The sequence below is a fragment of the Xenopus tropicalis genome, chromosome 7, assembly GCF_000004195.4.
Source record: "Xenopus tropicalis strain Nigerian chromosome 7, UCB_Xtro_10.0, whole genome shotgun sequence".
In the NCBI taxonomy this organism is placed as follows: domain Eukaryota; kingdom Metazoa; phylum Chordata; class Amphibia; order Anura; family Pipidae; genus Xenopus; species Xenopus tropicalis.
In genome coordinates, this window is record NC_030683.2 from 113,672,739 (window position 1) to 113,791,486 (window position 118,748).

Here is a 118,748-nt window from a genome sequence, read left to right on the forward strand (position 1 = left end):
ATGCAAGACAGCACTTTATTTGCTTTAGTAGCCACAGAATGACACTACCTGGAATTAAACAACTTGTTATCTATAAAGAACACTACCATTTAGTGTATAACTTGCATTTATAGTATTTCTACCAAAGTGCATAACTTTGCACTTTTAAACAGGGAACCTCATTTTCCAGTTTGCTGCCCAGTTTCCCAATTTTGTCAAATCGCTCTACAAAGCGGCAGCATCCTGCATGGAACTTATAGTTTTGCACAATTTAGTATCATCAGCAAAAACAAAAACAGTACTTTCTATGCCCACCTCCAGGTCATTAATAAACTAGTTAAAAAGCAAAGGACCATAAACAGATCCCTGCGGTACTCCACTAACAACATTGGTCCAATTTAAAAATGTTCCATTTGTCACCACTCACAGCTTTATCATTAACTTGCCCATACAATCAAGCAGTATAGTGAAAAATTGGCCAAACTGCCCAACCAGCTCTGGGTATGCATGGCCACCTTAATGTCAGACAGACTGCATTCTTCTTGTATTTAATCACTGCTAGAGCATTGCCCAAACTGAGTTTGTCTCTCAGTGTTCAGTATTATAGTTACGTCACCAGGCCATTAGAAAGAGGCAAAGAAATCTGGCCATCTGTTATTGTGCATGTTATTGCTGCATCTGTTAAATCGATCAGGGCTAATCTGAGTAATTCTGTCTGGCAGAGCAAACAATACACACACAGGGCCACGATGCATAATATATATGGGAGGGTACATGTACATCGACAAATACTGTGAGTAAAGTGCAATTTAGAGCACAATAGCCATGTTTTTTCCCACAACGCAGCATTTTTTCCCAGAATTCTAGTGTCCTTTTGGTGCAAATGAGTGATGCTCTTGATGCAAGTGTGCTGTGCCTACTGCAATTGTGTCTGATTCAGATGCAATTTCATGGAAGTCTGCTTGGCATCATTTCCAGTGACATTTGTACCCTATTCTTCAGATGCACATGTGCTGTGTGTATTGATGCAGGTCACTACCACCTGGTCTAAAGGTGACGGTAGTTACTTTGTTGGTAAATAGACATGTAGACTAGAAGCAGGTATTCTTGCACTTGTTTAGTAAATATATGCAAAATACATAAACTTACTTGCCAAAACCTTTAGCATTTACCATAATTGTAAGTTTATTTGATTTTTTTGTTGTCGATCCTATTATTGTACAATCAGTGTTTTTGTATGTTTCATTTGTATACCTGTTATGCCATTTATTATTTATGGTTAAAGTGCCTTATCGGAGATGCCAACCCAGATGTTTTATATTTTCATGCATCTTGCATCTGGTTATGGCCTGTTATATCCCATGTCTATAACTGAGGATTTTTGGGTGTTGCTTTAATACAATCTATTCAGTGATGAGGGTTAATATTAATTCAGATGCAAACTGCAGAACTGCTAGACTGAGCAAATTTTTTTTTGAGTGACTGGGTGAGGGTGTCAAAATAGGGCGTCTGCCTTATGTTCTGGCCTGTATGTATACTACTGGTGATCTACTAAGAATCATACCGAGGCAGCCATGAAACCACAGGAGGAATAATGAGTTTAAAGTCACTAGGCCCTGACTGGGATGTTTGATAAAGGCTACTGCCTTGATTTCCATACATGGCAGTTCATGTATTTTTTTCTTTTATCCCCTATTAACAACATTGGCATCAGTTTTACCGGCCAGGCTGGTAAAATACCAGCTAGGTGGCAAGCCTATACACTGTACATTGGTGTATAAAGGAAGTGAGAGAAGTCACTGCTCCGCCCACTTCCTGTCAGAGCCCATTGTTTGGGAATTATGGTATTAAGCCATAATGTGGTCACATCTCAGATTATTTATTCTATTTAGCAAGCAATAAAGATGATTGTTCAGTTAAATTTCAGTAAAAGCTATCAGTTCCCCTGTTAGACTTAATGTCTAAATAGCAGAGGCCTAAGGGGGCTGCAGATAGATGTGGGAGGCCATCACTATGCCTGCTAATTACCAATATTTACTGCCTTCACAGTTGCTAACTGGGACTTCTATTTCTCATGTTGTACTATGTCAGTGGATTGTTGGTAACAATATACATGGGAATGCCTATTAACTGATACCCATTACCACATTAGTGGCTGCTAATTAAAGGAACAGTAACACCAAAAAATGAAAGTGTATAAAAGTAACTAAAATGTAATGTGCTGCTGCCTTGCACTGGTAAAAGTTGTGTGTTTACTTCAGAAAGTCTACTATAATTATATAAATAAGCTGCTATGTAGCCATGGAGGCAGCCATTCAAGGGAGAAAAGGCACAGGCACATAGCAGATAACAGATAAAACACTATTGTATTCTACAGAACTTATCTGTTATCTGCTGTGTAACCTGTGCCTTTTCTCCTGTTTTCCAGCTTGAATTGTTGCCCCCGGGGCTACACAGCAGGTTATTATATAAATTATAGTAGTGTTACTGTAGCAAATACACCAGTTTTACCAGTGCAGGGCAACAGTGCATTATATTTTTATTACTTTAAAGCTCTTTCAATTTTTGGTGTTACTGTTCCTTTAAATCCTTTCTTTTTTTTCTACTATGGAACTTTAAACTTTACATGATAGCAGGTAATGTAAATAAAAGGCAATAGGATGGCTCCTGGTCTAATAACCCATAGCAACTAATTGGGGGACTCATTTACTATTCAGAGGCCCTTTGCTTCCTGCATTTGCACTCATTAAGGGAGAAGGAAAGTCTAAATCACTGGTTGAGGGGGGCAAATGTTTGGCACCCCCAGTATTACTTACTTGATACCCTGGTCCTTACTGTGCTGTACCCCAGGTATCAGGTAAGTGATAACCATTAATGGGGGTGCCTAACTTTTGCCACCTCCCTGTGATTAAGACATTTCTTCTCCTTTAAAGCCCATACAGCACTTTCTCCTTGAGAGATCATGCAAAGCTCTATTCATATACATAAATACTGGCAAACTATGTGATGGTTTGGTAACTGGATCGGCGGGTGTTATATAAATAGTGGTGTAAATTAGGGGTCAATGTATTTGTAACCAAAGACTTAATAAACAGTGTGGCTGCTCTCGCCACATAATATTGGTAGAGGAAAAAAATATGTTGATGCTTAATGGGTGATAATTTACAAAGGGTATTTGATTTGATAACATTTATCTCAGTCAGTCTGATCAATCATCTATTTAGAGGCTATACAAATCCTCCATTTACATAAGGTATATATTGTATTTAACAACACTATTTCATAATAGTGCCCATTTTATACAAATAATAATACCCTGTAAAATCAACACATTGATAGGTAGGTCAGGCTCATTGTAGATCTTTTGGAGCTGACAGTTTAGCAGGCAAATGCATCTTTTCTCCAACAAAGCAATGGCTTTAATTTTCTTTTCAACATTCCTGCTATAATTTCTTAGTACAGGTATAGGACCCATTATCCAGAATGCTCGGGACCAATGGTATTCCGGATAAGGGGTCTTTCAGTAATTTGGATCTCCATACCTTAAGTCTACTAAAAAAATCAATAAAACATTAATTAAACCCAATAGGATTGTTTTGCATCCAAAAAGGATTATTTCTATCTTAGTTGGGATCAAGTACAGGTACTGCTTTATTACTACAGAGAAAAAGGAAATCAGTTTTAAAATTCTGAATTATTTGATTAAAATGGAGTCTATGGGAGATGGGCTTTCCGTAATTCGGAGCTTTCTGAATAATGGGTTTCCGGATAAGGGATCCTATACCTGTACTGGCAAACAGCAAAGTGTCGGCTAAGATACCCAGATAGTTAATGATTTCTATAATTCCAGTATTTTAAAATACTCTTGGGTTGGGGCACTGATCTATCGGCTATGGGTAGACAAAGAAACACAAATGTTAATTTCTTTTTGTAATAAACCAGGTCAAATCTGATCATCCTGGTTTTTGAAAATGCTGAAGCCCGCAATAGTGCAAAAATCCAGATATTTCCTCCATGTTTTTGTACCCACGATGCATCATTTCCCAAAACTCCAGTACAAGTTCAGAAGCATGCAAAGTGATGCTGTTGAGAGCTGTAGATGATGTTGCAGGAGGTGCAAGTCTGTCGCATATATAGGTGCAACAAGCAAACCCAGTCCTGGAAGTAACAACATTTACTGTTCACCTGTTTTAAAGCAAACATCTTATTGGTTGATATTGGTTACTGCTCCTGGGCAAACTTAGGGCTTTTTATCACATATGGGGACTAGTCAATAAGACTCTATCCCTGCATGGTCAATCTGCACAATACGTAGAAAAATAAGAACAATTGGTTACCCCCAGCTTTCAGGAATCTCCTTCAAAGTGGAAACCATGCAATTCTCTATCTAGCCCTGAGTCTGAATACTACCTCTAAGCAATGGTAAACCCGGGATCTCTAATCGGACTGACAATCCTTGTTGGAGCCAGAGTTGCTCTCTATCTGTCACACCTAGTGTGACCTATTTCAGAGTATATTCTGATTTGTCTAGGCCCCTATTTCACCTAGGTTCTCCTGTGTCCCGACCTGCCTGCTCAGGTGGGCATTTACACAAAAATAAACCCAGAGCACATGGCTGCTCTGCCTTACATATTATTACCATCTAGTGGTCAAACTAGAGAACTACATTGGTCATAATTGTTTTTTCAATTATTTATTTTGTTATTTTGAGGAAAAAAAGAGGGGGGGTACATTGGTCATAATTTGACCCAGGAAAAAGGGACTTACTTGCCTTCTAGACAGAGAACCCCTCTTGGGTATCTAACGTACTAGGGGACAGCCAGGCAAAAGGGGCAACCACTTTACCAGTCCCATGAACAAGAAAGATTTTAAAACCAAGTTCGATCGAAGACATTATGCTCAAACGTTTGCAGTCAATTTCTTAAATCCCAGCATTGTAGCCATATGAGAAGTCATGTGACATATCACAAAAACTCAAATATTTGAGTTTTCCAGCAACAAAATTTTGAATACCTAATGCCCAAAATTTGGATTTCCAATTCCCATTGATTTCTAAGGTATCTTGGTAGATCAATGATGGAGAGATCAAGACTTGGATTTGATTTTGTTATATCGTAATTCTCAAAAATTGGGATTCAGGATCACAAAACCCCCGGATTATTTGCCCTGTGTGCACTCACCCTTTCAATGAAAGATACAGTACGTAACTCACTATATGCACAATGATTTAATTACCAGTTAAGCAACAGAGAATTGAGGTCCCCCTTGTATCTAGTTTTTATGTATCTGCAGGTCTTTTCTGCTTTACCATTTTGCTTTTATTTCCCAATTCAGGAGGTGGGAAGTTGAAAAGGGCAGATTCCCTCAATGCTATGTGCGTTTGGCCACAGCCAGTACTCTTTATATATTATATAATGAAAGGCTTAACTGCTCCCATTCTCCAGAACTATCACTTTGCCTGCCAAGCCTGGAAGCCTTTCTGATTCTTAAAAGAAGGATTTATCAGTGGTTAAACAGATTTCTAGGATTAAACAGTTTTTCTTTCTTTCTCAGTTTCTTCTTTTCATGAGAAGAAAAAAAGGGTTGAAAATGCAGCTAATTGCTAGTTAATATAATAATAAAGGCATGTAAAACGGGTGGATCACCTTCAGGTTAATTTTTCTTATGTTATAGAATGGCCTATTCTTAGCAACTTTGTAACTGGTATTCATTTTTTATTTGTTATAGTTTTTAAATTATTTGCCTTCCTCTTTTGATTCTTTATATTTTTCAAATGGGGGTCACTGACTCCAGCAGCCAAAAAACTATTTCAAACTCTGTCAGAATATCACTCACAACTAAATGTTCATTTAAAGGTGAACATATGAAACATATGAAGGAGGACTTTTGGGGGGTTGGAGTAGTTTGGCAATAACCAAGGCTGATGCAGAACCAAGGAGGCCAAAAGAACTCACTGACTAGACAGCCTCCTAACCTTCTGCACAGGGGATGGGGAAAAAAGGCCCCAGTTACAATGAATATAGGGTAGTCAATACATATACGCAGTACTGATTTTGTGAACTGTAGCCAGTGGTGCAACTACAATATGGCAGCTGCCAGAGGGGTATGGACTCATAAGCATGCTAGTTACCCATACCTTATGTCTCATCCCTGCCTTTTAGATTGTAAGCTCTTGCGAGCAGGGCCCTCCCCCTAGTGTCTCCGATCCTCATCCAATGTAACTGCAAACCATTTTTGTGAAATGTTTATATGTACATGTTAACTGTTTTGTCTTCTGTACCCCTCTATTCTGTAAAGCGCTGCGTAAATTGATGGTGCTATATAAATAATAATAATAATAATAAGCAGTTTTAGTAGATAAGAAATGAGAATGAGAAATGTCTTATCCTCAAAGTAATGGGGCCCTAAAACAATTTTTCTGTGGGGCTTGGAAAATTCTGGTTACACCACTGACGGCAGAGAATTAAAAAGGGAAAGTAAATGTTATCCATACTTAGAGCAGACTTCTTCGCCCTTTTATAACAAGCTCACCTGATTGTGGTTATATATAGAGGTATATGTATAAAGTTGTCACTTAATTTATGGTGCTTGTAAAAAAGTATGTCACAGACATGAAACAGAGCCAAAGCCTAGTGGAAAATCTGAGTTACCCTCATCATTGTAATCCAAAGTGAGCATTCTGACTGCCAGAATAGGCCCATTGTACAGCAGTGTAACATACAGACCTGTAAGCCACAGAAAAAGGCAAAAAAAAGATGCAAAGAGATTTTATAGGCAATACCATCAAAGGATCATTTTAACTCTACTGCCAAAATCTCCACATATTTCTCTTCTAGAAATTTTACATATATTTTTAATTTTTTTTTTTTTTAAATTGCTTTTTTTTCTTTGGATAATGATGGATAATACTCTGTCGCCATCTAGAGTCTGTTTAGATGAAATGGGTATCAGAAGCATTGTTATACTCTAATTGCTTAGAGAGGGAGAGAGGTGATTATATAAGGGGGACAATTTAAAAAAAAAAGTCGGAAATAATGCAGAGAGGCAGCAATCCTGGTCCCTGCAGACCCCGAATGATAATAGCGCACAATTGTACTGACAGCACACTTCCACTAACTGTCACAGGCACAAGAAACCATAATGGGCAATTTGATAGCTTGGTATCATAAATCATTAGCTGCCCTTTAAAATTGCAAAAAGAGGATTGGTGGGGAAATGTGAATGCAGCCACTGAAAAAGTCAAAATAGCACCCGAGCGCGTCTCTGACAGACACGCTTCCATGTACTGGGACTGGGGGTCAAGGGAGAGTCCAAAAACTAAGGAAGGGGCAAGAATCCCCCCCACTGGGAAAACGAATGAATGTAAATCTTACAACTCCAAATGCAATTTTCTTTACTGTAGTAGGAGATAAAATTGTGTGGGAGCATAAAATGGATGTAACCACTTGAGTACTGTAACCTGGTACTAAATTGTAAATGAGTAGAATAAACATGATTAGGGGCGAAAATACCAATATCAACTTGCCTTTAAAGCCCAAAGGTGTTTTAGCTCAGCCTTGCAATACACTCTGCCAGCTGGTGTTTAGGAGAGCTTGTAGGCCCCTAACTGTATGTAAGGCTGTGCCTCCATGTTCCCAGGGCAGATTTGTGCACAGACCAGCCTTGAACTATAGTATGAACCGTGTGAGGGAAGGACACCTCGACTCCACTGGGCCACGGGAGGCTTTGTGAGTTTTGTTGGTAATATAATTTATAATATCTTTTATATCTTTTATAACCTTCCACTATAACCCCTGTTCCCACCCGTAACCATGTGCCAAACCATGTGATCTAACTAAGCTGGCCTTGCTTGATTGTAAAGGATTGGGGCCTTGTGTCTGAATCCTGAACCTCTGGTTGTATTTCTGGATTTGATTTTGGTCTGTTACATGCTTTCCTTAATTTTCCACTGCTTAACTATTGACCATTGCCCATTTCATCTCTTTGCCATTGACACTTGCCTGTTTAGGCCTGAGGGCAAGTCTGAATGCCACAGCATTCTGTCTGATTCATATACCTAATATATGATTAAATAAAAATTCAATACTATTTTGGCCCAAAAATGCCCCTAGCAAGTAATATGCTGCCCGCACCAGGAGGGGGCTCCCGTTGTGGGGTGGGCATTTTAGGAATAGAGTCTAAGCTCTATTACTGTGCGCATGCGTGTTATGTCACACAATGAGCCGGAGACCGGAGTATCACTCATTATGCGCATTCGTGTGAACAAACATGACTGCCCACTCCGGAGCTCCTTTCCGCACCAGATGGTATAGCGCACCCCCAATGAATGAAATTACTAACTTTTTTTCAGGCCAGTACTCCTCTTCAGAAAATGAGCACCAGGCTGCCATCTTACCTGCATTGATCCCATGTGCCAACCTACACAGGGTCAGACTGGGGTATGCAAGTCCCACTGGGGCACCTAACTCAGGGCCCCCCACTACCCGCCCACTCAAATCCCGCCTGCCCCTTCCCCCCCACTACCCGCCCACTCAAATCCCGCCAGCCCCTTCCCCCCCACCGTGTGCAACTTTGACTTACTTTTACCAGGGTTGGGGAAAGTATGGCAGCAGTGAGTAGCAACGGGGAGCAGGTGGGGATCAGGTCTGGGTCGTTGGGGCCAACCAGGTTTTTTCCCTGTATCCCACTGGCCCAGCCCACCCACTCCATGCTTATCTTTTTGACATAGGAACAATAATGTGCTCTCTACACAAGTAGAGCCAATTTCCATTTAAAAGGGGGAAATTTGGCTCTTAAAGAAGAGGCTTTTTGCCGCCCCTAGAAACTGCCCACTTACTGCCAGCTGAGGCAAGGTTCTCAGACAAGTGCGGTTCTAAACGGATCTCTGGGTAATGCAGGTAAGATGGCAGCACCCATGTTGGTGTGTTTTTTCTGAAGAGACACTCTAGCCTGGGTAAAAAAACAGCAATTTAAATGACAAAGTAAACATAATAACAGAGGGTGGCAATATGTTAATTGCCCCCAGTTTTTTTTGAATGTTACACCAACTCACAGTACAAAATGGGGGGGGGGGGGGGGTCCTTTGCAATGCTACAGTTTCAATAAAATACAGACATAAATAATACAATTTGTCCTTAAAAGAGATTTCCACCCATCCCTATTAATAACATTGGGGTGGCAAACCTATCCAGATCTGATATAAAGCTGGTTTCTGCTACATTGTTTCATGGGTCAGAACCAGCAGTGCAGATGATATAAACTACCTGATACTTCTTTCAAGCGTAATTACAGTGAAAATCATATTTTTATTAATAAAGGCTACTTATGTATGTAGCACAGTACAGCACAACAACAGAGTAATACATGTTTTACTATAATAACAAATACAAAGCATAATTACATAAAAAAAAAGTCTATAAAAGACAAGGGGAATGAGACCCCTCCCCCGTTGAGCTTACAGTCTAAGGAGGTGAGTAATTTAAAGACTCGAAGTAGCTTAAAGTTACATTTTCTTAGGTAAACACTTCAATATTCTACCCGCACTAATTCTAAAATACCAACTGCCAGACTACCCTCACGGACGGTCTGCGGGCTAATAAATGCTACAGGCTGAGAATCACTAAAAATAGAGCCCGCCACAAAAACCAGCGGAGCTCTTTCTTCTCGGCCTCTGTCGCGGAGTAATACATCTACAATTGTGTTATAACCCTTGTTCCGAAAGGGGCGTGGTTTAATGGCATCTTGCTCTTGCCGTGTGCGCGGAGGGATTCGGATCTGATATGCAGTGCGGCCGTGGCCTATTCACACGACGTGCGGCCTAGGTGCAGTGAAGGAGACGGGAATTTCCCGGGTGTGAGGCGCCCGGTTTGCTCAGGACAGCGGCGTTGATAGAGGCTGAGTTCCGGGAACTGTCTCGGTACGGCTGTGGGTAAGCGTTGGGTGTGTGATTGAGGAAAGTAGCGTTAGGGTTTAGGGCGCTCCCATGTGTATGTAGTAGAACTAGGCCGGGGCCTTGAGATTGGGCGCCAGAGCCATGCATGAGAATGGCGGGTTTGCCTCATGTGCGCGCTAAGGCTCTCCGTTCTACTGAATAGGGTGGGGGCCCCGCACTGAGGCGGAGCGGTATGGGCTGCGGTGGCGGAGAGTTACAGCCGGAGTTGTGCAGCGGTTCCATTCTTTGGTACGGGGAATCACGTGGGGCCCCAGTTGCAGACATGGCGCCCGGATATAGGAACCTGCGGCTGTAAGGGCGACTGTAGGTACGGCTCTGACGTGTTTCTCTGCCGGAGTCTGTGGGGCCACTTATTCTAGCGTTGTTTACATGTGGAGAGTCCATATGCTGAGATGTGTAGCCGCCAGTTCTTCTTCCACTATTCTCTTTGTCTTTTCCCACTGGGCTGATATCCTGGTGGCCCCTATTCTCCCAGTTTTTCCCTAATATAGGTTCCTATGGGTATTTCCCCTTTATATTGGTACCTGTGTGTGTTTGTAGTGCTGGCCTGGGGTATCTGTAGCCTCCTGTCTCCTTCCTGTATTTCCCCTTTATATTGGTACCTGTGGGTGTATGTAGTGCTGGCCTGGGGTATCTGTAGCCTCCTGTCTCCTTCCTGTATTTCCCCTTTATATTGGTACCTGTGGGTGTATGTAGTGCTGGCCTGGGGTATCTGTAGCCTCCTGTCTCCTTCCTGTATTTCCCCTTTATATTGGTACCTGTGGGTGTATGTAGTGCTGGCCTGGGGTATCTGTAGCCCCCTGTCTCCTTCCTGTATTTCCCCTTTATATTGGTACCTGTGGGTGTATGTAGTGCTGGCCTGGGATATCTGTAGCCTCCTGTCTCCTTCCTGTATTTCCCCTTTATATTGGTACCTGTGGGTGTATGTAGTGCTGGCCTGGGGTATCTGTAGCCTCCTGTCTCCTTCCTGTATTTCCCCTTTATATTGGTACCTGTGGGTGTATGTAGTGCTGGCCTGGGGTATCTGTAGCCTCCTGTCTCCTTCCTGTATTTCCCCTTTATATTGGTACCTGTGGGTGTATGTAGTGCTGGCCTGGGGTATCTGTAGCCCCCTGTCTCCTTCCTGTATTTCCCCTTTATATTGGTACCTGTGGGTGTATGTAGTGCTGGCCTGGGATATCTGTAGCCTCCTGTCTCCTTCCTGTATTTCCCCTTTATATTGGTACCTGTGGGTGTATGTAGTGCTGGCCTGGGGTATCTGTAGCCTCCTGTCTCCTTCCTGTATTTCCCCTTTATATTGGTACCTGTGGGTGTATGTAGTGCTGGCCTGGGGTATCTGTAGCCTCCTGTCTCCTTCCTGTATTCCCCCTTTATATTGGTACCTGTGGGTGTATGTAGTGCTGGCCTGGGGTATCTGTAGCCTCCTGTCGCCTTCCTGTATTTCCCCTTTATATTGGTACCTGTGGGTGTATGTAGTGCTGGCCTGGGGTATCTGTAGCCTCCTGTCTCCTTCCTGTATTTCCCCTTTATATTGGTACCTGTGGGTGTATGTAGTGCTGGCCTGGGGTATCTGTAGCCTCCTGTCTCCTTCCTGTATTTCCCCTTTATATTGGTACCTGTGGGTGTATGTAGTGCTGGCCTGGGGTATCTGTAGCCTCCTGTCTCCTTCCTGTATTTCCCCTTTATATTGGTACCTGTGGGTGTATGTAGTGCTGGCCTGGGATATCTGTAGCCCCCTGTCTCCTTCCTGTATTTCCCCTTTATATTGGTACCTGTGGGTGTATGTAGTGCTGGCCTGGGGTATTTGTAGCCCCCTGTCTCCTTCCTGTATTTCCCCTTTATATTGGTACCTATAGTAATGTATAGTGCTGAGAATGTTGTGTGTACGTCTCAGCATTCCTCTTTGTGTGCATAATTAGGAGGAAAAGGGAGGTAAATGAATTGGTTCTAGAGAGCAATTTTCCCCCCTTTAGTCCAGTCGCTTGTTTACCATTCCCCCTGCACCTGGCCACACTGCCATCTTTCAGGCTGCATTCACGCACTTCAGGGCCTTTATTGCAAGGTGATGGTAATACGCTAGCAATGCCCCAGATTTGCATGTGTGGTGCAAAGTTTAAAACCTTTGTCCTACCTGGCCTGTAAAGGTGTCTGTCAGGTACTGTAGTGTCAGAAACCCAGTGGCAGTAACAAATCAAGTATGTGATTGGGGTTAAGAAGAGCCTCCCTGTATAACAAATAGTTTTGAGAGAAAGCGGCTGAACAATCCGCTAAATAATTCAGAGTTTGCAAATAAAAAATAAAGGCAAAAAATTGCAAATTCTTAGAATAACTCTACATCATACTGAACGTTAAAGGGGGTTGTTCACCCTTAAGTTAACTTTTAGTTTGAGACAATTTGCAGTTGGTCTTAATTTTTTCTTTGTAGTTTTTCTATTTTCAATAGTTTTGTCAACTCTCTGGTTTGGTTGCTAGGCTCCAAATTACCTTAGCACCCAGGGAATGATTGGAATGAGAGACTGATAATTGAATAGGAGAGAGACAAAGTAACAACAATAAAAGTGTAGCCTCACAGAGCAGTAGGTTTTCTTGGTTTAGGGGCTCGATGACCCCCCATTTGAAAGCTACAACGAGTTTGTAGAAGGTGGCAAATAATTCAAACTATAAGCGAAATAATAAGGACCAGTTGAAGAGTTTCTTAGAATTGTCCATTTTATAACATGCTAAAAGTTAAATTAAAGGTGAGCCACCCCTTTTAATGATCCAGTATGCTTTGCCAATTAATACATAAAGGTGCAAGAAATGTACTCTGGTTGCCCTGGGGTGTTTGTTTTTTGATACTTGGCGTCTAATTCCATCATAAAATGGGGAGTATATAGGAATTAAATCTCTGCACTTAGGGATGGTCATGACATTTTTATAGCCCTGAAAAAAGGGGCTGGGGGGTCAGATCTCAATGATCAAAAAATACAGAATAAAGACATTTACGCTGTAAATTAAGGAATAATCCTGCTTTCAGATTGGACTGTGTGCCGTTTCACTTGCAAAAAGTGTAAACATAGACTAATGAGGAGTTCCGGGTACAGAGCAATAGCTGTGATCATGCGCACACTGACTTTTCCTTCAACAGTAGAAAATTTATTTAAAATAAGGTGCAAAACTGAAGTCATAGAGCAGATTAAATGTGAGGAGATTTAATACATGTTATTAAAATTAAGTGTAAAGATAGCCATTCAGCTCCCTTCAGATCTATTAATCAGTTTATCTGCACGTGTATGAGGCTCTCCGATGGGCCTCTCTGGCCAATATCTGGCTGAAAATCGGGCATGGTTGATTTTCCTGTTAGAACGAGGACTGCATCGGATCATTGATCTGGACCTCGCCCCAGTGGCATGTATCCCAGTCATTATCAGATCATTTGGCCCTAGGAGCTATTTATATTTTCATAAAGATGATTTCAATGTTCTTAAAATATCTTTTGTGTAAACATTATTCAGTTGATTTTTTCTTATTCTATACAGGTCTTCAGGATGACACAGTTCTTGCCTCCAAACTTGTTGGCGCTCTTTGCACCTAGAGATCCAGTACCATACCTCCCTCCTTTAGATAAACTACCCCATGAAAAACACCACAATCAGCCATACTGTGGGATTGCTCCTTACATAAGAGAATTTGAGGTGAGTACACAGCTATATGAACCCGCTAAATGATTTATACCTGCAAAGGAAATTACATAAATCTTATAATAAATGTTATTGTACACAGGACCCTCGAGATGCTCCACCTCCAACTAGAGCAGAAACCCGCGAGGAGCGGATGGAAAGGAAGGTGAGATGTTCACTGATAATACTGTATTTTTGAGAGCATAGATGTTTTACATTTCTTTCTGTGGTTATCTTTGTGTGCCCACAACTCTAGAAGTTTGTAAACATTCACTGTCATTTTTTCAAGTGGCATATAACGTTCAAAATGGGGCTTAGAGAATCAACTAGACATGAGGTTCTTATATACAGAGCAGTTTTTGCACTGAAAAAGAAAGAGCTTCCATTTTTAGCAAACTACAAAGTGGATATGGATGTTAGTAGATATAGTAAATTGATCAGGGGGCAGCAGGACCATATATAGGTTCTTCAGTTGGAATTTACTAAACCGGATAAAAACATTTTAAAAGAACAGTTATTACTTGACTGGGAAGCTCAAATTATTTTTTTTGTCAGCAACCAAAATATATAAAAGTTAAATGACTCAAGCTAGGATTTATGATACAGGAGGTTTTTGCGATTATCCACTCTTCTACTATAGTAGGTGGGAAAGTGGTCAGGAACAGTGATTCTGCTTTTATCATCCAACAGAAGCTTCTGTATTAGACTGCATCTTTTCTGGTTAAGTGAAAAAATACCATTCCATTTGTGGAGTGGCCCCAAACTCTTGGCCAGACCTTTTTTTTTTTTTTTTTTTTTTTTTTTGCAGCGATTATTTCTACTTTTTCAAATGATAGTAGGCTTGTCTGTTGTGCTAAAATGACCCTGCAGCTGCTTTGTAGTGTGAATTACCTTAAAACCTTTTAAATCACTTTAACAGCGAAGAGAGAAGATTGAAAGAAGACAGCAGGATGTCGAGAATGAACTTAAAATATGTAAGTGCTACTTCAAGTAACATTTTCTGCCCTTTTTATTTACCATGCTGTCTTTCAGTTGGAAAAGTATAGTTTGTATCATTGAGTTTATCTTAGTTTGTCAATGTTTTCAGTCAACATTACATATTTGGAAGACCGTTCATAAAATATTTTGTTTTTAATTTCTGTTCTTTTCACCTGATAGGGGATCCACACAATGATCAGAATGCTCAAGGAGATGCCTTCAAAACCCTTTTTGTTGCCAGAGTGGTAAGTTTTATTTGTGCTCTTGTGTTTCTTGTCAGAATAATCCTTAAGTCACTGTAGTAGCAGTCAGGAAATTTAGGTAGCAGGTAACTGTGTGTGGGTTTTTATGTATATGGTTAAGTGGTGAGGCTGTGATGTAGGATCTTATGCTTGAGACCTTGATTCCGTTCCTTTTGGCAAATCCTTGTGACCTTGGACTTAATCTCTTGCTGTCCCAGGGTGTATGTAATAGCTGCCTAGCTGGCTGTAAAAGCACTTTGAGTGCTGTGGGGGAAAAGTGCTATATAAATGATTTAGACAGACCTTTGCTCCAAAATTCTTAAGGTAGCATACCTTTATTATAGTTAAGTGTCTTAAGGTGGCCATAGATCGGCATATTTAAACGATTTGGCTCGATATGGGGACCCCTGGCTGAAAATTGGGCAGGTTTTTTTTTTTTTTCCTTCAGTTCGGGGACTGCATCGGCTCATTGATGTGGTCCTTGTTCCGATGGCTCCTATTCCCATCTTGTAATCCAGTTGTTTGGCCGAATGATTGGATTACTCCGATATCTCCCGCCTTAGGTGGGAGTACTGGGAGAAAGATTCTCTCATTTGGCGAACTCTCCAAACGAGCGGATCTTAACGTGTATGGCCACCTTTAGAGCATGTTCTAGCATATCACTGACGATACTTGAATCTGTTCTCCATTGGGGTATGATGTCTTTGGTTCGCTATATGTTGAACAAGTCCTGACATCTTTACACCAATTCAGCTACAGGAGGGGTGCTAAACCCTGTAGAGTTTTGGTCAGAAAATATGACTTTTCCTGGTGCCTTTTGGGGGAAAAAAGCCTATAGCATTTTTCATGAACCGAATGATTTGTTTTTCAGAATTATGATACAACAGAGTCTAAGCTACGACGTGAGTTTGAGGTGTATGGACCTATAAAACGGGTATGTATATTGTTCGTGTTAAAAAAAAATTTTTGACTTCACTTAAAACAATAAGACAAGCTTTTCTAGTTGTACTACATGACCTGTTTGGCCTGGTTCACGCATTTATTTATACTGTTATGGCATAAGTCATAAGCTCCATAGCCGTCTGTAAATAGTTTAGAAAGTTTTGTCTCATTTTCTAATTCTAAAAGCAGAGAGTCCAATAGTGTGTGGTTGGTGATTTTGTGCTGATGTATGCAAAATGACAACTAGAAAGCATTCTGGCCTTATACAGTATCTGTTAGCTGACAGCTTTACTCATGGGATGATTGGTGTGTCGAGGGCGCCAATCGGTTTTCATTTACAAATGTAATTTCTTTCTATTTTAGATTCATATGGTATACAATAAGCGGTCTGGGAAACCCCGTGGATATGCCTTCATTGAGTATGAACATGAAAGAGATATGCACTGTAAGTTTTTAATTCTCTAACAAAAAATTAGTTTTGTTTTAGCAATTTTAAAGAAAATGTTTTTACTTTTGTAAGCCCTTTGCAATGAAGGGCTGTGTTCCAGAAGGTAAGTAACTGTGAACCATTCGGGTGGGCACTCGAATTCCAGTAATCCCCCTTGTAACACTCACCATTCCCTTAAAGAGACGTTCACCTTCAGAAACGTAATCTTCAAATAGAAAGCACTTGAAATTAGTAGCAATTTGAGGTGTACTGATCTGTTGCAACATTTTAGTGAGTTTGGGGGGGGGGGTGGAAGAATGAAATGTAAAGCGATAATCCAAGTGTAAAGAAAATTGGGGGAAAAAAACATTAGCAAATGTTTGTGCCCACCTGTTACAATAAAGGTAACAGGTAAACCATTTTGGAATGTTCCTGCTCAGATTTACATTTGCTTATTACTGTCTTATCTTATTAAACATTGCCCCAAGGATGTTGGTTCAGGGAATGATGTTGGGTTTGTCTTAAGCAGCTTTAATGCACTGTGCAATAAAGCCAGTACAGTCACAGTCAGGAGATTGTAATGGGGGACAAACCTCTACAAGGGCTGTGTGTGCTGTTGCTCTAAACTGGTGTTGTAGAAAAGGTATGCTTAAAGCAGCGGCATCTGTAGAGCTTTATTTACTTCAAAGTTCTCTTTACCCACTTGGGATTGCTGTAGTCCGGGTTCTACCAAGGATGGCTTACAGGACGGGCAACATTATTATGTTCAAGTGCCAGGTGGCGCATTTCTTGAGCAGCTTGCTAATGCCTGTTCCAAGAAATCACTGGCTTTATTTTACCTGTTTTTGGAAAGGGGGCAACTTGCATCTCCTGTTTGTATGAGCATAACTGTTGCCCATCCTTAAAATTCTATTTTTTTTCTAGTTTTATAATGTAGAGCTAAATCTTATCTGTGACAGTGCAATGTGAGGGGGGTGTATTAATTTTGTGTTCTTATTGCCACTGCAGCCACCATTGTGATGGCAATTGCCACTGCTGGCTTGCAGCTGAATCTAATGCTCCCCTTTACAACATCTCATTGTATGGTTGGTATAAGGGTTTGTATGATGGGTAAGACTTTGCAGCATTTACACACACAAGACACAGCAAAGCAACCACTTCACCTTGCACAGTTCTCACATTGTAAGTACATCTCTTACTACCTGGACACATGGACATGTTTATTTGTAGGGAGATGGTTTGTTTTTATGAGCAATACTTTTTATATTTGGCTATATTTACATTTTCATATACTTAAGCAAACATTGGGCAGCATGTCACATAAGCAGTTTTCTATCTAACAAGAATGCTGCTATAACTACTTGTCTATAGCCGTACAGTACAGCAATGGGGCACGGGCAGTATAGACGTGAGATACTAAATCTACAGTAGTGGATTTTTATTTTTGCCTCTTAATGCATAGTATTATGGGAAACACAATGGATTCTTCTGGGTTCTCTCCATTGCTCTTTCAAACACATTTTAATACTGACAGTAAGGGTTTTGGGGCATTTACTAATCCTAACTTAGAAGTTCCTAATGTATACATTCCCATTTTAGCTACTTTTACATTCAGTAATATGAAAATCATTATTAGATATTCCAGAAGGCAACAATGTCTGTATCCAGTTTCCTTTTTTGGGATATCTATTTGAATTTGTTTGCTGTGCAAGCAATGTCCATTTAAATGCACATATTGTACAACACCAAAAAAAAAAACATTTTTAAATACTGTGAAAAGTCAATTTTGCATTTGGAAGGAAACCATACTTACAGAACAGTTGCAGGTGAGGTATACTATAGATCAGAGTACTTGTTAGCTGGTAAACCAATGATGCTAGTATTTAAGTACAGACCAGGATATCGTAATCTAAAAAAAAAAAAAAAAAAAATAGTAATACATTAATGGGTTTATGTAATAAAAGGCACTAAGTTTGCCCAGGAGCAGTAACCCATGGCAGCCAATCAGGTGTTTGTTTTTAAACATCAGATTGTTTGCTAAGGGTTACTGTTCCTGGGCAAACTTAGCACCTTTATTACATATGGGGTTAAAATTCTTAAGGTAGACCTAAAATTGCAATATATTTGTAGGTAGCAGCTTCTGTGTAATTGACTTCAAATCTAGCTTCTTGTATTTGAAACGTCAATCATGAATGAGAAGGGAATCTGTACTTCTAGGAATAATTTAATATAGTAGCAAGAGAGCTCAGTTCAAGGGCTAGGCTATCATTGCATGGATTCCATTGCCTAGTTTTGAGTGCTACGGGACCTGGCACATAAGTGGTGAGTGAGAAACTGATGGACTGTGTTGGCAATGTTTGCCTTAAACGGACAGTCCTGCACGTTGAACCCCCATTTGGCTTTTTGTGAAAGGTTGCTTGTGGACTAATCACAAACGGCTTATTGCTTTGTGTGATCATGGGAGTTACGAGTCAGGCTACTTCACCTTACAGGAGCAAGCAGCTGCTGGGTAACTAGTAACCTGCATTTGGGAGTTAGCAATTCCTATTAGTACAGATTCCCTCTAATACAGATCATGGTTGTTCCAAATTTCAAGAATGGCTTGTTTTCAACAATATAATATTAGGTAGTATAGGCTTGGTGTCATGAAAGGTAGGTCACAGTTTTAGTTCTTAAAGGTAGAAAAAGAATAGTCTTATCGCACTTGTAGTTGCTCTTTTGCAACTGCAGATGGAAAGTTTGGTATAGAGTGAGGTGGTAGGGCCCAGGTAAGCCACCGCACATGGATATCCCTTTTGCCTTCTCATTGGCGTATGATGCTACAATCAAATAGAGGCAGTTAACGAACCACCAGCCAGCCGGCAATGGTAAATCTTCGCTTTCTAAAGGATGAAGCTGAAGACTGTGCTTGGATGGAGTGGGGTAGGTGTGGGCAATTAGATTTGATTTGGTGTATGTTTGTCCACCAGATGGCCCTGTTGCAGTCATTGTAAATTTATTTTGGTATGTAACCAACACCCGAAGAAGCGCTGGTAACTTTAAAGCTGTTTTGGGGTTTGTTAATGTTGGGACAATCTCTGTGATCTCTGCCCAATTTAAAAAAAAAAAAAAAGGCATCTGCTTTTGTTAGTTCTCCCATTCATTCATTCCTCTTGGGATAGCTTTATCTATACCTGTTCTTTTTTTGTCATTTCTTTAATGCAATTCCCTCCCCCACCCCTCCCCTAGAAATGCCGATTTCTTGCCACGGGTAGGAAGTAAGTATATGTAGCACAATCCAATTTATTTAACCCTGGGTAGTTGAGAGGCGGAACAGATGATGGATAATGTGTGGGCATGATCCTAATGTTCTGCAGTATGGACATAGATCGTGCCATTGCTGGCTTAAAAAAATCAATTGAGACAAAAGCAGGAGTCTCTGTGATACTGGCAACCACCATTCAACTATTCATCAAATCAGTCAATATACTGTTACAATGGAAAGAATCGAGGCAGCCAAGGCAGGTAAGACAGTTTCTCAGCTGCGAGAAATTCGTCAGTTCAAATCCAGTTTAAATAATAAAAAAAAAGAGGAACTTCTCGAGGTTCAAACATCTTTCCAAGATATCGTCATGAAATTCCGTTGAATTTGAGGCGGTAATTTGAAAGGTTTTGTAAGTAGTTTAACCAGGTAAATTTTATTTTTTCACTTATTTTAGTGGTACTGTCTTTAGTTCATCTTGCTTTATGGTAGTTCTTGGCTATAGCAATATGCGAATGGTTATAGGGACTATAAACACCGCAGTAGTTTAAAACATCAAACTACAAGTGTGCAGCGCTGTGGCCAAAACTAGTCTTCACATTCAGCTTAAACCATGACACATACTGCCTTCTGGCATACCGACTTGAAATGCTGCCAGGTAAGGCAGTCGTTTGTGATGGATGAGTATGTCCTCATCTGCTTGATAGCTGAACACCCTGAGCGACAGGCTACAAGATTAATGTGAATTAAGTCAATATGTGTAAGTTGCGATAGGAACAACATCATTTTTAACGTGTTTTTCTTTCAGCATGATTGGGAAATTTAAGAGGTGGCATTGGAGTGTTGGTGAGGAGTTTTTGCAAGGAAATGCTACTGCTGGATAGCTTATTTGGCTTTTTTGGTCTTACTCTGAAAGCTGTAGAAATCTAGGGGTTGGGACAATAGGCCTTAAGCCATAAGACACGATAAGTATTTTTAACCTCAGCTCTTTTGTCCATTAGGTGTGGAAGGCACAAGATACTTCTCTATATCGTGATTGTTTCCGTATTGTGTTTTTTTTATTGTGCTTCTGTTCTATTCAGGGGGAACACAATGAATTGTTGATAAAAGTCTAAAACTGTTCAGGAAACCCTGACTTGTGCTGTCCAGTAGAGCATTTACTGCATCTTCTCCAACACTTTTTTTTTTTTTTCCTTTTGTGTCCAGGGTTAAAGTGCTAACACAGGATTTGTTTGATAAGTTTATAGTAGAAACTCTGCTTGATGCCCTGCATAATTTAGTCAGCAGTCTTGTTCTATGTGAGAGGTTAAGACTGTGTGCCTGTATGGGAGGGGGGGATTGTTATGTGCATGTAAGCTAATTGGCTCTGTTCTGCCCTTCTGGAAACATTGTGTTACAGCGGCATACAAGCACGCAGATGGGAAGAAAATAGACGGAAGGCGTGTGTTGGTCGATGTCGAGAGAGGACGTACTGTGAAGGGATGGCGCCCACGCAGACTTGGTAAGGACATCCTATAATTCTTAAACACTTGAGAAACCCAGCAGGACTGAAGTTGTCTGTACAACAGGGATCCCTAAACGTTTTTTCCCCATGAGCCACACTCCGATGTAAAAAGTGTCTGAGCCACAAATCCATGAAAAAAGTTCATTGGGGAGTACAAATAAGGGCTGTGGTTGGCTATTTGGTAGCCCCATGTGCACTGCTGGCCTGCAGGAGGCTCTGCTTGGAGTAAAACTGTGTCTGTGCTTCCAAAACTTGCCTCCAAGCCAGAAATGTAAAAATGGGCACCTACTTTAAGGCCACTGGGAGCAATATCAAAGGAGGTGGTGTTGCCCCTGAGTCGCTGGTTGGGAATCACTGCTGTACGTCATGTAAACGGGGCGATTTTGAATATCTATTCAACCCTCTGTGTTGTGGATCATTGCCCTCCATTAGTTGGCTTTTAATTTAAATACTTGCTACCCATTCTCAGTGCAGTTCAGTAACCGAATGTAATGAGTCTGATAGCAAACATACACGAAAACTTTCTAAATGGCAACGTTCTCTTTCATTCTTCAGGTGGTGGTCTTGGAGGCACAAGAAGGGGCGGAGCTGATGTCAATATCAGGCACTCTGGCAGAGACGATACATCTAGATATGATGAGAGGTAATCAGCCACTGATCTTTTTTCTTTTGTGTTCAGTTTCTTCCGGACTGTTCAGTTATTTGGTCGGTACCTATTTCTTGGTCCATTTAAAGCACTGGGGAAGCCATTTTTTAGGCACCGTCCAGTGACTTAAATAGCTAACCCGATACCCAGGCCTCCACTTCTTTAAAACTTGCACACTTCTGAAGGTAGATTATGGCAGGGCAGCCACATCCCCTCAGGAATGCACTGCGCAGGTCAGACAGTGCAGCTGTAGCCTCAAAGCATTTTGTAAATCTATTGGCTAATTGAAAATTTGCGAAGAATAGGCCATTCTATAACATATTCTATTCTGTGTTTTTTTAGCTTTCAAATGGGGGTCACTGCAGTTAAAACAAAAACAAACAAAAAAAAAAAAAAAACTATTGCTCTTGGGCTAAACCTAATTTTATTGTTTCTATCCATATTCCTGTATCTTTGCACCACTGCTTTGTTGCTAGGTTAAATTGGACCCTAGCAATTGCATAGCTGCTAAAATTCTAAGCCGGAGAGCTGCTGAACAAAAGGCTTAATTTAAAAATGACAAACTCTTTCAGAAAATGTCTTGGAGCACTACATCATACTAGAAGAGAATACATTTCTGTGAGGCATGTGGTCCATTATGTCCCCACAGGAAAATGAAAAGGCAGCTGGTGGTTTCAGTATTGTAAAAACCCTTATTTAAATCAGTCCTATATCAACTGCCATTTTAAGAACATGAATGTGCACAAACCTTGTTCCTAAATGAAAAAGTGCTCTTAGTTTGACCCTGGTTACCCTAAGGAAAGTACAACATGGCTGCTTCCAACTATAACAACCAGTGATGCTAATTTATTTTCCTCACCTTCTGCCTATAGATATGCTTCATGTACAGTATAGGTATGTTTGATCAGTGATTATGAAATGCTTTGTGTGTGGCATGTAATAAAACTTGTTGCCTCTTATTTACTAGGGATCGTGATAGGGAGAGGGAACGGGACCGCAGAGAAAGGAGCCGCGAGAGGGACAAGGAAAGGGAGAGGCGCAGAAGTCGTTCTAGGGAGCGTAGAAGAAGATCACGCAGTCGGGAAAAGGAAGAAAGAAAGCGTAGCCGAGAGAGGAGCAGGGACAAGGACAAGGACAAAGATAAGGACAAAGACAAAGAAAAAGATAAGGACAAAGACAGAGATCGCAAGCGTCGGAGTCGTAGTAGAGAGCGCAAGCGTGAACGTGACCGCGACAGGGAAAAGAAAGAGGACCGCGTTGAAGGGGAAGTACCTGAGTCTGTAGATGTCCCTCAAGATGATGCACAGACTGGTGATCTGGGCATAGATGGCATAGAACTTAAGCAAGAGCCTGAAGAAAAAAATAGAGATCGTGACAGAGAGAGAGACAGAGAAAAGGACAGGGATAAAGACAGAGATAGGGATAGAGACAGAAGGCGCAGCCATAGGGACAGGGAAAGAGACAAGGATCGAGAAAGAGACAGGGACAGGAGGCGAGATAGGGACCGCGATAGAGATAGGGACAGGGATCACAAACGAGAGAGAGACAGAGGTGACCGCGGTGAAAAGAGAGAGGAGAGAGTTCCCGATAATGGTATGGTAATGGAACAGGCCGAGGAGACCAGCCAAGACATGTACTTAGATCAAGAATCAATGCAGTCTGGAGATGGTTACTTGTCTACAGAGAACGGCTATATGATGGAGCCTCCTATGGAGTGATCTTGTTTATAATGAGGGATTCCTCTTCCCCACATGAACTTCTCTTCCACAGCCAGATCTGTGTGCAATCAGATGCTCCCTTACAACTACATGCGGATTTGATCTTTCATACAGTTATACATTTTTGTTTTAAATCACATGGAGTAACCATACTGTAACGCAGATCAAACTACATTCGTCTTGTTTTTTTTATTCTATTTTTTTTTTTTTTAGGTGGGTATGTTTTACAATACAAGTATGTAGCCATCATCTTTGAACTTGTGTAAAGTCGCAAACATTGCCTTTCTTTTTTTAAATGGCCTCACGAGAATAAAAACATTTTTAATGTTGAAAGAAAACGATTCTTTTGCCCCCATAGATTTTGTTCTTGTGAGTGTAATGTTGCAGTTTTTGTGTATTATTATACATACTTATGCCTATACATATGTACATGCACATACAGAATAGTCCGGCTAGAGTTGAGGACCCACCTTGACTTTGAAGTTTCAGACATACACATAACACACTGCCCGAGCCAATCGTTCAGTGCCAAGAATATCTGAGCATGAATCCAAACTCTCCCCTTAAGTGACCGAAGTGCTGGTCACTGTTCCAGTTCAGTAAGGTAAGCAGTTACAATCACTGGGGAGATTCTGCTCAACCACCCCTCCTGTTGTCAGGAGAAAACCTTTCCCAGTTTTTGAAATCTTGTAGTAGAGCCTTTCTTGGCCACTAATAGAGTAGAGACAGCCCTAAAGCTATTTGGCCCTACAAACCCCATGCCGCTAGGGCCAGGCTCTCGATGCGGATGTTCAAGGGAGTTCTAAGTGAGAAGATTTATTTGGCCAGAATAAAAAAAAAAAAAAAAAACTTTTTTGGCTGCTAAGGTGTCCTCTCTGATCTTCTTGATCACCTTCAATTAAAATGAGAACAATCTTTGGATATATGTACAGAGGCCCCCAATTCCAATTTGAAGAAAGCATCTACTACCAAAGCTGATGGATGTTCCATCTAGGAGCTGAATCTCTTAATTTGCATGGTAAAGAAATCCAGCAGCATGCAGGGCAATGGACTAAGTGCACTCACTGAAGGGCGGTGCTGAGGGAACCCTGAAACTGCCACCTGGTCAGGAGGTGAAGATGGCGCCAGGTTCTTCTGCATCAATAGGTACAACTGCACTTGATTCGGAACAGAAGGCAGGAAGGACCCCGAGTGTTTATATGGAACTGCAAAGAGAGCATTTTGATAAAAGTACCTTTTACGTTCTGAAATTTAGCATGCAACTAACTGTAAAATGTGTGGCAATGTATGGACTTGCAGGCAGCAGCACAACAGAGACTGGCAGTGTTATCTGGAGTCACAGAATCAGCACTGAGATCTTGGGCACCATTATGGGGATATAGCTTTTACCCTGTTTGAAGGGGAATGGTTGTGGGGAGCCCCACTTGCCTATTCCAGTAGATACCTATGGGGCTGGCACTTATGAGAAATAAACAGATTCTGGTTCAGAATTTATATACTGATAGAATCTTACAGGGATCCATCTATGGAGGAACCCTCAACATGTTCTCAATACAGTACCAGGGATACACATAAACACTGGTGAAACATGAATCCCAATGGTCTACTTGCGTAGGGCCAAGCAATGAACATATGGGTAGTGCCTTCCTCTCCATGTAAACCCAAGTGTTACAGTGCCCTTGAGATAGCCAGCAGATGGTGGGCAGGTAGAGCTGCAGCCCACTGTACACCCAGAAGGGTCACAATGAAGAAAGGAGAGCAACACAAGCATGAATAAAGTTCCTGGAGGTGCCAATGAGAGTTGTAATTGGCTATTTCATAGCCCCTGTGTTGGCTGGCAGCCTACAGAAGGCTCTGTGAAACAATTGCACTGGGTGCAATCAAAACTTGCCTCCTAACCAGAAATTCTAAAATAAGCAGCTGCTTTGAGGCCACTGGGAGCAACATCCAAAGGGTTGGAGAGTAACATGTTGCCCCCAAACCACTGGTTGGGGATTAATAATCTAAACAATGTAACTATATCTATTGCATATATGTAAACAAGAAATCCAAGACAATATAGGAAAAATCACACACACACATATATATTACATGAACCATGATTGTTTTTTTTTTTTTCCTAAGTCGTTAATTGTTAAACTCCCTGTCCCAGTGACAGTTAACCCAGGAACAGCTGGTTAAACAGAAAGGCATTGGGGCAGTTCAGCTTTGGGCGACAGAATGTTTTCAGTGTTGGACTGGGCCGCCAGGATACCGGGAACAAACCTAGTAGGCCCCAGTGGCCCAAATGCATTCGCTGTTCCCGCTCCCCCGGCCGCCTGTGTCCTCCCCTGATGTGTTTTACTTACACGTGGATGTTGGGTGGATGCCAGTGGGTCCTGCATCCCCCAGTCTGACCCTCGTCACCCAATAATTACCAACAAGTGTATGAGGGTGCATGGAGATGTAGTAGTGCTGTGGTTCTTTAGTCAGCACTAAACCAACCAAACAAGTGAATGTAAAATTGATGAGAGTGTTTCTAAGCACTTTAGCATTTTACATTCATAGTTTTTTTGTTGTCAGGAGAAAGAAGATGTGAGAAAAGTTATCTGAGGTTTCTAATGTTTTCCCAACCAGAAGAACATCAGTCCAGCCCTCTTTCTTTCTCCTGACAACTCCCTTGTTTGGATCATGGTTGAAACTGACCAGCAGGTGGCGCTGGTGTAACAAAATGTGTTCATATTGCACATATATAGCATCAAGTCCTGTGGCTAAGCACTAGCTCAGGGGTAGGGAACCTATGGCTTGGGAGCCAGATGTGGCTCTTTTGATGGCTGCATCTGGCTTGTTGCCAAATCTTTAATAAAAAAAAAAAAAAAAACAGGGGGCGTGGCCTGTGCTCAACAGATAGAAGACATGTTCTAAGCCTTAGAACACGTCTTCTATCCGCCGAGCACAGGCCACGCCCTCCTCCACATCGCAGCCGGCATCCTTGGGACCCACCCTACCTTGCCCCTGTGCTCGGCGGATAGGAAACGTGTTCTAAAACTTAGAACACGTCTTCTTTCCGCCGAGCGCAGGCCACGCCCTCCTCTGCATTGCATCCGGCATCCTTCTGACCCACCCTACCTTGCCCCGCAGCATCCGCAGCCAAACATATTGTATGGCTCTCACGGAATTACATTTTGAAATATGTGGTGTTTATGGCTCTCTCAGCCAAAAAGGTTCCTGACCCCTGCACTAGCTGTAGGGACAGGGCTGGGCTGTGCCCCTTGATGCCGTGGCCTTTACCCCACACCAGATTTTTTTTTTATCCACCATGAGGCGCAGACTGCGGCCAGACTAAGCAAAATGCGTTTGCACTCCTTGGTCTCTGCACTTTTCCCCCCACTTTATCCCTGCCCTACACTGATCAGGTGGAGCAAAAAAAAAAAAAAAACCAGGCAAGGCAACTGTATTTTAGCAGAGGATTTAATAAATTAAATATATTTTTCTCTTTGACATTTATTGACATTTACAACATGAATTCTCCAGGAGTATCAGTGTGTGCAAGTGTACAAGGCAGATCCTATACATTTAAAAACACTTAGAAAAAGATTACATTATGTACAGTTATCATTCCAATAAATTAAAGAGATATACTCATTAGCAGTGCTGGTTATCGGCCACTTAGTTCCCTACAGACATTTAGCACTTGAACAGAAGCTGCCACATCTTGGGCTGCCACTAGTAGGCACTGTTTTACTGAGACCATTCAGCTGAGGAGGGAGGGGGTGGTATTTGGATGTAATAAGCTTTGTCTGCAGGAGCTGTTAAGGAAACTAGGTGAAGGCTAAACCATACTTGCAAATGGGCTTTACTTACCCTTTAAAATATATATTTATTTAATTCAGTAGAAAGCAGAGACCTATAATATCAGTCTTCATTGAGTTCATTCACAGGTACCATTGTTTTGATGCAGCATATAAATATACAAAAAACATACACTGGATTATTGCTTTAAAAACAAATATCGTGACAGAAGGCGAGGAATCTGTTAAAGGCAAAGTTCACCTTTATATTAAGTTTTAACCTGATGCAAACAATACAGTCTGCAGTTGTCCTTCATTTGTGCCTTTTTGGTGCTCTCCAGTTTGGAAGCTCTAATCTGGTTGCTAGGGTCAGTGACCCCCCCCGCAATCAGCCTGACCAGAATGAAGGCTGTGTTATACAGTGCCTGAATGGAAAGAGAAGAATCAAAATAGGAAAAATGGAAGGGGGCTCATTTGCAGTAAGCGAATTGCAATTTCTGGCTCAATGGGCATGTTTATTCCACAGTGCGTTTTTCCCCCAGAATTCCCTCGCTATTACAGACAGAAAGGGGCAATTTTCTTGAAGCCTTTGCACTGCACCTACTGCAATTGCATCCAATTCACCAAAATGGACCCATAAATATACATAGCATTTTTAAAGGAGAAGGAAAGGCTAATAAAGAGTTAATCTCAAGCTGCAGGCATACCTTCAGTTCTCTCAATAGTGCCCTTAAGTCTCCCCATATTTCTCCTGTTCAGATACTTCACAGGAAAAAAAACCACAGAGCTCTGTAAAAAAAATTCCCATAATGCCTCGCTACTGCACCGAGACCAAGACTGGTGTATATTCTCAGTTAGTAAGACTATGAGTTAGCTTCCTGCTGATTGGCTCAGATCCACATTCCCGGGGGGGGGCGTGTCTTTGGCACAGGAAAACAAAGAGATAACAAATCCTCTTTCTTTTGACAGAGGACTCAGTGCAGCGTTACTGTGAGTGCTTATGGCTGTATTTACATAGACCTTTCTGATAAAGCTTACTTAGTTTTTACCTTTCCTTCTCCTTTTAAGGCTTTAACCCTAGCAACTGGAAAGCATTTATATAGTAAGGCAAAATTACCATTTAACAACTCAAAAAAAATGAATTCCAATTGCACAGTTTTTTTTTGTTTCTTTGGTTAAAGAAACTATAATTCTGAGCAACTTCCTAATATTCATTAATATTGATTAAAAGTTATTTATATATCTAATTGCTATTGGCAACAGTATCTGTCCCTTTCTATTCCATGCACTGCAAGACCTGACTACACAGACCAGTAAAACTACAGCCAAGTGAGCCAGCTCTCCTCCAGCCAAATTTTGTCACAACAGCGCCACCTGCTGGTCAGTTCTCAACCATGATCCAGTCGAGGAAGTTGTCAGAAGAAAGAAAGAGGGCTGGGCTGATGTTCAGGTTAGGGAAAACATTAGAAACCTCAGATAACATTTCCCACGTCTTTCCTAACCAGAAGAACCAGAACAGACCAACCCTCTTTCTTTCTCCTGACAAATTCCTTGCCTGGATCATGGTTGGAAACTGACCAGCATGTGGCGCTGTTGTGACAGTTCATTCATAATAACAATACATATTTCCATAATTGCAACAGTGCTCAGAATAGCACTCTCATTCATTTTACATTCACCTATTTTAAAGGTTTACTTATCCTTTAAAGGCACTTATATCCAGTGGAGGTTTAAGGCTAGAGGGGTTGAATTCTTACAATTCATCTCGGGGATGTCCAGGTTGTTGCCCTCTGGGTGTGATAAAACTGCACCTTGTAGAATCCTACCAACAGCCTAAGGCTGTATTCAGAAAGCTATTTGTTGTGTTTGTCTATATATATATATATTATATAATAGCACTTGGGTGCAATAGGTAATACCTTCTTTATTTGAATAAGACACCGGGGCTCTAACAAGGGCCCTGCTCTGATAATACTATTAGACATTTAGTAAAGAAGACCAGAGACAAATTTGGCACAATCCTGGCACTATGAACCAATATGCCATTTTAAATTGCGTGCAGGTTTTGCCCCCATGGTGACAGATAGGGAGGCTAATAAATCTGCACCCTGCCTAGAGCCCCATTCAGCCTTAATCCATCTTACAGCACCATTATATGGTGGAACATGAACTGACTCAGTAGCTAAAAGCCAAAAAGCCCAAGTACTTAACTGCAACACCCACATGTTGGTGCCCCCTACTGGAAACATGAGTGCATATCTTGTGCTCAACCTCTCATAGCCAATCAGGTGTTTAGCTGTGTCCATCCAGCCCCAAAACAGCCTGTCTCTATCAAGTCTTTCCTATTTCTCTAAGTGCAACATGCCCCCTGTACGGCCACCTTAAGGGTGAAGACACACAGAGCTACTTAGTAGCAGCTACTTTTTCACAGCTACTTAACTCCAGAAAATTCCCTTCCATAAACAATACTGAGAATTGCCTCTACTAAAACACGCGTAGAGACAATTATCAGTAAATGATCAACATTGTCTATTTTAGTAGCCATGACAAGTAGCTGCTACTAGTAGCTCCGTGTATCTTCACCCTTATTCACGCATTGCAATAAAGATTATATAAATGTATGTACTAAGTGCTCACAGAACAGACTGATACCGGGGATAGTACGGAATAAGTGCTCTAAACATGATTTGTAGTTTGGATTATTATGGATGAACGGTAAGGACTGGGGGAAACATGGAGCATGCTTCTGATTATGAAACTCTGCCCCAGACCCAGGCAATCACCAGGAACATGGCTATACAATAACAAGCAGTCCATTGTAACCATAACAGTCGCGTCTTTGAAATAATACAAGCAACAGCAATCTGCTTAAAGGGTAAGTTAAATCCGTGAGTGTAAAATTGATGAGAGTGCTAGTCTTGGCACTCCTTGCAATTCACATTCATTATCTTGAAAATGATTTGGTGAAAAGAAAACTTCATTGATGAACATATAAAAAAATAAAGTAATTTTCCTCTTTAACATTGTTTCTAGATATCATAATGAAACCTATGTAAAAATGACTTAGCCAGCAATACTGGGGGGGGGGGCTGTTATTACGGGAACTATAACCAATATATGGCAGTGCCACAGAACCTACAATCAACTACTTTGGCACTTGGGGTGAGTTTGTATCAATAACATTCCTTCATCTTTCCCTAAAGCTTTCATTTATTTTCCAGTAGGTGAAACTTCTACTTAAGGGGGTTCCCATGGGTGACACCCCGGTTGTTACTAAACTACAGTTCCCAACACCCCCTGAATACTGCTGATCCTAATCGCAACATGTTCTCTGATTTTTAATCATTCAGGCAGCATAGAAAGTGTATATAGAAAAGAATTTGCAGAGGTTTCTGTATAAAAAACTTTAAAAAAAGAATAAAGCACAGTAAAAATTGTTTGTTCTACACAGCCACTCACAGCAATGTGTCGGTACCCTGTCCGGCCTGGTAATTCCCAGTACCAACCAATCCCCATTCTGCAAAACTGGGTACAGAGCCCAAGACTCTGTCACATGGTATAACGGAATGGGATCAAAAACATCATTAGTAAAGGAATGAAATGAAGTAGAATGCTTGTCGATAAATGCTTAAAATGCGCTGTGCTTATAACGTTAAAAAAACCCATTTAACTCTGTATCCTTTATCTTCTTTTCCTTGATTTGTTATAATTCGTTATTTTGTGCTTTTTCCTTTGTACAATAAATGCCCTGGGTGAGCATTACTGCTCTGTGTGCTTCCTCCATTGCACTTCCCTGATTGGTCAGAACCTCTGGATGGAGAATTAGTGGTTTGGAAGCAGCAAGTGATTTGGTTCAGAAGTCAGTTTGAGCGAATGCCAAGATGATAGAATGGGAAAGGGAAGCCAAATATTAGATGCCGGCATCTCCTTTTTGAGGAAGGTTATTCATAATAAGGCATGAAAACCAATTAAGGCACAAAAATAACGGTCCGACCAAAGGCACTTCATTAGAATTTAGTAAAGTCTCTTTTTTTATCTCCAATGGTTCCTTGGTTCTTGTGGTCAGTTAGAGATTATCTTTTTGGTAATCCCGCACCACGCTGGCATTTTCATAGATGAGATCGCCACCGATCTGATTTTCGTAGATATTTTCGTCGGGAGGATTCTGGATTAGATCCAGCATACACTTATTCAGAAATACGTACTGACTCTGGAATACAAAAATGCCATTATAAAATAATATTATAAATTATAGCTTCCATTTCCATGGAAACCCCTGCAGGCCAACATTTAGAAGTAAAGTGTGTACTGAATACTATTATCCACCTACCTCTGTCTGCACCATTAAGGGACGGTTCTGCCTCATCTTCTGAACAAAGCTATATATTCCAATACGCTGCTCCTTCTCCATCTTCTGGATCAGGTAATCCAGGGCAATCAGTGTCCCTGTCCTCCCAACACCAGCACTGCAATGGGAGTCAGACAATGATTAGGCTGAAGGAGAAACAAGGGAAGTAGCCCTACAGCAGGTAAAATATCCTTAAATAGAGTCAATTATTAGTGATTTATACACAAACCTACAAATTATGATATAGTTAGGATACTAAGGATAATGCTAACACTTGTACATATCTAGGAGGGTTGTGCCTAAATACTGATATGTCTTCAAAACAAGGCCAGAGAAGGACTTTCTTCCTGAAGGACCAAAGAGCTGATGCCAGGTCTCAGGATCTCCTTATCCCTAACTGGAGTAGGTGGCAAAGACAGAAGCAGGAGAGCTTCTCCTGCAGAAGAGTATCCATGTCTCTGGAGTTGGGGGATGTCCTAAAGCAGTGATCCCCAAAAACCTGGTGTAATGCCAAACAGAGCCTTCTATAGGCTGCCAGTCTACATAGGGGCTATTAAGTTGCAAATTATAGCTCTTATTGCAACTCCCAGAAACCTTTTTCATGCTTGTGTTGCTCCTCAACACAAATTGTTGCTCATGGGTATAAAAAGGTTTTGGATCCCTGTCCTAAAGGATAAAGGCTCCTCAATGAAGACTATTAAGTGGGTTGGGCATCCTACAGACAGCAAATTCACCCAAGGGCACTATCATGGTGGCTTTAATGTAACTTCTACTGGAACTGCCAACCAATACATCTAGAAGATTCTACATTAAACAGTTTATGTCTGACAGTGAAACAGGATATATGGAATCATTTTGCCAAAAGCAACAAATATATCGATTAGATTGCAAGAAATAAACTAAACAGATCTCACCAGATTCTACAAGTATTTCTTTATCCTTACATAAACTCTACCTAAGTATCCCTGATACCTGTTGGAAATTGGTGGAGGTCACTATTGTCCCCATTCGGTTTCAGTTACAATATACCCTATACTACAACCTTACATACAACCCTACCCAAATTTTTTGGCAATAAGAAGATTTCTTGGTAACTGACACTTGGCCACAATTTTATTCTCTGTTCAAAAATCAGCAGCAAACCTTTAATTAACTACATACAAGTAGGGACACAAACATAACCACAAAGATTTCCATTATCCATTCCACTGCACACAATCACTCATCCTTTAGTATCACTTACCTGCAGTGAACAACCGTGGGTCCGCTGCTCCTCTTCAGGTCCATGTATTCTCGAACAAGGTTCCGGAACTCGACAATGGTTGTTGTGTTTTCTGGAACACCGTGGTCGGGCCAGACCGTAAAGTGAAAATGACGAGCATGCTTATTGCCTTGCTGCTTGGCCTAGGCAGTCAAAATATCTTTGTTAGGCTTTACTGATATTTTTAGGTTATACAAATGCAAAAGACAGCATTAGGCCAGTAGATTAGAAATCAACCAACTGTCTGTAATATAAGACAATATTGATCAAAGATCTTTAGGGAGATGCCGCTAAGAGCCCTGGAGATACAGAAATATAAATCTGCTTTAAGGTAAGCATATAACAACATGATTATGTTTCAATGGGAGCTTAGATAATGCCCATAAGCAAGTTATTATATTCCAAAGAACTAAAACATTAGCAATTAATTCTATAAACGCTGATCAGGAATGTTGTACAGGAGACATTAGCTGTAATGCAGATCTGTGATAATGTTGTGATGACCTACATGTTTAAGGGTAAAATCCCGTACTGTCCAATCAGGAAGGATCATTTCGGAGGTTACAGTCACGGTGATGTCTCCGTATGTGCATGGGGTGTAATCCAAGGGCCAATAATGTTCACATTTCACCTGTAAGAGAAGAAAAGGAAAGAATGTTCCCACGGCATCTCTACAACCCAACCGACCCATAGACATGTGGCTTATTGGAAATCTAAACTGTACGTGTGATTGATAATAAGGGATGAGGAGCAACCTACCCTGCCATTCTCCATGCAGTTGGTCAGCATTACAATGGTACTGACTTGATTCTCCCAAATCATCCTCCAGAAGTCTGCACTTGTGTTGGGCAGTGGGCCTTGGGAAGCTATGAATTCCTTAGAAGAGTTGTAGCCCTAAATGAAATAAGATGATTTCAAGGAAGTTGGTTACACATGCTTAGAATCTGCAAGGGCGCATACTGTTCTGGCGTTACTGTAGGGAATGGAGATGGACGTTAGGAAATGGTTCCCTTGCCCACATTGTATTCATTAATAACGCTCTGGCTTTTTCCTGTTCACTCTAGTTAGAGGAGAAATGAAAAGTCGCGTTTTGACTTTAAAAAAGTATATTGGCAATGATGGGTACTGTGTTTAGGGGGCGTTGTATTTGAACAACTAAATCCCCACTGAAGGTGACATCGGACACCATTAAAGACAGCAACAGTGAGTTTGTGCAGTAAAAAAAGTACTGTGACCCATTGAGCATAAGCGATAAACTGGTGGCACTTACAGGCATGTAGTTGGCATTGATATAATCAGAGGTCTCATCCGCATCAATACGGTTGAGTCTGACTCTGGAATGGTCATCTGAAACAGAAAAAGAAAAGGAATGAATATTTAAAATGACAGGTTTGCCAGGACATTTACTTTTTAATGACTATTAAATGTTTTTCCTGCAAAAAGAATACGTCTAGCTTGCACAGTCTGGCTGTAAGACACTTTATTCCCATGAGCGGTGCCCAAGCATTTTGTCATTGGAAAGAGCAGAGATGAAACTTCCTGCGCTAATTGACTGGAGTTGCTGGTTTGTATAACAGATATCACTGGCTGCACTGTGTTTGGAGAGTATAAAGTGGAAAACTTTGGGACACTGTGCTGTGTATTTGCCCACCATGTAGGAAAGGGAGAGAGATAATCAGCTACTAATGGCACAGAGCGTTTAGGCAGGGGATGGGTACCTATGGCTTTCACTGTATGATGTGTATCTGTTAATTCTATTGTATAATGCTCTGTAGATGCCATTAGCCATTGACCTCACTGTATAATGCACTATACATGCCTGTACTCAACAATTTCGCTGTATATTTCCCTATAGATGCATGCAACCATTGGTCTCATTATAAACCCACTCTTTTATTTTCCATAAAATGTGCAAAAACACTAAGCATTTACCTATTCACCTGTTCACTTATTTACCTTTCAGTTCTCAAGGCTTCTTCATTAATTGGCATTACTGTTAGTCAACACCTACAGTACATCCCTAAACTAGAAGGTAAAACCATCATAATGTATGATTCAACTTATTACATGTATGGGGTTATTGGCCAGCCCTGACTACACTGACCCACATTCAAAGCACAGCCAGGCCAAAAACCGGTTCAATCTGCCTATCTATGTGTGACATAATTGTACAAAGTCCAAAAAACTCCAGCCATGTTGGTATATCCGAACTATAAGTGGCCATCTTAAAAGAAGTGGAAAGAGTAATACACTGGGGGATGCCAATATGCTAGGCACCCCCAAGTGTATTAAATTGCTATCTTTTGTCGTAGGTCCAGTGATCCTGTTTAGAAAAAACTGTACTGTTTCTGGGGAAAAAATGTAGTGATTTAATATCTAGATGCCAATACGTAAGGTGGCCCCCAATCATTCTTGTCCCTGGATGGCAGCCTATAGGTAATTCTTATCTGCTGACTTTTTGGTATATACATGTGACACAATAAGAAATGTGGGTTCTAAAGTAGTAAATACTCTTGGATCCAATATTCTTATGAATTTCTGAAATTTATAGTCATTTCTTGAGTCAGTGAAGCAGTATAATGGAGTTGGGTGAGAGGCCTGAGCAGATGGCAATGGAGTAGCTGCCAGGAAACCCATGATAGACTTAATGCACCATTGGTGGGAAAGTAAAGAACATCTAAAGGGTAACTGGTAACTTATCTATTTCTAGTGGCAGATGTGTGAATTCTACTTACAAGGCAAGACATTGGTGAATCTGTTCTTGGATCTGTTTTCTGAGAGTTCTGCTGCCAGTTTAGACTGGTTAATGCCTACATTGCTGAGTTGCTGTTGGTTGAAGATGAAAATGATTTGCCATTAAAACATATGACACAAAAATACTTCTCTATTACCCCTTTGGCTGCTTACAGATCATCACGAGTTGCACCCCAGAAATCTGGACCCCTTGCATTACTTGGCATAAAGGGCTGTAACTTATCTCTGCTCAGCTTATCTCTGCCAGCAATTCCCAAAAAGGAACCCTCATTTAACAGACTCACGGGCTACTTTATAAATAAATGCTATTTACCATATACATATACTACAGCAGGGGTCTCAAACTCGCGGCCCACGGGCCATTTGCGGCCCTCGGTACAACATTTTGTGGCCCGCACCAACGCCTTCGCAAAAGCAATGAATGGATCGCGATTTTTATTGCGATTCAAGGGATAATGCAAGGCACGGCGGGCGGGAGCTGCTGATTGCGGAAATGACGTTATGCCATCATAACAGTTATTATGGGAAGACGTTCTGTGTGCACAATTAGCTCCTTAGTTAGCAGCTAATTGTGCACACAGAACGTCTTCCCATAATAACTGTTATGATGGCATAACGTCATTTCCGCAATCAGCAGCTCCCGCCCGCCGTGCCTTGCATTATCCGATAATGCAAGCCTTCATGGACTTTTTTTTGTGAAATCCCTTATGCGGCCCAGCCTCATCGTGACTTTGCCTCCTGCGGCCCCCAGGTAAATTGAGTTTGAGCCCCCTGTACTACAGTATTCCTTCAGCACAGAGTACCAACTGCAGCCCCCCTCAAAAGCTCTGGGGCTTCCCAATAAGAGAGTCCAAGACTCAAAGAATGCTTTCATTGGACCAATAGTAGGTATTCCCCAGTGGACATTTTTTTGTGGGTTGTTACTGCATCATAACATGGAACATGGAAATCCCTCCCTGGGAAAAAAGACCTTAAGTGAGGGCTTTGAAGTTTATGGGTGAAGGTAAATAAAGTAATGAAGGGGGTAGATCCGAGGTGGCACCCAATCTACTACTAAGGATTAGGTTCCATGTTGATGTGGACCTTGTGCACTTTACCCATTGCTTGGCTTTATCGTAATGGAGAAACCTTTGTATAAATTTGTTGTGTCCAATACCTTCAAACCAAGTACCCATTATATATATACTGGCTTGGAGACAATTCTTTTACTGCCAAACATGGGCTGCTGTAGAGCCAAAAATCAGTCAATCGCTGCCTATATTTGGCAGCCACCAAGAGCCTTTTTTTCACAATTTTGTGACTCCTCAACACTTAAATGTGGCTCTCAATTGCAAAAGGTTGGGGACTGCTGGTTTAGATATTAAACACATACAGCACCCTACACAAAGCACCATGTTACAGTCACAACCTTCATTTCAATGTCTATAGATATGATTATGATGTAAATGGAGTGAAATGGTGAGAGGGTTGCCATCTGGCTGGTAAAAATGATGCTTGATGCCAATGATATTAATAGGGAAGAAAGATAAAAATATATATATATCTTTAAATGCTTCATCTGTATATGTCTAATTTTGTGGGCTGATAAAGTTACATGGTGACCTGGCCAGATTGTTATAAACCGACCGTACATACCTGATACTCCTCTGCAAATCCAAAGTCACTATCCGCGTGCTGTCTCTGGTAATAATCTGGAAACGCGGATTTCATCACTGATGGCATTCTAGGAACAAAGTGAGCACCAGCTTCATCCAATAAGTTCAAGAAGGGCATTTGTAAAGAAACTTTTGTTGTAAACAAAGAATCACTTCATATCAGGGGTCCTCAAACTACGGCCCGGATATGGCCCCCCCAAGGTCATTTACCCGGCCCCCGCTGTGTCATCAACCCTGGCTACTACCTGTCCAACGTCATTTGCTTTGCGTCGCCCGGAGTGACGCGGTGATGTGACACGCTGTGGCCAAGGACAACACTAAGATACACAGGTAGTAGCCAGGGGTGAGGATGCAGTGGAGGCGGGGCGTAGTTTGAGGACTAACGCTAGTCCGGCCCCCCAACAGTCTAAGGGACCGTGAACTGGCCCCCTGTTTAAAAAGTTTGAGGACCCCTGCTCCATATGATGGAAAAAGGAGCTAACAAGGACTCCCCCAAGATTGTCCCATGGATCTTGGTGCATATGGAGCAGCAGTCACCTGTGCGGCCCTCTTACCTTACTATATTTATTTTCTGCATATTTCCACGTTCCTTCTTGAAAGGGTTTTTTGAGCCTCTGAGGAGAAAAAAACATTTTTTTAATTATTTTTAATACGTTTTCAGAAGCAGCAAGAAATTCATGCCAAAGTGCCGTATGCCCCTCATGTCCTGATTTCTTCTACAAGCTTGTGTGTTACTAGTAGGGATGCAATGAATCCACTTTTTCTGAACCGAATCTGCTGCGTGTGCGACTAAAAATATTCAACTTCCGTGTTTACATGACAAAAAGTCACGTGATTTTCAGGATTCTGATTCAGTTCGGCCAGGAGCGTGGATTCGGCTGAATTTGAATCCTGCTGAAAAGGGCCGAATCTTGGCCAAATCCCCAAAAAAATCCAAACTCCTAAAAAAATCCCATTTACATGGGTTTATCCAACTAAGCTGATCAGAAAACCCTGCACTACACTGATGAGCCCCAAGAAGGGCGAAACCGGTCTGTAGTTGGGAATCTGCTCAGCTATTATCCTGGCTTCTGCTTTAAACCCAGTGGGTGAGCTTTAGCCTATAGGATAAACCCATGTAAATGGGATTTTTTTTTTTAGGAGTTTGGAATTCATTCCCAGAATTCCTTTTGTTTACTTGTATCTGTATAAGACAGTCTCCTCAACCCTAATGATTTGTTAGTGTAATGTATCAGTGTCAGTGTGGTTGTCACTGTATCTCTATATTTGTGCCAGAAACATGATATACTCATACACAGGTATAGGACCCAATATCCAGAATGCTTGGGACCAAGGGTATTCCGGATAAGGGATCTTTCTGTAATTTAGATCTCCATACCTTAAGTCTACTAAAAAATTAATATAACATGAATTAAACCAAATAGGATAGTTTTGCATCCAATAAGGATTATTTATATCTTAGTTGGGATCAAGTACAGGTACTGTTTTATTATTACAGAGAAAAGGGAATCATTTAACCATGAAATAAACCCAATAGGACTGTTCTGCCCCCAATAAGGATTAATTATATCTTAGTTGGGATCAAGTACAGGTACTGTTTTATTATTACAGAGAAAAGGGAATCATTTAACCATTAAATAAACCCAATAGGACTGTTCTGCCCCCAATAAGGGGTAATTTTATCTTAGTTGGGATCAAGTACAGGTACTGTTTTATTATTACAGAGAAAAGGGAATCATTTAACCATTAAATAAACCCAATAGGGCTGTTCTGCCCCCAATAAGGGGTAATTATATCTTAGTTGGGATCAAGTACAGGTACTGTTTTATTATTACAGAGAAAAGGGAATCATTTAACCATTAAATAAACCCAATTTCAAAGCCCTTCACTCCTCTGCTCCTCACTACATTTCTTCACTGGTCTCCTTGCACGTTCCTGGTCGTCTCCTCCGCTCCTTTCAGAGCCTCCGTCTTTTTACACCATCCACACCCACTGCGCTCTCTCGTCTTAAACCTTTCTATCTCACTGCCCCTTCCCTCTGGAACTCTATCCCTGAATCCCTACGTAGGGAACACTCACCCACTCTCTTTAAGAAAAAGCTCAGCTATTCCCTTCTGGAGCACTAAAACATTATTTTGCCCAGTCCTGCGCTTAAGGGCAAATGCCCATACCTGATGCACTCTTACCTTCCAATTTGTGCCTGTATGTTACCCAACCACTCAGATTGTAAGCTCTACGGGGCAGGGACCTCCTTCCTACTGTGTCTCATACCACATGGCACTTATATATATATATATATATATATTTACTGTATTTATTTATTATATCACTTGTCCTCCCTGTATGTAATTTTGTATTCTGTAAGATTGTACAGCGCTGCGTACCCTTGTGGCACTTTATAAATAACGTTATACATACATACAATAGGACTGTTCTGCCCCCAATAAGGGGTAATTATATCTTAGTTGGGATCAAGTACAGGTACTGTTTTATTATTACAGAGAAAAGGGAATCATTTAAACATGAAATAAACCCAATAGGGCTGTTCTGCCCCCAATAAGGGGTAATTATATCTTAGTTGGGATCAAGTACAGATACTGTTTTATTATTACAGAGAAAAGGGAATCATTTAACCATTAAATAAACCCAATAGGGCTGTTCTGCCCCCAATAAGGGGTAATTATATCTTAGTTGGGATCAAGTACAGGTACTGTTTTATTATTACAGAGAAAAAGGAAATCAGTTTTAAAATTCTGAATTATTTAGAGTCTATGGGAGACAGGCTTTCTGTAATTCGGAGCTTTCTGGATAACGGGTTTCCAGATAAGGGATCCCATACCTGTATATTTGTTAACAGTTTATTATTCTACATGGTAAATTAATACCACACCCTGGTAAGTTTCTCTTGGTTTTGGTTATGGGCCCCCACGTAATGCTGTGCATTGAGCAGAGCTGGGAGACCCATCTTATTCTTACCCCCTGGTCCCCAGTATTTACACTCCAGTTTGTGCTGAATTTTGTTTGCACGTGATCATTCTTGTTGGACTTACCAATACAATATCTCGTTCTAGTACATATTCCCTTTTTAAGGGATTTACTTTCCTATGCAATGGCCTGTGCAATAGTTACACACACTACTTCTGTCATTGTTAGATTCTAATTGAAATCCAAAGGTCTGTAAAGATCTAGCACATGTATTGTCCCTTATCACACCTGTAAATGGCCTCTGCCACTATGGAACAGAGGAACAAGAATCAGCTGATCATATATATATATATATACAGTATATAACCCTATGCTTTGTATTATACTTCAGGGTGCACAATAAGTTGAAAGTGCAGCAAACTCACATTGGGTGAATTGGACAAATATTTTAAAGGAGAATTAAAGTCATTTTGGCATTTTACAGCCAATAGATTTGCCACATTAGTGCCACCTAGAACGCTATATTTATTCAGCAGAAATCATTACCATACCTGAGTAAACAGCTTTAGAAGCTTTCTCCCTTTGCTTAAGATAGCAGCTGCCATTTTAAAGGAGAAGGAAAGGCTAGTAAAGAGTTAATCCCAAGCTGCAGGCATACCTTCAGTTCTCTCAATAGTGCCCTTAAGTCTCCCCATATTTCTCCTGTTCAGAACATCTGAAGCCAAACAGGAAGAAAAAACGCTGAGCTGTGTAAAGAAAGTTCCCATAATGCCTCACTCCTGCACAGACACCCAGACCAATTGAACATGCTTAGTTAGTAAGACTATGAGTCAGCTTCCTGCTGATTGGCTCAGATCCACAATCCTAGGGGGGGGGGGGAGTGAGCTCTTAGCATTCTTGAGGGAGGGAGGAGCAGGAGAGAGCAAGAAGCTGAAAGCTGCGTGTCTGTGGATGAGGAAAACAGACACAACTAATCTTTTTACAGAGAAGTCAGTGCAGCGTTTCTGTGAGTGCTTATGGCTGTATTTACATAGACCTTTCTGATAAAGCTTACTTAGTTTTTACCTTTCCTTCTCCTTTAAGTAGGGATGTAGCGCCTGTTCGCGCGAATTAGTTCGCCGGCGAACAGTTCGCTACATCTCTACCTTTAAGTAGCTTCCTGCCTGCAGGGGGGTGGGTGTTCTTAGCATTCTGGTGGGAGGGGGAGCAGGAGAGGGGAGAGGGGAGAGAGGAGAGAACTGCGCAGACTCTGGCCACAGGAATTAAGGCTGTTTCTGAGAGAGGAAGTCAGACACTGGAACATCATGTTTACAAAAATAGAGACAATAAATCCTGTGTTTCTTTTGATAGAGGACTCTGTGAGTGCTTATGGCTGTATTTACATAGACCTTTCTGATAAAGCTTACTTATTTTTTACCTTTCCTTCTCCTTTAAACAAGTCCTAGAATGTTAGAGCAATTTCACCTTTATATATATTCACAGAGCTTTCCAACCTCACCCCCTCAGACCAGACGTAAAATCTTTACTGACCTCCTTTTCCGAAGGACAAAGTAAGCAATTAGCCCCACAACAAGAAGGAACAAGAGCACTCCGAATATGCTTCCTACAATAACTCCTGTGGATAGAAATAAGATCATTATAACTAACTGGAAACAGCAATGGGACAAACCTGAGTACAGTGTCGGACTGGGAACCCAAGGGCCCATCAGTAATCCTTAGCCCACTTTCCAAACTATCTTTCCTCCTTTCCTCACCCAACCTCATGAAAACCATTAAACAGGCCAAATGGTCAGAAGCAGGAGGGCCCACTGACACCAGGGCCCACCGGGAGTTTTCCTGGTATCCTGGTGGGCCAGCATGACACTGCCTGAGCAGCAACTTAAGAAGTATAGCAGAGCAGGGGGCAGCAGTGCAGTAATAGCGAGTATAGCAGAGCAGGGGGCAGCAGTGCAGTAATAGCGAGTATAGCAGAGCAGGGGGCAGCAGTGCAGTAATAGCGAGTATAGCAGAGCAGGGGGCAGCAGTAATAGCGAGTATAGCAGAGCAGGGGGCAGCAGTGCAGTAATAGCGAGTATAGCAGAGCAGGGGCAGCAGTGCAGTAATAGCAAGTATAGCAGAGCAGGGGCAGCAGTGCAGTAATAGCGAGTATAGCAGAGCAGGGGCAGCAGTGCAGTAATAGCGAGTATAGCAGAGCAGGGGGCAGCAGTGCAGTAATAGCAAGTATAGCAGAGCAGGGGGCAGCAGTGCAGTAATAGCGAGTATAGCAGAGCAGGGGGCAGCAGTGCAGTAATAGCGAGTATAGCAGAGCAGGGGGCAGCAGTGCAGTAATAGCGAGTATAGCAGAGCAGGGGGCAGCAGTGCAGTAATAGCGAGTATAGCAGAGCAGGGGGCAGCAGTGCAGTAATAGTGAGTATAGCAGAGCAGGGGGCAGCAGTGCAGTAATAGCGAGTATAGCAGAGCAGGGGGCAGCAGTGCAGTAATAGCAAGTATAGCAGAGCAGGGGGCAGCAGTGCAGTAATAGCGAGTATAGCAGAGCAGGGGGCAGCAGTGCAGTAATAGCGAGTATAGCAGAGCAGGGGGCAGCAGTAATAGCGAGTATAGCAGAGCAGGGGGCAGCAGTGCAGTAATAGCGAGTATAGCAGAGCAGGGGCAGCAGTGCAGTAATAGCGAGTATAGCAGAGCAGGGGCAGCAGTGCAGTAATAGCGAGTATAGCAGAGCAGGGGGCAGCAGTGCAGTAATAGCAAGTATAGCAGAGCAGGGGGCAGCAGTGCAGTAATAGCGAGTATAGCAGAGCAGGGGGCAGCAGTGCAGTAATAGCGAGTATAGCAGAGCAGGGGGCAGCAGTGCAGTAATAGGGAGTATAGCAGAGCAGGGGGCAGCAGTGCAGTAATAGCGAGTATAGCAGAGCAGGGGGCAGCAGTGCAGTAATAGCGAGTATAGCAGAGCAGGGGGCAGCAGTGCAGTAATAGCGAGTATAGCAGAGCAGGGGGCAGCAGTGCAGTAATAGCAAGTATAGCAGAGCAGGGGGCAGCAGTGCAGTAATAGCGAGTATAGCAGAGCAGGGGGCAGCAGTGCAGTAATAGCGAGTATAGCAGAGCAGGGGGCAGCAGTGCAGTAATAGGGAGTATAGCAGAGCAGGTGCAGCAGTGCAGAAAGACAGTTACAGTAACACTGTACAGTAGGTACTTACCTACATTATCCGTATAACAGATGATGAAATCAGAGACCTGTCGGGAATCTGCTACAGTCTCTACTGTGATGATGTATTTTGTTGCCGGCTGCAAACTCTGTACTGTCGCTCCTTGGGAGCAGTTCTGCGCTGGTATCGTTTCCTTTTCATTGCCATCAGCGAGGATTTTGATTGATGAATATGAACCAGAGGGGCAGACAAAAGCCACCTTTAGCTGGTACCCTCCGCCGACTTTGGTACATGTGATGCCTGTAACAGTATTGGGATCTGGGAAGAGAAAACGGATATCATGTAAGCACAGTCAGTTCTGCAGAATAGCAAAGGCCTTTAGTTTCTCTTTAATGGGCAGGTTCACCTTAAAGCTAACTTTTAGTATGTTATAGAATTATCTATTCTAAGCAACTTTGCAGTTGGTCTTCATGATTTATTTGTTATAGTTTTTGAACTATATACCTTTTTCTTCAAACTCTTTGCAGTTTTTAAATGGGGGTCACTGACCCCGGCAGCCACAAAACTATTGCTCTGTGAGGCTCCAGTTTTATTGTTATTGTTACATTTTCTTTCCTATTCAGTCCCTTTCCTATTCATATACCAGTCTCTCATCCAAACCACTCCCTGGTTGCTAAGGTAACTTGGATCCTAGCAACCAAATAACTGCTGAAACTCCAGACTGGAGGGTTCTTAAACTCAAAGGTGAACAACCCCTTTAATGATACAAACAGGTTTCCTATTATCATTATTTGACTGCATTGTCTTTGGCTCCCAAGGCCCCTCAGGGTCTCATCTTGTATATTCATGTATATCATGTAACTAATGTTCCAGATCTTCTCTGCCTACCGTAAGAGGTCCGTAAGTCTGACTGACAGAGACTTTTGCTCAGCGAGGGTCATTGGTGACAACAAATGCTGTAATTAAAAGCGCTATTTCCAACAAATTGCGAGGTATTTTTACCCACAATTCAGCATTTCCCCCATAATTCCAGTGTAATTGCATTAAAATGAATGCCACTGAACTAGGGTTGCCACCATTTCCATGGTCCCTTATTGGCCAATAATGTGGAAGGGGGTGGGGGCGGGACAAAAAAATGGGTTCCGAATTACGGAAAGGTTATCTGCCATAGACTCCATTTTAATCAAATAATTCACATTTTTAAAAATGGTTTCCTTTTTCTCAGTATTAACAAAACGGTACATTGTACTTGATCCCAACTAGGTTGTAATTAATCCTTGTTGGAGCCCAAACAAGCCTATTGGGTTTAATTACTGTTGAAATAATTTTTTTTAGCAGACTTTAGGTAGGAGATCCGAATTACGGAAAGACCCCTTATCCAGGAATACCCCAGGTCCCGAGCATTCTGAATAACGGGTCCCATACCTGTATACCATACTTTTTTTATTTTGTAATATCCTGACTAGGGCTAATATCTGTCCAGTATTTTACCATTGGTCGCACAAAACATCGTCAGATCCACCACACACAGTCAGGGCTGAAACAGCAGATAAGGAAGTAGAAACAATAGGATTTCTACCTCCTTCTGCCGATTCAGCCCTGACGGCAGATTTTGGTCAGGCGCCTTCTATGGCGCCCGATCAAAATTTTCTAACCTGGCCGATCGGCGAGTCATCCGATATCAGCAGCTTCCTGCGATATCAGTCGACTCGCTGACATGCCAATACACGCACCGAATATCGTACGAAACGAGGTTTCATACGATAGTATCGGTGCATGTATGGCCAGCTTAAGTCTACTAACACAATAGGGCTGTTCTGCCCCCAATAAGGGGTAATTATATCTTAGTTGGGATCAAGTACAGGTACTGTTTTATTATTACAGAGAAAAGGGAATCATTTAACCATGAAATAAACCCAATAGGGCTGTTCTGCCCCAATAAGGGGTAATTATATCTTAGTTGGGATCAAGTACAGGTACTGTTTTATTATTACAGAGAAAAGCGAATCATTTAACCATTAAATAAACCCAATAGGGCTGTTCTGCCCCCAATAAGGGGTAATTATATCTTAGTTGGGATCAAGTACAGGTACTGTTTTATTATTACAGAGAAAAGCGAATCATTTAACCATTAAATAAACCCAATAGGGCTGTTCTGCCCCCAATAAGGGGTAATTATATCTTAGTTGGGATCAAGTACAGGTACTGTTTTATTATTACAGAGAAAAGGGAATCATTTAACCATTAAATAAACCCAATAGGGCTGTTCTGCCCCCAATAAGGGGTAATTATATCTTAGTTGGGATCAAGTACAGGTACTGTTTTATTATTACAGAGAAAAGCGAATCATTTAACCATTAAATAAACCCAATAGGGCTGTTCTGCCCCCAATAAGGGGTAATTATATCTTAGTTGGGATCAAGTACAGGTACTGTTTTATTATTACAGAGAAAAGGGAATCATTTAACCATTAAATAAACCCAATAGGGCTGTTTTGCCCCCAATAAGGATTAATTATATCTTAGTTGGGATCAAGTACAGGTACTGTTTTATTATTACAGAGAAAAGGGAATCATTTAACCATGAAATAAACCCAATAGGGCTGTTCTGCCCCCAATAAGGGGTAATTATATCTTAGTTGGGATCAAGTACAGGTACTGTTTTATTATTACAGAGAAAAAGGAAATCATTTTTAAAAATGTGAATTATTTGATTAAAATGGAGTCTATGGCAGATGGCCTTTCCGTAATTTGGAACTTTCTGGATAATGGGTTTCCGGATAAGGGGTCTGATACCTGTACTGGTATTTTTTGTTCAAAAAAGGTGGCAACCCTAATCCCAACACAACATGTAAATGTGATATCTGGTCTTGCACAGACTGGGGCAGAATCTTCAGCTTAATGCAGTCCCTTCTACAGTCATTGTGCCTGGTAGGATTACTTGGTAATGTTTATTTTAGCTACTGAAGTTTTTGGAAAATATTTCTTTCTGATGTTGCTCCCAGTGGCCTCAAAGTTGGTGCCAATTATTAAATCTGTGGCTTGGTGACAATTTTTGAAAGCATAAATAAGCAGTTTTACCCCAAGCAGAGCCTCCTGCGGGCTAGTAGTCCCCATGGGGCGACCAAATAGCCAATCACAGCCTTTATTTTGTAACCCCAAGGAAGTTTTTCTTGCTTGTGTGGCTCACCAACAATTTTTACATTTGAGTGCGGCTCATGTGTAAAAAGATGTTGGGGATCCCTGCACTAGAGCAATACATATAAAAAGAACAACAGTATGACTAAGAATACATACAAATAATACATACCCAACTGTACTTTCTCGATGATTGGGTTGCTGTATGTTATTATATTATTGGTGGTTGCTCTGCGACTAATCCTTCCCGAACTCCCTGATGGGTAAGAACTAAAGCTTCGCAGAATTAAGTTGTAGGCTGTCCCAGGAATTAGACCATCCAGAATCCCTTCAGAACTTGGGCCTGTAAATTGTTTTGTTAAATTGCTTGTTCCACTGACTGCATTTATTTCAATCCCACTGAAACTGCCCCCTGAGGGGATTGTCCAGGAGACGTTCACGCTACTGTTGGTAATGGTGACTATCTTGAAACCTCCGGGAACCTCTGGATCTGGTAAAAAATAGCAGATAGTAAAAATGAAAAACAACATTAGCTTGTTTGGATTAACCATTCATATTTTATACAGAATTATGTTTTTTAATTCCCAGATAGTTTGTTAAGCTCTGTTCAGGTACAAAAACTTTAGTGTCAACAATTGTTGAATGCTCATCAGAGCAGAGCTTGTGTTTAATGGGTCCGAGGAGTCATATATTAAAAAAATTGGGACATTTTTCTATGAAAAAAAAACAGTCCAAGTGGGTTTGAAACAGCACCCTGGCCTTGGTGCCTAAAGGGCATTGTTTTTGGGCTGTCACTAGGTGTATCAGGCAGGATTCCCAGGAGCTGGGACTGCCAATGAAGGAGACAGCACTCACTCACTTGCATGGGATAAGGGATAGAGGTGGAGAGAGGGCTTGAGATTACCATCTTGTGGTCACTGTCACTGGATGTAGGTGTCTGGGGTTGAGAAGGACAGATATGTTTTATATCTCTGCCTCATAGAGCTTACAATCTAAGCAGAAGGATAACTTACACACACACAGGAGGGATCGCACCCACAATAATGCCCCTGCCTTTAATAAAGATATAACTGATCACAAATATGGGTTTTACAATGGGGCAACTGATCTTGCAGCAGTAAGGGACCCAGGTGTAAAGAGGAATTTGGAGAGCCCTGCAATTTCAATATATATTTAGGGGGCAAAATATTAGATTAGTGCTTACCACTAAAAATGTAACCAACTTTCTATTCATTCTTATGGGATTTTTTGAAGTGTATTTATCAATGGGTGAAAGTTAGAGGTCACCATTTAATAAAAAGGCTTCTAAAAATCCCAGAAGAATGAATAGAAAATGGAGGAATTGTTCTGCGGTGAGCTCTAATTTCACACTTTGATATCTGCCCCTATGCACAGATCCTCTGTTGAAGGTTTAAAAGCTCTGACAGTGTTGGACTGGAACCCCTGGGGCCCACCAGAAAACCTTAGACCATGGGCCCACTCTCCAAAACATTGTTCCCCCTTTCCTCACTCAACATCTTTATCCTCCTATTATTTATATTTACATGCTAGCATCTATTTTTCCATCTATTATTCGTATTTGTTCCCATTCAGAAATAGGGAATGACCATGAAACAGGCCAAATGGTCAGGAGCAGGAGGGCCCACTGACCCCTGGGCCCACAGGGAGTTTTCCTGGTATCCTGGTGGGCCAGTCCGACACTGAGCTCTGACAATATTTTGCTTTGGGACCTGGAAACTTCAAATGACACCACTGATCTCAAAGTGACTCATACAGTATGAATACTGGATTAGTGTAGTTGAATGTTAGGTGTAACCGTGTAGATATAATTATTGACCAGCATATCTGCATTCAGAGCTGCCTTTTAGATTGTGAGCTTTAACTCTGCACTAGGTGTAGCCTGCAGAGAGAGTGTGGGATAGGTTGGATAGCGATGGGGCCAGTAACACCTTATAACAGGGCTGTCCAACCTGCAGCTTCAACTGGATTCAGTTAGAGCAAAAGAGCAGCAGATTGGGTTATAAATAATGGGGCCCAATACTGGGTAGTTTTACTGCATCCCCCCATTACCAATGGGGGGATGCAGCATTGTCATAGAACAGCATTGCCTCCAATTTACAGATAAGGTTAAAAAAAAGTATAACAAGTGTAGCCCTGACATAAGAATAGGTCTAGAAACAGGAATTTCTCATCTATTTTCTACTTACTAGTTTGTAAATATGCCACAGCCTTCACACTAGGCACGTTGTTGATGACAGAGATGACGGAGACATTGTACTGGTTTCCTGCAGTCAGACCGCCAATTATTGTGGTGTTTGATGTGATGCTTTGATTTAGTGATTCATTATTTCTTTGCCAAAACACAGTGTAAGTATAATTATTCTTATTGAGATCATTGGGCGGAGTCCAGTTGACTGAAAGTGCTGTGGTATTAACCGGATTTCCACTGACACTAGTGGGTGCATTAGGGGCTGTCAAGAGAAAGAAATATTAGTTTAGTTACATTATTATATATATATTTCCTGACGATGGTCTCTGGAGGATTGAAACGCATAGATATGTGGAAATATAGAACTGTGGAAATATGGAAATATACATATAAACAAAGGGCAGATGTTCATCAGCAGATGAGGAAGTGAAGACACCAACATACCTGGTTGGTTTCCTGGTCTTTAACCATTTGAGTACCCACCAATAAGACGTGCCTTTGTAAAACATATCCATAAGTGTCTGGCAAATAGCAGACAAAAACCACTTAAATTAAAGTTAATCAGAGTTATATTGCTATACGCCTTTTGTTGTGAAAATAACTCAAAGCGAACTAAACATAAATCATTTACACAGACCTTCCCAGTGGCAAATAGAAGAGGCTCCCAGTAGTTGTGGGCCTTGTCATTGTTTCTCCTCAGTAGCTTATTTGACTCACAATCTAGCGTTGCCACCTGGCTGGTATATGACCTGCCTAACCAGTAAAACACCAGCTAGAGCTGAGGCCAGTATTATAAATATAATGGCAATGTACTTACCAGTGAATTTGCAATATCCCACAAATTCACTCTTCACTTTCTCTGCTGCCCAATTCCTCTTATACGAACAGGCCCACCTCAGCTTGCCCATTTATCCCAGCCCCCCCGGTCCATTTCCTCACCCCACTAGCCAGCTCCCCTGCTCCATCTGCCCATTTCCTAGACCCACCCACCCATTTCCTCACCCCACTAGCCAGTTTTCCTGCTCCATCTGCCCATTTCCTAGCCCCACCCACCCAATTCCTCACCCCACTAGCCAGTTTCCCTGCTCTACCTTCCCATTTCCCAGCCCCACCCACCAGTTTCCTCACCCCACTAGCCAGTTTCCCTGCTCCATCTGCCCATCTCCCAGCCCCACCGGCCCATTTATTCACCCCACTAGCCAGCTTCTCTGCTCCATCTGCCCATCTCCCAGCCCCACCCGCCCATTTCCTCAACCCACTAGCCAGTTTCCCTGTTCCATCTGCCCATCTCCCAGCCCCACCGGCCCATTTCCTCACCCCACTAGCCAGCTTTCCTGCTCCATCTTCCCATTTCCCAGCCCCACCCGCCCATTTCCTCACCCCACTAGCCAGTTTCCCTACACCACCTTCCCATTTCCCAGCCCCACCCGCCCATTTCCTCACCCCACTAGCCAGTTTCCCTGCTCCATCTGCCCATTTCCCAGCCCCACCCGCCCATTTCCTCACCCCATTAGCCAGTTTCCCTGCTCCATCTGCCCATTTCCCAGCCCCACCCGCCCATTTCCTCACCCCACTAGCCAGTTTCCCTGCTCCATCTGCCCATTTCCCAGCCCCACCGGCCCATTTCCTCACCCCATTAGCCAGTTTCCCTGCTCCATCTGCCCATTTTCCAGCCCCACCCGCCCATTTCCTCAACCCACTAGCCAGTTTCCCTGTTCCATCTGCCCATCTCCCAGCCCCACCGGCCCATTTCCTCACCCCACTAGCCAGCTTTCCTGCTCCATCTTCCCATTTCCCAGCCCCACCCGCCCATTTCTTCACCCCACTAGCCAGTTTCCCTACTCCACCTTCCCATTTCCCAGCCCCACCCGCCCATTTCCTCACCCCACTAGCCAGTTTCCCTACTCCACCTTCCCATTTCCCAGCCCCACCCGCCCATTTCCTCACCCCACTAGCCAGCTTCCCTGCTCCATCTTCCCATTTCCCAGCCCCACCCACCCATTTCCTCACCCCACTAGCCAGTTTCCCTGCTCCATCTGCCCATTTCCCAGCCCCATGTCGTCATCTCTCTGCCCCTCAAGTGCTGTTTTCGTTGCCCCCCACCTGAAGGCTGGTATAATGCTGGCCAAAAGTTGGCAATCCTAGCTCCATCACATCTTGAGAACTGGAGAACATTCCCAAAGTTTAGGGGGCGGCAAAATGATATTGCTGTGGGGGCTCAGTAACTCATATTTATGCCCTGATTTATGCACTGGCATTTCTCTAGAAGGGGGTTCACTATTCCTTAACATGACCAAAATGTAACTTTGTGCCACAAACTTGTACCCAGTAGTGTTTCCCTTGCCTGCAATACAATTTAGGAGGATGATTTTGTCTGCTCAGGTAAACAGAAAATAAAAACATATACCTTATTTTACCTTTATGGGCTTATTTACTGTACATAATTTCTTTGGCACAGGTTTGGGATTTCTTATCTGTAAACAGTGCCTCCCCCGAGAAAACTTTTTTTTGGAGGAGCCTGGTACTTACTGCAGTCCATAACCCCACCCAGTCGCGTCCCCTGCCCCTTTTTTAAGTAAAAAAAGCAGCTGGTGAGCGGAATTTCTACTAAGGAGGTAGACCCCAAGGCCTACCCCCCTATAAATGCAGGGTCTGCTTCCTCTATAGTTTGGCTAGATAGGTCCTCTGCGCCCAGCCTTCCAGACCTCATGCATCAAACCCCCAGCAATAGAGCCGCACTCTGAGCCAATGTCCAATCGAAAAATATGTATAGGGTGGAACACGAGGCAAAATGCAAAATTGCTGCAAAAAAAGGGCATGAAAGGGGCCCAAAACATGGCGTGTATGGTATAAAAATAAAAGCACTTTTTTTGCCTCATGCTCCCCCCTATATATATTTTCCTCTATAGTTTGGCACTGTCTGAAAAGCCATTATTCATAAAGTTTAGAATTTTAGGAAGACCTTCTCCGTAAGGGAATGATTTATCACAGTGTGATGTTAGAGCTCGCCATAGTGAAAATATCCCAACTCTCTTTTCATTCCTATGGGACTTTTAGAGGCGTAATTTGAATTCACCATATAATAGGAATGAACACAGAGTTGGGAGATTTTTTCACGCTTTGACAAAACTGTCTCATACAGTGTATTCTTAAGCAAATAATTCGATTTTTTTCTCTATAGTAATAAAACAGAACCTTGTAATTGATCCCAACTAAGATATAATTAAAATACATTATTATTAAACTAAAATATTACCCCTTATTGGGGGCAGAACAGCCCTATTGGGTTTATTTCATGGTTAAATGATTCCCTTTTCTCTGTAATAATAAAACAGTACCTGTACTTGATCCCAACTAAGATATAATTACCCCTTATTGGGGGCAGAACAGCCCTATTGGGTTTATTTCATGGTTAAATGATTCCCTTTTCTCTGTAATAATAAAACAGTACCTGTACTTGATCCCAACTAAGATATAATTACCCCTTATTGGGGGCAGAACAGCCCTATTGGGTTTATTTAATGGTTAAATGATTCCCTTTTCTCTGTAATAATAAAACAGTACCTGTACTTGATCCCAACTAAGATATAATTACCCCTTATTGGGGGCAGAACAGCCCTATTGGGTTTATTTAATGGTTAAATGATTCCCTTTTCTCTGTAATAATAAAACAGTACCTGGACTTGATCTTTCCAAATTATAGAAACCCCCAAAGTCCCAAGTATTCTGGATAATAAATCCTATACCTGTATTTATACCAAACACAAACCATACAGAACAAACATACCTGTCGTGCCTGAAGTTGAAGCAAAAGCAGAGCTGTTTGTCCCATCTGATGTCACGGTATAAACAGAGAATTGATAGGTCAGTCCAGGAAGCAGACTCGCCACTGTTGCACCATTTGCATTTACGGTTGAATTCACATTACAGGTTGTAGTGCCACATGCCGTAGTAATTAAGTAGTAATAGCTGCCTTTGTTTATATCATTAGGAGTGGTCCATGATAAAGTCACAGAGTCAGTTGTTTGGCTTTTCACAGTCACATCTTTTACCAACGTGGGTCCTGGGAAGATTTCAAGAATCATTAGTATTCTCCACTTTTGATATGTATATTTGTACACAATCAATTTTGGTGCCATTCCGTCACCAGGAAGGTATTTGTAGAGATTGGGTTTATGTTTGCACTGTTTATTTGTTGTTGACCAACTAACTAACTAACAAAAGTTTATTTCATTAAAGGGTAAGTAAACTTTTAAAATAAATGAAAAGTAATTTTGATCTGATGTTTTTCTGGTTAGGAAAGACGTGAGAAAAGTTATCTGAAGTTTCTGATGCATTTCTTAACCAGAAGAACATCAGACCAGCCCTCTTTCTTTCTCCTGACAACTTCCTTAACTGGATCTTGGTTGGAAACTGACCAGCAGGAGGTGCTGTTGTAACAAAATTTATTCATATTGACAGCTTAAAAAAATAAATAAGTAACGAATGTAAATGGCAAAAGTGCACTCTCATTAGTTTAATTTACTTATCATTCAGCCCAATGAGTGCATCAGTATAGTCTAACAAGATCGTTACATTATAATAACCACCTAATATATAACAAGATCCTATCATAGATTATCATAAATGTTTGAAACTTGCATTTCCCTTGTACAAAATACCACTTAGAAGGATTATTTTGTTTCTGAAGTTGAGCATAATACATGTATATACAAATGTTTTATCTTTAGCTTCTACAGTTAGAAAGCAGAAAGCTGAACCTACTTGTCCCTTGATAAATCCAAATATCCAAGACATAATGGACATAAAGCAGACATATAAACCTACTTGTTGTACTACTGTCAGGGGAACAGTCAGAGCTTTTTGTACCATCTGACGTCACAGTATATACGCAGAAAGTGTAGGTTACTCCAGGAAGCAGATCCAGCACTTCCTTACTGCTAACATTTGTGCTGCTATTCACATTCCAAGATCCAGCGCTATTTGTCACATTGATGGAATACATATAAGTAGCCTGATTTATATCTTGAGGAGGGGTCCATGATATAGTCACAGAGTTATTTGTTTGCTTTATTATGCTCACAGTTGTTACAAGTGAGGGTCCTAAATAATGAGAAATGAAGCAGAAATTATTTTGCACTTGTTATTACTATGTGAATCAATCAACAATAGATTGAGAGATAAAGAGAACAACAGATAACTAGGCATGTATATAGGCAGATATCATGATACAGATTCCTGCTGAGTATGTATCTGTATGTGGATAATACTTAATCTGACTGACATCTGAGAAATTGCCTCAAGTCCTTCTATACAACTCATGGTTTGTGCACCTCAGTAAGTGCAAGTCATTATTATGGAGTGTGTTACTGAAACACTGAACAACCATCATCTCCGTGATCCATGCAATAAATTTGTCCCCTAGTCTTAATTGTAGCAGGGGCAATTGCTGTACAGCTAATAAGCCATTTGCAGGGCAAAAAATAGTACAACCCAGGCAATATCCAACTCAAGGTGGCCACACACAGGCAGATTTATGGGTCCTTCAGACCAATTCAGCAGCTAAGCTGCCTGTGTATGTGGCCCTAGTATCCAACCGATATCTGGTGATAATCAGTCAGACCAAATCTCTAATTGGAATTGATATCTGTGAAAAAATTGTGAATAAAATAAATCAGATTAACATCCAAAAATCCAGCCATATGTATTTCAGTTAGAGTAAGTAATGAATTCTACAAGAAACCTGTTCAGTATGCCCATGTAGCACAGAGCCCTATCAGGGACAGAGCAATAAACATATCTATTTGAGAAATAGGCACAAAATACTATTAACAAATATCCACTTATTTTAAACATTATTGGATGTTTGAGCTGCTAATGGATTTCCAATCAGAGCTTCGGGTGTAACAGTGTATATAGAGAATGTATAGGTCACTCCAGGCTGCAGGTTCTGCACTGTTATAGTGTTAGCATTAACGCTGCTGTTCATATTGTAACTGGCATTTGAACTCACAATTGAATAAATCTAATTATTTTATTAATATCATCGGGAGGGGTCCATGATAAAGTCACTGTGTCCGTTGTTTTGGCTGTTATGGTCACAACTATTACTGGTGACGGTACTGCATCCCCTACCATACATTATTAGGATATTAGTAGAGGATTTCTATGAGCAGGTAGGTTACAGGCCTTGGATGCAGCCTGGGTATTTATTGTAAATGACATAACATAGGTTCTATTAACTGATTTAACTGAACCAATTTATATTTTATTATAAACTGTAAGAAAATATACAATCATAAAAATTGTTTCATGTTTTGAACAAAAAACTGTGGTTGCTTTAAGTTACCATCCATCAAACATTAAGGGGTACATAGGAGTAGGTTGAAAAACAGAATATAGCCATATATCAGTGTAGATATGCTTCATTCATATGGTAAAAGAGACATATGGTAAATGGTTTTGTATGAACAGGAGTGAAGGGTGCCAATCCCTCCTTTTCATTGTGCACTGAGCACCGGGCTAAATCTGAGGGAAAAAGTCCAGTGTGCGGGCGAGTATTCTTGATATAATGGTTTTGTATGAACCACATTATAATTGTACTTAAAGAAGAATGAAACCCTAAAAATGAATATTGCTAGAAATGCCATGCCGAACATACTGCAGCTGCCTACAGGTTCAGCATCTCTATAGTTGTAATAATTCAGGCCTTGAAAGTTGTCACAGCAGCTTATCTTGAACTCTGTTAGGAGTGTCAGTGACACTGCACATGCTCAGGGCAGCTGCTGAGAAACGAAGTTTAGCTGTTGTCAGAAACCATCAAGCAGAAGCAGACAATGAAGTTTATCTGTCATTGAGGCAGATGCTACAGGGCTGATCAATCCTGATGCAGAATGCAGTGGTTTCTGAGTTGCCATGTACTTATAATTAGTATTATGTAGTAATTATCAGCCTTATAGTGTGACATTTATATTCTAAATATAAGGTATATTGTGCCATTTATACTCTATACATACAGTATATTGTGCCATTTATACTCTATATATACAGTACATTGTGACATTTATACTCTATATATACAGTACATTGTGACATTTATACTATATATATATATATATATATATATATAGTGCCATTTATATTCTATATATACAGTACATTGTGCCATTTATACTCTATATATACAGTATATTGTGCCATTTATATTCTATATATACAGTATAGTGTGCCATTTATACTCTATATATACAGTATAGTGTGCCATTTATACTCTATGTATACAGTATATTGTGCCATTTATACTCTATATATACAGTACATTGTGCCATTTATACTCTATATCAGGGGTCCCCAACCTTTCTTACTCGTGAGCCACAGTCAAATGTAAAAAGACTTGGAGAGCAACACAAGCACCATAAAAGTTAATAGAGGTGCCAAATAAGGGCTGCAATTGGCTATTAGGGGCCTCTATGCACCCTATCAGCTTACAGGAGGCTATATTTGGTAGTAAATATTGTTTTTATTCAACCAAAACTTGCCCCCAAGTCAGGAATACAAAAATAACTCCCTGGTTTGGGGGCACTGAGAGCAACATCCAAGGGGTTGGGGAGCAACATGTTGCCCCTGAGCCACTGGTTGGGGATCACTGCTCTATATATACAGTATATTGTGCCATTTATATTCTATATATACAGTATATTGTGCCATTTATATTCTATATATACAGTATATTGTACCATTTATACTCTATATATACAGTACATTGTGCCATTTATACTCTATATATACAGTATATTGTGCCATTTATATTCTATGTATACAGTATAGTGTGACATTTATATTCTATATATACAGTATATTGTACCATTTATACTCTATATATACAGTACATTGTGCCATTTATACTCTATATATACAGTATATTGTGACATTTATATTCTAAATATACAGTATATTGTGCCATTTATACTCTATATATACAGTATATTGTGCATTTCTACTCTATATATACAGTATATTGTGCCATTTATATTCTATATATACAGTATATTGTGACATTTATATTCTATATATACAGTATATTGTGACATTTATACTATATATATATATATACAGTATATAGTGCCATTTATACTCTATACATACAGTATATTGTGCCATTTATATTCTATATATACAGTATATAGTGACATTTATATTCTATATATACAGTATATTGTGACATTTATACTCTATATACACAGTATATTGTGCCATTTATATTCTATATATACAGTATATTGTGCCATTTATATTCTATATATACAGTATATTGTGCCATTTATATTCTATATATACAGTATATTGTGACATTTATATTCTAAATATACAGTATATTGTGCCATTTATACTCTATATATACAGTATATTGTGCATTTATACTCTATATATACAGTATATTGTGCCATTTATATTCTATATATATGGTATATTGTGACATTTATATTCTATATATACAGTATATTGTGACATTTATACTATATATATATATATATATATATATATATATATATATATATACAGTATATTGTGACATTTATACTCTATATATACAGTATATTGTGCCATTTATATTCTATATATACAGTATATAGTGACATTTATATTCTATATATACAGTATATTGTGACATTTATACTCTATATACACAGTATATTGTGCCATTTATATTCTATATATACAGTATATTGTGCCATTTATATTCTATATATACAGTATATTGTGCCATTTATAATATATATATATATATATATATATATATATATATATATATATATATATACACAGTACATTGTGACATTTATACTCTATATATACAGTACATTGTGCCATTTATACAGTATATTGTACCATTTATATTCTATATATACAGTATATTGTACTATTTATACTCTATATATACAGTACATTGTGCCATTCATACTCTATATATACAGTATATTGTGCCATTTATATTCTATATATATAGTATATTGTACCATTTATACTCTATATATACAGTACATTGTGCCATTTATACTCTATATATACAGTATATTGTGCCATTTACATTCTATATATACAGTATATTGTGCATTTATACTCTATATATACAGTATATTGTGCCATTTATATTCTAAATATATTGTGCCATTTATACTCTATATATACAGTATATTGTGCATTTATGCTCTATATATACAGTATATTGTGCCATTTATATTCTATATATACAGTATATTGTGCCATTTATACTCTATATACACAGTACATTGTGCCATTTATACTTTATATATACAGGATATTGTGCCATTTATACTCTATATATACAGGATATTGTGACATTTATATTCTAAATATACAGTATATTGTGACATTTATACTATGTATGTATGTATGTATGTATAACTTTATTTATAAAGTGCCACAAGGGTACACAGCGCTGTACAATCTTACAAAATACAAAATTACACACAGGGAGGACAAGTGTTATAATAAATAAATACAATAAATAGATATATTGAAAAAGGTCCCAAAGGGGACCGAAACGTTGGTTGTACATGCAATTATAATACACTAATATTTGTTTGAACCACAAGACCCTTGGTGCTGGTTGTGTTTGATTTGGTATCTATTTGGTATTCCGTGCACAGGGGCAGCTACATTGTAGCAACTTTCGGAGTGTGGTGCTGTCGTGTGGACTTTTATATACATATATATATATATATAAATACAAAGGGAGTAAGTGCCATGTGGTATGAGACACAGTAGGAAAGAGGTCCCTGCCCCATAGAGCTTACAATCTATACTATATATATACAGTATATTGTGCCATTTATATTCTATATATACAGTATATTGTGACATTTATACTCGATATATACAGTATAGTGACATTTATACTCTATATATACAGTATATAGTGAGTCGGCCCCTAAGCTCAGGTAAGAATCAGCAGAAAAGAAGATGGGGGGCTACTGGGGCAGCTTTGGGGGCACAGACCTTCCCTGCTAAAGGGATGTGGTTGCCTTGGGCTGGTACAGAAACCCAAAACATAATGTGCAACATTTCTGCCTTTTATACAGTACATAGGAAAATATAAACTCACTTGTTGTGCCTTTAATGGAATCAACCCCAGAGCTTATTGTACCACTGGATGTCAAAGTATAAACAGAGATGGTATAGGTTACTCCAGGCAGCAGATCTGTCACTTGTGCACTGTTAGCATTTTTGGGGGTAGTAATATTCCAAGTTGTGCTGCCATTTGACAAATTGATTGAATAAGAATAAGTGTTGCTATTTATATCATTAGGAGGGGTCCATGATAAATTCAGTGTGGTCATTGTTCTGCTTGTTATGGTCAAATCTTTTGCTGGTAAAGGTTCTGGGAAAAACAGTGTTAGCATTATTCACAATTTTCTATTTCCATGTAACTCATTCAGCGTACATAAACACAAGGAGGTGGCACAGTGCACCCCCTCTTGTACATTACAAGTATATCAGTACATTACATGAATATCACGCAGGATTTGTGTGGCCATCAAAAGGCTTGAGGTCAATTGGCTATTCAACTCTGATGTCATTTTTGATTTCCTTTAATTTATATAAATATATTGCTCCTAATGATACAAAGGATAATAAGTTTGCAGGAGAATATACAATCATGAGTTTTTGTGGCTTCAAACAAAAGTATTGTGGAATTTTATGGCATTTAGGGCTGGTTAGTTTTTGACAATAGGAATCCAGTTTAAATAGTTTTCATCTGGGCTTAATGGGGTTTTGTAGAGTAGGGCAAGGAGAAGGAACATCACGGTTTGGAAGGTCATATATCCAGACCAGCTATAGGGGTATTTAGTTATGATATTATGTATCATATTATATATCATCATATATCATGGTTGTAAACTGACCAGCATGTGAAGGTGTAACGAAATTAATTCATATTAACAATATTTATATAGTATATATATACTATAATATAAATATAGTATATTTCCCTTTATATCTGGTATTCTTATCAAATAAAATGAATATGTAGGGGATCCGTTAACCCTTCCCCCCTTCCCCCTGGTTACAGGCAGGGGAACAATCTGATTGGCTAGGAGCCCCAGTGCACCTCTGGGAAAAGAGGGGGACCCAGGTGTGCCTTGCTTTGGAGCCAGATCCACGGGTTGGACCAGAGGTTATAAAGGGTTCCCTGCTGCAGTTCCAGCCAGAGAGCCAGATCCAGAGACCAGAGTGAGAGACAGCAGGGACAGTAAAGGAGCTGCCTGGGTATCTGACTTCTGTGAAAGTGTTGTGCGTTCTATGTTCGGGATAAGCACTGAGCTCCAGCCATACAAAGAGTTCTGCTTAGCTGCTGTTGGATGCCTTTAGCACTGTGTGAGACCCCAGTGAGTGATCCATCCGAGGGAAGGTATTGGAAAGCTCTAGCGTGTGGTCCCCTGTGAGAGAACAGGTGTTGATTGTGTGCCTGCTATGTGTGAGCAACTGCCTTGTCCAAAGGAGAGGAACTTAGGGGCAGGGAGCACTACCTGGGGTACTAAAGAGCTCTTGGGAAAAGGACATTTTGCCAGGGACTGAACTGAGCATAGGTATTGTCCACCAGGAGTAGAGTGTGGGACTGTGGCACTTAAGAGACTGTGCTATATTCCCCAGTGCAGGATTTATATTGTGTTTTCATTGTAAAGTTTATTGCTATTTTCTCTTTTTATAAAGTTTATCTTTGTGGCTAAAAAATGTGTGTGATTTATTTTCCTAGTGAAATCCCCCTGAGGTGTGCTCCTCAGTACCTACTAGGTGGAGGCACTGCGCTGTAAATCCCCTTTCATGCAAGGAGGGCCAAGTTACTGGATTCCAAATAAAGGCAACAGCCAAGAAAAGAGTGTGTGAGCTGATTCTGAGTGGGATAAGAAAAGGGTTACAAATATAAACTGCAAATGGAAATGTACCTGTCCATTCCGTGTATAAACTGACAGGCACTGTGTCAGCCTGTGTTCCCTCACAGGGATTGTGCTAAATCCACTCCTTATATGTGTACTAACACCATGTATTATTATTGTATAATAGAAAACTAATCATAGTAATGACTCATTTATGCCATTGTGATTGTAACTCAGTATGGGACAACTCTTACTACATCTGAATAGTTGCTCATCTAATGAGATTACTTTCTATTTGATGGAGACAGACGTCCATAAATTACCAATCAGTTCTCATAGATTTCAAAAGAATTTGGACATTGCAGATGCCAGTGAGTGCTTCATTGTGTTCCATTATCAAGAACACAAGAACATTTTGTCAGATTTTTACCCCTTCCTCAGCAGTAAAACAATGGAATAGGACATTTTTGCAGTCTTAAAGACAGATTAAGAATGACATTAGATTTTAACTCTGTCTATCGCCCTTCAGTCTGTAACATCCTGTTCTTTCCTGCTCTAAGTGTAATATATGAATCCTATTACAGCACATACATGCAGTTACACACATACATTGTAGCATTTGTCTTCAAGGCCCAACAATTATAAAAGAGAGATGGACCTACCAGTTGTGCCGCTAGTGGATCCATTCTGAGAGCTCATTGTACCATTAGATGTCACAGTAAATACAGAGAATGTGTAGTATACTCCAGGGATCAGGCCTGTCACTAGTGTACTGGTACCACTGATGTTTTTAGGTCCATTCCAAGGTGAGCTCCCATTAGACACGGTGATGGAATAAGTATAGGTGTCTTTGTTTATATCATTAGGAGGGACCCATGATAAAGTCACGTTGGTTGTCATTATGTTTGATATGGACACACTTTGTACTGGAGAAGGCACTGGGAAATGAAAGATCAAAATAAAATCAGATTATTTAGATAAGATAGATGATAGATAGATAGATAGATAGATAGATAGATAGATAGATGTAATTTGGACATTGCAGATGCCAGTGAGTGCTTCATTGTGTTCCATTCTCCAAAACACAAGAACATTTTGTCAGATTTTTACCCCTTCCTCAGCAGTAAAACAATGGAATATGACATCTTTGCAGTCTTAAGGACAGATTGAGACTGACATTAGATTTTGTAACATCCTGTTCTTTCCTGCTCTAAGTGTAATATATGAATCCTATTACAGCACATACATGTAGTTACACACATACTGTACATTGTAGCATTTGTCTTTAAGGCCCAACAATTATAAAACAGAGAGAAGAACCTACCAGTTGTGCCGCTAGTGGATCCAGCCTGAGAGCTTTTTGTACCATTAGATGTCACAGTAAATACAGAGAATGTGTAGTATACTCCAGGGATCAGGCCTGTCACTTGTGTACTGGTACCACTGATGTTTGTAGGTCCATTCCAAGATGTGCTCCCATTATACACGGTGATGGAATAAGTATATGTGTCTTTGTTTATATCATTAGGAGGGACCCATGATAAAGTCACGTTGGTTGTCATTATGTTTGATATGGACACACTTTGTACTGGAGAAGGTACTGTGAAATGAAATATGAAAATAAAATCAGATTATTTAGATAAAATAGATAGATTGATATGTAATAAGTTACGCCTGTATTTATGCAGCTTTATGTCGCTGGGGGGGGGGGGTGCAAGAGCAATTGGGAACCCTGTACCTAACACCTGCCTAAATCTAATATACTGTAGTACACCTTAAAGGCTCTGGCACACGGGGAGATTAGTCGCCCGCGGCAAAACTCCCTGTTCGCCGCGGGCGACTAATCTCCCCGTGTGCCAGAGCCCTAAGGGTGAAGACACATGGAGCTACTAGTAGCAGCTACTTGCTGTTCCTACTAAATAGACAATGCTGATCATTTACTGATAACAGTCTCTACATGTGTTTTAGCAGAGGCAATTCTCAGTGTTATCTATGGCAGGGGATTTTCTGGTGTTTAGTAGCTGTGAAAAAGTAGCTGCTACTAATAGCTCCATGTGTCTTCACCCTTAAGTTAACTTTTAGTATGTTATAGAATGTCCTTTTCTTAGCAATTCTTCAACTGGCCTGCCACTTTCCAGTTTTCATATGAAGGGGGAGAATGTCACTGACTGGCAGCTGAAACCTATTGCTGTTGTGTACTACTCTACAACCTAAATTTAATTCCAAATCTTTCTGTTCCTGCTCTCACCAATTCATCTTCCAGTCTCTCATTCAAACCACTGCTTGGTTGCTATAGCAAACTAGACCCTAGCAACCAGATAGCTGCTGAAACGTCAAACTGGAGAGCAGCTGAACAAAAAGTTTAAAAACTAAAAAAGAGAAAAATAAAGGCCAATTACAAATTGTCCCAGAATACCAGCCTGCATCATGCTAAATGTTAATTTAAAGGATAAATAAACCTTTTAAATAAGTGAATGTAAAATTGATGAGAGTGCTATTCTAAGCACTTATGCAATTTACATTCATTATTTATGTATGTATATATATATATTTATTTATAAAGTGCTACTTATGTACACAGCGCTGTACAGTATTTATATTTTTTTTAATATTCCAAGATATTAAGGGAAATAATAAACTTACAGACTACCTTTTGGAGCACTCGCCCAGCACCTAATCTGGGAACTAGCACTTATATTGTAATGTCACCCACTGTGACCTACAGCACTTATATTTGCCTATTTGTGTCTGTAAGTTACCCTCCCATATAGATTGTAAGCTCTACGGGGCAGGGACCTCCTTCCTCTTGTGTCTTTGGCTCTTAACTTATTGCAATTTGTATTTATCTTGTATTTATTTGTGCTTATTGTTATACTTTGTATTTATTTATATTAATCTATTCTACTGTACAGCGCTGTGTACTTAAGTAGCGCTTTATAAATAAAGATATACATACTGTCAATTCCCACACCTTGTGTCTCAACCCTTTCTCCTTGTAGATTGTAAGCTCTTTTGGGCAGGGCCCTCTTCACCTCTTGTATCGGTTATTGATTGCTTTATATGTTACTCTGTATGTCCAATGTATGAAACCCACTTATTGTACAGCGCTGCGGAATATGTTAGCGCTTTATAAATAAATGTTAATAATAATAATAATAATATGAATGAATTTTGCCACAACAGCACCACCTGCTGGTCAGTTTCCAACCGTGATTTTGTCAAGGAAGTAGTCCGGAGAAAGTAAGAGGGCTGGTCTGATGTTCTTCTGGTTAGGAAAGAAAAGGTTTCTAATGATTTTCCTACCCAGAAGACCATCAGAGGAGGAGGAATCAGCTTACTGTCTGGAGACTACCCAACTGCACCCCAGTGTGCTCACAGTCCATCCTTCCCCTGTCTATCTATAGCCAAGTGGTTAAAAGAATCACACTTCTGCCATATCTGGTGGATAAAATCTCAAAACACTGGCTGTAAAAAAGATTACAAAATGTCAACAGACAGAGCACATTGTCTGTTGACATTTAGGGGCCGATTCATTAAAACACGAGTTCGAATCCCGAATGGGATAAATTCGGATTGGATACGAAAATTTCTTAAGATTGCAAATATCAGGATTATGCTTACAAAAATATCGTATTGGCGATCCGAAAGTCACGAAATTTACGCATCGAACGATCGTGAAATGCAGGAAAACCTTTCCGACTTTGATCCTTCTGTGGATGATTTTGGAAGCCTCCCATAGGGCTCAATGGCACTCTGCAGCTCCAACCCGGCCCAAGGAAAGTCTCCCATAGGGCTCAGTGGCACTCTGCAGCTCCAACCTGGCCCAAGGAAAGTCTCCCATAGGGCTCAATGGCACTCTGCAGCTCCAACCTGGCCCAAGGAAAGTCTCCCATAGGGCTCAATGGCACTCTGCAGCTCCAACCCGGCCCAAGGAAAGTCTCCCATAGGGCTCAGTGGCACCCTGCAGCTCCAACCTGGCCCAAGGAAAGTCTCCCATAGGGCTCAATGGCACTCTGCAGCTCCAACCCGGCCCAAGGAAAGTCTCTCATAGGGCTCAATGGCACTCTGCAGCTCCAACCCGGCCCAAGGAGACTCTCCCATAGGGCTCAATGGCACTCTGCAGCTCCAACCCGGCCCAAGGAAAGTCTCCCATAGGGCTCAATGGTACTCTGCAGCTCCAACCCGGCCCAAGGAAAGTCTCCCATAGGGCTCAATGGCACTCTGCAGCTCCAACCCGGCCCAAGGAAAGTCTCCCATAGGGCTCAATGGCACTCTGCAGCTCCAACCCGGCCCAAGGAAAGTCTCCCATAGGGCTCAATGGCACTCTGCAGCTCCAACCCGGCCCAAGGAAAGTCTCCCATAGGGCTCAATGGCACTCTGCAGCTCCAACCCGGCCCAAGGAAAGTCTCCCATAGGGCTCAATGGCACTCTGCAGCTCCAACCCGGCCCAAGGAAAGTCTCCCATAGGGCTCAATGGCACTCTGCAGCTCCAACCCGGCCCAAGGAAAGTCTCCCATAGGGCTCAATGGCACTCTGCAGCTCCAACCCGGCCCAAGGAAAGCCTCCCATAGGGCTCAATGGCACTCTGCAGCTCCAACCCGGCCCAAGGAAAGTCTCCCATAGGGCTCAATGGCACTCTGCAGCTCCAACCCGGCCCAAGGAAAGTCTCCCATAGGGCTCAATGGCACTCTGCAGCTCCAACCTGGCCCAAGGAAAGCCTCCCATAGGGCTCAATGGCACTCTGCAGCTCCAACCTGACCCAAGGAAAGTCACGATACCGAAGCTTGAATACATAGTAACATAGTAACATAGTAAGTTGGGTTGAAAAAAGACATACGTCCATCAAGTTCAACCATAATGCCTATATATAACCTGCCTAACTACTAGTTGATCCAGAGGAAGGCAAAAAACCCCATCTGAAGCCTCTCTAATTTGCCGCAGAGGGGAAAAAATTCCTTCCTGACTCCAAGATGGCAATCGGACCAGTCCCTGGATCAACTAGTACTAAGAGCTATCTCCCATAACCCTGTATTCCCTCACTTGCTAAGAATCCATCCAGCCCCTTCTTAAAGTTATATAATGTATCAGCCAGCACGACTGATTCGGGGTGGGAATTCCAGAACTTCACAGCTCTCACTGTAAAAAATCCTTTCCGAATGTTTAAGTGGAACCTCCCTTCTTCTAAACGAAGTGGGTGCCCTCGTGTCCGTTGGAAGGACCTACTGGTAAATAAAACATTAGAAAGGTTATTATATGATCCCTTTATATATTTATACATAGTTATCATGTCACCTCTTAAGCGCCTCTTCTCCAGTGTAAACAGACCCAACTTGGCCAGTCTTTCTTCATAACTGAGACTTTCCATACCCTTTACCAGCTTAGTTGCCCTTCTCTGGACCCTCTCTAACTCAATAATGTCCCGTTTGAGCACTGGAGACCAAAACTGAACAGCATATTCTAGATGGGGCCTTACCAGCGCTCTGTAAAGGGGAAGAATAACCCCCTCCTCCCGTGAATCTATACCCCTTTTAATGCAGCTCAAAACCTTGTTTGCCCTTGCAGCTGCTGCCTGGCATTGCTTGCTACAGCCAAGTTTATTATCTACAAGGACTCCAAGGTCCTTCTCCATTAGGGATTTGCCTAGTGCAGTCCCATTAAGGTTATACGGGGCTTGCATATTTTTACATCCCAGGTGCATGACCTTACATTTATCCACATTAAATCTCATCTGCCACTTAGCTGCCCAGATTGCCAGTTGGTCAAGATCCTGCTGCAGGGATGTCACATCCTGGATAGAATTGACTGGGCTGCAGAGTTTTGTGTCATCTGCAAACACTGATACATTACTCATAATACCCTCCCCTAAGTCATTTATGAACAAATTAAACAAAAGTGGACCCAGTACAGAACCCTGAGGGACCCCACTGAGAACCTTACTCCAAGTAGAGAATGTGCCATTAACAACCACCCTCTGTACCCGATCCTGTAGCCAGTTTTCTGTCCATGTGCAAACGACTTCACTAAGACCAATAGACCTTAGCTTAGAAAGCAGTCGTTTGTGGGGAACGGTATCAAATGCTTTGGCAAAATCCAAATAGATTATATCTACTGCATCCCCTCTGTCCAGCTTCTTACTTACCTCATCATAAAAAGCAATTAAATTGGTCTGACATGACCTGTCCTTCATAAAGCCATGCTGATTACTGCTCATAATGCCATTCTCCACTACATAATTTTGAATGTGATCCCTTAACAAGCCTTCAAATAACTTGCCCACCACGGATGTCAAACTTACAGGCCTATAATTGCCAGGCTGAGATCTTACTCCCTTTTTAAATATGGGAGTGACATTCGCCTTCTTCCAATCCCTAGGTACCATACCTGATGAAAGAGAGTCTGAGAATATCAGAAACAAGGGCCACTGCAATTCTGCCCCTAGCTCTCTCAGTACCCGAGGGTGTATTCCATCTGGCCCAGGTGCCTTGTTTACATTTATCGTGTGTAACCCTTTAAGCACCATATCCTGTGCCAGCCACTGTGTAGTTGGAGCTGAGGCAACAGTGCAGCTATTGGGTGGAACTTGTCCCACTGGCTCCTCTACTGTATACACAGAAGAATGAATCTGAAAACTTTCGTACTCGGCGCGACAAACGATTTTGTCGCGCCAATTTTGTCGCAAAGTATGAAAAAGTTGTGACGGCGACGGAAAAATCGTGCAAGGTACGAAATTGTCGCAAAAAAAACGATTATTACGAAAAAAACGCATTCGGACGCATTCGGAGCATTCGTGGATTGATAAATCTCCCCCTTAGTGTTTGGGTAACATATTCACCCTTTTTTACATCCAGTGTTTTAAGATTTTTTTCTCCAGCTCTCCAGTTTGGAATTTCAGTAGCTGGTTGCTAAGGTCTTCTTTGCCTTAGCAACCAGGTAGTGGTTTGAATGACAGACGAATATGAATAGGAGAGGGACTAAATAGAAAGATAAGTAAAAAGAAAAAAGTAACAATAATAAAATTATAAGCTCACAGAGCAATAGTTTTATGGCTGCCGGGGTCACTGACCCCCATTTGAAAACTGGAAAGATATAGAAGAGGAAGGCAAATAATTCAAAAACTATAAAACGTTAATAATGAAGACCAATTGCAAAGTTGCTAGGAATAGTACTGTAGTTCTGTAACATACTAAAAGTTAATATAAAGGTGAACCACCCCTTTGAGTTACCTGTTGCAGCCTGAGCGAGTTTCTCAACTTGCCTCCTGACAGCAGCCTCTTTTGAAACCTATGAGACCTGATTGGTACATAACCCAGGGTTACATAGCAACCAGTTCTCATAGGTTTCAAAAGAATTTGGACATTGCAGATGCCAGTGAGTGCTTCATTGTGTTCCATTCTCCAGAACACAAGAACATTTTGTCAGATTTCTACCCCTTCCTCAGCAGTAAAACAATGGAATATGACATTTTTGCAGTCTTAAGGACAGATTGAGAATGACATTAGATTTTGTGACATCCTGTTCTTTCCTGCTCTAAGTGTAATATATGAATCCTATTACAGCACATACATGCAATTACACATGTAGGGACCCATAGGGTTAAGCTCCCTATGGCTTCAAACCCTACCTCTTCACATCTTTACTGTTATTGGGCAAAGCCCTTTGTATCAGGTTTCAGTTATGTAACTATCCCTTATAGGTTAGTCAGGTTGTTCACACGCCCTGCAGACTGATATAGTGTCTAGCAGGAGGGTGTGACTTCCTCTTTGGCTGCCTCTGCTTCTCAGGTAACAGCACCACTGAGCCTGGGAGCAGAACTTAGGCCCCAGAAGCCATTTTACCCCAGAGTGACTCCATCCACTCTGGAGAAGTCGGGGACTGGGCCCCGTGAACGAGGTTTTAGTAAGCACAGCAGATTTATCATAGCACTCTCTAGGAGAGTGAGGTAGTCAGACTTAGTTAGCAAGAGCAGCTCAGCTCCACCAGGATAATAGTTCTGAAAGTACTCTTTCCATCCGGCAATGTTGCCTCAGTGTAGGGCCACGGAGTAGAGACAGGAGACAGGCCAGAATAAACCCTGATCCCTACTCACCGGGAGGACTCTCGCGCTAGGGGTTATCAACCTGAGGAACAAGGTATCTATTCAGACTGTTTCCACGGGGTGCCAAGCTGACCAGGTGCATTTACCTTGCCCAGACTCCCAACAGAGGTGGGATAAACCGGTGTGCACCCTCTCTTGTTCCTCAGAGTACTGCTATCTACTAACATCTATATCTGCTTGTATTGTATAACCCTGCATTTCTATTTGTCTTTGACAATAAACTATGCTATAGTTCAACTGCAAGAACCTCTCTGGCGTCCATCTTTGCTAAATCTGCACTACACAGTTACAGTGAGTCGCATGTAGCCCATGCTCTAATCCATACTAGCCTGGGTTTTAACCATTTCACTGCCAAATAAGGGTTACACACTCATACATTATAGCATTTGTCTTCAAGGCCCAACAATTATAAAACAGAGAGAAGAACCTACCAGTTGTGCCGCTAGTGGATCCAGCCTGAGAGCTCATTGTACCATTAGATGTCACAGTAAATACAGAGAATGTGTAGAATACTCCAGGGATCAGGCCTGTCACTTGTGTACTGGTACCACTGATGTTTTTAGGCCAATCCCAAGGTGAGCTCCCATTATACACGGTGATGGAATAAGTATAGGTGTCTTTGTTTATATCATTAGGAGGGACCCATGATAAAGTCACGTTGGTTGTCGTTATGTTTGATACGGACACACTTTGTACTGGAGAAGGTACTGTGAAATGAAAGATGAAAATAAAATCAGATTATTTAGATAAAATAGATAGATATGTAATAAGTTACGCCTGTATTTATGAAGCTTTTTAAGGTAACACCTTTTTTTATGTCGCTGGGGGGGGGGGGGGGGTGTGCCATAGCAATTGGGAACCCTGTACCTAACACCTGCCTAAAGCTAATACAGTTCACCTTGAGGGTGAAGACACACAGAGCTACTAGTAGCAGCTACTTGCTGTTCCTACTAAATAGACAATGCTGATCATTTACTGATAACAGTCTCTACATGTGTTTTAGCAGAGGCAATTCTCAGTATTGGCTATGGCAGGGTGTTTTCTGGTGTTTAGTAGCTGTGAAAAAGTAGCTGCTACTAATAGCTCCAGGTGTCTTCACCCTTAAGTTAACTTTTAGTATTTTATAGAATGTCCTTTTCTTAGCAATTTTTCAACTGGTCTTCATTTTTATAGTCTTTTATTTTTCTATCCTGCCTGCCACTTTCCAGATTTCATATGAAGGAGGGGGGTCACAGACTGGTAGCTGAAACCTATTGCTATTGTGTACTACTCTACAACCTAAATTTAACTGGAGAGCTGCTGAACAAAAAGTTTAAAAACTAAAAAAAGAGAGAAATAAAGCCCAATTGCAAATTGTCACAGAATACCAGCCTGCATTGTGCTAAATGTTAATTCAAAGGATAAGTAAACCTGTTAAATAAGTGATTTTCCTACCCAGAAGACCATCAGAGGAGGAGGAATCAGCTTACTGTCTGGAGACTACCCAACTGCACCCCAGTGTGCTCACAGTCCATCCTTCCCCTGTCTATCCATAGCCATGTGGTTAAAAGAATCACACTTCTGCCATATCTTTTTTCTCCAGATCTCCAGTTTGGAGAAAATTATAAGCTCACAGAGCAATAGTTTTTTGGCTGCTGGGGTCAGTGACCCCTATTTGAAAACTGGAAAAATAAAGAAGAGGAAGGCAAATAATTAAAAAACTATAAAACGTAAATAATGAAGACCAAGATCAAAGTGCCTAGGAATAGTACAGGTACCGGACCCCTTATCCGGAAACCCATTATCCAGAAAGTTCCAAATTGCGGAAAGGTTATCTCCCATAGACTCAATTTTTGTCAAATAATTCACATTTTTTAAAAATGATTTCCTTTTTCTCTGTAATAATAGAACAGTACCTTGTACTTGATCCCAACTAAGATATAATTACCCCTTATTGGGGGCAGAACAGCCCTATTGGGTTTATTTAATGGTTAAATGATTCCCTTTTCTCTGTAATAATAAAACAGTACCTGTACTTGATCCCAACTAAGATATAATTACTCCCTTATTGGGGGCAGAACAGCCCTATTGGGTTTATTTAATGGTTAAATGATTCCCTTTTCTCTGTAATAATAAAACAGTACCTTGTACTTGATCCCAACTAAGATATAATTACCCCTTATTGGGGGCAGAACAGTCCTATTGGGTTTATTTAATGGTTAAATTATTCCTTTTTCTCTGTAATAATAAAACAGTACCTGTACTTGATCCCAACTAAGATATAATTACCCCTTATTGGGGGTAGAACAGCCCTATTGGGTTTATTTAATGGTTAAATGATTCCCTTTTCTCTGTAATAATAAAACAGTACCTGTACTTGATCCCAACTAAGATATAATTAATCCTTATTGGAGCCAAAACAATCCTATAGGGTTTAATTAATGTTTAAATAATTTTTTTAGCAGACTTAAGGTAGGAGATCCAAATTAGGAAAGATCCCTTATCCGGAAAACCTCAGGATCCAGCATTCTGGATAACGGGTCCCATACCTGTACTGTAGTTCTGTAACATACTAAAAGTTAATGTAAGGGTGAACCACCCCTTTGAGTTACCTGTTGCAGCCTGAGCTATTTTCTCAACTTGCCTCCTGACAGCAGCCTCTTTTGAAACCTATGAGACCTGATTGGTACATAACCCAGGGTTACATAGCAACCAGTTCTCATAGCTTTCAAAAGAATTTGGACATTGCAGATGCCAGTGAGTGCTTCATCGTATTCCATTCTCCATTTTGTCAGATTTCTACCCCTTCCTCAGCTGTAAAACAATGGAATATGACAGTCTTAAGGTGGCCACACACGTGGCGATCGTCAGATCCGCCACTAACCTTCAGGGCTGAAACGGCAGATAAGGAGGTAGAAACAATAGATTTCTACCTCCTTCTGCCGATTCAGCGCTGAAGGCAGATTTTGGTCAGGCGCCTTCTTTGGCGCCCGATCAAAATCTTTTAACTGGCCCAATCGGCGAGTCGACCGATATCAGCAGCTTCCTGCGATATCGGTCGACTCGCCGACTTGCCATACATGCACCGAATATCGTATGAAACGAGGTGCGTGTATGGCCAGCTTTAAGGACAGATTGAGAATGACATTAGATTTTGTAACATCCTGTTCTTTCCTGCTCTAAGCGTAATATATGAATCCTATTACAGCACATACATGCAGTTACACACATACATTGTAGCATTTGTCTTCAAGGCCCAACAATTATAAAACAGAGAGAAGAACCTACCAGTTGTGCCACTAATGGATCCATTCTGAGAGCTCATTGTACCATTAGATGTCACAGTAAATACAGAGAATGTGTAGAATACTCCAGGCATCAGGCCTGTCACTTGTGTACTGGTACCACTGATGTTTTTAGGCAAATTCCAAGGTGAGCTCCCATTATACACAGTGATGGAATAAGTATAGGTGTCTTTGTCTGTATCATTAGGAGGGACCCATGATAAAGTCACGTTGGTTGTCGTTATGTTTGATATGGACACACTTTGTACTGGAGAAGGTACTGGGAAATGAAAGATCAAAATAAAATCACATTTTTTTTTTCAACTTAGTCTACACTTTATTCATGATGTGTGGAAACAGACAGGTAACTAGACAGAGTCGAGGTCTGACTCCTAACAGGAGTCAGTTTTCCAGGTTCATACCTCCCAATATTTTTAAAATGGAAAGGGGGACAAAAATAAATGGTGTGTGTAGTGCAGCAATTTTTTTTGACCATGCCCTTTTTTGAAACCACACCCCCTAAATACCACTCCCATTTGACTAAATTTGGCAGGTTAGTTTGAACACATTTCTTTGGGTTTTGGGGTGCTGTTTTATGCGTTATTACAGTTTTGCTGAAAAAAGGTGAAATTGCCCTTTAAGCTGCGAGTCACAGTTCCAAGAGACCTGTTTAGCTTATTAGTTACAATTGTATCTCAGTGCAGTACCTTTCTGGGCTCTCTTCCAAAAGCCCACTTATTTAATTAAAAGCGAGAAACAATGTATCTAAGTGCAGGTGATGCTCGTTAAGATTTCTGGGCTCTCTGCCAAAAGCTACTTTTAATTAAATTTGTATCTTTTTTTAGCTTCAGCGCAGGAGATCAAAGGGAAATGAGGGACTTTTCAGTAAGAATCCAGAACTGCGGGTTGAGCTGTCAAAAGAGGGGCTGTCCCGCGACAGTTGGGAGGTATACATGTCTGTTAATTTATTCTTTAGTCAGCTGGTTACAACATTGTTTCAGGAGTCAGAGCCAGCAGTGATGAGAATGTAAACAGCCAGACACTGCTTTCAATAGCAAATATATTAACAAATAACTTTAAGACCAAAAAGCCAGCAATCTAGTATGATTACCTGACTGAGCCGCCACTGGTGTTCCTCCATGCCATATTAGGAATATCTGTCAGTAAAATGCAAAATATTCTGTTAGTTCATTGATTGAACACATAATAACAATGAAATGCATTACACGTATACAGTTTATTGTTATATCCTTCCAGGGTTGAGGTCAGCACCAGATTTGAGTTTGCGGCGCCCAGAGGCCACCCCATTTCCCAAACCCCGCCCCCTAACAGGATTTTGTGCACATGCGCATCCCTTTTCACTTGGATACGGAATTTTTTGCACGTTCCGTCCCCATTGCTCAGTATGGGAGCAAATTTTTTATTGCGGCTGGACAGCATGCCTTTGTGACCTTGCCACAAATCCGCGCCTGGTTGAGGCTGCCTAGGGGCACAGTAGTAAATTAATTTTTCTGCATTGCAAGAGCCCATCTTCTCCCCTGCCTTTTGCTGGTATATGACATTATCTAGCTCTTTTAACTTCAGCACTGGTTCTTGACTTTTTTCTCAGGGGACTGAAGTTATATTCCAGAATTACCTTTGTGACCCATAAATTGGTTTAGAACCTTCGCTTTGTTGTCATACATACTATACTATATTTACATGTAAGGAAAATTTTACAGGGTATGGGGGAAACCAAACCTAAACTGTATGGTGGGTACAGGTATGGGACCTGTTATCCAGAATGCTCGGGACCTGGGGTGTTCGGTAATTTGAATCCCCCATCCCTTAAATCTGCTAAGAATCATTTAAACATTAAATAAACCCAATAGGATTCATTCTCAGTTAATTCTTAGTTAGGATCAAGTGCAGGGTACTGTTTTTTATTACAAAGAAAAAGGAAATAATTTTTAAAAATTTTAATTGTTTGGTTAAAATGGAGTCTATATTTTAAAGATATTCAAATAAATAAAAAAAAAAAGCATTATGTAGTATTACTGCAAAATACAATTAGCCAGTAGGTGGCACTGTTACTTTAAATGTGGAACAATCTGTTCCTTGGGCAGGGTAAAGGGTAAGTAGCAGTATGTATGGCCTATAGGGGAATTGCAAAGCCTGTTGTACAAAGAGGGAACCTTTGGTGGATGCTACAGATTTAAGGGATGCGGTCTATCTTGCACCTTAATGTTTCTCCAGCGCTTTGCCTCAAAATTCAGTTAGCAGGTTTGGCCTTATTCTATGTTTACAGTTTAGTTGGTATTTTACCTGCGTAGCTGGTAAAATGCAGCGTTAAGGTGGCCACACACATGGCGATCTAACCTTCAGGGCTGAAACAGGCAGATAAGGAGGGAGAAACAATAGGATTTCTACCTCCTTCTGCCGATTCAGCGTTGAAGGCAGATTTTGCTCAGGCGCCTTCTATGGCGCCCGATCAAAATCTTTTAACTGGTTCCTGCGATATCGGTTGACTCGTCGACTTGCCATACACGATATTATCGGTGCGTGTATGGCCAGCTTAAGGCTAATGGCCTACGGAGCTAGTAAGGGGCCCTTGATGATCTCTGCTACTTCGGACAACCAACCGCTCCAAAATGCATTTACACTTGCAACAATGGGAGTTGCTGGTGGTAAGGTCTACGCATTGCTTTGGCTTTCCGAAGTTGTGCAAAGTTGCCTGCAGGAAGAAAGATCGTGCGACTTCGGAAAGCTAAAGGGATGCGTAGGCCTTTCCACCGGCGACTCCCATTGTTGCAAGTGGAAAGGCATTTCGGAGCAGTGAGTCACCTGTGGTAGGAGAGATCTATCACTCGCTCTGTAGGCCATTAGCCTTAGGCTGGGGTCAGTATTACATTTTTACTGGCAATGTATAGGTCCCTGCAATCCTCCCAGTTACAGCCCCAGTGTCACCCAAGTGTCTCCAGTCAAACCAGCAGGAGACAAGTGTGATATTTTATGCAGAAAAATATATTTTTTATTGCAGAAAATATATTTATATATATAGCAGCTCAATTAAATTGTCATTATTTTCTACCTAAGCCATCCCTCTCCCCTTCAGTGTGCCATGCCACCCTCTGATCTTCCGCTACAGTTTTTCTGCAGTGCACAGAACAGCATGATTCTTCTTTTAACAGCAATTAAATTTACAAATAATTTTAAAACCATAAATGTCTACTGGTAAGTTACAAACTTAAAGGGGTAGTGTAGCTTTAAACTACATTTTAGCATGGGATATTCTGAGAAAATTTGCAATTGGTCTTCATGCCACACTTTTTGTGTTTTTTAATTAAATACTATTTTGTTCAGCCGCTCTCAGGTTTTGGAAATTTCAGCAGCTATCTGGTTGCTAGGGTCTCTTTTTACCCCAGCAACCAGGCAGTGGTTTGAACAAGAGACTGAAATATTAATAGGAGATAGACTGAATAGAAAGCTAAGTAATAAAAAGTAACGATAACAATATAATTGTAGCCTCACAGAGTAATCGATGTATGACTGCCAGGGTCAGTGACCCCCATTTGAAAGCTGGAAAGAAGTAGCAGAGGAAGGTAAATAATTAAAAAACTATAAAATATAAACACCAATTATAAAGTTGCTAGAAATTGGACAATCTATAATATACTTAAAGTTAAACGAACCCTTTAAGCTAATGTCCCATGGAGAGATTAGTCGCCCACCATAGATCTCTGGCTTACACATCGCTTTGGCTTTCTGAAGCTGCGTTAAGTCTCCTCCTACAGGAAAGGCATTTTGGAGAGATTAGTTGTCTGTGGCAGCAGAGATTTATCGCGACTAATCTCTCCATGGGACATTAGCCTTAAGGGTGCCCTAAATTATGGCCCAGAATCAGGGTTTTTCCTAGATAGAAACTACAGGGACTGCAAAGGTCAATGGCGCATCCTATGTCTCCCCAGTCTGTATTTCCGGTACTGAGAACCCTAACCATAGAGAAGAATGAATTCATATTTTTTTCACCTATAAAAAGCAAAAGGAATAATGGCTTACTCCAACAAGCCAGTAGGAGGAACTATACCCTTTATTACAAGTTAATTATTAACTAATTTTTCCCTCACATCTTATTTTCTAAATATTAACCTATAATGATATGCTAATGGCATAAAAACATTACTTTATGACCCAGATAAGGAGATGGGACTGTAACATTTGATAAACGTTTGCGCCTTGCTGCATTTCATACCTTTAGGCGACAGTATAATTAGTTACAGGGCTTATAAAAAGCAGTGCTAGTAAATCCCAGATATTTACTGTGTGCCAGGCCCTTGTCACCGGCAAGTCACTAGGAACGTCTGTACCAGATGCTGGTACCAAATACTGGCATCACAGATACAACATTATTTTTACCAGGTTTACTGAAAGATTCCAGCCTGTGCATCTTATAAAACTATTCCTGCCTATAGATGTCAGACTTGCCGGCAAGATATGATCCCGGATAACAACATAATACACTTCAGCTGGGAACGTGCCAGTTTCACTAGTAATTACAGCATTATTGCTTAGGGATGTTGCACAATGCTGCTATTAGAGATTCAATACCGGACCATCTCGGAAACCCAAGTAGAATTGCCAGCTGTGCCACACTGGGAACCAGTCAAACTGGTGCCAGCTTCTAGAATACATTTAGGGGAAAACAATCAGATTTTGATATTAGGACTAGCAATACCCTTATGGTTAGTATATATATTGCAGTATATATATTATATACAGGTATAGGATCAGTTATTACAGTAAGGCCTTCTCTCATAGTCTCAATTTAAATAAAATAATTCTCATTTTTAAAAATGATTTCATTTTTCTCTGTAATAAAACAGTACTTTGTAATTGATCTCAACTAAGATATAATTACAGGTAAGGGATCCCTTATCCGAAAACCTGTAATCCAGAAAGTTCCAAATTACAAAAAGGCCATCTCCCATAGACTCCATTATAAGCAAATAATTCTAATTTTTAAAAAATTATTTCCTTTTTCTCTGTACTTGATCCCAACTAAGATATAATTACCCCTTATTGGGGGCAGAACAGCCCTATTGGGTTTATTTCATGGTTAAATGATTCCCTTTTCTCTGTAGTAATAAAACAGTACCTGTACTTGATCCCAACTAAGATATAATTACCCCTTATTGGGGGCAGAACAGCCCTATTTGGTTTATTTAATGGTTAAATGATTCCCTTTTCTCTGTAGTAATAAAACAGTACCTGTACTTGATCCCAACTAAGATATAATTACCCCTTATTGGGGGCAGAACAGCCCTATTGGGTTTATTTCATGGTTAAATGATTCCCTTTTCTCTGTAGTAATAAAACAGTACCTGTACTTGATCCCAACTAAGATATAATTACCCCTTATTGGGGGCAGAACAGCCCTATTGGGTTTATTTCATGGTTAAATGATTCCCTTTTCTCTGTAGTAATAAAACAGTACCTGTACTTGATCCCAACTAAGATATAATTACCCCTTATTGGGGGCAGAACAGCCCTATTGGGTTTATTTAATGGTTAAATGATTCCCTTTTCTCTGTAATAATAAAACAGTACCTTGTAATTGATCCCAACTAAGATATAATTACCCCTTATTGGGGGCAAAACAATCCTATTGGGTTTATTCAATATTTAAATGATTTTTAGTAGACTTAAGGTATGGAGATCCAAATTACAGAAAGATCCCTTATTTGGAAAAAACCCAGGTCTCCAGGTTTTTAATTATTGTTTAACTGATTTTCAGTAGACTTAAGGTATGGAAAGCCCCAGGTTCCAAGCATGCTGGATAACACGTCCCATACTTGATTTATTATCATTCAGCATCGTATAGAAAATGTAACATCATTCACATTAGTTCCAATCATAGTGGAGCTTTGAGTGGGACTTCCCTGTCTCTATTGCAATATTATATAATGCTGTTATTAACAGGGGAAGATAGCATTAAATGTGGCAGTACTAATCACTAATCACTGTTCACTCTAATTATGTACTAAACTAGGGATTGTTTGGGTGAATGGTATTTAATATCTTTTTAATTAGAGCTTAAACTACTTCTGCTGATATAATTAAAGATGTTGTTAACCATTAAATTAACTATATGGTTGCTAGGGCCCAAATTACCCTAGCAACTAGGGTAAAGTTTAAATGAAAAGCTGGAATAGGAATATGAGTGGGTCAGAATAGAAAGATATATAATACAGATAGGTACTCCTCCTTAGGGACTAATACAGATATGTAATACAAATTAGCAATAGTTGTTTGGCTGCCAGGGTCAGTGACCCCCTTTTGAAAGCTGGAAAAAGTCAGAAGAGGAAGGCAAATAATTCAAAAATGATAAAAAAAAATCAAATGAAGACCAACTGAAAAGTTGCTAACAGCTGGCCATTCTATAACATGCTAAATGTTAACTTAAGGCTATTGTCCCACGGGGAGATTTAGTTGCTGTGATTTTTAAAAAGCGGGTTCCAGCAACAAGTCGCTCGGTTTGTCTGTACATAGAGAAGAATATAAATCGCCAGTACCTGAACCAACGATACTACATCAAATTGTTATCGCTCCGAATCGCTATGAGACCCTTTTTCGAGTGATTTTACAAAGAAAGCATTGCCATTCAAAACTATTGGAATAGTAAGTAAAGCCCACTGAGCGGGAAGCCGCTGTGATTTCCCCATTGCACTGAATGTCATTTCTAATTGCGGGCGGAGAATATGACACCTGGATTTGTGGGAAATAGAATCACTCCGTTGTTGAAATCTCTAGTAATCGCCATTTAGGAAAAGATGAGAGACTTGTCACTGGAACTCGCGTTTAGAAAATCGCAGCGTCTAAAGCCGGCCATACACGCACCCATAATATTGTACGGAACCTCGTTTTGTACGATATTAGGTGTGTGTATGGCAGCTCGACGAGGCGACCGGTATCGCAAAAGGCTGCGGATATCAGTCAGCTCGTCAATTGGCCAGGTTAAAAGATTTTGATAAGGCGCCTGAGCAAAATCGTTGTTCATGGGGCTGAATCAGCACAAGGAGTTAGAATTTCTATTGTTTCTACCTCCACATCTGACGATTCAGCCCTGAACGCTAGTGGAGGTTGGGAACAATCTTTCATGCGACCAATGGACCAATGGGATCGAAATTGCTACGTGTGTGGCCACCTTTTATCTCCCTGTGGGACATTAGCCTAAGGGCTCTGGCACACGGGGAGATTAGTCGCCCGCGACAAATCTCCCTGTTCACGGGCGACTAATCTCCCCGAGTTGCCATCAGTTGCCATCCCACCGGCAACAATTTAAGTCGCCGGTGGGATGGCACACGCAGGCAACTTCGGTGATTTGCCGAAATCGACTGCACAGCGTGTGCCATCCCACCTGCGACTTACATTGTCGCCGGTGGGATGGCAATTCGGGGAGATTAGTCGCCCGCTAACAGGGAGATTTGTCCCAGGTGACTAATCTCCATGTGTGCTAGAGCCCTAAAGGTGAACCACCCCTTTAATGTCAAACACCCAGCAAAGCCTCTGATCTTATCAGACAATTTATCAGAAACTGCTGTCGGTTAACCCCAGAGATAAAGGTTTTGGTGCCTGATACAGAATACAAGCTATCCAGCCGCCGGGCTCAGCTCGCCCCATTATCTCTGCCTAGTTATACATGTTCCGGGCCAAAACTAAAATGAGGAAGTGCAGATGAATTTATCCTTCATGTGAACTCTGTTCTTTTGTTCCATGCAAAGCAAAGGCATTTATAGCCCTATTCAAATAAATAGCACTGGGGGGGGGGGGGGTTCAAAATCCCTAACACGGGGATCAAATCCTTCTCTTGCAAAGATCTTAGCATTACTATCTTTTATTTTATAGCGCTGACATATTCCGCAGTGCACTACAGACCATTCACATCAGTCCCTGCCCCAGTGAGCTTACAATCCAAAGTCACTATCATGCACATACACATCAGGGTCAGTTTACCTGTCTGTATATTTTGGAGAGTTGGAGGAAACAAAAGAGAACATCCCAAGCAGAAAATGTCAACAATGAAAAAAGTCTATCCTCTCGTGTGAGGTCCTACATTTTAGGTCCTTGACCAGCGCTGGCCATGCTGACCGGGCACCCAAGGCAACCCCACTGGCCTCCTTCCCCCACACGTGTGCGTATATGCATGAACAAGCGCAGGGAGGGGAGTAACAGAGAAGCAGGCAGCGAGGGACTAGGGCATGGATTAAGCTGGCCATACACGCACCGATAATATCATTTTGTACGATATTCGGTGAGTGTATGGCAAGTCGGCGAGTTGACCGATATCGCAGGAAGCTGCTGATATCGGTCAACTCGCCGATTGGGTGGGTTAAAAGATTTTGATCGGGCGCCATAGAAGGCGCCTGAGCAAAATCTGCCATCAGGGCTGAATCGGCCGAAGGAGATAGAAATCCTATTGTTTCTACCTCCTTATCTGCCGTTTCAGCCCTGAACGTTAGTAGCTGATTGAACAAACTACATGCCAAGCTCCCTCCGAGATTTGCACCCTAGGCACGTGCCTTTTCTGCCTAACCCTATTTCTGGCCCTGTCCTTGACTGACCAACTTATCTATGACATTACCTTGAGATTAATAGCTGTAAAAAGAACAAGCCTGAGGGGAAATCCCCAGGACAGACATATTTAGGTCATAGCCCGTATGTGGCTGTAAGGGTGTGCCTGTGTACAGAAGAACATTCAGAGGTTGGAGCATTATTGAAATCACCCCAGCTGGCCCACTTCTATGTGTTTTGTTTCCCAAACCCCATATACATTGTCAGCGGCACACCTTAGCAGTAAGCAGAGCCTTCTAATGTACAACTGTTTTTGATTGCTGTAATATCCCAGTGTATGACACAGTGAAACTTTATTTTCAAGGGGGTCCCATCTAGTAACACCCAGTTCAGACTAGTGCCCCAAGGCCTCACAAGGGGGGTCCCATCTAGCAACACCCAGTTCAGACTAGTGCCCCAAGGCCTCACAAGGGGGGTCCCATCTAGCAACACCCAGTTCATACTAGTGCCCCAAGGCCTCACAAGGGGGGTCCCATCTAGCAACACCCAGTTCAGACTAGTGCCCCAAGGCCTTACAAGGGGGGTCCCATCTAGCAACACCCAGTTCAGACTAGTGCCCCAAGGCCTCACAAGGGGGGTCCCATCTAGCAACACCCAGTTCGAACTAGTGCCCCAAGGTTTCTCAAGGGGGTCCCATCTAGCAACACCCAGTTCATACTAATGCCCCAAGGCCTCACAAGGGGGTCCCATTTAGCAACACCCAGTTCATACTAGTGCCCCAAGGTCTCTCAAGGGGGGTCCCATTTAGCAACACCCAGTTCATACTAGTGCCCCAAGGCCACTCAAGGGGGGTCCCATCTAGCAACACCCAGTTCATACTAGTGCTCCAAGGCCTCACAAGGGAAGTCCCATCTAGCAGCACCCAGTTCAGACTAGTGCCCCAAGGCCTCACAAGGGGGGTCCCATCTAGCAACACCCAGTTCATACTAGTGCCCCAAGGCCTCACAAGGGAAGTCCCATTTAGCAGCACCCAGTTCAGACTAGTGCCCCAAGGCCTCACAAGGGGGTCCCATCTAGCAACATCCAGTTCAGACTAGTGCCCCAAGGTCTCTCAAGGGGGGTCCCATCTAGCAGCACCCAGTTCAGACTAGCGCACTACAAGGGGCCCCAAGGCCTCTCAAGGGGGTCCATCTAGCAACCTCCAGTTCAGACTAGTGCCCCAAGGCCTCTCAAGGGGATCCATCTAGCAACCTCCAGTTCAGACTAGTGCCCCAAGGCCTCTCAAGGGGGTCCCATCTAGCAACCTCCAGTTCAGACTAGTGCCCCAAAGCCTCTCAAGGGGGTCCCATCTAGCAACCTCCAGTTCAGACTAGTGCCCCAAGGCCTCTCTAATTATGTGGCTTCAATCTATGACTGAGCAGGCTGGTACCATACTGGATGTGACATAAAAAACAAACAAACAATCTTATAATAGGAGTTGCCCTTTAAACACATTTGTGTTAGACGCTAAATAGGGAAGTAGCAATTTTCTCCTGAATGCAGCAAGGCCTATTAACTTGTGGCTGCAAATAGGAAAACAGTCCAGAACTGTGATATATATATATATATATATATATATATATATATATGTACTAAGATCTGAATGGGCCGTTCTTAGGAACTTTTAATTGTTATTTTTATAGTTTTCAAATTATTTGCCTTTCTGTTCGGCCTCTTTCCAGCTCCCCATTGGGGGGTCACTGAACTCAGCACTCAAAGAACAGTAAAAGTGTGGCATCACAGAGCAACAGCTATTGTTACTTTTTAATAATTATTTTTCTTTTTAGGCCCTTTCCTATTCATCTTTCTGTTTCTAACTGAAATCAGTGCCTGGCTGCTAGGGTAAACTGGACCCTAGCAACCAGACAGCTGCTGAAATTACAAACTGAGCTGCCGGGCAAAAAACTAAATCATTAAAAAACCACAACAAACAAAAAATGAAGACAAAATGCACACTGTTTTGAATATCAGTTTGCGTCATAATGTGGGGGGGGGGGGGGGGCAGCTGTGTGTGCAATACACCATCCATAAACAGTGTTCCACTGACATGTTCAGGGGCCACTAGGACTGTCATTTAAAGGGTCCACTACCATGAAACAACCATTCCTTATGGAGTTAAAAATGAAGTCCATTCAACAATCAACCCTATCAAGTCAATGCCTTGGACACCACCCTGTGGCTCAAAAACATATGAATGGGCCACTGGACGGTGTCATGTGACCTGTGCTCTGATAAATTTCAGTCACACTTTACTGCTGTGCTACAAGTTGGAGAGATATCACCCTCCTCCCAGCAACCCTCCTCAACAGAACAATGGGAAGGAAGCAAAATAGCAGCTCCCAGTAGGTATCAGAAAAGCACTCAATGGTAAGATATCCAAGTCCGGCTTGGGACTCCTCCAGTTACATGGGAGTAGGAGAAACAATAGGTTAGCTGAAAGCAGTTCTAATGTGTAGCGCTGGCTCCTTCTGAAAGCTCAGACTCAGGCACAATGCACTGAGATGGCGCCTACACAACAATATTACAGCTAAAAATACATTTGTTGGTTCAAGAATAAAATTTTAAATGGCAGAGTTAATTATTTACTATGTTTACATTGTCATTTAGACATAAAAAGTACCCCATAAAAATCATGACAGATGGTGAATGATGGTAGTTATAAGGCCACTAAACTGCCTAGAAACTGCTTAAGATGCAGCTGCATGATGGGTCTCAATGCTACACCACTCTGTTTTGCCTCCCATAATAATCACAAGATTATTGGCCTTTGTTATCCAAAACTTATAGTTTCAGGCTTTTTAGTCAACGTAACAATTGATACTTAGACGTCGCAACGGCAGGGGGGGGGACATGTAACTTCTATGTTTTGCGCACATTTATTGTTGTTATCACTACTAACCTTCACACTGTCCCTTCATTTTATAGACTGGAGATGAAAAACAGGTTCAGCTTTTTAAAGCAATAAGTCTTTAAAGCAATATCTATATTTAATGTTATGGGGTGAAAGGCACTCGTGTTGTCTGAATTCGCTGTGTTACCAATCATAACTTGCCCTTATTTTATAAAGATGATTTATATAAGTATGATTTACAGCAGAGATAGGCAGATCTTTTCTGTCGGTAGGTGTCAGATGTTGGATATATAACTATGCCATGCAGGGTCGAACTGGGGGGTGAAGGGCCCACCGGGGCTCCCGTCCCAGGGGCCCTGCAGGTGCCCCCGGCCGGGAGCGTCCCCTAACCCTCCCCCGGCAGGGGCCCCCCTAACCCCCCCTTGCAGGGCCCCCCACCCGATGTCCTCATCCGGGCGCGAAAATTTTGACGCGTCAGGGGAGGAGCGGAGGGAGCGCCAGTAAGGGTCGGGTCTGGGCCGCCGGGGCCCATTAGAGCCGGGGGCCCAGTCCGACCCTGATGCAATGTATTTGGAGGAGAGGCCAGAGGCTATGTAGTGTAGTGGTAGGCCCTTTGTACAGGTATGGGACCCGTTATTCAGAATGCTTGGGACCAGGGGTTTTCCAGACCAGGGATCGGATCTCCTACCTTAAGTCTGCTTAAAAAATTATATAAACAGTAATTAAGCCCAATAGGATTGTTTTGCCTCCTATAAGGATTAATTATATCTTAGTTGGGATCAAGTACAGGTACTGTTTTATTATTACAGAGAAAAGGGAATCATTTAACCATTAAATAAACCCAATAGGGCTGTTCTGCCCCCAATAAGGGGTAATTATATCTTAGTTGGGATCAAGTACAGGTACTGTTTTATTATTACAGAGAAAAGGGAATCATTTAACCATTAAATAAACCCAATAGGGCTGTTCTGCCCCCAATAAGGGGTAATTATATCTTAGTTGGGATCAAGTACAGGTACTGTTTTATTATTACAGAGAAAAGGGAATCATTTAACCATGAAATAAACCCAATAGGGCTGTTCTGCCCCAATAAGGGGTAATTATATCTTAGTTGGGATCAAGTACAGGTACTGTTTTATTATTACAGAGAAAAGGGAATCATTTAACCATTAAATAAACCCAATAGGGCTGTTCTGCCCCCAATAAGGGGTAATTATAACTTAGTTGGGATCAAGTACAGTTACTGTTTATTATTACAGAGAAAAGGGAATCATTTAACCATTAAATAAACCCAATAGGGCTGTTCTGCCCCCAATAAGGGGTAATTATATCTTAGTTGGGATCAAGTACAGGTACTGTTTTATTATTACAGAGAAAAAGGAAACCATTATTAAAAATTTGAATTATTTGATTAAAATGGAATCTAATTCAGAACTTAATGGATAATGGGTTTCCTGATAAGGGGTCAGATACCTGTACATATTCTAAGTAGCCGTTTTTCACCCTGCAGTTATATAAAGGTATGGGATCTGCCCATTATCTAGAAAGTTCCAAGGCCATCTCCCATAGACTTCATTGTAATCATTGTACTCGATCCCAGCTAAGATATAATTAATCCTTATTGGAGGTGGCAAAACTATTTTAATTATTATTGATATAATTTTTTCATTAGATTTAAGGTATCGAGAGACAAATAATGGAAAGATCCCTTACCTAAAACCCCCAGGTCCCAAGCATTCTAATAGTTCCCATAAATGTATAAGTGAATAGTTCTCCTTGTCCTTACTATGTATTTTCATTGTTGTGCCAGTTGTACCCTACACTACTAGACCTATAAATTCTATTGCTGGTGCCCCCACTGTCTTTTTCTGCCACTGATGCTGCAGAATCAGGTTAAAAAGTCTATTTTATTCCAATTCTAATGGTCTGGGAGATCATTGGCTATTGCATACCTCCCAACATTTGTAGATAAAGGCACAGTTTGGGTCATGGTACAATTCCCCCGGTTCCATACATACAACAAACACGTACACACTGCCTGAGTTGGGCAAGGTGCTTTTGTAGTTACATATATTAAAAAAAAAACTTGTTTTTAATGAATCATAAAGTAAGTGGGCTGTACCCATATTGTGTGTTAGTCTCTTATCTGACCCAAGAGATAGATTGTTTACAGAGAACCCTATCACCCCATTCTTTATAGCTGCCAATAAATGCATGTTACAAGCAATATAGAATGTATATATAATGTATAGATTATAGCGCTTCTTTATCTGCTTAAGTGCAGCAAGTGGGTATTTCATGAATTAGAAAAAAATATATTAGGGTGGAGACACACAGAGCTACTAGTAGCAGCTTCATGTCACCTAAAACAGACAATGCTGATCATTTACTGATAACTGTGTATACGGGTGTTTTAGCAGAGGCAATTCTCAGTACAGGTAAGTGACCGGTGACCCGTAGCAGGGCGTAGGGAAGCAGGGGCATGACAGCGTCGTAGGGGGTGTGTAGGCCACTCCCAGCTAGTCTGGGATTGGTGGGTTTAAATGGCGCCAAGTTAGGGGTACAAATAGGTAGCTTAGTGTTTCCCGCTTCCAGTCCATTTTAGACAGTGAAGGAAAACGCCCACCCTCCCGCCCCAAGCAGGTGAGTTGGTATTATAGTTTAGCTGGCGGAGTGGTTGAGTCCGGGAACCAATGGTTGCATGGTTATTGGTGGTTGGCACGCCTGGCACCTCAGGGGTAAGGAGGTGTGTCAGGAAGTGAGTTTGTTGAGGAGTAGGTGGTCCCGGGCTAGGACGGCAGCTGGCAGCGCTAGTGGCATTTCGCAGTTATTAGATTGTTACAGTTGTTTGTTATACAAACGTTCAAGTTATCATATGTTCATGATATGTTATCTTATTCTCATGTTATGTTTGTTTATGTTTATCATATGTTTCTGTTATGCTATTTGCTTACGGTATGTGTTAATTTAAACTTCAGTTGTTAATAAATGTTCTGTGGCCCTTTCCTTCCAAAATTTGGTGTCTGTGTGATTCTTATGGGATTGGAGGGGTGGTGTTAGGTTGATAAGAGGTGGAACAAATCCCAACGGTGCGCCTGTCATGGGACCCATTATCCAGAATGCTTGGGACCTGGGATTTTCCGGATAAGGGTCCTTTTTGTAGTTTGGATCTCCTACCTTAAGTCTGATAATAAAATTATTTAAACAGTAATTAAACCCAATAGGACTGTTTTGGCTCCAATAAGGATTAATTATATCTTAGTTGGGATCAAGTACAGGTACTGTTTTATTATTACAGAGAAAAGGGAATCATTTAACCATTAAATAAACCCAATAGGGCTGTTCTGCCCCCAATAAGGGGTAATTATATCTTAGTTGGGATCAAGTACAGGTACTGTTTTATTATTACAGAGAAAAGGGAATCATTTAACCATTAAATAAACCCAATAGGGCTGTTCTGCCCCCAATAAGGGGTAATTATATCTTAGTACTCATTTTGTTTTTGTTGACCCTCTTCTCCGCTTACAGAGCTAGTTTATGGTTTTTCTTTTAAATAAATATTTTAAAAACATATACCCCACTGATGCCTCAATTTATGTAATTTACTGGTTTTTATTTTGATTATTGAAACTTAGCAGTAGCTGCTGCATTTCCCACCCTAGGCTTATACTAATAAGTTTTTCCAGTTTTGTTAAGTAAAATTTGGTACCTCGGCTTATATTTGGATCGGCTTATACTCAAGTATATACGGTATTACAGAAAAAAAATAAATCATTTTGAAAAATGTGAATTATTTGCTTATAATGGCAGGGATGGACTGGGCCGCCGGGAAAAATCCCGGTGGGCCCCGGCGGCCCAGTCCGACCTTTGCCGGTACTCCCCCTTCTGACTGTTCCTCCCCTGACGCGTTCAATTTATACGCGCTCGGGGAGGACGTCAGGTGGGGGCCCTGTGGGGGGGGGGTAGGGGACACGGCTGGCTGGGGCACCTGCAGGACCCCTGGGGCGGGAGCCCCGGTGGGCCCTGCACCCCCCAGTCCGACCCTGTATAATGGAATCTATGTAAGATGGCCTTTCCATAATTCGGAACTTTCTGGTAATGGGTTTCCAGATAAGGGGTCCGATATCTGTATTGTCTATGGCAGGGTGATTAGTAGCTGTGACAAGTAGCTGCTACTAAGTAGCTCTGTGTGTCTTTACCCTTATACAGCTGCTGACACTTTAATCAAATGGCATTTTGGGATTTTCACAGATATCTGCAAACCTTTACACATTTTAAGTGGAACAAACATTATAGGCTTATGGCATGCTTAAATTGGCAGAATACATTGCCCCCGGCTTATTTACGCCTTCAGTATAGAAAGCTCTACTAACGTAGTATGTAGAGAACATGCCTGACCTGCATACCACCTACTGAACCACATTTTGACCTAGATATTTGTGACTGCCGTATGTGTGGGCTGCTTAAAGGAGAAGGAAAGGTAAAAACTAAGTAAGCTTTATCAGAAAGGTCTATGTAAATACTAGGGAAGGAGTAAACGTCGCCGTGCGCCCTGCACCCGGCAAAATAAAAAAAATGTTTTCAATTCCGTGTCCACGCGGACAGTTAACCCCTCAAAATCCTAATTAGCCTATGCTGAATCCAAACCCTGCCGAAAAAGGCCAGAATCCTGGCAGAATACCGAACCTAATCCTGGATTTGGTGTACCCCTAGTAAAGACAGCTATAAGCACTCACAGAAACGCTGCACTGAGTCCTCTATCAAAAGAAACAAAGGATTTCTTGTCTTTTTTTGTGTACACATGGTCTATCTACGGTATCAAACTTCCTCTCTCAGAAAAATCTTTCTTTCCCAGGCCGGAGTCTACGTAGCTCACTCCTGCTGTACCTTCCCACAAGAATGCATAAGAACTCCCTCCCCCTCCCATAAGAATATGTGATCTGAGCTATAAGGGCTAGAGCTGCAGCAGGAAACTATGAAGACCAAAAAATGGCAGCTGTAATCTTAAACAAACAGAGGGAGCTTCTAGGGCTCTTAACTGGTAATGGTTTCTGCATGATTAAATATATTATTCTAGGTGGCACTAATCTGGCAAATCTATTGGCAGTAACATGCCAAAATGACTTACCTTTTCCTTTAAACTTAAATACCATCTACTGCATGGCTCAGAGCTCCCTTTGGAACACTTTTGCAATTTACATGAAATATATTTTTTCCTAGTCAATATGTTAGCAGTTTTTACACTGCTTCTATAATGAATTTGAAACAACAGGGCTGCCTGCTGTTCCGTTTGGGTGTTAGGCTACAGACGGCATAAAGTTAAAGCGGAGCTCCACACAAACAAGCTTTTTGAAAAGACAACATAATTTAAGCAAATTTGTATTATACCTGTACATCAATTAAAAAATATGCAGCCTTGTCATGATTTTTAATGTAATAATATGGCAACTGTTCCCTAAGCCCCGCCCCCTGTTCCGCTGCTGATCTGGCTGACTACTTTGTGAATAAAAAAAAAAGTAACGGTAGGTAACGGCCTACATCATCCAAATCCCACAATCCCCTGCACACGTGATGTCAATAAGGAAAGGAACATCATAATGCAATGCATTGTGGGTTATGTAGTTCCTGCATGCTGTCTGTAAGCTGTGGAGAAGCTGTAACAATTTGTAACATCAATGTTTTAGTCCCTCCACCCCTGCCAGGATTTCAAATGATGCAGAAAGAGAAGAACTGTTTTGCAGTTGGATTTCAGCATGTAAAAATGGTATTTATTCATACTTTTTAAAGGAACAGATTACAGTGATAATTATATTAGGGGTTTCAGGGTTATGTGGGGCCCTTTAACAAATTTTGGTTCGGAAGCCAGAGTTCCCTTTAAGTTTAAGTGAGAAAAAGGAAAGTCTTGTGATCTTGTTCTGCTTGGAACTGACCAGAAAAACATTAGGTGACTCCTCTGGGCTTCTCTCTGGGCTCTAACTCCATTTTGTGTACAGAGCAACATCGAAGATCTCTATAGTGATCATAGTGTTGGATTGTGAAGGCCTTGCCTCAGTAAAACATAAAGGTTCCAAGACTGGATCTTGGACTAGATAATAAAGCACATCAGGTAAAACAAACTAAGTTATAGCAGAGCAGTCATCTTGTCAGTAAAACAGAATGCCACTACTGCGCTATTTCACTCTGTTCCTATCATTACACCCAGGGTAACTGGAGGGGTTTTGTTTCCTGTTTTGACAGATACAAATATAATCTTCAAGTTCAGTTCAGTCAAAACCAACCCAAGTCTGCCCTGCACTCAGCCATTCTGCTCAGTCCCCTAGCACTTGGCTTGTGTAGGCCCGTTACTTACGGTACAAGACCCCCAACATGAACAGTGAGAGAGACTGATCCACCTCAGCCTGGCAGGGAAAGCAGCAACAAGCACAGAGGCAGCTCAGCTAATATAATAGGGACCCATAAATAAGCTGATGGTTTTAACTATTTATGCTCCGTGCACCATTTGGTAGCCCAGTTTTCAATCCTGACCCGATGCTTTTAGTGGAGCCCCTGCAATATATTAAATAAATGTATTTGTAAAGCAGGGGGCTAGATGATATCGCTGTTACAGCACTTAATACTAGGAACTTACCTGCAGGGCACCCATATGGATGCAACTATGTGACTGTTAATATTATGTTTATGCTGCAATACTGTACTACAGGTATAGGACCCGTTATCCAGAATGCTCGGGACCAAGGATATTCTGGATAAGGGTTTCTTTTGTAAGTTGGATCTCTATACCTTAAGTCTACTGAAAAATCAATGAGAAATTAATTAAGCTCAATAGGATTGCGTTGCATCCAACAAGATACTGTTTTATTATCACAGAGAAAAAGGAAATCAATTAAAACTCTGAATTATTTGATTAAAATAGAGTCTATGGGAGAAAGGCTTTCCATAATTCTGAGCTTTCTTGATAATGGGTTTCCAGATAACGGATCCTATACCTGTACTCCGTTTATTAAGCATACCAGTATATATAGTCAAAAAAGGTGTGCGCCTACAGTGTGCATAATTGCTGATATACTTTTAGATTGTAAGCTCTTTTGGGCAGGACTCTCTTCACCTCTTGTATCGGTTATTGATTGCTTTATATGTTACTCTGTATGTCCAATGTATGTAACCCACTTATTGTACAGCGCTGCGGAATATGTTGGTGCTTTATAAATAAATGTTAATAATAAAACCCCCCTCCCTACCACCCCCCGAAACGTGTTGTTTATGGGTAGCACTGGTGTTTCAGGCCACTGATGGGGAATTCTGACAGACCCTCCTTGTTTTCTTGTTATATAGATTTTTCCACAATGCTTTACAGAGATTATTCATTATTTACATCAACCCTTGCCCCAGAGGAGCTTCCAATCTAAGGTCTGTATCATATTCACACACACTATGGTCAATTTAGTCAAAAGCCAATTAACCTGCCTGTAAGTTTATGGAGTGTGGTAGGAAACCCATGCAAACACAGGGAACTAAGCTGCTTAGTTTGTTACCAGGGGCTAATAATATCTGGGATGGAAAACTAAGTATTTATTTATGAAATGGAGACATACCCAAGGGATGGGTGCAAGTTATTTATAGGAACGCCTCATTTATCTCTAGCTGCCCATACCCAGCCTGCAAATGTTTAACTATTGATGTTAGAGAAATCAGGTGTTGAAATACTCTTCCCAGTCTCCCCTTTACTCCAAGACCTAGGGATGCACACCTTCCCTTTTTACGGCTACCCAAGACCCATAGAACACATTGCACCTTTAGGGATCCAAGTTGGTCTTGTGCCAAAAATGTAGCATAAAAACACCTTCATTACTGCCTATGGGACTCACATGAAGATGCCACCACACAAGTTGTATAAAGGTATTATTTGGGCTTGGGGGAAAGGAAGCAGCAGCAAGTATTAGGATAATACATATTAGGCTGCATTTTATGCATTGATAAAGCTCCATGTATACACCAGGTTGAGCTAAGTCAGTTGTAAAGATAAAGGTTTCCCCTTTTAGGGAGCAAATCAAATGTAAAAGATATACCTAATTATGGCGCTAAGTAGGTCAGTGATCAAAGCCTCATATACAGTACTTTCATTCCGTATAGTTTTAATGTAAATGCATTAGCCTTGCCGTCCCTCAGCCGGACAAACCAGTTCCAATTTCTGTCTTTAATTCGGTGAGTCAACATATATGGAATGCACCCGCCTTGTTCACTCGGCTCGGCTACTAATTCCATGATACACTCCTTTCTGACCTTTAAGTCTTTTATGTTTGAAATTGCTGAACGCACCTTTGAGCACTAATACGGGAGCAGTTAAACAGAGTTTCTTAACTTGCCAGTGGGCGGAACGTGCATTTATTTCTTAAGGTTACACACATAGCTACATAGTAGTTGAGGCTGAAAAAAACCCCCCAACTTTATATTGACTCAAAGGTGTAATACTTTCCTTTATGAACCTCAAAGGGCAATCGAATTAGTATGTGCATATAACTATGATAAAAGTAGGAATGATTTGTATCTGCCAGTACAGCTTCATGGAAAGAAAATCCCTATAGCTCTTACTGTATATATACATACATACATACATATATATATCAACTACTGAGTAGAGTATACTTTATATATTTGATCATATCGCTTCTTTTCCATTGTAAACAATTCAAACTTGGAACACCGCTCCCCAACTACTTATATATCATAAAAGACACATTTATTTGACTGTAGCAGATATTGAAATAACAGAGAGGCCTATAATTACAGCCTCAGGCTGTAATCCCTATTTAAATATTGGAATTACACCAGCTTTCCATACATCAGAACCAGCTGAGTCTTAAAATCAGTAATAATAACCTGAGTACTTGTGGATTTATTGCAGCAGGCCCTTAAGCCTTGTTCACATTAACAACTTAAATGTATAAGTACCATGTACTGTATCAGCTACGATGCTCCATGTAACCAATGTATTTGCCAATTTTTACTATACTCAAAATTTACACCCTCCTATTTTTTACTTAAAAGATTTTCTCAATGGGCCTTTGTAAGTAAAGCAATTAGTTTCTCAGGTATATTTTTTGCTGCTTTTCAACACTTTTAGAATTTAGTACAGGTATGGGATCCCTTATTGGGTTTATTTCATGTTTAAATGATTTTTAGCAGACTTAAATTAGGGAGATCCAAATTACGGAAAGATCCCTTATCCGGGAAACCCCAGGTCCCAAGCATTCTGGATAATAGATCCCATACCTGTAAAGGTATGGCACCTATTATCCAGAATGCTCAGGACCTGGGGTCTTCCGGATAAGTGATCTTTTCATAATTTAGGTCTCCATACATTCAGTCTACTAAAAAATCATTTAAATATTGAATAAACCCAATAGGACTGTTCTGCCCCCAATAAGGGGTAATTATATCTTAGTTGGGATCAAGTACAGGTACTGTTTTATTATTACAGAGAAAAAGGAATCATTTAACCATTAAATAAACCCAATAGGACTGTTCTGCCCCCAATAAGGGGTAATTATATCTTAGTTGGGATCAAGTACAGGTACTGTTTTATTATTACAGAGAAAAGGGAATCATTTAACCATTAAATAAACCCAATAGGGCTGTTCTGCCCCCAATAAGGGGTAATTATATCTTAGTTGGGATCAAGTACAGGTACTGTTTTATTATTACAGAGAAAAGGGAATCATTTAACCATTAAATAAACCCAATAGGGCTGTTCTGCCCCCAATAAGGGGTAATTATATCTTAGTTGGGATCAAGTACAGGTACTGTTTTATTATTACAGAGAAAAGGGAATCATTTAACCATTAAATAAACCCAATAGGGCTGTTCTGCCCCAATAAGGGGTAATTATATCTTAGTCGGGATCAAGTACAGGTACTGTTTTATTATTACAGAGAAAAGGGAATAATTTAACCATTAAATAAACCCAATAGGGCTGTTCTGCCCCCAATAAGGGGTAATTATATCTTAGTTGAGATCAAGTACAAGGTACTGTTTTCTTATTACAGGAAAAAAGGAAATCATTTTTAAAAATTAGAATTATTTGCTTATAATGGAGTCTATGGGAGATGGCTTTTCCGTAATTCAGAACTTTCTGGATAATGGGTTTCCGGATAAGGGTTCCCATACCTGTACTAGGGATACACCAAGTCCACTATTTTTTGTATTTTTTAATAAAAATTAGAATTATTTGCTTATAATGGAGTCTATCGGAGATGGCCTTTACATAATTCAGAACTTTCTGGATAACAGATCCCATACCTGTAAGTGCCTGGTGATGAGATTTACACTCAAGGTAAAGGGTTTTGTTCCAGGTTGCAGGTCAGCTGCACTCCAAGTAACCAGTGTGTCTTGGTGGAACACTGCCTGGACTTTGACAGGAATTCAATTTACTATCAAGCATTTCTAGATATGGTAGAACCCTTGTACCATACACAGGAAGTGTTCCACAATAATATATTGGTTACTAGGAGCAGTGGTTTAGTAGAGTAAAGGTCCCCATACACGTGAAGATTCGCTCGCTTGGCGAGATTGCCAAGCGAGCGGATCTTCACCCGATATCCCCACCTACGGGTGGGCGATATCAGGGAGCGTGTAGGCTAATTCGATCGGAGACGATTTGGTCCCCGATCCGACTAGATTTTTTAACCTGCCCGATCAATATCTGGCCGATATCAGGCCAGATATCGGTCAGGCAGGCCCGTCGGTAGTGCGCATACAAGGGTCTAAGGGGCCGATATCGGCAGCTAGAATCGGCCCGTGTATGGGGACCATAAGTGAATAAAAGCTAGGTATTGCTCTGTAAATGAGAAATTTAGTTATTAGTGCCTTTATATTAAAGGACCATGGCTTCAGGTGGCCCCAATGTGTCTTCAGGCTGGGCCATTACTCACGTCTTTGACCTCTGAAATGGAAAAAGCCACCTGGTCTTAGGAGATGGAAGTACAGTTTAATTCCTTTTATTTTTCCACTCTTCTAAACTACTGCTCAGAGTAAATAATATATCATGGTGGAACACTCCATAGTGGAATTAGTTAGACATGGTAGAACCCTAGCACCATACACATAGATCATCATATTCAGTTCCAGTGCAGACAAGAATACAATCCAAGGTACACCACCGCCTCCAAAAATTTCCCCTTTTTGTCTACAGTCCAAGATTTACCAAGGTAGATATGGGGAAATATGATGGATTAAAAAGACTAGAGGGCACACATGTTGAGATTACTGTGGAAAATATGTACAGGGAGAAATAGGAATTTCTATGTTTGCTCTGTATTTGCATGTAATCAGGAACTTCTGATTGGGAGAGATTTTGCCGAGCCCCGCAAAGCCGTTGACATTCACAATTATAAATGTTTCAATAAAGGAACAACATCTCCATAGCAAACAATTTACTAAGAAGGAACTGCCTTGTCTATATTACATTCAGGAAATATTTATTCGCTTATTACTGATTACATTTCTTTGTGAGAACAAACAGAGGGTTGATAATCAGTGTTCTAGTACTTTCAATGTTAATAACAAGGTTAAGGAATTGAAACTAGCAGTTACTGTAAAGAAATCTGTAAAGGAAATGCAGAATTCAGTGCAGTGAATTTTACCTTTATTTGCAGCGTTTATATGACTCTAGGAATGAAATGCAAAGTCACAATTTGAGGTTTAAAAAGCTAGCCATACATCTTGAGATCTGCTCGTTTGGCAAGGTCTCCTAATGAGCAGATCCCTGGGCAACATGGCCATCCATGTTCTAGGCCGAATAATGCAGATCAGATAAATAGCCCACAGGTCAATGCTCAAATCATATTGGAAGGCCTGTTGGGCAAGGACGACATCAATACAATAATGCTCTTTTTGTTTAATTTTCAGATATGACCAAGAGATATCTGGTTGATTTTCAGCCAAATATCAGTGAGGCAGGCAGTTGAGAAGCTGCTGACCCACTCTGGAGAGGCCAAGTTGCAAGCTTTTATTGGCCAATATATGGCCACCCTAAAGGTGGCTACACACGTAGTGGTTTTCGATCTTGGATATGGAGGTAGAAACAATAGGATTTCTACCTCCTTCTGCTGATTCAGCCCTGAAGGTAGCTTTTGCTCGGGTGCCTTCAAAGGCACTTGATCAAAATCTTTTAACCGGGCCAGTCGCCTCGCAAACCATTGGTGCGTGTATGGCCAGCTTAAGTATGGCTAGGGTTGCCACATTTATTAGGGCCAGAACCTGCACAAAAAGGTTGGAGCAAGGACGTAATAGGCAGTGTGCTGAAATTGGTGGTGGGTTAGTAGTGTAGGAGGTGGGACTGTCACATTGGGGGCTGTCTAGTTAAAACCCAAACAGGTGCCAACCATAAGGGGTACATTTACTAATCCACAAATCCGAATCCCAAACAGCAAAAAATTCGTATTGGAAACGAAAATTTGTGAACTTTTTCGTCGCCGTTGCGACTTTTTCGTATTTGTCACGACTTTACATCACAAATTTTTCGTATTGAAAGATCGTAAATGCCGGGAAAACCTTTCTAACTTTGATCCTTCAGTGCATGTCTGCATGGGCTCGATTACATTAACATTTATTTATAAAGCGCCAACATATTCGGCAGCGCTGAACAATAAGTAGATCAGTGCACTTGTGCAACGAACGTTCTTTCGTTCAATCCGAAAATTTCGGCAAGGTGACGAAAAGTCGGAGAAAATACGAAAAAGTTGTGACGGCGACGAAAAAGTCGCAAAAATACCGATCATTACGAAAAAAACGCATTTGGACGCCTTCGGAGCATTCGTGGATTAGTAAATGTGCCCCTAAGTATAGTGTCTTGCCTTACCAAAAAATATGAACAAAGAAACAATTAGTTGCGAAAAATATTTTTTGAAAATGAAATTAAAATAATTATATTAAATATATTTAATGATGCCTGTTGCCACATGATACAAACAGAAAAGACTCTCAGACAAAGACATATCATTCAGAGAAACAGTTATTTGTTTCCCATTGGCACTGAATTTGGTACATTTGTTTGAGGGGCAGAACTAGCTGACTATGATTTCCTGAGTATCTAAACGTCCATAGGCCACAGGCAGATTTGGTTTCCTTCTTAACCCCAAACATCTCAGTTGCCACCTGTAATTAGCACCAATATATTTGCCCATATAATCTCCACTACTGAGATTCAGTGACCCAATTATACCGCAGTTTCAAGGGAAACAATTACTTGTCCTATGGGACCCCCTTAAGACTTAGGGCCTTGTTGCAGTTGAAACCCCTGTAGCTAATATCCACCTGGTTAGAGTAATTCAATTATTCTAGTCTCTAACGAACCCTCTTTAATGGGGATGCCCTGCATTCCGGAATCAGTTTGGGATTAAGCCAACTTTTATCATTTATTAAAACCGAATTGCATAGAAATATCTCATAAAGGTATAAAAGGTATATATTGGCCATTGTGTGCAAGACTTCACTCGTGGATGAGCGTGCAGTTACCTTAAATCACCTGCAACTATTCCCAGCAGAAGATTTAGTATGTGACAAGTGATACCTTTCATATGGCTTCTGTTTCAGCCCATGGAAAAGGTCAGTTGTAATCTCAATATGTTTTACAAATAAAGGCTTATACCAGAAGCACTGTTTACCAAACACAACTTAGGACTGGCACAGAGTCCCACTCTCGTGTAAGGGAACACAAGTAGCCAGTGATACAATAAGCGAATTGAAAGTGGCCAAGATGGAATGTGCCCAAGTCTGAACAAAAGGCACGGTAAAAACTGCTTTGGACAAGTCATCTTCATTAAAAATTGATTAAAAATTCAGAACATTCGAAGAATTATGTACAATTTGGCTTTCCACCACCCTGGAGCATTCTTAGTTCTCTTCTCAGTAGAGTCCAGTTGCCATCAAGGCTCAGTGCTCCAGAGTGGAGCAACCAGCTCTGTTAACTGGCTTTGCTTTATTAATGTTTCTGACTGAACAAATGTATTAATCTAGTGATTTTGGACATGCAAAAGATCATTACTGAGGGTTAGTTCCAGGAATTATCATAGTTTTTGATTTTTTATTTCAAGGGGAAAAAATGTATATATTAAATATAATACCTTACCCTGCATGGTATTTTAGTAGCAAAATATAACCCTGCATTTCTGATGCACCAGATGAACTTGTGACAGATAGCAGCGTACACTGCCTGTTTACTTGCAGCCTAAAAGTACCCCGATATTTCCTTTTAGAGTGCTGAGTAGGAAGTAAAGGGGTAAGGCTCCATGCCCTTGTACCATTGATAGTTACCTCCAGAATTGGCATTAAGGCTATGAAACACATGGCGTTTTCTCCACTACTGGGTAACTCCAATGCTTTGTGGACCAACACACGTGATGGTCTGATGTGGTTTTGGAATTTTTGTTGCTGGCGGTTTTTTGGTTGACAGTGAGCTATGTGACACCCGTGCCAAGGGACCAACCTTAACAGCTCTGCACCCCTGTTATATTACTAGGCTAAGCAAGGCAGGAGAAACAATAATTGTAGATTTGCTTTACAGTCCAAACCAGACCGCCAGCGTCATAGATTGTGGTAAACTAAATGTGACTACTATCTTCAAAAGTGAGAATGTGTCCTTTTGCTACACTAATATTTAAGGACAAAAGAAGGGCAACCACCCATGATGGTTTTAAATTATTTGTTTTACAAAGCAACCTTATCAGTTTTTACAGTAGCCTAAGGAAAAGCCTGGTGAGATAATATCGCTATTTAAAAGAAAACAAGACTATTAAAAAAGGCATCTGTCAAATAACAATCTGTGTGTATATAAACAGGAGCAAGATGCGGATTCTGATAATGGGCCGAGCAAACATTCAGCTCAGTGCTGGTAACAAACTGGAGCAATGGTTCTTCTGGGCAGTGCCCAAACATGGTGACACCGTCCTGTGCGGCTAATTTTGGGGTATGTGTAAAATGTAATTGCACTTTTTATATTGTATCGTTTTCATCATCATTTATTCAATAAAAACTCAATAAAATATGCAGTGTGTTACACAAAAGAAAGCTATAATTTGAAACAAAGAAAATATTTTATTTATATATATATGTAAAAAGCTGAATATATATATATATATAATATTAGTGGCGATAGACTAGACACAGGTAGCACATTCATGCCATGGCAGCACTTATGTATGTATTATAACCAATCATTACCTTCCTTTTGTTGGTCTTATCTTGTTAGAAAAGTGAAAGAAAATATCCCATTGGCACCTTACTATACAATAAGCCATTGAGGCATATTTATACGTTATAAAAACATTTTCTTGACCTGCCATTAAGTTAAATGGAGATTGGGAAGCCAACCCTGGCAGGAAAGCAAACTGTAATATTCACAGTGATAAGTACAAATGATTCCTTGGTTAGAAGATATAGGGACTGCCAATGGAAACCTATGAATCATGTTTGTCTATAAACTAACAAAATCTGTATTGTGTAGAAAGGAAAATTCTAAGACAATTTGCAACAGGTCTCAATTTTTTCCTTTTTTTTTGTGGTTTTCTGAATAAACATTATTTTGTTCTAAAGCTCTCGGGATCAGAATATAACCTGGGATTACCATAGCAACCAAGCAGTGCTGAGGTCGAACTGAAAGTTAAATTACAAAAGTCAGTTGTTTATTAAGTTGCTGAGGTTGGTGACCCCAGACAGACAGGTTTTCCAGCTGCAGAAAAAGAGCCAAGATAAATATAGAAAACCAATGAAAAAGTTGCATAGATAAGATTTATCTATAACTAGGGTTGCCACCTTTTTTATGATGTAATACCAGCCTTCAGGTGAGGGAGCAGGGGGTGATGTCACATGGGGTGGGGGAAATGGGCAGAGTGAGCGGGCAAAAGGGCAGAGCATAGGTGAGACTGTCCTTATAAGGGGGATTCTAGCAGTGGAGAGAGTCAGGGAAAGAAGGGATTTATAGGGTTACTATAAATGTACAGGCAATTACAGATGGCAACTCTATCCATAGCATACTAAAGGTTCATGGAAAGCTCCATGCTGTGCCATATGGTCCAAAACATTCATTCCCAAAATGTGACATTATAGGCTATACATCACAGCAAGACATGTCCTCATCCACTTGAAAGCCTGCCCTTTTCTTCCCCGCCTTAATACAACACTCTTAACTCAAGGTCGTTTTCTCAAGCATCTTTTTGAATGTCAAAAGTGCCATAGCTGGCAGTTAGGAAGGAGAATATCTTTCTGTGTGATACTCTCTTTGTTTTGTTATGAGGTTACAGCTAGTACTAAGCTGCTATGTACAAAATATCTCCAGCTAAAAATAGAATTGCTCTTTCTGTTTATCATACAGCAGGTACAGCTCATCTTCTCTCTAATGAGTATAAGTAGGGATACTGGCAGTTCCTGGCAGGGCCAGTTTAAGGGTGTGACATCTGCCCTGGGCCCCTAGCATCACAGAATATCCTTAGGGCAGTGGCTTTTTAGAGAATATGGTTTTTAACCCCTCCTCTGAGAATGACATTTTGTGCTGGCTTCCCCATAGCTCTGTTATAGACGTTTAAGACTCTATTTTAACCACAAAGCTGGTCTTTTAGGGGTATCTTCACCCAAGTAGGCCTTCAGACTTCAGCCCCGCCCCAGCAGCCACTGCTCTGGGTCCCTCTAGAGGGGAAGATCGCCTTCAGTTTGGGAACAACTGCTTCTACCAAAGGAAGGCAAAAAATTTAAATGACTGGTTGCGCAATAATCTCTACAAAAACTTATCTGAAAATGTTTCTATACCTATATATTGGGTATGAATTATAATTTCCAGTTCCTCAGAAAACCAGACTTGTAATATTTACTATTAGTAGGTCAAAGGCAAGGTATTGCATATATTGAATCTACTCTCCAAACCAACACCGTTCCTTCCCCATGCCTACCTCTCTCTCTGTCCCTGGCAGACCATATCAGCCTATTGTCTGCCTTCTCTGTCCTGGTCAGGCCACATATTATGGCTCCTAGGGTTACCCTTTTATTGTTATTATACCAACCTGACTGGTAAAAATGATGTTTAAAGGAGAAGGAATGTCATTTTGGCACATTAGTGCCACCTAGAACAAAATATTTATTCTGCAGAAAGAATTACCATACCTGAGTAAAGAGCCCCAGAAGTTTCTCCGTTTGCTTAAGACAGTAGCTGCCATTTTAAATAGCTTGCTGTTTGCAGGCTAGTTTATAGCTCAGATAACACATTCCTAAGGGAGGGGGGAGGGAGTTCTTAGCATTCTTATAGGAGGGGGAGCAGGAGAGGGGAGAAAGGAAAGAACTGCGCAGAGTCTGGCCACAGGAATTAAGAATTTTTCTGAGAGAGGAAGTGAGATACCCAAACAACATGTTTACAAAAAAGGAGACAAGAAATCCTGTGTTTCTTTCGACAGAGGACTCAGTGCAGCATTTCTGTGAGTGCTTATGGCTGTATTTACATATACCTTTCTAATAAAGCTTACTTAGTTTTTACCTTTCCTTCTCCTTTAACATCATTGGTAATCATAGAGAACAGATACATCAGATAGGTAGGCCAAAATAGTGCCAACCCTAAATACACTTCCCCTTAGATCTCCATCAAGCTGCAACCCCTCTTTTTCTTGCTGACTCTCATTTTTTTGCTAAAACAAAATACCTCTGTAATAATGCAGGACTGTTTCTGGTACCCTGTTGTTCCGTTGTTACAGAGAATACACATGACTTTGTCTAATGTACCCTGTAATTAACTTACTGGCTTCACCATTATTCCCTGCACACAAAGGGCACGAGGAGGAATGGCCCTACGTTACTTGGGCAAGTTGTCATGTTTTCCAGCTAGCAAATAATGAACAAACACTTCCTGCTTTGCTTATTCACACTCATAGAACTTAGTTTTGTGCTTCTAGAAACTTAGTGCCTGAATCATAAGACTTTTCCAATGTCATTTATATTTCATTGATTGTTATTGGTCTGCCCCATACTGTGTAGGGTGGATCACCACTATCTCCTCAAGCACAGAGAAATTGTATCCAGTCATAGTGCACCACCGCTGCTAAACTCATTTTTGGTGGCAAAGCTATTTCCTGCTTTCTGAGAAACAGTTTGCTTAGTTGCCGTTTAGATGCGGCCCGTCTAAAGAGGATGAAAAGCCACTGTAAAATGAAGATACATATGCCAATGTGCTCCCCAAAGCACTTCTGCAATTGAGCTACATTAGCTGGCAGACAGAAACGGATGTCCAACAGAAATAGTTCCTTTTGCATAATACGAGAAATTGTCAGTCTAAGCAGCTTTCCAATAAGCAAGAGTTAAACATTCTGTATGAGTTTAAAAATAACTAGTAGAAGTTATTGGAAATGAATGCGGTACAGGTAAGGGACCCCTTATCCATAAACCCTTTATGCAGAAAGATCCAAATTACAAGAATGCCATCTCCCATAGAGTTGGTTTTAAGCAAATAATTACAATTTTTAAAAATGATTTCCATTTTCTCTGTAATAATAAAACAGTAGCTTGTAAATGATGGTAACTAAGCTGCAGGAATCCTAGAAGCGCTGAAATGTTTAATGAAAGTGTGGAGGGACTGTGGAGCTAAATAATTGCATAATTCCCTCCATCCACAATAGGGTTAACTCACCCAGCTCGTTTTCCCGCGTAAACAGTCTGGTTTACCCCTCCTCTTCCTGGCATTCCCAGCGCTGCACTCACCCTCCATTTTGCCTGGCGTGTCCTGAGCTGCATCTCCCTCCCTGTTTCAGGCACTAGGTTCGGTTAAGGTCGTATATGAAGTTCAATAAAGTACTGTTTTTCTTATTGTATTTAAAAAATACAATTTGTCACAGGCAATAGCGGGTGATAGAAATATTTGTCACAGGCAATGGCGGTGATAGTCCTTGGCCATTTAATCAGTGGTGTTATTTGATGTCTTCCACATCCTCACTGCATTCGCAGTGGCTGGCATTCGGGTTATAAAACCGCTATGCAGTTTGTTAAATGTTTGGTAAAGGTGAAATACATGGCAAGGACTATCGATGATGCATCATATAATAAAGCTGTGGCCAAACTCCGCCCCACTTAGCGGTGTCCGTGTGTTTCTTGGTTAGTCGAGTGTATCGATTGGGGCAAGGTAGGAAGGGAGGGTTTATTTCATGTTGAAATCATTTTTTAGCAGACCAAAATCCAAATAACAGAAAGATCCCTTATCTGGAATACCCCAGGTCCCAAACATTCTAGATCAGTGCTGTCCAACTTCTGTGGTACCGAGGGCCGGAATTTTTCCGACCAACGTGGTGGAGGGCCGATAATGGAAGCCAGTTTTGACCACTCCCCTTTTTGAAACCACACCCGTGTTATCACATGACCATACCCATATTAGTGGTTGTAGTACAGCAAAAACCTGCCATACTCTGCCTGCCCTACCCTGCCTGTGTGTGCCATACTCTTCCTTCCCTACCCTGCCTGCATGTGCCATACTCTGCCTGCCCTACCCTGCCTGTGTGTGCCATACTCTTCCTTCCCTACCCTGCCTGCATGTGCCATACTCTGCCTGCCCTACCCTGCCTGTGTGTGCCATACTCTGCCTTCCCTACCCTGCCTGTGTGTGCCATACTCTGCCTTCCCTACCCTGCCTGTGTGTGCCATACTCTGCTTGCCCTATACTGCCTGTGTGTATGGCACACACAGGCAGCATACACGTCTGGCACTGCTCCTACAGTCTGTACTATATATATTAAAAAACTTTTTAATTGCAGTACCACCTCAGTATATGTTCTTTTTATAGTGTGCAGGGCTTATTTGTGGGTTTCTACTGCTACCACTGAGGTGTGAACAGGGGAACAATGTGGGTGATTACAGCCTGAGCCTGAGGTGTGAGCACTGCAGGGGGTGAACAATGCAGAGATTAAAAGGTGTGAGCAACACAGGGGATTAAATTTTTAAACAATACAGAGGGATTACAGCCTGAATCTGAGGTCAGAACCGTGCGGGGGGGCAGTTAATTACAGTACTGATACCATTTAAAGCTTACACAAGAGTAAGACATCAAAGCAGCCAGACAGGTGGGGGCCACACAGAGGGGGGTCGTGGACCGCATGCGGCCCGCGGGGCGCCAGTTGGACAGCACTGTTCTAGATAATAGATCCTATACCTCTATTTGGAACAATGTAGGAGAAATCAGTTCTCACCAACTGTGTAAATCTGCTGGCACCAGTTCATCCCTTATGACTGAAAGAATTGGTGCTCATTCCAATAAAGTAATAAAGTATTTTTACCAAAGCTTAATGACGCGCATACAATACTGGGCGCACTTTATATCACTTCCCTAACGAGGAAGAATGATCAGTGACAAGGCAATCAGTTTGGCATTTCCCTCTCAGTGTAAATATGACCCTGTGTGAAATAGAAAGAATAATAAATCACCAATGCTCCTACATACACAGCGGCGATTCTCCCATGACACATTTTATTGTATCTTAATAAAATAAGAATAAAATAATCTGAGATATGAGGAAGAAAATAGAAAATTCTTTCAATTGCTGAGCCGCGAGATAAGGCAATAATCATCTTAGAAGCCTCGTAAACGGTTTTATTGTTATATATGAAGTAATACGTAAAATATTAGGCAAGACTTTGCTCTCCTCTAGATTCTCTATGTACCTCCACTGAAGCAGAATTGGAATACTTCTTTCTGTATCATACTAAACACAATAAAAAGACAGTGATAATATATATATCTATATATATATATATATATATATATATATATATATATATATATCTATATATAGATATATATATATATAGATATATATATATATATATATATATATATATATATATATATATATATATATATATATTGGTGATGGCATCCCCAGAGGGTGTTACGTGGGTGCTCAGGCAAATCCAAGGAGGGCACAGGTTTATTGCTGTGCCATAAAGAAGTGAGAATGTAGTCAGAGAGGGATGGCCATAATCCTATTGGATATTCACTGTAAAATTAACTTTTATCTTATTTTAAATTATGAATTTATGCTCCCTGGCCAGGCCCATTTATTCCAGACATGCCCTGTTATACTCAAACCCCTACTTACTTTGTATAAGCCCCACCCCTTTTAGGTCCAGACATCTGGACCTAACGCCTCTGGCGTCCATGGTGCAGTTATGGTAGTTACTTGACTGGTATTGTACTGGATAAGTGGTACAGGTATGGGACGTGTTATCCAGAATGCTCGAGACCTGGGGTTTACCCAATAAGGGATCTTTCAGTAATTTGGATCTCCATACATTAAGGGGCTGATTTACTAACCCACGAATCCGACCCGAATTGGAAAAGTTCCGACTTGAAAACGAACATTTTGCGACTTTTTCGTATGTTTTGCGATTTTTTCAGATTCTGTACGAATTTTTCGTTACCAATACGATTTTTGCGTAAAAACGCGAGTTTTTCGTATCCATTACGAAAGTTGCGTAAAAAGTTGCGCATTTTTCGTAGCGTTAAAACTTACGCGAAAAGTTGCGCATTTTTCGTAGCGTTAAAACTTAATGCTACGAAAAATGCGCAACTTTTCGCGTAAGTTTTAACGCTACGCAAAATGCGCAACTTTTTACGCAACTTTCGTAATGGATAGGAAAACTCGCGTTTTTACGCAAAAATCGTATTGGATCCGAAAAATTCGTAAAGAATCCGAAAAAATCGCAAAACATACGAAAAAATCGCAAAGTACCGATCATTACGAAAAAAACGCAATCGGACTCCATTCGACCCGTTCGTGGGTAAGTAAATCAGCCCCTAAGTATACTAAAAAATCATTTAAACATAAAACAAAACCCAATAATGTTTTGTCTTTGATAACGATTATCTTAGTTGGGATCAAGTGCAAGGTTCTTATTAGGAACTAAGAATTTAATTTTATACATTTGAATTATTTGATGAAAATGGAGTCCATGGAAGATGAGTGTCCTGTAATTGGGAGCTTTTTGAATGACAGGTTTCCAAATAACAGATCCCATACCTGTAACGATGAAGACAGTGATGGGGTTCTTTTTTCAGTTGGCACAGGTATAGTACTGTAATTGTATCTGTGTTTAAATAAAGAGGTAAGAAGATGTGACCACAAAATATAATATTTGTCCTCCTAAAGTTTAGCCATTTAAAAGAGAACTAATGCCTACAAATGACTGTATTTTGGTTCAAGTTATCCACCACAGCCACTCATAGGGTTGCCACCTGGTTTTGACCCGGAAAGTCCAGTTTTCAAAAGGCCTGTCCAGGTCAAAAGCTCCTGCCTGGTTTCCCAAATTAGGAAAACAGGACCCACAACAGGACCCACAACATCATGGCCCGGTCTCTTCCAGCAGAAAAGAAGATGGGGAGCGACTGGGGGCATCTCAGGAGACACAGATCTTCCCTGCTAAAGGGCTGTAGGGCCATTGGACTGGTACAGAAACCCAAAACAGAAGGTGTGACATTTGTACCTTATTTGTTTGTTGAATTTTGGTTTTTCTTTACATTCCTGGGTGAGTCAGATTTACACCTTACATAGTTACATAGCGTTGAAAAAAGATCCTTCCAAGTAAACCCAGCACATACAAACCTATAATGACCTATCTATACACTTATATACATAAACTATATATACAAACATTAATACTAACTGTAGATATTAGTATCACAATAGCCTTGGATATTCTGATTGTTCAAGAACTCATCCAGGTCCCTCTTACAGGCATTAACAGAATCTGCCATTACCACATCACTAGGAAGGGCATTCCCCAACCTCACTGCCCTCACAGTGAAAAACCATCTACGCCCTATCTGCCTTTAATCTCCTCTAATGTACTTGTACAAAGTAATCATGTCCTTTTTTCCAGAGAAAACAACCCCAACCCTGACAGTCTAACCTCATAGCTTAAATCTTCCATCCCCTTTATCAGGTTAGTTGCAGTCTCTGCAATCTCTCCAGCTCATGGAGCCCAAAACTGCCCCCCATACTCAAGGTGAGGCCTTACCAGGGACCTATAAAGAGGCAAAATTATGTTTTCATCCCTTGAGTCAATGCCCTTTTTATACAAGAGAGCACTTTATTTGCTTTAGTAGCCACAGAATGACACTGCCTGGAATTAGACAACGTGTTATCTACCAAAACCCCTAGATCCTTCTCCATTAAGGATACCCCCAACACACTACCATTCAGTAGATAGTTCGCGTTTATATTATTTCTACCAAAATGCATAACTTTGCACTTCTCCACATTGAACCTCACCTAGCTAACAATGTGACAATGCAGTTGGTGCAGTTGCTGAACTGTCAATTAACTGAAACGAACAACAAAAGAATAACCAAGAGCTACAGGAAAGGGCTGGGCCAGCCGACAGCTTTAAGAGGCATGCTCTGGGCTCGCCAGATTAGACTATGCCTGAAGGATTTTCATATGTTATCTTTAATGTTGCTGGGTTATTTATGGAACCAGTCTATAAAAACGCTCTCCGTAGCGTGCACAGTGACGTGGGTGGGTTAATTGCTGTGCGTGTGACCATAAATTTTAACTTCTTGCTTGTGTTTTTGTTTTGTTTGCTGTATGGGTATATATATATATAATTATCTGACACTGAGCGTGAGACTGTAATTAAAGTCGTTTGAGGAAACAAATATCCGCAATGCAAACAAATCCCACTCTGCGCTTATTAGTACTCATATGCTTTGATGGAATAGCAAAGTATTTAGCGACTCGTCTGCTGCTTGGGGGAAAACCACAGATATCTGCCCCTATGCACAGTGCATATAATACAACACACCCACATGGGCCTACAGTACATTCTCTCTTACTGGGGGGTGGGGGGTACTAAGGGGGTCCCAAGTCCTTACTAGGGCCCCACTAATCTGTGGACTCCCCCATGGTCGCTGGGTCTGCTCCCCATTAGTTACCCCACTGCCGGTGAGGCTATACATCTCTTATACTGAGCGTATGTCCAGGAAACCTGCCATAAAGCAAAAAAGTACTGCTGTTTCTGTAAAAAGGAAACTGATGGAGAGTAAGCAGTACAAGAAAAAAATTGACTACAACTTTCAAAATAAATATTTTACACATCTTTTTACACCTGATTGCAAGTTCAAGAACAACACATTTCTTTTCAAACATAAATCAATTTCTGCTAATTTGTATCTTACACTCAAAGCCACCCACCTCCGCCCCCCCCCCCCCCCCCATTCCTGTCCCAACATCACAAAGGCACCATAAGGCTGACTGCTTTGTACGGTGAGAGGGTAGGATAGGCTGATGGTTTACACTGCTAGGAGTGCCCACAACAGGCACGCAGAAATGCCGAAAAATGAAAGTCCCTGACATAATAGCAGGTGAAACTATATCAGTGTCCCAGCCACACCTGCTCTTCTATACTGTGTCCTATTTCATTATTATACTGACAAGTATGTTGGAACCATTATTTGTTGTTGTGTCTTACTATAAGTAAGCTAAATGAAAAGGGATAGTGTGTTTGACAGGGTTACCTGGTCATCTTAGTGTTTGGCACTTTAGTTGTGATATGGAAGAAAAACAGACATTATCCCACTGCTACTATAGGCACCATCTCTCCCTACTATACCTGCTATCCCACAGCCCCAGTCCCTTCCCAGAGGCTATTATCCCCCCACTGCTACTATAGGCACCATCTCTCCCTACTATACCTGCTATCCCACAGCCCCAGTCCCTTCCCAGAGGCTATTATCCCCCCACTGCTACTATAGGCACCATCTCTCCCTACTATACCTGCTATCCCACAGCCACAGTCCCTTCCCAGAGGCTATTATCCCACTGCTACTATAGGCACCATCTCTCCCTACTATACCTGCTATCCCACAGCCCCAGTCCCTTCCCAGAGGCTATTATCCCCCCACTGCTACTATAGGCACCATCTCTCCCTACTATACCTGCTATCCCACAGCCCCAGTCCCATCCCAGAGGCTATTATCCCCCCACTGCTACTATAGGCACCATCTCTCCCTACTATACCTGCTATCCCACAGCCTCAGTCCCATCCCAGAGGCTATTATGCCCCCACTGCTACTATAGGCACCATCTCTCCCTACTATACCTGCTATCCCACAGCCACAGTCCCTTCCCAGAGGCTATTATCCCCCCACTGCTACTATAGGCACCATCTCTCCCTACTATACCTGCTAATGGTTTATGACACTTAGGCACACGTACAGGTATGGGACCTGTTATCCAAAATGCTCAAGACCTGGGGTTTTCTGGATAAGAGATCTTTCTGTAATTTCGACCTCCATACCTTAAGCCTGCTAAAAATCATTTAACCATTAAATAAACCCAATAGGACTGTTCTGCCCCCAATAAGGGGTAATTATATCTTAGTTGGGATCAAGTACAGGTACTGTTTTTTTATTACAGAAGATGAGAAGTTGCAGATTAGAAACAAACAAACCAGTTTCCAGTGGAAACATATCTTGGAGGAAATAGTTACAGGGCAGAGCAGATTATGTGCATTGCTGCACATGGTTTCATGTTCCTCTAAATTCTCTTAAAGGGACAGTAACTTTAAAGGCTGATTATTTTTCAAAGAAATGGCATTTTATGAAACTGTTGATTGCAAGTAAGAATTTCATTGTGGGATTTTTTTCTTTTAAGTGTAAAACAGGTCAAACTAGTGTTGCCTAATGAAAGAAAATGTAAAGCTAAGCCAGTTTCTGATATAAAAACATTTTTGACATACCGGTAACTGTAATTGCAACTGCTGCTATCTGCCATTGCCAGGTTCGCTGCTGCCATAAGGCAATGTGGGGACCAACAGCAGCAATAAACTATAGCGCTCGCTGCATTAATGGAGTGTCCCCTCCTCTCCCCCATCAGAGTGCAGAAATGGTAATTGCAGGATAGTGATGAGGGTCAGCATCGGCAAGCACTGGGGGCACAGAATTGCCCTTCAGCACTGCACAGGGAAATTAGTAGTACAGGTATGGGACCCCTTATCCGGAAACCCGTTATCCAGAAAGCTCCGAATTACGGAAAGCCTGTCTCCCATAGACTCCATTTTAATCGACTAATTTAGAATTTTAAAACTGATTTCCTTTTTCTCTGTAATAATAAAACAGTACCTGTACTTGATCCCAACTAAGATATAATTACCCCTTATATCTTAGTTGGGATCAAGTACAGGTACTGTTTTATTATTACAGAGAAAAGGGAATCATTTAACCATTAAATAAACCCAATAGGACTGTTCTGCCCCCAATAAGGGGTAATTATATCTTAGTTGGGATCAAGTACAGGTACTGTTTTATTATTACAGAGAAAAGGGAATCATTTAACCATGAAATAAACCCAATAGGGTTGTTCTGCCCCCAATAAGGGGTAATTATATCTTAGTTGGGATCAAGTACAGGTACTGTTTTATTATTACAGAGAAAAAGGAAATCATTTTTAAAAATTAGAATTATTTGCTTATAATGGAGTCTATGGGAGATGGCTCTTTCGTAAGTTGGAACTTTCTGTAAGTCGGTTTCCGGATAAGAGATCCCATACGTGTAGTATTTTCTCTGGGGCAAGTGGCTTACTATGGGCTCCCCCACAAAAACCTATTTCTGTGCAGCTACAAGGAGCAGGGGATGCAACATGCAACTGAAACTCTACAACAAAGGTTATTTTCAGCTTCTTTTGGTTTCCCTCTAGTTCTTTTCTATCTAGTTCTCCTACGCTTTAAGCTGCTGCAAGCTAAATTCATATCTAATATTTACATATAGGAGTTGCTTTCAAGGGCTACCGTTTCACTACCTCTTCAACAGTTTCACAGCCATAGAGGCCCACGTTGCACAAGCTCCATAAACAGAAAAGAAACTGACATTTAATACCATATAGGTTGCTATAAAAAGAAGCCAAATTGCAGCCTCTTAAACAAAAGAGCATTCAGAGTGTGGGGAAGCTGAACAGAAGTGAATATAGCTGTGCAGAGAAGGAGATATTAAAGGGCCACTGCACCCTCCAACTGTCCTGCGGAGTTGCGTATAGGTCAGAGGAATATATATATAGTTAGGCAAATGACGGCACTCGTGAGAATTTTCATACACAAAAGGTCTGAAAAAAAGTTTCTTTGGTTTATTTAGTCCAGCGTTTCAGTCCCTTAAGGTCCCCATACACAGGCCAATTGTAGCTGCCGATATCAGTCCCTGGGACCGATTCGGCAGCTTATCGGCTGTGCAGGGGACACGGCTGGCCGCCCAACCGATATCTGGGCTGAAATCGGCCACATATCGATCGCACAGGTTAAAAAATTCAGTCGGATCGGGGACCGCATCGGCTCGTTGATGCGGTCCCCGAACCGACTGCGCCTATTCCAGTCGTTATAATATCCCGTAGGTGGTGATATCAGGAGAAGATCTGCCCACTTGGAGACCTCGCCAGGCGAGCAGATCTTTGTGTATGGCCACCTTTACTGGGACTTTCGTCATCCCTGAATCGGTCATCGGTCGCAAGAAAGATCGTCAGACCCGCCACTAACCTTCAGGGCTGAAACGGCAGATAAGGAGGTAGAAACAATAGGATTTCTACCTCATTCTGCTGATTCAGCCCTGATGGCAGATTTTGGTCAGGCGCCTTCTATAGCGCCCGATCGGCGAGTCGACCGAGGTTTCGTACAATATTATCGGTGCGTGTATGGCCAGCTTAAGCATAATGATATCTCAGTCAATATAACAACAGCTAACTAATTTAACATGCTTATGTGTAGATAAAATAAGTGCCCTTATCAAAGGTTACAGAACTCCGCCATAAAATCACTGTAGGTTCCTTAACCTTTACGATGATGATGACATTGTACATTAAAGAAGATGCTTCTGCACCCACTACACCCTAGGGCTCCTGGGCACCTGTTACTTCATTATTATGGCCTGATAAAAATGGATTGATTTTTGTTTCTTAATTATGTATAAAAGTTTACTTTGTAAAACTTGGTAAATATGTAAGTAAGTTTTGTTTGGTGGGGGGGCAAAATGTCATAGGACAAAATAAATGTTTAAATACAAAATGATGGCTTTGTGTCAGAAAAGGTGTTCCATCACTTACATAAATGTGCCAGCAACACTTTGTTCTAGGAGAAGTGACCATCCAGTATGGATTTCCTATTACAGGTATCCCTTATCCGGAAACCCGTTATCCATAAAGTTCTGAAGTACAGAAATGCCATCTCCCATAGACTCCATTGTAAACAAATAATTCACATTTTCAAAAATGGTTTCCTTTTTCTCTGCAATAATAAAACAGTACCTTGTACTTGATCCCAACTAAGATATAATTACCCCTTATTGGGGGCAGAACAGCCCTATTGGGTTTATTTAATGGTTAAATGATTCCCTTTTCTCTGTAATAATAAAACAGTACCTGTACTTGATCCCAACTAAGATATAATTAATCCTTATTGGAGCTAACACAATCCTATTGGGTTTAATTACTGTTTAAATAATTTTTTTTTAGAAGACTTAATGTAGGAGATCCAAATTACGGAAAGACCCCTTATCCGGAAAACCCCAGGTCCCAAGCATCCTGGATACCTGTACTGGTATAGCCGTCTGTGGAACATTGACAATAAGGAGAAATACAAAGGGAGCAAGAGGATAGAACTCAGGGAACTGCTGAATGATAAAGATCCTCATCCTTGTTTCTGAAAACTCTACACCCTTCTTTTATAATTATAATGTCTGTGCCACTATAATAACCACCTCATTAGAAGCCTCAAGGCTAGCTTCTCTAAATACGTTTTACAATCATTACCTACTAGGTGTAATACAGCATTTTATATCTATTTTTTTATAGTGTAACAAAACAGTTGCAGCATTGCAGGAAAGCTTAGAAGTCCCATTTATACAATATATAGAATTTATACATTAATTAGATGCACTGTGACTGCAATAAGGAAGGAATGAAACTATCCCAATATGTTTTCTTGGCCGGGCTAAGGCCAAACACAAACACTGTATCCCAGTACCTCTATTGCAGTACCTATAATATGTCCCTAAAATGTATAATCAAAGAGCCCACATAACAGTCTGCAAGCATTCTGTTCTTAGACCAAACTGTGGATTATAGAAATATTGCTCGTTTCTTATTCAGTGAGACCTCAATAGGCTACATGTTAAACAAATTACAGGTATGGGATGCTTTTTCCGGAAACCTGTTATCCAGAATCTTCCGAATAATGGAAAAGCCACCTCCAATAGACTGCATTTTAATTTAATAATTACATTTTTAAAAATGATTTCCTTTCTCTCTGAAATAATAAAACAGTACCTTGTATTTTATCCCAACTAAGATATAATTAATCCTTATTGGGTGCAGAACAAACTTATTGGGGTTAATTAGTGTTTAAACTACTTTTTAATAGACATTAGGTATGGAAATCCGAATTACGGAAAGAAAACCCCAGGTCCTGAGCATTCTGGATAACTGGTCCCATACCTGTATAACGTTTGCATTTACATGACCACATTCAATGTGACTAATCGGTCTTTCTAGACGCATCAGAAATTGATCAGAGGTTTTTCACATTCCATGATAGATTTTAAGGTAACCAGATGTTTTGAATGGATTTTATTAAAATTATGGAGTTATTGAGATATTTCTGAAGAACAATGGAAATCCTTTGGAAGGGCGACACCCAGACCCAGTTAGAAATCATTGGCGTTTGTGATATAAGAACCAACACTGCCCACTGTGGATTTGAATGGATATCACTAAGCAAGAGGGCATTAGCGTAATCCAGTACTTTATTCCAGAATTCCTTATTAACTGGGTATAAATAGCCACTGCTATGGCAACATGTTCACTTTAGGCTAAAAACTGCTTGTTCACCGGATTGCAGGCCGAATCCATATGTAAAGGCTCTATGAAATATAACGGAGAGCCCAGTAGGTTGTTTAAGCAATCATAATTATAGGAATTGCATGTTTGTTTGATATCAGTCTGTCTGGGCGCTCACAGCATAGAATGACAATAACCAGTTTTTGGACACTAATCTCATTTTGAACCAATGTCCAACTAGGAATCACATTTCTCCACCAGTTAAGGCAAAGCTATTTAAGTGAAAGTGTCTGAGGATTCTGGGAATGCGGTTCTGCAAATATTTACCTATTGCTGCATGGAAATAACCACTGAATAACGTGCAGGCTTTAGACCCTTGTCCAACTCATTTTACTGAATAACCAAATTCTACACTCAGTTTCTGTTCTTGGTGATCTTTTTATTTGAAAAGCACCGACGCTCAAAATTTTATCTTATTTAATGCAATGTTTTCTGAAAAAAATATGAAGAAAAGTGTATTCACTCTTCCTCAGAATACCTCTTTTTTATTCTAAAGGAACCTTCATTAAGCTCTATGGAAGCAGCTTTTTTGCTAATTTTGTAATTTATTTTTTTTTGGTTTAAACATGATGATGACTGTAAACACTTTGCAGAATGATATGAGTTTGGAAATGCATTTGCTTCATGTGAGTGTACAGACCTTGAATTTATATTTACATAGAGATAGTGCTAAGTTGCAGACTGATTGGAGACTTTATTAAGCACCTTTTCCTGGTCATTTTTCAGTATAATAGGAATTTTACTGTAGTTACAGCCAGAGATAAGACCGTGTGTTTGTTTATGTTTTATTAAATGGTATTTCACACCAGTGACAGATTGTACCGTAAATCAGCTGTTAGATCTGACAATGGGCACTATCTGCTCTCTGTGTCTGCATGGGTTTCCTGTGGGTACCATGGTTTTCTCCTACATTCCCAAAATATACAGGCAGGTTAACTGGCACCTGATAAAATTGCCCATAATTTGTATAATTTTGATAAGGACTTCACACTGGGGCAGGGACTGTATGTATATAATAATATGTATATAATATACATATACAAGGGAATCAGGATGGGGCACAATTAAATGCAAGGGCTTCTACCATGAAGCAAATTGTGAAACTCACCTCAGCGCCCCACAAGATACCAGGGGGCAGAAAAAAGCTGTTCCTGGCAACTTTAAGAGCAGGAATTTTGCTTTTAAAATTGGAATTTTGGCCCTTCTAGTGCAAAGAGTGCAAATGCGCTTTCTACACTGTAGCAATGCGTTCCCTGCTATTCCCACTCAGGCACTATAAAAGTGCAGAAGAGCAAGGGGGTGGCATTGGGTAGGCCGCCTCTGGCAGCACTAGGTGCCGGATCGCCTCTGATTAAATAAAGTGTTTCCTACAAACAAGAGTGAATTTGGCAGTACAGGTATGGGACCTGTTATCCAGAATGCTTGCGACCTGGGGTTTTACACATAAGCAATCTTTCCATAATTTGCCCCCAATATGGATTCACAATATCTTACTTAGGACCAAGTACAAGGTACTGTTTTATTGTTATAGAGAAAAAGAAAATCATTTTCAAAAATTAGAATTATTTGATTAGAACAGAGCCAATGGGAGATGGCCTTCCCATAATTTGGTGCTTTCTTGATAACTGCTTCCTGATAATGGATCCCATACCTGTCCTTGGGATATATGTTGTACAGAGCTGTGGACAGGATCGTTTCTACCATATAGGAACCTATGGGCCCATGCTTAGGGTGGTGCTTTTGGGGGTGGGCGCCTACAGGTGCCTATATGGTAAACATAAAACTCAAAAGAAAAAATTTCCCTATCCCGCTGCTGGATACTTGCTGCTAAATCTGGTGCCGGGGGGCTATAGCTGTGGAATAGTGTTCCTGTGCTAAATATTAGATAATGATACTGTGGTCCTAAAAGCAAAAGAAGTTGTTCACCAGTGAATTAAAAGTTATCTAAAACATTTGATTTATTTATTCAATATTTTTGTGGTTTTATTTCCGTTCTTCTCTGAAAAGTGAAACTTTAAAAGATATTCGGGTTGCTAGGTACACTGGCCATCAGCAACCAGAAATCAAATAGAATATGAAGCTGGACATTTACTGATTGTCTTTCTGTTCAGTCCCTTTGCTTTTCTTACTAGATACTAGATAGTGGCTTCAATTTAAAAGCAACATTAAATCAGTAAACAGAAAAAATAAAACTGAAGACCCATTGTACACTTCATTTTAGGCCAGGGATCCCCAACCTTTTATACACGTGAGCCACATTCAAATGGGAAAAGTGTTGGGGAGCAACACAAGCATAAAAAATTCTGGGGGTGCCAGATAAGGGCTATGATTGGTTATTTGGTAGCCCCTATGTGGACTGGACGCCTAAAGAAGGCTCTGTTTGGCATTAGACTGGGTTTTTATGGAACCAAAACTTGCCCCCACTCCAGGAATTCAAAAATAAGCACCTGCTTTCAGGCTACTAAGACCAACATTCAACGGATTGGTGAGCAATATATTGACCCTGAGCCACTGGTTGGGGATCACTGTTTCAGATAATGGCACACGGGAAGACTTGGTAATATTTGCGGTACTGCAGGCAATTAGTTTCCCAAAAACACTTTCCCACTGGCAATAAAGTAAATCACTGGTGGAAAAACTTTTTCACAAGGAAATTTTGGGTGAAAGTTCAGTAACTTTGGAAAATAAAGCGCCGCATATGTTTTCCCACCAGCATTTTGGGAAGAGTTGTTGCCTGAGGTAGCGCAGATTTAATAACCATGAGTGACAAGTTTCCCTATGTGCCCTTAGCCTTAAAGTTAGTGCATTTCCATCCACCAATCCTTATTTCCATTGTGGGCCTATATAAAAACATATACCTTATGGTACAGTTGCTGTGGGTGGGCCCAGAATGTGAGTTCTCTTATCAATAATTTATTTTTTTAAACCACCACCATATTCCGCCAACACTGACTAATACAGGAGGAAAAGAGGGCCCTGCCCAATACAGCTTATGCAGTAATATAGTTTATACAGTAATAAATTCCAAAACATTACAATAAGACATTCCTCAAACAGATCTGATACAGAATATACAACCTGTGCCCTACGGCTGTTTGTTTGTAGAACTACAAAGTGAAGCGGGCAGGAAAGTAGTTATGGAATGCTAGAAATTGCAGTTAAACGGCACCTGGAGGGATGTGTATAGATACACAGGTATGGGATCTATTTCCTGGGACCTGCATATGGGGACACTAAGTAAAAACCATTAAATCATTAAATAAACCTGAAAGGATTGTTTTGCCACCAACGTGGATTTATGTACCATCAAGCACAAGGCATTCCTGTATTTCAGAACTTTCTGAATAGTCGATGACATTCTGTTATACACAGTAGAAGGGTTGGCTGATTAGAGGAAGAATTAAATAGGGAACAGGCAGCAAAAAGCATTCTGGCTTTTGCTGACTTGCACATACAGTAGAGGATTCTGGGAGTTGTAGTTCTGACATAGTTGAAGCATTAGAGGTGGCCTGCATAGTTACAATATGAACAGGTGGGCACTTACCAGTGAGAAGAGCAGCAGTGCCCTGCAGTGGCCACAATAGTTGCTGATGAAAGCCATTGGCACATTGAGGAGCCAGCAATCCCACCTGCCCTGATTCCCTCCTGGGGCAGAATCACCTGAACCTGTTGTTGTTGCTTTTTGCCTTTCGTCAGCGCTCTCCCAACTTTTCTGGTTCTGTCACTCGTGCATTGTTAGGCAAGGAGCAGCCCGGGCTTGTAATCTCCTTGTCACAAAGAGGGCAAAGGGGGAAGTGAAAGGCACAGATCTCTTATGGCAGCAGCTGTCAAACAATTCCCCTCCTCTGAGCAAGGCAGGACTTTAACCTGCTGCCTTTCTTCATTTGAATGGAGGAACCTCCCATAGTAGGAAGTGAAAAGCCTCTAATGAGCTCTGCTCACTTGCCTTTCCCCAGCAAACAGGAGGCAGCCAGCACTTTCTGCAAACACATTCTTCCCCATTAGTAAACAGACACTCTGAGGCCGCCGGGTGATAATAAATACATATCTATATGTGTAGAATATCTGTGCATCAGTATCAGTGAAGGATCTGCAGCATCTCCAGTGCCTATAACTTTATAGGTTTCCTAAACTTATACATTTTACAACTGCAGTGGATTTACTTTCTCTGCTTTGCTAAGCTTTCTTATCTGAATCATGCCTCTATATAAGCCTATATATTACCCGTTCAAAATACTGCAGTGATGGTACCAGTGGGTTTTACATAGGATCACTGGCATTTAAACAAGGGAGAAATAGATGTAAGCAGAACTGTCAACCAACCCCAAGTTATGAGGAAGATAAGGATCCAGTCCTGATTTTTTTAGGCCTAAATTCCTCTTTACACTAAATGATAATATGAAATAAGGTTTCAGAAAGGCCTAGAGTGGATCATTATATCCCTCATGACATGTGGTTGGTTCTGTGGCGTAACTATGGATACAGCATTAAAGAGAGTGAACGTGACTGAGGCTCCTGATATCTGGTTGGTGGCACATTACAGCCTGTCTGTAACAGATAGGAGTTGTTCCAGTAAAATAATTGTATGTATGTATGTATAACTTTATTTATAAAGCGCCACAAGGGTACGCAGCGCTGTACAGTCTTACAGAATACAAAATTACACACAGGGAGGACAAGTGATATAATAAATATATATATGTATATATATATATATAAGTGCCATGTGGTATGAGACACAGTAGGAAGGAGGTCCCTGCCCCGTAGAGCTTAATTATTACCACCCTACTCTCTATATAGGCCTCATTCCCTTTCCACTGGCGCATTGATTCTCTGAGGTGCCAGGATTTGCTATAGGATGTGTGATTGCCTTTGCAGTTGCCATTTTTGTTAAGGGCAGTGTAGTTGGCACAAGATATTGATTGCCCATATGTTTGCCTTAAGCTGTGGGCTGAGGCCCAGGCTGCCAATTTGACTGCTTTAAACCACCATAGACCAGTGTTTTTTAGTTGGGCTGTTTGGGTCTTGCTGCAATTCAAACGCTAGGGCCTATTTTGAATGTCAGTCTGGACATGCCAGCACACACAAAAAGTTACATATGTGTCAACTCACCCATTTTTTTTTTTATGGAAATCACCCTGAATTGACTGCTGCTAACCTGGTCACCTGGAGTAACACCCACTAATAGTAACCTGCCCCTGCATCTTACCTACTCCACTGAAATGCATAGAAACATCCCTGAAATCCATACCTGCACTGAAGCAGGGAGCATATTCAGCACGCAGGCAGAACCCAGATGACCTGGATCACTTGGCATCTCTGAAATTGAATTTTGTTTGAAAACTCAATTTATTACTTGTTCAAAGCCAATCACATCTCCCTGGCTTGAAAGATACATATTTTTACGCACATGGTAGACAAGAAATGAAAGGGATCACTGAGTGTAGGACTGTTTGTGATATGAGGCGTTCTATACCATCTGTGCAGCACTGCAGGAAAGCAGATCTTTCAACCACATTGTTCCATGCTGCTAATAACTCATTAGAACAAAAACGTTGCTTATTAGCAAAGGCCACAGCACAAGTCTGTATTGTTATGTGGCTAAGATTTTAATAGGATATTAAAGGGCCGCCACCTTCAGGGATTAGATTCTGCGTGAGATCAGAGTCTCGTCT

At 41.0% G+C, this 118,748-nt stretch overlaps 2 protein-coding genes across 7 annotated transcripts; one reads left to right on the forward strand and one right to left on the reverse strand.

Annotated features, from left to right (window-relative positions):
- The first annotated feature begins 9,668 nt into the window (after positions 1 to 9,668).
- Positions 9,669 to 23,629, forward strand: snrnp70 (small nuclear ribonucleoprotein, U1 70kDa subunit). 3 transcript variants are annotated; one of them, NM_001281770.1, is made up of 10 exons: positions 9,669 to 9,907; positions 13,450 to 13,605; positions 13,694 to 13,756; positions 14,510 to 14,564; positions 14,749 to 14,813; positions 15,682 to 15,744; positions 16,116 to 16,197; positions 20,820 to 20,921; positions 21,480 to 21,567; positions 22,538 to 23,629. In NM_001281770.1, exons 2-10 carry the CDS (start codon positions 13,459 to 13,461, stop codon positions 23,286 to 23,288), a joined length of 1,416 nt encoding a protein of 471 aa, NP_001268699.1. In that variant the 5' UTR covers positions 9,669 to 9,907; positions 13,450 to 13,458; the 3' UTR covers positions 23,289 to 23,629. The 3 variants fall into 3 exon arrangements, with proteins under 3 accessions (NP_001268699.1, XP_012821930.1, XP_012821931.1); XM_012966476.3 differs by having other exon boundaries at positions 9,714 to 9,895; XM_012966477.3 differs by lacking the exon at positions 9,669 to 9,907 and adding an exon at positions 10,199 to 10,238.
- Positions 23,630 to 29,662: 6,033 nt separating this feature from the next.
- Positions 29,663 to 116,969, reverse strand: ptprh (protein tyrosine phosphatase, receptor type H). 4 transcript variants are annotated; one of them, XM_012967493.3, is made up of 22 exons: positions 116,618 to 116,969; positions 72,857 to 72,902; positions 71,750 to 72,025; positions 68,914 to 69,189; positions 61,712 to 61,987; positions 61,050 to 61,325; positions 58,614 to 58,889; positions 53,315 to 53,590; positions 52,275 to 52,550; positions 48,486 to 48,749; positions 46,451 to 46,768; positions 43,193 to 43,459; positions 41,532 to 41,616; positions 37,631 to 37,690; positions 37,057 to 37,144; positions 35,403 to 35,493; positions 33,938 to 34,014; positions 33,427 to 33,561; positions 33,176 to 33,298; positions 32,650 to 32,810; positions 31,389 to 31,524; positions 29,663 to 31,268 (listed from the first exon to the last, which is right to left on the reverse strand). In XM_012967493.3, exons 1-22 carry the CDS (start codon positions 116,672 to 116,674, stop codon positions 31,125 to 31,127), a joined length of 3,984 nt encoding a protein of 1,327 aa, XP_012822947.2. In that variant the 5' UTR covers positions 116,675 to 116,969; the 3' UTR covers positions 29,663 to 31,124. The 4 variants fall into 4 exon arrangements, with proteins under 4 accessions (XP_012822947.2, XP_012822949.1, XP_012822948.2 ...); XM_012967495.3 differs by lacking the exon at positions 61,050 to 61,325; XM_012967494.3 differs by lacking the exon at positions 58,614 to 58,889 and having other exon boundaries at positions 116,618 to 116,967.
- Positions 116,970 to 118,748: the final 1,779 nt, after the last annotated feature.

Bases quoted from the DNA above. Each gene is read 5' to 3' on its own strand.
- snrnp70 (NM_001281770.1), top strand. From the start codon at position 13,459: ATGACACAGTTCTTGCCTCCAAACTTGTTGGCGCTCTTTGCACCTAGA. The intron at 13,757-14,509 runs GTGAGATGTTCA...TCACTTTAACAG, and splicing joins AGGAGCGGATGGAAAGGAAG to CGAAGAGAGAAGATTGAAAG. The intron at 14,565-14,748 runs GTAAGTGCTACT...TTCACCTGATAG, and splicing joins CGAGAATGAACTTAAAATAT to GGGATCCACACAATGATCAG.
- ptprh (XM_012967493.3), bottom strand. From the start codon at position 116,674: ATGGCTTTCATCAGCAACTATTGTGGCCACTGCAGGGCACTGCTGCTC. The intron at 61,326-61,711 runs GTAGGTTCTTCT...TTCATTTCCCAG, and splicing joins ATCCACTAGCGGCACAACTG to TGCCTTCTCCAGTACAAAGT. The intron at 33,299-33,426 runs GTAGGTTGCTCC...CTTCTCTTACAG, and splicing joins ACTGCATGGAGAATGGCAGG to GTGAAATGTGAACATTATTG.